General features: G+C 38.4%; 1 protein-coding gene across 1 annotated transcript; it reads left to right on the forward strand.

The window, feature by feature from the left end:
- Positions 1-12,093: 12,093 nt before the first annotated feature.
- On the forward strand, positions 12,094-102,584 carry SV2C (synaptic vesicle glycoprotein 2C). Its single transcript, XM_058828100.1, has 12 exons — positions 12,094-12,673; positions 36,739-36,919; positions 63,017-63,168; positions 80,597-80,730; positions 80,908-80,997; positions 85,218-85,328; positions 87,167-87,255; positions 87,606-87,770; positions 90,443-90,576; positions 91,806-92,009; positions 92,891-93,050; positions 102,401-102,584. The coding sequence occupies exons 1-12, from the start codon at positions 12,094-12,096 to the stop codon at positions 102,582-102,584; spliced, it is 2,184 nt and encodes a 727-aa protein (XP_058684083.1).
- The last annotated feature ends 629 nt before the right edge of the window (positions 102,585-103,213 follow it).

Raw genomic sequence — 103,213 nt, forward strand, 5'->3', positions numbered from 1 at the left:
AACATGCTACCTACGGTCTAATTTTACTTTTCAAAACAGAGCAAAAATAGCAAGAATAATAGTACTTTTTTTTGCATTTCAGAATCACTAGAGGTAAAAGATTTTGAACTAGAACAAAATCATAAAAACACTGTCATTTTTATAGCATGTGACAGGAATGTGACAAAAATCTGATACATATTTCAAATCTGTTCAACTCTCTCATCTTTGCCCAGTGCTTATCCAAAATAAAATTTGTTTAAAAGCAGAAGACTGTTTTCTCTTCTCATATGGGCAGTGGTTGCTTAGCCAATTTTAGCTAACAGTTTAGGGACCTAAACGGTCATTCATCTTCTAGACTCTGATGAGGTGTCCTTTTGTCTCTCTCTAGTTTACCAGACTTGATTCTAAACCTTTTTCATTATTATACTGAAATATATATAAATTAATATATATATTAAATATATAAATATTTCATTATTTTCATTATTCTGTGAAATATATATTTGTATATTGACATGGTCAGCACTAGATGCTTAATTTTAATTTATAAAAATACAAAAATTATTAATTTATAAAAAATTACATTTGTTTAATATAAGAAAATACACTTTTTTTTTTTTATGTCCCAGAATGATAGAGTAATTTGGATGAAGTAATTTGGAGGTTATCTAATATCTGGATTTAAATAGTTCAGAGTCTTGTCTGGTAAAGTTTTGAATACCTCCAATTCTGGGAACCCCAGTGCTCCTCTTTGTAGTTATGTACATGGCTGGAGACTTAACATGAAGAATTTCTTCCTTAGAACTGTCTGGAATTTCCCTTGCTGAAACTTGCAACTGTTTCCTCTTTTCTGTCCTTTGCCTCTGAAAAGAGCCCATCCTCATTGCATTTTTAATCCCTCATTGGATGATGGGAGATGGTGAATAGATTTCTCCTTAAGAATTCTCCCCTGAAGACTGGGCAAAAAAAACATACTCTGCTTGTGCATGATGCATCCTGGCCTCTAACCACTCCAGTGATCATCTTCAGACTGTGGTGATGGTGAGGTGCATGAAGTTGGATGTGGCCACACAGGGGAAATATTCCCTTCAGCCAGTGGAGAGCATTCCTCCTAAAGTGACCCAGCTATCATGGTGGAATGTGCTCTGCTTGTTATTCACCTAAATCCTTAGGGCCATGTGTGCAGAGTTAATGAAGTAACTGAAATTTAAACTATGTAAATATTAATTTAATTCAAAGAATATATTCCCGATCTTGAATTTCCATTTTGGTGTAGCCACATTTATGAGATATGGCAATAATGAATGTCTTTATTGAAATAGTTATCAGAGAATGCTTTGTTTGTTCACTTCCTTCATTGCTTCCTGGCACTGGTGGGAAAACAAAGTCCAAACAGACCAAGCTATGCCACTCTGGTGTTTTGGCCCTGTATGAATGCCAGATGCTCACTAAACTGCTGTCCCTCCTCAGCTGGATGGGGGAGAGAATACGTAGTGAAAATCTCATGTGTGAGATCAGGATAAGGAGACACCACTGACCAACTACTATCACAGACAAAACAGAATTGACTTGAGAATCTTACTTTACTGTAAATAAAATCGGATTACAAAAACTAGAAATTAAGTAGTAAACCACCTCCATTCACCGCCTTCTTCACAGACTTAACTTCATTCCCAGTTTTATCTAAATCATTCCCCCTTGCACAGGGATGGAGACTGGGAGTTTCAGTCAGTGTTGTCTCTTCCGCTCTTTCCTTCTCAGGGGGAGAGCTCCTCACACTCTTCCCCTGCTCCAGTGTTGGGTTCCTCCCACAGGAGACAGTTCCCCATTAACTTCTTTAACATGAGTCCTTCCCATAGGCTGCAGTCCTTCACAAAATACTCCAGCACCATTGCCCTGCAGGGTCACAAATCGTGCTGTAAATCTTCTACAGTATGGCCTTCTTTTATAATTTTATCTCCTGGCCACAGGTCCTGCCAGGAAACTCCTCCAGCTTAGGTTCTCTCCATGTGATCACAGTTTCCTTCAGTGACATCCACCTGCTCCAGCATGGGCTCCTCAGTGGGCTGCAGATGGATCTCTGCTCCTCCATGGGCTGCAGGGGCACAGCTGCTTCCCCACACTCTGTACCATGGGCTGCAGGGGGATCTCAGCTCCAGTGCCTAGAGTACCTCCTGTCCTTCCTTCTCCTCTGACTTTGGTGTTTGAAGAGCTGGTCCACTCACAGCTTCTCACTCCACTGTTCTCTATCTGCAGTTTTCTTTTTTCTCCCTTCTTAAATGCATTATCCCAGCCACGCTAACCTCACTGCTGATGGGCTCCATTTGGCCAGCAGTGGATCCATCTCCCAACTGGCTGGCACTGCCTCTGCTGGACACAAGCTGCTGGAAGCTTCTCACAGAAGTCAACCCTGTAGCCATCCTGCTACGAAAACCTTGCCACACAAGACCAATACACCCACCAAGCACAGATATTCATAGTTTGAATGAACTTGTGATTTTCTTCTCCAGAGTTATCTGTTTCTTATGATTTGTTACTAAACTGGGAGGAGACACAGGACAGCTGACCCCAACAGACCACATGCTCAGCATAAAAAGTAGGGAGAAGAAGGAGTGGACGGAACATTTGGAATTGATGGCATTCGTCTTCCCCAGTAATTTACGTGGGAAGGCCCCTGCTCTCTTTGAGATGTCTGAACACCTGCCTGCCCGTGGAAGAAATGAATTAATTCCTTCTTTTGTTTTGCTTGTGTTGTGGCCTTCTCTTTCCTCATTAAACTGTCCTTATCTCAACACAGAAGTTACCCAGCTTTTACTCTTCTGATTCTCTTCCCAACCCTGCCAGAGGGGGAGTGAGCAGCTGTGTGAGGCTCGGCTGCTGACTGGGGTTAATCGACAGCAGTGTAGTATGGAAAACAAGCAGGAGCAATTAGAGGTCTGTATGCAGTGGCAGAGCTTCGATCTTCCTGCTTTAAAGGAGACATGGTGGGACTGCTCACATGACTGGAATGTTGTCATGAAGGGCTACATGCTGCTCAGGAAGGACAGACTAAGGAGACCGTGGTGGAGCTGTCCTTGAAATAAATGGAATGTATTGAACTCTGGGAGTGCTGTGCAGCCCTTCAGAAGGACCTCAGCAGTTTGGAGAGATGGGCAGAGAAGAACCATCTGATATTCAGCAAAGGCAAATGCAGGGTCCTGCACCTGGAGAGGAAAAACCCCAGGTACCTTGGGCTGACCTGCTGGGGTGCAGCTCTGCAGAGAAGGACCTGGGGGTCCCGGTGGACAACAAACTGTCCATGAGCCAGCAGTGTGTCCTGGTGGCCAAGAAGGACAATGGATCCTGGGGGGCATTAGGAGGAGCATTGCCAGCAGATTGAGGGAGGGGATTCTGCCCCTGTACTCAGTCCTGGTGAGGCCTCACCTGGGAGTGCTGTGTCCAGTTCTGGGCTCCTCAGAACACAAGAGACATAGAGCTCCTGGAGCAAGTTCACTGGAGTGCTGGAAAGGCGATGAGGTGACTGGATCTTATGAGATGCTCCAAGTGATCTTCCACTTATTGATGGGACTGGGCTTCTTCAGCCTGGAGAGGACTGAGAAGGGATCTCATCAATGTATATCAGTATATGAAGGAGTGGTATTAAGAGGATGGACCAGGCTCTTCTCAGCACTGCCACACAACAGGACAGGAAACAGTGGGCAGATGCTGATGCACAGGAAATTCCACCTGAATGTGAGGAAGAGCTTTGTTACTGTGTGGGTGACTGAGCACTGGAACAGATTGACCAGAGAGGATGTGGAGTCCCCCTCACAGGACATATTCCAGAACCATCTGGATGCAATCCTGTGGCATGTGTTCTGGGATGGCCCAGCTTAAGCATGGAGATTGAACAAGATGACTGACAGTCTGACCCATTTCTCTGATTCTGTGATTTCTTTCTGTGTAAGCATATATATGCCTCATATATTAACTACATGTGTATGTTAAGAGTTAAACATAGCTTTACTTGTATGATTTGTATGATTTTTTAAGCTAGACTTTTTTTATGTTTTCATGTAGTTTTAATTCTCACATGAAACTACTGGTTTTCCCCTTGCTTTTTTGCTCAAATTGATGTTTCTTCTCAGATTCCATAGTTGAAGCAGTCCCTCACCAGAAAAGCTTATTATGTTACTGTTGGTTTTAGTGTTTATCTATTTTCACAACATATTTTGATAAAGATTTTGTCTGAGGGTCAATGAGGAAATAGACTTTCAGTCATAAAAAAGCATTATATATAGTTTGTCTGTTTGCTCAAGAAAGGCAATCTTACACTAAGAGAGGAGCAGGTCAATGAATGCTTGGGATTCTCAGACCTAATATCAGTCTAGTGTCAAGTTTGAAAAATAAAATTGAAGTATAAAGTTCAGCAACCATCATCCTAAAAATGTAGCAAAGGGAATGAGACCTAAGAATTCTAAAAAAATTAATGGTTTTTCCCCAATTTTTCATATCCTGCTACAATAATAAAAAAGCAACAAATGTTAAAGATAAAGCAAAAACAGTATGTGCTTTGAGTGAATTGCAAAGTGACTGGGAGTAAGGATGAGAAAACAGGATGTTCAAGTACTTTTTAACATTATGCTGAGCAACCACTACTCTCTTACCAGGTTTATTGAGCACAGCATCCAATTCCCCATGTGGAGGCCAGCGTAAACCACCATCAGATAAAGATAGAATTGGCAGAACTGAGAAGAGTCTTTAGACTCTCATTCTGCAGGCACAGGAATGATGTGCCCCAGCAGAAAGCAGAATGAAAAGCTAAATGTTTTCAGAAAGTTTTTCCCAGTGGGATCTGAGACTGTGACCCTGTATTTACTCCTAAAATATAAAGAATGCTTGTCTCTTTTATTTCAGGAAGAAAGGAAAGATACGTAATTCCAGCTTGTCTGTAAATACAACTTGCCCTACAAGCTGTCCTTTAACCTTCCCAAGTTTTCCCTAAGGTCCAGAGCTATTCTGTGGCATCTCTCAGTCTAGTATTTGTACAGTTGCTGTTTCAAAGTACCTGCACACCACACATTTGGGCAAAACAATTGCAGATTTGGCTGCTTCAGTGGCTGAGGCTTGTCCCGTTGCATTTGCAGATTTTATTCCCTGGAGAATTTCCACAGAGCATCACTTTCTTATTTTACTTCCAGAATAGGAGTCCTTTGTCTTATTATCTTTCCAATAGAAGGCTATTGTCCTTAGAGCTTCAATCTTGGTGCTTTTAGAATATGTTTTTTTAAAAAAATATATATCTATCCCCACATTTCCCTCTTCTTCCTTGTGAGTGGAGTTTTTTTCTGCCTTCTTTTGATCTCAGATGATTCATAACTGCTCGTGGGCCTTTACTTTCAGAGAAGACTTGTCTGCTTTCTGTACAGCAGCAAACATGACAATGACATACAAGACAGAAATTGCTAGTTGGTGTGCTTTTGGTAGAGGGTTGTTGTTTGGTTTTTTATTGCTAACACTGAGCAATGAAAACTTGCTTGTCCAACTGCTTTGTGCTGTTCCCTCATTATTGAAATGCAGGATGATGCTTTCCACTGTGATTCCGACAACTGAAAAGTACAAAATATATTGGAAGCACTGATGATGAAAGTGAATTTTCAGTAGTAGGTATGAGAACAGAAATAGTCCTTGGCTTCAGGGGGAATAATTTCCTTTTACAATTCTTTTTCTACTTTTAAAGCAGCCTTAAAAGTGCAGAGGTATGTTTGAATATGTTTAGTTAAAAAGAAATTCTTAAAAATAATGAAATTTCAACTTTCCTAAGATTTGGGTTGTCATTCAGGTAATACGAGTACAGTATGAAATCTCATTAACTTTTACTGATGAGACTTAGTTTATGTCACTCAGGCTGGATGATGTTTGATTCTTGTCAATTCTTGTTGAGCAAATTGATGCATTCTACTTGTATTAACCACCACTCAACACAGATCCTGGAAATAATATATGCTTTGAGTAAATATCAGAATGACTGGAAGGGAGCACTTCTTCAGTGAAGAAGTCCACAGAAAGCATAGTAGAGTGTTTAAATAACAAATTCTAACCACAATGTTGGAAGAACATTTTAATGATCCTGCTTTGTCTTCAATGAGAATGATTTTTATTTAGTGTTTTCCAGGCAAAAACATGTAGAAAGTATTTGAAAATACTTGAAGTAGCCAAAGAGTGATCAGGTTGATTGCAAAACTGACAAAAAAATCAAAACTCTGGTATTTATGTACAGTAAGGCAAAACAACTATCAAGCATTAGATTTAAAAAAACAAAACAAAAAAACCCAAAAAACCCCACAAAAAACCTTAAAACCAGAGGACTAGCAAAGTTTTCTGTGTATATTCTCTGTTAACTGTGGGAAAGACAAAAAGACATCTCGAACCATATCCACTTGTTCAGTCACCTTTTCCCTGGAAAACAAGCTCTTGATTAAATAAAAAATCAAGGAAAGGACCACTCCAGGGTCTTTACAGTTATGTTGCTATAATTTAATTAGTAATATGGCTATTTCAGTTTTGTAGCACTGTCTAGCCTGTTAGGGGTGCATTGAACTGAGTCTAATTCTAAGGAATTAGATGTTGTTATTACAACCAGAGAGTAGGTAATATCTATATTACCTTCAATAATTCTCTTGCTGCCAGTATTGAACCTTTCTTGTAGGTCAAAAGAAAGCATGAAAAAGGCTTAATAAGAGAGGGGGGAGCATAGATGAATCTTCATTCGAGACTGACCTTAGGTGGAACTGTGGATCAAAGGGGTTTAGAAGACTGAGTGTATCTAATAAGAGTGAGCTGAAACAGACATGGCTACGTCAACGTTAGGATGGTGGTGCTCAAAAAACTTACCATCATCATACCTTCCTCAGGATATCCTTTGAAAGATATTTGGAGCATAGAAGTAATTCATGGAGGACTAATACAGTGGAAGTATAAAGTAAAGAATGTCCTGTCTCCTAACTTTGTAGCTATAATTTTCCACTCAGCCTTTTTTGGAGAATTTGTTTTTACAATATTATTGAAATTTTATCACAGATTATTCCTGATTTTCACTGGACGGAGTTTATAGCTTTTGTCTTAGGTTTGTGATTTCATTGTTTAAGGTGGTCCAATTTCATCATACTGATGATTTCATCATACTGATTTCATCATACAGATATCTAGTTTGTGCTGCTTAAAGGAGAGTTTTGCAGACCCTGGTTTCATTGATTATATATCCAGCTACGAGTGGGAAAGAGCTAGGCCTGTGATCAAAAGCATTGTAAGGAAAGAATTATTAGTTATTTGTTTTTGGTGATACTTTAAGGCTCTTCAGGGCAGTTAAAGGTAGTATTTTTAGTTGAAAATGGATGGCCACATACATTCTGCTTTCAGGCAAATATATTTTTTTCTGATAAAGGTTATCAAATTTCAAGTCAAAACAAGCTAAAAACAATTCTACTTGTTCTGTTCTAATTAGGTAAATTAGTTAAATAGTTTAAGAGGAACTGGGCAGGTAGAGCATATGGCACAGAAACAGTTATCTCTTCTGGTTTAATGAGGAAGGAAAGTAATGAAATGGGAAAAAAGAGATTGCAGTGTACCATGAAGACCCTATTCCTGCTGAGCTCAGGATCATTGATGTGTACTAGATAAATGAATTCCCATGCTCATCTTGTGTACGTGTGTTGTGTGTGCAGAGAGGATGATTTTCACAAGTGGTGAAAATACCCTCCAAACAGGGAGAGTGTTGGGAACTGCCACTAGTGGTGGCACTGCAGCCTTGCAGTGTTATACACAGTTCTGTCTACTGCAGCTTGAGCTAGAAGAGCGCAGCCTGCATGTGTGACTCTCAACATGAGAGAAAGAGAATTTGCTTAAAATATAGAAAATTGGCTTTTAATCCGCTAACATTACCTAAAAGAAATCTGCTTCACACCAGCTTTGATTCCAGCTCTTATTTATTTTAAATAAATGAATAATACCTCTATAAATAAATGCCCTTTATTGAGGAATCTATTCTTTATTAGGAATACAGAAGTAAATACTACCCTGTAAAAATAAACAAAAGGCTTTGCACATGGAGAGATGAGGAAGAAGTTTGTAGGTATCCCAGTGAATTCAAGAGAGGGTTGTTTTATTTTCTTAATTGCTGAGAATATAGTCCAAGTGTCTATATTTAATCTGGGATATAAAATCCTTTGACAAGGTAGCAAAATTGGAAGTAGTTATGATCTAACCAAGGATTATATTTTCGCATGATGACTAATTTCTAACAACAGATAAACTTGGAAAACACAAACCTCCTGTATCCATATTATCTTTGATAATAATAATAAAAAAAACAGTAAGAAAGGTAGAATCACAATGTAAAGAAAAATATTTAAAAAGACAACATCTTTGATTAGAAATGAGTTTTACTATTTTTTTCCCTTTGGAAAGGCATTATAGATTCAGGAGAAAGGCAGAAAAGATGTATATGAAATTCCCAAGAGTACATGAAATGCACATTTGAGTGTGACTTCCAGATGTGTTCTGAAGACTTTATTATCTTATATGCATATAGTTAATTTGGAGTACCCAGTGAGTCTTCTCACAGCTTATGTTAAACAAAGATCTAAGTCTTTGTGTGAATGATTTTTCTGACTTGTCATAGATTTATATCTTTATGGGATTTCACTGATACAGTTTGCAATCTGCAAACTTTATTTTAGGATAGATGTAGCACAACCTATTCAGAATGCTAAATATACTGAAATCTGTGAATGTAACAGAATGGAAAAGAATAAATATTAGAGCAAGAAAACAATTTGATTTTTGTGTAAGCATCTTTGAGTGTTTTTACAAAATGTTTTTGTAGGTGTTTCCTAAAGGAGTATTTCCATTTCTGGCAGAAACACTAGTCTCCTGAGAATTTTTTTTTTTGTTTTAGTTGAAGGAATTGAATAGGAATGTGGTGTTTGGTTTAGTGAAAATCAGCAAACATGTTGGATTAATTGGTTGGTACAAAGAAGAGTATATAGCTAGACTATCATTACTTTTTCTGCTTTATGCTTCTCATGTAGCCATTAATCCTTACTCTTTCAGACTTTCCAGTTACTTACTTGTAGTAATCAGTCCAACATAATTGAAAGGGTGGGAAGCTATCATGCATGGGCTGTAAATTATTCCTCTTTGTACTTATCAACTTAAGGCACAGATTTCAGTTCATTGAGAAGGAAAAGCTGTTTAGAAAAAACAGTGTTCGTATTAAGCATTTTGCTTGGAATCTTAAGCAAGATAGAGAGACATTTCTGATTTCTGCCCAAACAGAAATTTTGCTCTATCTGCATGTTTTTTGATGGCAGAGCTATGCTCTTAGTAAGTTTGAACACATGAAATCCCTTGTTGATGTACCTGTTTTATTACAAACTGCAGCATAAGTTCACTTACTTTTGCAAATTTGTCTTTTTTGAGTCTGTTGAACTCACAGGGTAGGTGTATTATGGAATAGTAAAGCATGGTTTTATGAGTGCTGGCTCTTAGACTCTTTGTTCATTTGGTATTGCTAAACTCTTGCTTTCTTTGGGACATATATATGTGTGTGTGTGTGTGTGTGTGTGTGTGCATGTATCTATTGTATGTGTGTGTATATATATGTGTATATACATGCATATATACGTGTAATAGTAATACATGTAGTAGTACACATGTAGTAGTACACATGTGGTAATAATAGAGAATTTGACAACGGAAAACCCTTACTCAAAAAACAAAAATAAACAGATATCAGTCTAAGAGTTAGAGGAATTCAGAGTTCAGGTTATATGGGTTGCATGGGCACTGTAAAATTATCTGAAATCTAGGAACACACTGTTTTCATTAACACTCAGAAAAGTACCTTTTAGGAGTTCAATAAGTTCTTGAAAGTATTTGTAGGAGGCTTCAGCAGATCCAGTGAATGTTTTGATGCATTGCATGTTCACTAACACCTAGAAAATACTGTAGATACACACAGGTAAGGATCGGATATCTAATCCAGCGCACAAAGGATAACTTCTATGGACCACCTTGAAAACTGAAAAGCTGTAGTTAGAGAAACTGCCTTGGCATAAAAGATTCACCAGGATGACCTACTTAAGAGGATCATCATGTACCTAAAGTCAGTCTACAGTTTGCAGTCATAAATATTACATCAGGGCTTTTTTAAGGCTGCATTTCTCTTCCAGTAAATGCTTCGGTTCCCATTAATAGTTGAATAGTGCCATCACATCTGATTTCTTTGAGAAACATTCAAAGTGTATGAAATTAATCTAGAGGAAGATATTAAAAATAAAGACATTTTTTACTGTAGGTGAAATTCTATTATTAAAAAGCTAGGAAAATATCTTTTGGCTTCTAAAGTCATGTCTATGTGATTATAGGCTTCATTTTCTTGTATCAGAAGTACATTACATCTTTAGTTTATCTAATACAGTCTGTAGCTTTTCCTATCCCTCAAAATACTATCAGTCTTAAAACTCATGTCTGGAGTACAGTTCTGGAGACAATACATGCAACAGAATGAATTAAGGACAACTTCTTAAAGCCATTCATTGGTCTTCTCCCATAAAGCTCTGAGGGCAGTTCACACTGCTTTAGAAAGGGTAAAAAGATTAACTTCAGAAATTTCCTTCTGTTTTTACTCCTGCATCATATCTCACTACCTCCTTAGCTGTATCACTGCAGTTTTTCTGAGGTAATGATGTAAAATAGATCATTAAAATGACCACGGTTAAAAATAATCTTTTCCCCAAGCTGGAAAGTGTTTTCTTAGAAGCACTGCTATAAAATGGTAGCCTGCTTTCTCCCAGAAGGGAGGCTTCTACAATCTGTTGCAGCGTCCAGGTTCACACACACACACAGACACACTCCCTTAACTTCAGACACATGAGTAATGGTGCAATTTTCTAATTGGTTTTAGCTGTTCTAGCTACAAACTGTTGCCAAAGAATGATCCTGCATTTCCTCCTTCTGTATGCTTGCATGCTGCTGCCATTTCTTTCTGCTGCCCATGGTGATAGTGCAGATGTGTGGTGAGCAAATTGTCTTGCAGACATGCTGCACGGAAAACTGCACGGAGAGGAAAGGAATGGTTAGTCTGGAGTCCAATAAGCAAACTGCTCTTGGCTCATTGTGTCTGCATTTTGACCTTGGGGTTGCACAAGATGGAAAGATACAGCAGGGGAGCAGGGAGATGAACTGAGGCAAAATATCTGGGTGCTTTCATGCAGCTTGGTTAGTGGGAGCACTTGGAGATGCATTAGTTGATAATATACAGCTGCTCCACTCTGTTCCTGATGTGAATATGGATAGGGAAAGGAATATACATAGGGAAAGGAATGTGTCTGCCCATGACTTAGGTATTGGGAATCTCCAAAGTGTGAAAGTGCCAGAACTTCTGCCCACACAGCTCCCCACACTGAATTTTTTAGGGTGGGATTTCATATTGCTAAGACTTGGTGTGAATGCACTGTGAATGCACTGGCCAAATTCTGCCAGCTTTGAGACACTGATAGATCGGAGGAATACTAACTTCCTGTAAGATTTGTGTTAAATAGAAGGCTAGAGAGATATTTCATGGTAACTCACTGGTTTAGTGGTCATAAAGGTTAGTATTTGTAATCCTTTCTTACAAAACAGGGAGTTCAAACAGGAAAGGACACTGCAGAGTGAATATGATGGATGATGCATGGAATTGCTTGGTTTCTTTCATAGTAAAACCTGGTATCTAACACTAGAGAGTAAAAAATTGAATTCTGAAGATTGATAGAGATATTAAATTTATCTTCAACATGTTTTCCTTATAACCTGTGGTATTTGTATCTCTGAAGAAAATACAGGCTTTTATATTCAAAGCCCTGCATTCTAATGTCCATTGCTTGAATAAAGATTGGGATGAGTCTTTATCAGTGTGAAAGGGCATCTAAAAATAGTGAAGTATAAGTTTTTTCTCTTGTATTTTACAGGTTGAATATTACAGCTTCACTTATCCCCGGGCTTTCTCCACTGATGTCCGACACACAATAGACATTCCAAACAATATTTGGCAGGTGCCTTTGCAGCTTAACAGCAGTCCTTTGATACAGAATGGAGGACACATACAAAGACAGGACTTCACTAGTGAAAGGGGCCAAAGATATTGCCAAAGAGGTGAAGAGGCAAGCAGTGAAAAAAGTGAATAAAGCTGTTGACAAAGCCCAGGATGGCTACACACAGAGGTCCTACAATAGATTCCAGGATGAGGAAGATGATGATGATTACTATGGCCAAGGAGGAAATTATGCTGTAGAAGCTAATGATGATGAAGGATCAAGTGAAGCAACTGAAGGACATGATGAAGATGATGAAATTTATGAAGGGGAGTATCAGGGAATCCCCAGCATGGGGCAGGGTAAGGATGACATGGTGGCCTTAGGTCAGTCCATGCGTGATGAATACAAGGATCGTCATGAACTGGAAACTGAGAGGAAAGCTGATGAAGAAGAGCTAGCACAGCAATATGAATTGATAATACAAGAATGTGGCCATGGTCGTTTCCAGTGGGCCCTCTTCTTTGTGTTAGGAATGGCCCTAATGGCTGATGGGGTTGAAGTGTTTGTGGTTGGATTTGTGTTGCCCAGTGCTGAAACAGATATGTGTATACCAAATTCTGGATCAGGATGGCTTGGTAAGTAAAGTCTTCATTCTGTCTTTTTGCTATTAAAAGTTTTGCTTACATTAAATAAAATAACACTAAATAAGTATTCGTCAACACAGAAGCTTATCTAAAAATAGGTTCATCTTGAATATAAATACAATTATTTAAATTAAAATTAACTGTATTCATAATTTAATTTTGCAATTTTGTTTTTTAGATTACTTTTTTCTTAGCCAATAAATAAATCACTAAAAAGAAAAAATGCACTGTAAAACTTAATAAAGAGAGAGACAAATTTTGTTCTTATATACAAGAGTAGATGTCCAAATTAACTAATCTCAGGAAAAGCAAAACCACAAAACCAGGAAACAGATGGAGAATTGGAGTCCTGCTGAAATGATATAGGTGTAATAAAGAGCAGATGATACAGTTATATGGCAACACTTTCACATATGAACCTTTGCAATGGTGAGGTGAAATTCAGTCTGGAAAATTAAAAAAAAAATACAGTGAAAATGCTATCTATTATAGCCTTTTCCTCTTTTTGTCTCTGTAGTCTTATAGCAATGACTGTTCTCTAGCCACTCAAAAAGAATACTGTTTACTTAGGGTCAGGGTGACAGAAGAATGAACAAGAGTCTGGGATGTGCTTTTTGTGTCCATTCTGTTGATGGGGATGAGCTGTGTCTCATCACCTTGCCTGTTTCCTCCTGTGGTGTGGGAACAGGCAGTCTGAGGAAGACTTCTGTGGTTTGGTGAGAGCAGCAGCACTGCAATCAGGCCCATGCTTTCTTCCCTGGACATGCCTGGGCACAGCAGGTAAAACAAGGTTCTCATGGGGCAGGTCTGTGGAGAAAAGTTCTAGAAATGGTTCCCCAAGGAAGAGGGGAGGCAGGAGCCTGGAAAATTGGGACAGAGCAGGAAATGGAATGTATATGTATAGATGAGTGGCTTGGGTCTGAAGACTATCACGGAAAAGGAGGACTTCTTATATGAAATTTAGAATCTTTTGTTTTCTAGTAGATGTTCTGCTTGTACCCTCCTTCTTTGCAGCACATGGTTATATAGCAACAGATCTCATTTTAGCTTTGCTCAGTCTCCTGACATATTGATACCAGCAGTTTGGCTCTGGGGGTTTCAATACTGTGGACTGCAGTCTCCCCCAGTTACAGCTCTAAGCCTCCCTCCTGGTGACAGGAGCATAAGGGGAAACAGGTGAGGAGTTCTCAGGTGACTGTGTTCCTTGTGTTATTCTTTGCCATTTAATCATTTGTTATTAGAACTACTTTGCTTATATATACAGCACAGGGATTAAACTTAAAATGGATGGAAATGAATTACAAAAATTTTAATGGTTAAAGAGGATGAATGCATATAATCCGTTTTGTACTGCTTGTTTACATGAAATGCCAAAATTGTATGTGTCATGCTTGGACCCGTGATCTTTCAAGTCTACTTCTTAAAGAAAGATGAGAAGCAAAAACAATGCAAACCTGTATCACTAGATGAATGTCAATAAGTCAGTGCAGATCATGTCATTCAATGCATCTTAGAAAAGTAACGAATGCCCAACTTGCTTTTTTGACATGACTTTTCTCATCTAGTCCTTGGCAGTTGGTGATATCTTTAAAATCTACACCTCACTTTTTATAATTTTTGCAATTTTTATAATTGTTATACTGTTAGAAAAGAAAATATCTCACTCCCATTTTTAAATTAGTGATAAATCTGCTTGTTTTACCCCATGCGCCCTTCTCAACAAATGAAACAATCAAAGTTGTCTTTGTTCTTCATGATGATGAATTATAAGGGTAATCCCCAAATCTCTGCGATTCATATTAAATTGTATTTTCTACAAATAATATTATTTCTAAACAACTGCATTAAGCAGTATGGAGGTGTTTGGAATTGGGAATGGGGAGTATTTTCCACACAGTATTAGGGGCCATGAGTATTCATATCCTGTTGGGGTCTGACCCATGTCAAGAAGGCTGAGGATCTCCCTGTCATTAGAGTTCTTATGATGCTGTCTTCAGATGTACTGGAATAACTCTGTAAGTTTAACTAAATTCAGTATGGAAGCTGTTACCTCACAGTTACAAGTGTGTGCGTGTGTGTGTATAAATGATGCTTGTTGGCAAAATTAAGGTAACAGCTCTGGAAAACTCAGCTGTGCAAGTAATATATCCTCATTCCCAAAATATAGAAATTGTAATGTATCTTCCTTTTGCGATAATATAAAACTAGCCTCTCTGTTGTGGCATTAACAAACAAATAATTATGTACTATAAGATGAGCATACAAAAGCAGGAAAGAATGGAGATCAGCAATTTCTTTCCCAGCATGTATTGAAGGCATTGTAACACGTGACTATTTAATCAAGAGTTTCACTAAAAAATATATTTCTTGCCCATAGTTACTAGAAATATATCATAAGCTGCAAGTCACCAGTACACCAATGTAAATATGGCTTATAAACGGAGCAGATATACTGCTTGTAGACAGCATAACCTTAATTCCACTGATACAAAATATTCATTGTAGCAGTGAATGCTTAGTGAAAGCATTTTTATATTGTCATAGCTGGGCCCTCACAGCCGTGCATTTCAATTACTTTGCACTTGTGATTTCAGCTTATAATTACAACCTAAATGGGGTCTTCCAGACAGGCATAATTCTTTTTTTATGATTGGAATTCCATAATCCAGAGGATTCTAATGTTAGAAGGACTAATGCTAAGAGTTATAAGTTAAAATCAGTACACATACACAATACTTATTTGTCAGACAATTTTCTAGACTGTCAAGATACACAATAATAACATTTTAATTTGTCTTTGGAAAAGCATTCATTGATTTTTGTTGTAAATACTGATTTCTCATATATCATGCCATGACAGTTTACTAGGGAACTTGAGCTAATTAAAAACATGTGATGATATTTATTGAGCCTTCTTGTTGCATTTTTTATTTTTTTAAAAAATTCACTTTCACAAGGAAAATTTCCCAAAATCCTTCCATATTGGCCCTTGCATGATTACTGAGATTACTGTTTATTGATCACCAGCAATGTCTCAGAGCATATAAAATCACATAATGAGTGTGCTGATGTCATGAACCAGCTTCAAGGCATTTTTTGAATTAAATAAAAAGCCAATACTTTTTTCATCTCAAGTAAGTGGTCTACTTAAGGAAAGGGCATAAATTATCCAAGATTATAGTGGCATGTCACTAAGCATGAGAGAGAAGTATATATATATATATATATACTGCTGTATATAACTTGGCTATACTTGTTAGCTCCTGCATATAAGTGGGCTCACACTGGCCTCTCGGTTCTGGCACACATTACAGAGGCAAGACTGTACCTTCATGAGACAGGTTCTAGGCTGAGGCCTAAAGATGTTATTTTAACTCTTTTCCTGATTGCATCTTATCTCTTTGGTTTTAACAGTCAGAAACAGACTGATTTTAGGTTAATTCTCTGGGCTCTAATTTGGGTATACTTTTCTACCCAGTTTTTCTGTGTCTTTGCATTCAGATTGGTCAATGCATTCAGATTGTTCTTAAGTTTTATTGTGGTGGTTTTTTTTTTGTTGTTTTGTGTTTGCTTTTTTGTATTTGTTTTGTAGAGTTCTTTGGTTTTTTGTTCATTTTTGGGAGGGTTTTTGTTGGATTTTTTGTTTGTTCGTTTTTGTTGGGTTTTTTGTTGTTATTTTTTGTGGGTTTTTTGGGGTTGTTTCTTAATGTAATGTAATGTTTTTCATGATGGCCTTTTCTTTCCTCAGCATCTTTGTCTCCAAAATACAGGAACATTGTTTTTCCTAAGCTAGGCAAAGCTAGTCTTTCCCAGATGTATCTGTTCAGGATGCCACGCTTCTGACCATCCTGTCACTGTTTCTCCCACAGGACCTGTAAGGGCTCTCCCTTGTGTGTGCAGGACCAGCTGCACTGCTGTCACCACTGTCAGCAGTGCATACATGACTCCTGCTCAGCTGGTCATGAGGCATCAGCTGTCTTTTTCAGACAGACACTGTTGCCGCTGAAGATGAATAGATTACACAGATACAGGTCAAAGTGTGGTGAAAAGAAGAGAGTTTATTTTTCCTCCCAGGACTTATAGGCTTCTGACCACGGCCAGGGATTGGATGGTCAGGATAACACTTTCTCACTGCACTGGCCATGAGAGATGCCCATCACAAGACGTGTAACAGAAAGAATGTACACATATCTATGTTTATAGTTACTGTCCTGGGAAAGTCATTAGAAAACCATGTCAGCAAGCTCAGAAGCTGAGTTTTCAGGGCGACATCTCACCCTTTTTGGTTTAACAAAAAGAAAAGAAAAAAGAAAAATGAACAAAGAAACTAGCAACATTATAAACAATCAAAAGGATAAATAATAGGAAAATACAATACTCCATACAATCAGAAGGCTGTAATTTCAGGGTGATATCTCACCCTTTCGTTATTACAAAAAAACCCAAAAAACCCCAAAACAACAAAACCCCAAAAAATAAATGTAACAAATGTCCAACATCAACACCTGCTTGTGGATGGCTCTCAATTTGGTCACAAAGGCAGACTCCATGGCCCAATTGTAAGGTGCCTGGGAAAACTTATGGAATGCTATGACAGCAGCCTGTAATTCTATCAATTGGGCTGATCCAACCTCATGACTCTCTAAAACCTGCCACTGAGATCCATCCTTCCAGGTAGCAATGAAATTTCCAGTGTTTTCATTGGCCAATGATACCTGTGGAACGCAAATCTGGCGTGGCAATGAAAAAAGCCAGTGACATCAATGGAAAGGATAATGTAATAAACTTGATGAGCAGAAACTGCTCGCAGAACCTCCTCCAGCATCTACTGTGCCTGTGGGGTCAGTGTCAGAGGTGACTTTAAATCAGAGTCCCCCTTTAATAGACCAAAAAAGGGAGACAGTTGTGCTGTGGTCAGTCCCATATAGGGACACAACCATGTAAAAGTACATTAATATCTGGACATCATTCATGCAGTGTTTGCATTGAATGCAAAAAAAATAATGTCACCTCCAGATGTGGGACTGTTTGTCCCAAAAATTATTTTGACCCTCAAATAATTTCAAGGAGGTTGTTTCTGGAGTCACTTGCAGCCCCATATCATTGGCAAATGCCAGAAAATTTTCACATGCCTTATGGCAAAATCTCCATTGATATCTCTGTGTGGGCTCAGCATTAATGATAGCTGGCACCAGAAAGGCAAATTTCGGTCTGTCATCGGGATGCAAAGGAATTGTAAAGAACAATCCTTCAGATCCACGATGAGGACTAGCCAATCAGCAGGAAGCATGGCAGGTGAAAGCATGCCAGCCTGCAACATCCCCATGCTTTCCATCACAGCAGTAACTTTCTGGAGGTCTTGCAATAACCTCCATTTCCCAGACTTCTTCTTCATACTGAAAACAGGAATGTCCCAGGGACTGGTCGAAGCTCCAGATCACTGTGATCCAACTGTTCCTGCATCAAGTCACACAGGGTGACTAGTCTATCATGAGAAAGGACAACAGAAAATGCTGAACAAAGAGTCAGTCTCAAGTTCTTCTTTGCATAGAATGTGTCAGCATTGGGTCCAAGGGTCACTCTGGGGCCCGTCAGCAAGCCAGACAATTATGATGTCCATGCCAGTGTCAAAAACCCCCAGAAGCTAATCCCTGACAGCATCTCACCACGGATGGACAGGGTGCAGACCCGTTCAGGATGATCCCTGGCTGTCAGAACAGCAGTCCAGTGACCCAGCGAGGTCCAGGGAACCCGAAGCCACCATCTCCCCGCAGCTGGTTCTCAGTTCTGCGAACATAAAACTCAAAAGGCACAAGGTGAGCAAATCCAGGTCCCGCAGGGATAGGAACAGGAGGCAGGAGTGTGGAACCCATGGCAGAAATGCACCCCAGGAAATCCGAATCAACGTCCCCTAGGTGAACAATGATGCCCTGAGCAGTGGCATTCAACCACGCCACAAGAAGAGCACTCACGGCCTCACCCACCGGATCAAAGCATTCAGAAGGACATGGAATGCCTGATATGCTCAGCTGCACAGACACCTGACAGGAGGACAAAGTCCACAGGCCAGCCGAAGAGGCTCCAGCAGCCTGGGACCCTTGGCCCGTCAAGGCCACCGGCTTCGCCCCCGCGGCAGCACCACCGGAGCCAATGGTAACCAGTGCAGGACCTTGGTCTGCCACGGCCGCAGGAGGCGATGGGGGAGGGCCGGCTCCAGCCGCAGGCTCGGGCGATGCCCGGGAGCACGAGGCGGGGGGGGGCTGGAGCCAGCTCGGCACGACCCGCCTCCAGCGCCGGTAGAGGCACAGCCCACGGAGCAGCAGTACCGTCCCTCTCCGCTGCCAGGGAACAACGCGGGCTCACAGGAGGGGAAACCCGCAGCATGGGGCCGGCAGAACCCGGCCCGGTGTCCACACCACTCGCAGCACCCATCCCCACAAATCCGGTGCGGGGGGGTGCAGTGCTCGGAATCACCCCTAACAGCGTTTCTTCAGGGGCGAAAGGTCCAAGAAGCGGCGCCGGCCACTCCTCCACTGGAACAGTGTGCGTGGCAGCTGGAGCGGGGCCCAGGCCCATCCCGTCCCCCACCGCGGGGTACGGTACGGCCCAGCTGCAGCAGGGACATGGGACCAACCCTGAAGCATCCCCCAGAGGCAGCGGCGCCCCCCGTTCAAGCACCCCCCATCGGTCTGTGCCAGGAGGGCACACGAAGGAGGAGACTCCGCCCCGGGCTTCCACCGCTGGGGTGCCGGCCAAGGCAGGGTTATGCCCCCACGTTCCAAGGCGCCCTCGACAGCCCGTTGGCAAGGATCCAACCCCGCCTCAGGCTTACACCGCCGGGGCACGGGCCGAGGCGGGGTCACGCCCACCGGCCCCGTGGCGAACCCGTTCAACCCGCCAGGGGCCCCGGCGATCCAGGGGGAGCCGACCTCGGGACCCAACCTCAGAACAGCGCCGCACCTTTGCCAGATCCCCAGCAGCCAGACCAGCCGGGGCTCATAACTGACCAGCAGAGCCTCGAGCAGGCAATCACCTAAAGCATCCCAAGCCAACTTCGAAAAAATCTCCTCAACCACAGGGAAAAACCCCCTCAATTCTCCCATACTCACACAATCGCTGAAAGTCAGCATGCGAAACATCACTCCCCCTCTGATCAAACACCGCACGCCATATTTCCATAACCAGGCCCTCCGTAGGAGAGAGCCCAAAACCATCCATAGCCACAGGCTGGACAGTACCCTGTAACCATCACGTGCAAGACATGGAGGAGGTCACCAGATGTTACCGCTGAAGATGAACAGACCACACGGACACAGGTCGAGGTGTGGTGAGAGAAAGAGAAAGTTTATTTTTCCTCCCAGGATTTATAGGCTTCTGACCACAGCCAGGGATTGGGTGGTCAGGATAACACTTTCTCACTGCACTGGCCATGAGAGATGCCCATCACAAGACTTGTAACAGAAAGAACGCACACATATCTATGTTTACAGTTACTGTCCTGGGAAAGTCTTTAGAAAACCATGTCAGCAAGCTCAGAAGCTGAGTTTTCAGGTTGACAAGACACCTCCATCCTTTATTTGTACTTTATCATGGAATCATAGAATAGTTTGAATTGGAAGGGACCTTTAAAAGGTCATGCAATCCAAGCCCTCTGCAATATGCAGGGACAGCTTTAACTAAATCAGGTTGTTCAGAGGCCCGTCCACCTCAATAGCAGAAAAAATCTGCACATCTCGGGATTTAGTGATTATTTTTAAATATTTTATTTTTACTTTTTTGCATGTGAACCATTAGTCACTCTTATTCACTGATTGATATTCTTTACAGAGGTCAATTGCTCCTCAATGATTTCTAATAATCTCCATGGTCTGTTTTGAAATCCTATATAATCCTTTGTATTAAGTTTAGACTGAATGATCTCTTGAGGGAGAACAATCTTCTCCTCTGTTCTGTTTTACCATTGTGTTAATCTATGTGTTAGTCAAGACTTTGATACAGGTTCATGGACAGTACAGTTACAAACCTAGAAATAATTTGTATATGTAGAAGACATTCTTAGCTGGTAAGTCAGCCTACAAGCATTTTCTTCCATCTAAAAAATTCAAGTATTGTAAATCACTGGACTGATAATGCATATACTGCGAATATGAATAGCAACAGCTTACCTTGGAAATAAAACAATTTTCTGAAACCTCACATTTTGATCTAGGGGGTTTTTTTCTATTATTTTCTCAATTAATTAATAAAATGTTGTGTAGTATTTGAAGAAAGAAGAATATCATTGACATAACTGTCTTTTGGGCAGAGGTAGCTCTCAGTCTGAGACATCAGCCTACCAATTCTGCATTGATCACTAATTTGCACATTAGCTGCTTTAATAACTGTGCTTCCCTTGTCTACTCTGTCTAAAAACCTACCAAACATAACCAGTGTAATTCTAATCCATACAGTTCTTTCTCTTTACAGGAGAAGAAGTGCCCTCCAGAGGTTTGGTTGCTGATGCAATATGCTTATAAGCTCTGCTAAGATCTGCTAATGATCTCTGAATTTTTCCACTTCTTAGTTTAAAGAAGTACTGGCCTGTCAGATCCTTGCTATTTAATTTGATTCTGGTTTTACAATGATAATTTTCAAAAACTTTATATTTAACAAATACCTTCCTTGAAACTCATCAATGATGAATACAAGTCCTTCCATTGGAACAGAATAACCCAACCCACTGGTAGAGGCTAGTCACTAAAATGCTGGGCAGCAAATAGCTCTGCAGGAGGATCTGTGGTTTTTAGTAGGAAGCGAGTTCACCTAGGACAGAAGTGTCTTGCAGTTTTGTTGGCAAAAATGACCAGTAAGCAGACAGGAGTGATTATTTTCTGTTCTCAACACAGTGAGCCCACATGTTGGATTCTCTGTCCTTTTGTGGAGCCACCTGAAGAGGAGAAATTAACAAATTCAGGGAATTTTAGCAGAGGCCCAATAAAGTGACAAGAGGAGCCGAATATACAGCATATAGGAAGCAAAAGGGCCCTTCACAGTCTAGTTTAGTATGAAGAGGTGAATCTCTCTGTACTATTTGGCAACAAAACTGAGAGGAACTATAGTGAATGTGGATTAAATTTTTTCTCAGAGGAGAACAAAGATCAGAAATTTGGAATCATCTGGTACGATGAAGAAAGTTCAGATTGAGGTGGTCAGCAGCTGGGAATGCTGCATAGAGAAGCTGTCAGATATTTGGGAGATTTTCAGAAGCTGACTGAAGGCTTGAAGCAAAGTAATCTTGCTCTGAAGGCAACCATATTTTAGCAGATGTCAAAATAAAGCTCTTCAAAAGTCCCTCCCAACCAAAATTTTTCTGATTGTTTGCAAATATATGATACTTCCACCTACCTATGACAAAAACACATATGCAGCTTTTACACTTCAGTAAACTTTTAAAAGAAAGGAGGATTAGAACTCATGGATTGTACATAGGCTTGCTGTTTCAAACACAGACTAGTGTCTAAATTAATTTAGGCAAAATCATATAGCTTTAATTATTTTTTCTCCTCCTAAGATCTGGCAGAAACCTGGAAGCATATGACAAAATGTTGGTGAATAAAGGGCTGCACATCCTGAGTTTGACGGGAGTATTTTTTAAATATTCATGCATATACATGCCTAGTGGGATTATTTACTGGTTAAGAGGCTTGAATTTTAATAGATTGTCACAGAACTGTTCTTACACCGCAGTAAGTAAAATGCCTTCTACTGCTTTAAGTAGTTATCTGTGTATAACATTGTTGTCTTTTTTTGTTAAATATTAGTCAGGTCATTAGAGATGGAAGAGATTTATTTCACATTAATGCATAAAATACAGCGGGAGAAGGTGAGTGTCTTCTGGTTATGCTCCAGTTATGAGTATGGTACTGTATTTGTTATAACTCAATACACCACAAGTGACATAAAATAAAGGAAACCCAGGCTCTGTTACTCTCTTTTTTACTGTATGTTCACCTAGCAGATGTACTCTTAGGCTCTTGAAAATTTCAGGTGAAAATTCTTTTTTTAATTATGGAAACCATGTTGAAGTTTTTTTAAAATGATTTTATACTTTGGGGATAGGGAAAGAGATTAATACCTAATTTTTTTAATGTGGACACTTGGCCAAGGTTCCCATTTTATTCAAGAGAGCACAGATACCAAAAACAGTTAGGCACTTATATATTATCTGGTATATATTCACAATAAAAGCATCTAGATAGAGAGTACTTACTGGAGCCATATCAGACATTTGCTTGTGAGGAATCTCATTGAAATAACTGAGAGTCTGTTGCACTTTTAGTTAATAGTAGTAGTAAATCTTTAGCAGCAATAGAAATACTTAGAAATAGAGCTGTAGTCATTGAAATGCATTCTAAATACTCCAGAACAAGGTGAAAATTGGTCTGTAGGATTAATGTCTTACTCCTTCAGAAGGAGATGCCAGAAATACAAATGCCATTATGCATGCCGTTCACCTTTGGTACAGTTCAGCTGCCTTGCAAATGACATTATTAAAGTCCTCCTACTGCAGTGCTTCTTCCACTTGCCTTCGAAACACAGTTTTTTGAGGGAGCAAAACTAGTAGACAGATCCTTGTGATTTCTAAGCTGTTACAATATAGGGTCCAGTGAAAATGGTGGTTATGTCTGGTTTTGTTTTCTGAGGCGAAAAAGGAGACAGTGGAGGGAATATGCAATGTGATTTTGTCTGTTATGACCTGGAGTAAACCTGTATCACATGAAACATCATGGACTGTCACAAGACGGGAGCTGGGAGCACAGATTTGAACCCTGAAGGAAATACAATGTACTCAGTCCTCTGAGCTGTTGCAGACTCCCACTGTAAGCCACTATCTAAGGTGGGTCATAGCTGCCCTCTGTTTCTGAGTACAATGCTGTTCCCAAACCACCTTATTGAAGCCAGTATTTAGAGGGTGGACAGACCCATTTTAAAAGTTTTTCGTCTTTCCAGTTGTTTCTGCATGCAGCTTTACTGCAACGACCCATAAGGATCATTGAGTCCAATCCATCGTCCTGCTCAGAATATCTCCCAAAATCACACCATTAGCCTGAGCACATTGTCCAAATGCCTCTTTAACTCTGTCAGGCTTGATGCTGTGAACACTATTCTGGGGAGCCTCTCCCCATGCCCAACCACCCTGTGCGGGAGGAACATTTTCCTGATATCCAACCTAAATCTCTGGAAAATCTTCATGCCACCTCCTCAAGTCATGTCACTTGTCACCAGACAGATCAGTGCCTGCTCCTCTGCTTCCCCTTGTGAGAAAGATGTAGACTGCAATGAGGTCTCCCCTCAGAGTCATTCAGGCTGAACAAACCAAATTACTTCAGCCACTTCTCATAGAACTTCCCCTCAAGACCCTTTATCATCTTCATTGCTTGCTTTGGACACTTTCTACTAGAGTAGTGTTTTGGGTTTTTTTGGTTTTTTTGTTTTTAGGTTTTTTTTTTTATTGTGGCACCCAGAACTGCCCCCAGCACTCGAGGTGAGGTTGCCCCAGCGCTGAGCAGAGCAGGACAATCCCCTCCCTTGCCCAGCTGATGCTGTGCCTGATGTCCCCAGGATACAGGTGACCCTCCTGGCTGCCAGTGCACTGCTGACCTATGTTCAGCTTCCTTATCCCTTTCCAAGGCTCTACTCTCCAGCCTTTTATACCATTTATTTGCATAGAAAATTAAAGGTAAATAATTATTGCTTTAGTTTTCCTCAAATCTGTCTCAGAGATTGAGTTTGTCTAAAATAATCTAAAATCTTTGGGCTGCTTTTTTGCTCATGACAGGTTATTTTCTGGCTCTACCTATCCCATCACAGATCAGTAATTTTACCATTTATGTCACTAAAATTTATAGTTCTGCAAAAGTGGCCAAAAGAAGGAAATGCTTCCCAAAGGAAAAGCCTGAGGGCCATGTTGATTTCACACATTTAATTTAGCTGTCACTTTCACTTTTTCCTCCCTCTCTCAACTACCATGGGATCCCTGGTTGACAGTACATCACTGTTTAAATCAATGTGTCAGACAGAGGTTTTAGCCAAACTGAACATTTAAAATATGATGGTGCACTGTCTTCCAAGTTCCTCTGTTTGGTTAATTCTGCAGCAGAGTTTAGTATAAATTGCAAGCTTTCACGGTTTTTGTGTAGCTTTGAATTTTGCATCTTGTATCAAATTCTGTGCTATTAAATGGAGAATGTATGAGTTCCTTGTCAAGAAGAAGAAATATTTTCACAGAGACAGTGTTAATGAACTTCCTTAAGACATGGACCAAGCATTAATTAATGGCTTGGTTGACACAGCTGAGTAAACATCTTCCTATGCATTTAATCCTTGAATTTAATCAATCAAGGATTTTTAAGCCTGTCAAAGTTTGACTTGTCTTTTTATCTTACCCTATCAGTATGTTGAAGAATTGAAAAAAAAAAAATGTATGTTATGATAGCAACCATTTGAGATAGCTTCTTATTTCAGACCTTTGGCTTGTTTAAGGGAGTGTCAGTTCTGAAAAATACGGAACAAAAATAACTTTTTAATCTGCTCATCTGCAGATGTAATTTTTTCCTAGTGATAGGTGCATCAATTCTCACTGTACACACTTGTTTCACTTGTTTGAGCTATCAGTTTAGGATTGTTTCAAATGTATGGAATATGACTGCTTTCATAGTTGATGCAGAATCAAAGTGGTGGTTAAAAAATATTATACAATAAATATTTACATTAAGGAATAATACAGAGGCACTGCCAGAACAGTCATTCATTTTTTTAATGCTTTCTCAGCCCTATAAAAAGTCTTGATAAAAGGGAACAATATAAATGTAAGATTCTGTAGTTCCACATCCTACTAATAGGCCACAGAAGTCTGGGAGGAGTTACTCACAGAGTTATTATGTGAGCAGAACTATGGGTAACTTAGGGAAGTTCTCCAGATAATTTTTTTTACTAGGTAATCTCAGATTTTACACTCAGATCAACTTTACTTACTACTCACACTGCTAGACAGGCATTTCCATACTGCTAAATAGATAATGTTGTTCCCTGGTCTACTAAACCAATGACTTGTTACATCTATCAGTCTGCTCCCGCTACAGGGAAAGAAACCAAGAGGTTTTGATAACACATTGCATTTGTCAAGTTATTCTTGCTTAACAAATAAACTTTCTTCAGGATGAACATGTAAGAGACAAAGTGTTTTCAAATACTCACAGAAACCTGTTTAACAGGCAGAAAGGTGTTTTTATATAGCTTTCTGAGGGGATTTTAGAAAGTTGGGGGACCACTATAAAGTAGAAAAATTAAGAAAATGGTGTAAAGTGAAAGTGGCTTTACACTATAGTATGTTAAAGAAGGTCTGCATTTTCAGTGATTGGAAAAGGTGGCTATTTGCAAATTTCTTCATATCAGTCTATCTGGACTGAAATTATTTGCTTTATACTGGTGAGAAGTGGAGCATCTTATATCAGTTCGAGGAAGTATGGAAGAATATAACCCATGTGATATGAGACTCTATTGTGCTCCATATTGCTTTTTTCTGATGTTTGTCAGACCTGCTCATTTCCACAGAGAACAAGCATTTTCCTAATCCATTAGAATTCAGGGCAATTTTCAAGGTTGGTTCTGAAGTTGCCACTAGCAAGTCATGTTAAATGGATATTATAAACTGATAGATGCAGTCATCTAAAACATTTTCCATTTACACATTATAACAGTGCCTCCTGGTACTATGGTAAATACATAATTAAAAAGCCTGTTTTGCTTCACCAGCACCTGCAGGTGTATTGGCAGCAAACAGAAGATTATTCTGATCCATTATTCTTAATTCTGACACTGGATTTTTTAATTTGTTTCATTGACTCTAAATTGGAAAGCAGAAAGAAAATGTGGGATGGAAGATTTTTGTTTCACTCTCATACTGCTCTGTGCTAGGTGAGGTACACCAGGCAACTTGTCAGACACTGGGAAATGTGTGTGTTTCAGAACCTTATTAATTTTGGTAAAGTGTTTCTGAACAAGTTCAGCCTAATTCAATATCTGTTTCTGAAAGCAAAAGGTTTGGTAAGGTTCTAGGGCTTTTTCTTTAATTTTGTTTGTGTTTGGGGGTTTTTTGATTGTTTTTTTTTTAATGTAACTTTTCTTCTCCCACCCTTCTTGTTCATTGGAACAATGGTGGTAACAGGCACTGTATGGATGGAACAAAATAAAAAGAAGGTATTTTCTCCCATTTGTGAGGAAAGAAGTTTTCTTCTGCACTGGGATATAGTTACAGAAAAGAGACTTAATGGCTGATTGAACATTGAAGAGATAACCAATGATTAGCTTAAATATTGAACAGAAACCACTGAGATTGCTGTTTTGTTAATTAATTCTTAGTATCACCTGTTTTTGTTTACTGCATTGGATGCATCTGTTATTAATGTAGGTTTTTATGCTTTGGAGTTCTTGTTTTAATTCAGCACTAATTAAAAGTTAGTAATATTCATGGGCTGTGCTCTGTTTAGGGTCAGAAGCAGGACTAGTTGAATAAGAAATTAATATTCAGGCAATAAAACATGTAGCCAAAATGAACAGTTTTGATATGAAATGTGATGATTAATATAGATGACTGCCTGGGCAACTTAAAGCTTTAGTGAAATACATCTTTTGGCTTTTAAATTTAATTAATCCTAGCTCATTGCAAAGTGCTGTGCACTGTTCAAGCACATGCAGCATTTATAATCATTCTGATTCTCAGGACTGCCATGGAAGTGCATTTCAAATTCAAAGTCACAGCAATTTCTACCATGACAGGGTCAATTCAGAGATGGACAAAGAGTGCATTGAATTTAGCATCTAAATCTGAGAGCAGAAAAATCCAAAGGAACCTCCCACAGCTGTAGTGGGATAAAACAGGAATTAGGGTGGCTAGGACAGCTTAACTAGGTGTGTTTTATCCAAAGCTTGTCGGTTAGGATTTTCTTGCTAGTGCCAGAGGGAATTGTTGGATCAAAGGAAAAGATAATGTGAAAATAGTATGTTCAATGATAGCACCTCGGGAATCTGTCAACAGCTTCATGTCATTACCTGGGATTACCTGAGTTTATGTTAATTTCTGCGCTCTATATATTGCACATTGGTAGCTACCATTTTGTCAAATATTGTTAATATGGGAAGAAAAATATCATGTATTTGTTGATATTTGCAGTTACATATTGTTAAATTTGAATGTTGATTGACTATTTGTGCTGGAAGTCGCAAAGAAATAGTGCATTAGTATTTTTTTTATAATGCACTGTTGATTTATCTAGCCAAGTAATATCTGTATGAAATGGCTGTGTGCTGCTGTTTGATGAAATAGTGACTAGTGGTATCCAGTTTATAAATTATTCCAATGAAGAAATGGAATAAGTCTGATCAAATTTTGTTCTGATAAATCTGTTATGGAATAAATAAAAATTATGCTATCATCTGGTAGGAGATCATTTTTTTAAAGAATAAAGTTACTGGCATGATAGCATTTTAAAAGTAGAGTGATGATGACAATGTAGTGCTGCCTTATCAGAAAATGCAGCTGTGAAAGAAGTTCCTCATCCTAGCAAGTAATCTATTACCTGTCACAATCTCTGCAGCTACTGATCTTCTCCTATTAATTTATTAATTTATCTAAATTGGATATGAGGATAATCAGAAGCAGTTACTCCTTTTGTCATTACAATGTTTCAATTAAAATAATATCTGTGTACAAAAGAATGTGTGTTATTAATGAAATAATGCTCCAAAACTGAGTACTGTTTCATTAACAATAAAAAAAAAGTATCAGCACACCTGCTGGTGTAAATTTTATTGTAAGGTGAATGTCACTATAAGGAAAGTGAGTAGCATACAGAAACATAGAGCAAGAAAATATGATGCTTTTCAAAATGAACTGATAATGTAGAGGTCTAGAGCTATATCACCTTCGTTTGCACTAAATAATTAAAATAAAATGAATCTCATTAGCCCAAGGAGGGGAAATATGGCAGCAAAATGCTTCATGATGGAATTAAATTGAGCTCCATGCCACAAGCGCTGCAGGTTGTAAATCTCACAACTGAGGTACAGGAAACTAATCAAAATTAAGCATATTAGGCATATAAATATAATATGAGGATGCCAGAGGAAACAGAAAAAAAAAACCCTACTAATAACTGAATGAAATTTGTATGAATGATTGTTGTGGACTCATTGATTTTCACATGGACAGTATTTCTGGAAAATTGAAATTTTTTATCAAACATTTCCAGAAATGAGTTTTCATGTCTGTGACTTCTCTCAGGATGGATCCACAGATCCACACATCCTGGAGTAGGTTCCTGAGACGCGCAAGTTGTGTTCCTGAGCAAAAAAAGAAGCTATTTTGTTTTGGCTGTTTTGGGGTTTGTTGTTGGTTTTGTTTGGGTTTGAGTTTTTTGGGTTGTTGTTTTTGGGTTTTGTTTTATTTTGTTTGCTTTATTTAATGGAGAGGATAGAACAGTTGTCACTTCTCCTTTCTTTCCAAGAAAAAGGAGCTCTTGGCACATCTTTGACCTTTTGACCTTTGGAAGAGCAAGCTGATCAGTTTGGGTTGCTGTGCAATAGGTGATTTCAATTAAGTCTCAATGTTAAATCGAGACAAATAAATTGTAGTTATTTGTGAGTCTAAAGTTTTGGTGAATAAAATGATGTATTGTCAAATTTTGTCTTGTTTTACATTCTTTCTGCTTTCTAAGTATGACAGAAGTCCTATTCACTTAGTTTCAGTTGTTTTTCAACAATATTGGAGGCACTATATTGGCTTCTGTATCTGTTTCCTTTTTTGAGTTAAGTTGTCTGGAGAATTTGGACTTGATTCTTTTGAAAAGGAAAAAATATGGGGGCAATCCCCAGTTTTGTGTTATTTTTAACTTCCATTTAATGTTTTTTTTAATTTTTAGGCTGTATTTTTTTTTTATATGTTTGTGAGATATTTTCTCTTTAGGACTATAGTTGTGTATAGGCTACCTCACAACGATTTTTCTTTTACTAAATCACTCATCAAATTATAATGTCTGTCTTAATATTACAATCTTATATTTTTTAATTGTTTGTACCACTGATAATGTTTTTTCTCATTATCTTAAAGAACCTAAAGAGATTTGCATGAAGAATTGTCCAGTTACTTTCTCTTTTCCTGTCTATGCCGGTCAGCTGAGTATGATACTATGATTTTTTGGTTTTGCTTTAAGTTCAATTTTCTTGATTTTTGTTTGAGATCCTTTATTGAAGCTCACCAGTATTGTCTGAGAACAGGATCATTTTGTGTAAACACTGGATAGAGTTAATTTGATTTTTCATTTTGTAGAATTTTTGGGTTGGTATTTGACTGAATATCATCAGAGGTTTTGTAGGCATATTTGAAAGTGGTCCATGGGTTTGGTGGTTGGGTGGTTTTGGGTTTTGCTTTTTTTTTTTTCAGTTTGGTTGGTTGTTAGGTTTTTTGTTTCTTTGTTTAGGTTGTTAGGGATTTTTTCCTACTGATGGAGCAGAGGGGCTATTTCTTATATTCTTCTAAATCAATTGCAGTGAACTATCAATTATATGGGATATATTTTTGTAGCTTCTACATCAGAGGATTTCACTGAGTTGTTTTCTTATGTAAATACTAAAAAACCAGAATTTTAGAAATAAATAAATAATTTTTAATATTTGTCTTTGGTTAAACCAAATTTTTTTAGTTTTTTTTTCATGAAAACACTAATGTTTCTGTATTGCTCAAGAAGTTTAAGAAGAGATGAGGTTGCATTTTCTTTTTCCAGTGGTCTCACTGGAATTTATTCTTTTCCTTTTTTGAATTTATGTCTTTCTTTAGTTATCATGGAGAAAAAGTTGTCCTTTTTCATACTGACTGTGAAGGATATCCAGAATGTGTTGTGAACTAAGCTGCTAAAAAAATATGCAAAAGCAAAATGGTCTGTCATGCAAAGGCTTGTCACTTTAGAATTATTACTATTAGAGAACTAAACACAGAAGTTACTGAGCTGCTAGTTTCCTTCTTGAAGGCCCAAGAATGAAGGCAGCATGATAGGTGCTGTAAAAACTTCTATGTTGAAGATGGGGAGCTTCAGCATTCATTTTAAAATAGCTTTATATCTTTCATGTATTTAAACAGATAAACACTATTACCCTGATTGCTAAAAATAATTCTAACAGTACAAGTGAAACTTGACTGTTTGTAAACGTATCATAAGCCAAAGAGCAAAAAACTTCAAAACAAGTGTGTAATTAAGCATCTACTCTGAAGAGCATGAGATTTCCTCTCGAAGCCTGTCTGCAGTTGTCTTGAAAGGGAAGGCAGGAGGAGTGGATTAGTCTAAACAGTAGTAATAGAGAAAGAGCCTGATATGCTGTGACATTTGGGAGATTTGCATACATTGCATATTATTAGGTAAGAGAAGTCATTTAGCATCTGAAGTTAAGACACAAAATGATTACTGTGAGAAGCAGCTAGTGTTTAGGTGAAGGAAATCCAGGGCTTGAGAAGCCTTGAACTTGCAAAGACTCATGCAAAAGTTTAATTTTTGTTAATATGGTGTCTCTCTCATATGTTTGCTGGAAAACAGTACTTATTAGCTTTTTCAGATGGCTGAACAATTTGTGTTTTACTTTAACCACCTAGACGCACACATTAAAATTTTACCATTACCATGCTGTTAGAGCTTTTTGTTTCACCACCGTACTATTTAGAGAAAAGAGGAAATAATTATTTCAGAGATGTGTTAGTTTGTGGCAGTTATTTATACATGAATATTGCATCCATTGTACATCTGAGGGGATGAATGGCATAATATTAAAAAAAAAAAGTGAAAATCGAATCTATTAATATATAGGTTTTAGACATCCAAAGACAGGGGCTGTATAAAATTTGAGTTCTTTTGTCAATTCTGGATTCATTACTGCTTTCTTATACCTGTTGTCTTAGTGGATAAGGGTTTTTCCTTAATTACCTCCCATTGCAAACACTTGATTAGAGGTTATGTTCGACAGTTGCTGCATGGGTTGCTACTATTTTCCAAGTCTTTTCCAATCAAAAAAAAAATATTAACATATTATAATTAAACACATGTTTATGTCTGAAAGGCATCATCTTTAGACTCCAAACATACTGTATTATCAGGGTTAAAACAAAGATAAATCTGGATATTCTTATTATTATATTCTTATTATTCATTATGCTACTTACAGGCATTGCAGTATTTCACTATAAATTACTGTATTTTAAACAATAGCATATGGGAAGATCCTAGTACAAGTAAATAAAACACTGATTACATTACAATTCTTATGAAAATTGTTTTGCTTCTTATGGAACTGCCTTACCACCACATTTGTAATTGCTTTTTCCAATATATAAACAGTATTTTATTCTTATTTTTAAAGTTTTTTTATAACATGAGCCTTTTCTGGCAGTATGAAATGCATTCTTCATTCAGACAAATTACCTAAACAATATAACAGGAAAAAAACCTTCATACTAGTTTTATAACTGGTTTATAATAAGTGTGTTAATGCAAAAAAGGTAATCAGGGAGTCCCATAGCCTCTGAGTCTCCCTATTGCAATGAAGTCTGACTTTTCTTCCATTGCTGTATTTTTCCTGATTAAACATACTTACAAACTGATTTCTCAGAAGGTTTTGTCTATCATTTAGATACCAGGCTATAAATTACAACAGATATCAGCAAGCAGTGAAGTTATGGAAGTAATTAAGGAGTAAAGTACTGCTTAACTGAAGTGACTGGTTATGCACTTAGTGTTATGTCATTGTTAAAATTGTCCATAACTAGCATTTGTATACTTGGTCAGCTGCTTCATAAGGCTAAACTCTTTCTAGCAGTCTGAAAGATGCTGTGTGCACATCCATTTAAAAATATCTAGCCACCTGGTAGACAAAGTGTGGGCATAGTGTAAAAGAATTCCAGACTCAGGTTCCCTTGTCTGCAGAGAATTTAAGTGTGTATTATGTACATTTGTGCATCAAAAGTATGCTAAAAGATTTCTGCTGTGGAAAGAAAATACAGGTTTGTTAAAACTTGTCAAAAGAGCAATAAAAGAGATTATTTATTTTAGCATGTTTCTTTTCAGCTGACATCTTCCTCTTCTCAGTGTTTTTCCATAAATTGTCAGAGTTTTAGATTATATGTTACCTTGTGAGGAAAATCCAAGACATATGATACAGATACCATTAAAAGACTTTATATTTTAAAATATTTAAAAATATGTTCGAAGATCAGACTGGATGTCAAAACAGTGTGTTCCTTCCACTGTATTCACTGATTTCTTTAGAGGCATGAGTGTGCTGTACTAAAAAGAAAAAGAAAAGCAGCCAGTCTTGTGATCGGTAGTAGATGTTCCAAAAGGGAGTACCACCCTCAGCATCATATGCTGGGTTGGCATTATATACATATATGTACTCCCATACAAGTAATGTTTTGGTGATCAATCTTTAAACGCAATGAGAAAAGGGAACAAGTTCTGACCAACAACATGGTATTTAATTTTTACATACATGAGTCTATGTAAAATGTAATGTGTAAATTATGAAAGATGTGCAAAAATTTTAGTGTTATCCACAAGAGTTTTATGTTCTGACCAGCGGCATAGCATAATAAACAAGAGCTACAAAGGCTGGAAAGGAAATGCTCATGATAATCTGATGACAATAAAATTATCATCTTATCTCATTGGTTACTTGCATTTGCTGGTTGGTTGTTCAGCTGTTTTACAAAGTTAGAGTACTCCTTTACCACTTGTCACTTTTATGACTTATTGTGAATATTGCTGCAGGGCAAAATAATCTTAAGAAAAAATTTGGGAGTTGAGAGGGAGGGGACTTCCTTTACATGATGCAGGAAGGGTTTAAACTAAAGTTTACAGGGATGAGAACTTCAATCTATCCCACCCCTTACATTTTGATGCCAGTGCCAACAAGAAGCGCCCAGAATCTGGAGAATGTTCAGCAGGTTTAGATAATTCTTCATTATGAAGGTAATCAGGCCCTGGAACAGATTGTACAGAGAAGCTGAGAATGCACCATCCCTGAAAGTTTTCAGGGCCAGGGTGGATGGGAGTCTAAAAAATCTGGTCTGGTGAGGAGTGTCTCTGCCCATGGCAGGGGATTTGGAAATGGATGGTCTTTAATGTCCCTTACAACCCAAACCATTCTATGATTCTATGATTCTCTTACAATAAAGAGAGACAGAAAATACAAAATAGAAGTAAGACAGCAAAATGCACAGAAACATTTATTGTTGATAGCTGCAGTAGGTTCAGGATGGAAGGGTTACAGATCTTTGGTCAAGGAGAGAGTTGTGCAAAGACTACAAAGCAATTAGGAAAAAATTGGAAGTTAATATAATGGGAAAGAGTAAGATAAAGCTGCAGCTCAGAGAACAGCTTATTTATAGCGCTTTATTGACAGGATGAGAATATTATTTTTAGCAGCATCTTTTGAATGCTCTTTAGAATTACATCAGTGTAAGAGTCCAAAACACAGTACAATGACCAAAGGATTTGTCATTTAAAAGAAAGGTTAATGTTTTAAACTTAAGACTTAGAAACATTTCATTGTTCAAAGAGTTTTGATATTTTTGTGCATCACTAGGAATGTAAATTGGTAAAATTAGGATTATTTGCATAAAAATATTTCAAAGTTATCTCTATAAAGAAATAAAAGGCTATTTGATTTGTCTTCTCTATTTCTTATATTAGAGTGTTGACTGGGAAAGCCCAATAATATTTATACAGAGAAGAATGTAATTAATTTCACCATAAGAATAAAAATTAATTACTTCTTTTCATTTTTGAAAGCTGTCCGCTGGCAATGCAGCGGACATTCGACTATCTGTGTTACATTTTTTCCACTGCTATTGGCAAGCAAGCAGCAGGTCTGTTGGATGGAGTTTCAAAACTGCTTATGAACAGCAATCCACCTGCAGCATGGTACAATAACCTTGACCACAGGAGAGAGCTTAAAGCAGTTGAATGAATATGCTAAGTTACCCACCAATCTTTGTCTCCTTAGGACCAGAAAATACACCAGCCGTGTGCATTTATAGGAAAATCTCAACTAGTGGAATAAAATTTCTGATCAGAACAAAAAAGCTAGCCAATTAATGTCTGCTCCTAAATACCTCTAAACTGAAAAAGAATATTGTCATGTCTGTCCTTCCTGGGCTAAGGAAACTAAACAAAGATGTCTTAGTAATTCTGCAGTTCTGGATTTACCCACATTATCATCAGTATTCTTTGATGAAAGTCTAAGAACCTAGCAACATCTGGAACACATTCATAGACAAAAAGTTATTTTTAGAAGACACTTAACTCTTGTTCTTATGGAATTTGTTGCTTTAGCAATTCTTCTGTGATAAGCAGCATTGGATCATTTATCTTGTCCTGAGGTTAGATGCTGTTCTGAGAAATCTGATTTAGTGGAAGATGCCCCTACTCATGGCAGGGGATTTAAGGTGGTATTTAAGATCCCTGCCAACCCAAACTTCTTTATGATTCTAATTCTATTAACTTGTTAATATACATTTAACATAATGTATACCCTGTTTCAAAAATATCCTATTTTAAATTATGTCTCATAAGGAAACAGCAGTGGAAACTATTTGTACAAAGTATGAGAGGGAATAGGGACAATTTAGGGTGTATAAGACCCTGCAGATGTCAGCACTTCAGATGTTATAATCTGTGATTCCAAGAACAGAAATACTGATGAGTAAACTCTACAATGATAAGCATTTAACCAAGCCCAGGCATTTAGATGGGTTTTTTTTCAGCTTCTTTTACCATCCAACCTGCATTCTGAAATTCTGCATTCTTTTGGAGGCCAGAATTTCAGAGCAATTAGAGACCAGAGAATTTGTCTATTCTTGAGACTAATCAAAAGGAGATACATAACAAGATTTTCTAGTGTTTTAATTTCTTCCAGCACCTTTGTAATTAATTCCTGCTCTGAGGAAGATGTAGAAGATGGTAGCAATATGCAGCATATATAAAACCTAACCTGAGAAGCTAGTTCAACAAGAAATTAGATGGAAAAAGAATTCCATGTATCAAACAAAATACAATATTAATGGTTCTGTCCAAAACTTGGGAATTGCTTTTTCCTTCTGGCAGATGTGTTGTACATCTTTGTCAAATGTTCCACAGGGTGTTTGGAAAGGAAATTATGTACAATGTGCTAAGATGTGAGCAGTCAAAATGTTAAATATTTCAACTTATCTTTCTGTGAGAAAGTACACGTACAAAACACAAAAAAATATCACCCCAGTATTATTTTTTGCTATGTCATTTTAATAAATGTAGCTAAACTCTAATGTACCTGTTCAAAACTATTGGGAGGGGGGAACATGACAAAAAAACCCCAAAACAGCAAGTCAAGAACATTACAATGCTTTTGCTTTGAAAGGACATTGTCTTTCTAAATAAAAAATACACTGAAGTAGGAGGAAGTAAAACCAATCAAGATGGATGTCTTTGATGCTATACATCTCAGGTGGAAAGTGATTGATTTGTAATCAACTTTTTTTATATTTAGCACATATTACTCCCAGTGATTACAGTGTTTAGTCCCCTTCAGGACTGTTCATATTCTAGGTATATTCAGACAAACTGTATCTGTAGGGGAAGTAATATTTTTTTCAATATTTAACATTAATTAATTTTTATTCTGAGGAAATAGTGGCATTTTCTCCTCCTATTCAGACTTATTTGCCTGTATGTTTATTGTTTTAGGTTGAGGTACCTTGTTTAATGTTTATATTAAGCTTCAGTTTAATATTTATATTAAGTGTGTCTGGTAAGAGATAACAAAGACAGTAGGAAATCTATTCTCTCTAGATACATTTGCAAAACTGTGGATATAATTTCTATTCAGAGAAAAAGGATAAAATCTGTACACTACTGTAAATCTAGAAGGTTAACTGGTTTTGGCGTGGTCTATTATGTAGCTCACAAAGCATCTCTCTTTTGTATTTTTTTGTATTACAGGTAGCATAGTGTACCTTGGGATGATGGTGGGGGCGTTCTTCTGGGGAGGCTTGGCAGACAAGGTGGGAAGGAGACAATCACTCCTGATATGCATGTCTGTCAATGGATTCTTTGCCTTCCTTTCATCCTTTGTCCAGGGCTATGGCTTCTTCCTCTTCTGTCGCTTGTTTTCTGGATTTGGGTAAGCTTCTCTGGTTTTGTTCATTTTCACAATTCTGTGCATTAATAAAGCGTTTCTGTTTGCAAAAGCACATTTTTTAGTGTAGAAATACACTAATAGTGTAGAAATGCACTCTGTCAGAGGTGAGAGAATTAAGCAAGGTAGCTACTACACTCCTAAATAACCTGAAGGGGAAAATAATTTTGGGGGGAAAGAAACAGACTGAAAACTGTGAAACTGAGTTTGTTGTTATATTGCAAAGGATTTGTTTTGTGAACTTGATCAACCTGTTTAACTCTTTTATGCCTTGTCTTCTTTTGTATTTTGTTCGGTCAGCAAAATAACACTCTCCTCACAGGTGTATGCTAAATACACAGAGGTGTATTTTGGTAATATTTATAAAGTTTCTAATGTCTCTGTGGGCACAATATTGTTTATAATACCATTGCATCAAGATAGTCAAATTTAAAACGGGGTCCTAAACTGTGCCAGATTCACAGAATTCACAGAATCACCAGGTTGGAAGAGACCTTCAAGATCATCTAGTCCAACCCAACCCTAACACCTCAACTAAACCATGGCACCAAGTGCCACATCCAGTCTTTTCTTAAACACATCCAGGGATTGTGACTCCACCACCTCCCTGGGCAGATCATTGCAATACTTTATCACTCTTTCTGTAAAAAACCTTTTCCTAATATCCAACCTATATTTCCCTTGGTGCAGCTTGAGACTGTGTCCTCTCATTCTGTCAGTTACTGCCTGGTGAAAGGTACACCCCCACCTGACTACAAACACCTTTCAGGAAGTTGTCGGGAGTGATAATAGATAGACCCCTCCTCTGAGTCTCCTTTTCTCCAGGTTAAACAACCCCAGCTCCCTCAGCCATTCCTCACAGGGTTTGTGGTCCCAGCCCCTCACCAGCCTCGTTGCCTACTCTGGATGTGCTCAAGTGTCTCAATGTCCTTCCTGAACTGAGGGGCCAGAACTGGACACAGAACTCCAGGTGTGGCTTCACCAGTGCCGAGTACAGGGGGAGAATGACCCCCCTGCTCCTGCTGGTCACACTATTCCTGATACAGGCCAGGAGCCATTGGCCTTCTTGGCCACCAGGGCACAGGGCTGGCTCATGTCCAGCCAGCTGTCACCAGCACCCCCAGGTTCCTTTCTGCCTGGGCACTGTCCAGCCACACCATCCCCAGCCTGTAGTGCTGCAGGGGGTTATTGTGGCCAAAATGCAGGACCCAGCACTTGGACTTCTTAAACTTCATCCTATTGGACTCTGCCCATCCTTCCAACCGTTCCAGGTCTCTGTGCAGAGCCCTCCTACCTTCCAACAGACCGACACACACTCCCAGCTTAGTGTCATCTGCAAATTTACTAATGAAAGACTCAATACTCTCATCCATGTCACCAATAAAAATATTGAACAGGACTGGCCCCAGCACAGACCTCTGAGGGACACCACTGGTGCCTGGCCCCCAGCTGGGTACAGCACCGTTCACCACCACTCTCTGGGCCATCCAGCCAGTTCCTAACCCAGCACAGAGTGCTCCTGTCCAAGCCATGGGGTGCCAGCTGTTCCAGGAGTGTGCTGTGGGAGACAGTGTCAAAGGTCTTGCTGAAGTCCAAACAGACACATCCACAGCCTTTCCAGCATCCACCAGGCGGGTCACCTGGTCATAGAAGGGGATCAGGTTGATCTAACATGACCTACCCCTCCTGAACCCATGCTGGCTGGGTCTGATCCCCTGGCCATCCTCTAAGTGCTGTGTGATGACACTCAGTATAAACTGCTCCATTACCTTACCTGGTACTGAGGTCAGGCTCACTGGCCTATAATTACCGGGACCCTCCTTCCCACCCTTTTTGTGAATGGGCATCACATTGGCCAGCTTCCAGTCATCTGGGACCTCTCTGGTGAGCCAGGACTGTTGGTAAATGATGGAGAGCGGCTTCACAAGCTCATCTGCCACTCCTCATCACCCTGGGATGGATCCCATCTGTTCCCATAGATTTATGAACATCCAAGCAGCTCAGCAGGTCTCTGAGTGCCTCGTCTGAGATAACAGGGGGATCATTCTGCTCCCTGGCACCATCTACCAGCCCAGGAGGACAGTTATTCTGAAGACAAGTTGCTTTCCCACTAAAAACTGAGGCAAAGAAGGCATTGAGCACTTCTGCCTTCTCCTCATCTGCAGTTACTAAGCTCCCTCCAGCATAAGACTGAACAAAGGTTGGTCTTACCCTTCCTTTACTTTTAATGTATTCGTAAAAATGTTTTTTATTATCCTTTACAGAAGTCACTATTTTAAGTTCAAACTGAGTTTTGGCCTCTGTCATTTTTTTCCTACATGCCCTAGCACCCCCCTTAAATACTTCCTGAGAAACCTGACCCTCCTTCCAAAGATGATATCCATCCTCTTTTTATTCCTAAATTCCTCCAAAATTCCTGGCCCATCCAGGCTGGACATTTGCCTTGTCGACTTGTCTTTTGGCATGCAGGTATAGTCTGTTCCTGTGCCCTCAAGATCTCTGTTTTGAAGCACATCTACCTTTCCTAGACTTCTTTGCTTTTAAGGGCTGCTTCCCAAGGAACTCTCTGAATTAGTCTCCTGAGTAGACCAAAGTCTGCCCTCCAGAAGTCCAATGTAAAAGTCTTATTGGTGCTCCTCCTGATTTCACCAAATATTGAGAACTCTATAATTTCATGATCACTGTACCCCAAGCAGTCTCCAGTCACCACCACCTCATCTCCTACCAGCCCATCTCTATTTGCAAAAAACAGGTCTAACATAGTCCCTTCCCTGGTGGGCTCGCCCATCAGCTGCGAAAAAACTTGTTCACCATACACTCTAAAAAATTTCCTGGGCTGTCTCTTCTCTGCTGTAAGTTTCCAGCAGATGTCTGGCAGGTTGAAGTCACCTACAAGAACAAGGGCTGGTGATCCTGAGACATTCGCCAGCTGCTTATAGAATGAGTTGTCCACCTCTTCTTCCTGGTTGGGTGGACAAAGACAGACTCCCAGCAGGATGTCAGCCTTGTTGGCCTTCCCCTTAATAAATGTTATTATTCTCTCTGAAATAATGTTTTTTATAGACCTGTGTTTTCTTTGCTTTTCATTTAAATAACTTCTCAGTGATTAAATTTATAAATTTAAACTCTTATGAGCAGAGACAGTAGCACGTAAGTAAATTACTATGACAAAGCCTCTACCTCTACTGCACCCTTGGATACACAAGAGCTCTCTTCTACAGACTGCTTAGTTTAGCACTTCTGGTCATTGCTTGATTCAGATTAAGGCTCCTAATTACAGCTCCAACTCAGACCACCATCAGTCTTTAGTATGCTGAATAGACAGGATCTGGTGCGAGCACAGCAGCTGTGTTATAAAGTCATACACAGGAGCTCCACTGCTTTTATGGTTTGTTTCCTTTATGCTACATAGCCATGGTTCAGCAATGCAGTTGTGTGATATTTGTGTTTTGAGAAATCCTTTGAACTCATCTGAAGTAGGCTAGGGCTCGACATGAATATCAAAAAGAAATTACCATGGCACTCGGTAGTTTTAAACTGATTTATGAAGAGGAATGGAAGTACAATAGAGAGAAAGATGTGAGGAGTCTTCTTGCTAGAAAGATCTCCTTAGTCTGTCACCAGATTATCAGATATGACTTTATAAGATAACAAGGGGAAATGACAACATTCTAATTCCTAAAAAACCCAAATCCCATAGAAAAAAAAAAATTAAAAATCCCACATCATAAATCATCATCAGTTCCAGGAGCTATTTTTTTTTCACCCCATGGAGAAACACTACAGATCATGTTTCATGACACTTTCACTCTTTTGTGATCCTGGAAAAGTTGAGAAGCTTGTTGTATTACTGCTTAGCCTGGCCAATTCCCTGGACCCTTATGCTACAAAGGTTTGTTTGTTAGCAGACTGGTTTGGCTTTAACCTAAATTGTCCATTTAAGGATATATTGCAAAATATGTATTTATTATGCCTCATTATAAGCTTGCCTGCACCATTTCCTCCTCACCTGTCCAGGAGCTTTTCCAGTAAGTGTCAGTAGCTTTCCTTGTGATACATGTACACCCTTGATTGGGAACCATGTTCTCTTGTGTACCCAGCTTATGATTAATGGTCCTTGAAGGAGCAGCCCTTCATATCTGTATCCTATACTTTCCCCACTCTGTTCAAAATTCTCCTACCTCATCTTTGAGAGCTACAGGGATAAATCATAGATAATTTGTCACCATGTACGATATTTCAAATGGAGTCTCCAAAACAAAACAAACCCCAAACCAATCAAAACAACAACAAAAATGACAGTATGAACTGCAGAATCATTCTTCACAGAAATTACTGCAGAGAGAGGTTCATAGCTGGCTCATATTTGCTGTTTTCTTCAAAGATTGGATTTTTCCTGTGAATAATCCCCTTCAGATGGTATTAGGGTAGCAGTGTGAAAGCCATGAATCTTCTAGAAAAGGATCTGCTTCTCAGACCCTCAAGATGAGGAAAAGTTCATCTTGATGGGTGCTTCCCCTTTTCCAGTCAATGAACAAGTCACCAAATTGCCACAATTTCTCAGATATGGAGGATAGTGGCTTATGAACGTTGTCTTCCAATTCCATCAGGACCCACCGATGTATCTTATCAGGTCCCATCAGCCTGTGCACCTTCAGGCTACTTAGATGGTCTCAAACCTGATCACCTCCTACAGTGGAAAGTTGTCATTCTTCCAGCCTCCCTGCCTGGCCTTCTGCAGCTGGTGTGAGTGGAGCTCTTTGCAGTGAAGACTGCGGGGCGGGGGGGGGAAAGTTGAGTGCCTCAGCCTTCTCCATATCCAAGTAACCAGGTCTGTGGTTTCCTTCAGAGAAAGGTACACATTTTCCCTAGTGTTTCTGATGACATTCCACTGTAATTCTGTTTTCAAGGGAGGATGCTTTGTTCCAGTAATTTTGTGTGATTCAAAGAGCCCAACTATGGAATTAGAATGATCTTAAGGAAAGAACTGAATGATATATTTTAAAGGCAAAATAGTATTACTCAAACTGGAGAGGAGCAGGAGTTTTCTGAAGGGACAGAGAGTTATCTGAACAATTTTTCTTTTAATTAAAGATTACAGAAATATTAAGAAATACTCAAATTATTTAAAATAATTCAGGTATATAGAGTTTAAACTGCTCTGTTATTTTCTAGATAATAAAAATAAAGGTTAAGATGCAAGAAAAATAAAACCAGTATCTGATAGAAGATTTCATTTATTTAAGAATACTCTAAAATATATTCTTCTCAAAATTGCTTGCAGTGAAACTGTGGTATAGAAGTAAAATATTCAGGGAAAAAATACCCCTTCAAGTACATTCCCCCCCCCCCCCCCCATTTTTAAATGGAAACAAACCCTAAGATTAGTAAAACTTTTGCAGGCAAAAAAAAGATAATTCAAATACAAACCACTATAAATAATATCAAGATCCTGCTGCATAAAGAGTATTGAAACATATAAAATTCTGAAAGGTAGGCTTTAGCCAGAGAAAAGAATGACAAAATGTTGGAAAGCCTGCAAAATAATTCCCCTTTCCAGAAAAAAAAATTAGAACTGTGATTCTTCCATTGATCAATTGAAAACCAAAACTCAAATGGAAATTGAATCCAAAAGCCTGATAAAGGCCTAGGAGGCTTTAAACATGATTTCCACATGTTTTTTCACAAAAAAGTGAAAAGATCTGGAAAAGGAACTGTGAGTTGTATTCATCATTAGCCAACGGGGGAAAGTGCAAATATTTATCATCAAAAAGCACCTTGTTCTATCTGTCTGAAAATGTCAAAGGAAGGTTTCTCTGATACAGAGAATGACTCACAACATAGCCATTAACTTGAATGAAGCTGGAGTTGTTGTCTGTTCAACACCACCATTGTGAAATATTATTCTCAGCTACGTAATTTTATCTAATTTTTAAAAATCATTAATCTAAGCTACTATTAGTTTATTTTTTTTATATTTATAATTTTAGATGTATTTTTTTCAAAAAGTACAACAACTAAAATTATAATAAAGGGATTAAAACTGCACTACAAATTTGTCTCATCCCAGTAAATTTCATTTATGTTGCTTTGACATATGCAGAGATTATACAATTTGGGGGGAAACATCATGCTTCCCCAGCCCAAATATTACTTTTAAAAGAAATCAAAGTTTCCATACAGTGAAAACTAGCTGAAATAAATAGCCTGAGGTGAACTACAATTTAGAAATTTTTCAGACAACTTCATGTTTGCTCCTGGTAGAAAGATATTCTTTCTTCTGAGCAAAATAAAAATTGCTCAATAAATGTGTCCTATTTTATAAGTATGCAGCATTTCCAGACTGCAAATATTTCTTTCAGTTTTCCAAAATTGCCAATTTGGCCTAATTTCTTCTCCAGGCCTACAGAAATATGAGGAAATACAGGTTAGATGTCATTAACTGATATAAATAAAAGCTATTAAGAAGCTTGTCCTCAGTCAGTTATCCCTTCTGAATAAAAGTCTTTCTCAAAATGTATTAATGTAGCTGTCTTTATCCAGATTACTTTAGACTATACTTCATTAAAACTGAGACTTAACTTCAGACAGTTTTCTTCATCTGACCTTAGACAATCTCAAAACCTCCCTGCAGTACTCCTTCTACATTAGTGGGATCTACCACAGAGTGCTGGAATCACTATGGTAGAACAAAACTCACAATAAGAATATTTTCTCAAATTCTTCATGGGGAATCAAAATTTTCATGGGGAATCAAATTTTCTTGGGGAACCAAAAGTTAGCAAAAATCCAAAACTGTGAATGTAGTTTCTTGTAGCTTTTTTTCCAGTTTTGAGGGGTTGCCTGTGTAAGTCCACACGTGCTGACTTTTACCATTGTTTTTACCTTTTTGAATATTATGTCTAGTGTCAAGAAGCACTAAAAAGTTGTATATCCACCCCTCAGAGACTATGACACGAAGGGTGTGCAATCAGTCTGTATACATAACAACTGCAAAAATGTTCCAACAGAGATGTAGGCCATGTGGAAACAGGACAAGATGGTTGGCCCACACAAGCAGTTCCTTCAGGAACTTCAGGTGTAGACCAACATCCAGCTTTTATAATTTAATGTCATCACTCTTTAGTATCATGTTGTATTTATCTTTTACCACTTCATACCCACTTGTTCCACTTCTTTTTCATGGAGCACCTTCTATTCACTCACTCTCAAAAGGTTGTAATCTTCTGCCTCTGACTCCTCTTCAGCAACCAGCTGTGTCCTACACAGGGCTATCAGTGTTTTTACACAGTGAGCTAATGAATAGCTCTGCAGGTGACTGGCTTCAAAGCTGATAGACTATGCCAAAAGGGATACAGACTTCTCTGTGAAGCCAAGTAAGCAGCCGGCAAGGTCTGAGCTTCACAAATAGCTTTGATTCAGCTTCAGAGGGAGGTAAAGACTAATGAATCTAAACCTCAGGGAGAAGTTGTCTTCCTTAAACTTTCTCTTCCCTTCCCTACGAGAAGAAGACAGTATTCTTATGAGGAAAGGAAGATCATACAAAAGGGAGAAAAAGACTAGACAAGGCTAAATAATGGGAGACTACATGACAGAAAAAAGATCAAAAGAATATTAAAAAACCAAAATTATTTCAGTTGGAAAGGATCTTTAAAATTGTTCAAGTCAACCATCAACCTAGTACTTCCAAGTCCACCACTAAACCTTATTCCTAAGCACCTCATCTACATACATACATACTTTAAAACCCTCCAGGGACAGACATTCCACACTTCCCTGAGCAGCCTGTTACAATGCTTTGCCAACCTTTCCGTGAAGAAATTTCTTCTACCTTGCAATTCCTCTGGCATGGCTTGAGGCTATTTCCTCTCACTCTATTTTTTGTTACTTGGAAAAGGAGAGACCAACCTGTCTACACCTCTTTTCAGATAATTGTAGGGAACGATAATGGTTTTTTTCTTGTTTTCTCCAGCTGAAAGATGTCCAGTTGCTTCAGCCACTCCTCTTAGGACTTTCGCTCCAAAAAGTTTTGCCAACTTTGTTGCCCTCTCTGAACATGTTCCAGCATCAAAATGTTCTTCCCGTAGTGAAGGGCTGAAAACTGAACGAAAGATTTGAGATTGTGGGGGACAATTCCTGCCCTGCTCCTGCTGGCCACACTATTGCTGATCGAGGCCAGGATGCCATTGGCCTTCTTGGCCACCTGGGCACAGCCTGGCTCATGTTCAGCTGCTGTCACCAGCACCCCCAGGTCCTTTCCAGCCACTCTGCCCCAGCCTGTGGAGCTGCCTGGAGTTGTTGTGACCCCAGGGCAGGACCCAGCTCTGGGCCTGGTTCAACCTCACACCACTGGCCTCAGCCCATGATCCAGCCTGTCCAGATCCCTCTGCAGAGCCTTCCTGCCCTCCAGCAGATCAACACTCCCACCCAGCTTGGTGTCACCTGCAAACTGACTGAGGGTGCACCTGATCCCCTTGTCCAGGTCATCAATGAAGGAATTAAACAGGACTGGCACCAGTACTGAGCAGCAGCACTGGTGACTGAACACCAGCTGGATGTAACTCCCATTCACTGCTGCTTTCTGGGCCCAGCCATCCTGACAGGTTTTTACCCAGTGAACAGTGTGTTTGCCCAACCCAGCTGCCAGTTTCTCTAGGATAATGATTTGGGAGATGGTGTCAAAGGCTTTACTAAAGTCCTGCTGGGCAACATCCACAATCTCCCTCATCCACAAAGTGGGTGGCCCTATAATAGAAGGAGATCAAGCAGGACCTGCTTTTCACAAATCAGACCCGTGATGGCTTGGCCTGATCCCCTGGTTCTCCTGTATGTGCCATGTGATGGTGCAGGTTGATCTGCTCTATGACCTTCCTGGACACCAAGGTCAAGCCCATAGTTTCCCAGATCCTCCTTCCAATGCTCCTTGTAGATGGGTATCATATATCCCAACCTCCAGTTAACTGACACCTTCCCAGCTAGCCAGGACTGCTGGTAAATGACAGAAAGTGTCTCAGTGAGCACTTCCAACAGCACCCCTAACCCCTGGATCCTATCCAGGCCCACACACTTGAGCATGTCTAAGTGCTGTAATGGGTCACTGAACATTTCTCTTTGAATGATGTAGGCTGCATTCTGCTTTTTCTCTCTGTCTTACAGATCAGGAGGCTGGGTACCCTGAAAACAACTGGTCTGACTGGTGGTCTATAGCAGATTAAAAATTGAGACAAAGAAGACCCCAATCTTTTCTTCGCCTTTTGTCACCGTGTTTCCCCTTCATGTAAAAAAGGCTGGATATTCTCTTTAGCCTGCCTTTGTTGGAAATACATGTATTGAAACATTTTTTTACCTTTTACAGCAGTAGATAAAGTTCCAGTTGGGCTTTGGGTCTTCTGATTTTCTCCCTGCATGACCTCATGACATCTCTGTACTCCTTCTGAGTAGCCTGCCTAGTCTTTCATAGATCCTAAACTCTTGGTTTTTTCTGGAGTTACTCTCTTCATTCAGTCAGGCTGGTCTTCTTCCCTGCTGGTCCAGCTTTAAGCACATGCTGACAGCCTGATCATGCTTCTAGAATTTTCCTGAAGAATGTCCAGTGCTCCTGGGCTCATTTGCCCACCACAGCTGCCTCCCATGGGATTTTCTCAATCAGGCTTCTAAACAGGCCTAAGTCTACCCTACACAAGTTCAAGGTACATGTTCTTCTTGCCATCCTTCCTTACTTCTCCAACCATGAAAGCTCTGTCATTTTGTGATGACAGTGACTCAGAGACCCTCCAACCATCATAATCGTATCACATCACCCACTCATCCTTCTCTGTTCACAAACAGCAGGTACAGCAGAGTGCCCTCCCTTGTTGACATCCTGACCAGCTGTGTCAAGGCATTATCACCCACACACTCCAGGAACCTCCTGGCCTGGCTCCTCTCCACTCTGTTGCTTAAGTTTCTGGAGCAGGCATCTGGTAGGTTGAAATCCCCCACAAGAATGATGGCCAGTGATTGTGAGAGTTCTCCCAGCTGCTTCTAGACTATTTCACCTCCCTTCCTGGTTTGGTGGTCTATAGCAGACACTGACCATGGTATTTTTCTTTCAAGTAAAATCTTGAAAAGAAGAATAAAAAAAAAAAGAAAATCTACAAAATAAAGAATTCATTATCAGTGATTTTGCGGCTACCAATACTGGCATATATGAAAGCAATTTATTGACATATCTGACAAATTCTTTGCTATTATATGCTTGAATGTAAATTAAACTTGATTTTTTAAAATAGTGTTGGGTAAATAGAGGGAATTAATTATTTTTTTTTGTCAATTCATCTTCCATTGGAACTAACTACTCTAGAGTTCAGTAAATTATCATGTGAATATTTTTTACAAGGACTCTCTTGCTATTAATAGCACACAGGCCACTTGTGTACCTGCAAGAAAACTTCCTTATTATTCATAGTTCAAAGAAACTCTTGTATTTAAAAATGGGTACAATGATTGGCAAGGCTTAGTCTTTAGTGTGATGCAGTTTTCTAGGGCTTTATCCAACAGTTCTAAAGGAAAAGGTCAATCTGTTTGCTCAGCCTTAGCTATTTTGCCAGTCTAATGGCAGTTCTGAAAGGAAAACAACAGAGATATTTTTCAATGAGACTTGTGGTATTGGGGTAGAAAACTGTTAAGAAGAAGAGTTTTGTGTAATTGAATGGAAGGACAAGCAGTGATGGGCAGATTCTAAATCTCTGAATCTGTATTTTGAGCTCTATCGCTTTTTAACAAATAGCAAATTAGATGGTGACAACTTGCAAATGCCATCTCTCACAGACAGTATCTATTTTTAGTCTGGATGTTGTTCAAGTTTGAAAGAGAAGACAAGGCATTTCAGAAGAACACAATCCTACCTTGTATATTTAGTATTCTGTAAGGGCTTTTTGTCCTAATTATTTCATGTATGCTTTTGCATTTCAAGCCCCTTTGGCTAGTGAATCAGCAAATAAACAATAGCTTCTATCTGAAGCCAGAGGTTTCTGAATGCCTCACAGACGTGTTTTCATCCCAGCTGTCACACTGTGCAGTTGCCAAAATCTGTTGTGACAAATCACAGCTCTGAAGGTAGATTAGCAGACATTTATCATCTTTGTTTGTAACAAAGAAAATGCAAATGTATCTTAGCTTTTTGTTTGCTTCTCTGGATCCCACTCTCCTAAGGTGCATCGCTTAAATCTCCTTTTGGTTTTACCTTTCTCATAATTTCGCAGAACAAACATGATCTGAGCATGTACGTAAATACATGAATATGCATTCCCTCTTTCTTTGCCTACTTCTGGTGAGGTTTATTACATAGGATGAAGAATAACTGAAAAGATCAATATTTATCATTCTTTTGATTGACATAAATGCTTTTCTCCCACATATAAACAATATGTTCAGTAGCAAAAGGTTCCTGCTGTTTATTCAGTGCTGTTCTTGCATATATTTATACATATTTACAAAAAAAGCAAGGCTGAAGGCATGCATCCTTTCATTTCACATGAAAAATCTGATCTTTATTGAGTGAGAGTGCTTATTTCATGATCTTGGCCAAGCTCAATGAAGATTTGCCTCCTGTTGGTATCAGATTATGTCTCATTACAGAATGTGTTATTCAGGAGATAGATATCACTCATGTTCATCATCCCAGAGGCTTATGTCAGTGTTTTTAAAATCTTTTTTAAAAAGTTCAGATTCCACACAATTTACCCGTGAGGATATTAAAAAAGTATTTAGTTTTTGTACATACTAACAAGATAAATACTTCTTGTGACCCCTAAGGAAGTAGTGCATGGACTTCTCTCTGTTACCTGTGGGTAACATATTTATATCCACTGCTTTGGTTAGAATAACTGAAGAGATAACAGAAATGAATAACAGATGAAATATAAAAACTTCAGCTTGTTTGAATAATTTATGTTTAGGAAAGTTAAACTCCTTCCCATTTCTAGAATTAATGTTCCTCTCAAGTCAACACAGTTTTCATGTGCTTTTCATCTGCACAGGCAGACATAAGAGAAGAATATAGTTTCATGTATCAAATAATTTTCTACAAGCGATGGTGAGCCATATAATTACAAACACAGTAACAGCAAACAGCCCACTGTATCATGCCAATTAATTACCAGAAGCAGACTTAACACTGCATACTGTGGGAAAATAGCATTTGCATTTATTTCCCTTAAAACAAAAGATGAAGTCTTCCTAGTGAAATATTAGTAGTAGCTCTGCTTTTAATTTTACTTGAAATTCACTCCTGTGCATGCCACCATGCATTTCACAAAATGTTGGTGGGCAACAAAGAGGCAGTTGCTTTCAAACCTACAATACGAAAAGGCTGAGAATCAAATTCTGTTCTTTCCATAGGGAAGGCCTCACCCAGCTTACATTTTATTTTTTTAAAACTGTAAGAATTATATTCTTCCTTGCAGCTGTTGGGTGATTCAGTGGTGGGTTTTTAAAATATGAACTTTTGATAAGCTAATTAATGAGTAGCAGTAGCAGCTGAAGGATCTGGAAAATCCTCACAAGAGAATGATGGAAATTGGAGATGCTCTGATCTTCTCTTGCCCAAGGCTTTGAGAGGTAGTTTATGCTTCTGCTAGCAGAGTTCCATATACCAGGTACCATATTAGTTCTATAATAGAAAATTACTGTAGTACCAAGAGCAAGTTTAAATTTCTGCAAGTCAGAAAGAAATTTCTTTGCTCCTTGGAGGAGTTCTCAAGGTCCATTCAGTTTTTAAGGCTATTTATCATTGTTGTTTGGTGTGATAACAGTTGTAGCTGTTCCTACTCTCCCTTTCTGCTGTCACTTGCTCTGCATCTGGGTGCAAGTTTTAGGGAATGGAGACATGGCTACTGCCACTTTGAGATTTTCCAGCATTAAGAGCAAAAGCACAGTCTTCTGCAGGAGGATGTTTCCTCTCTATCTCTCTCTTTGCTCCTCCAGTTTTGCTGTTGATTAGCCTTTCTAAGACATTCATAATAGCTTTTTTGTCCTTGTAGTAGCTTTGGAAGAGTTTCATAGGTGCCAGTATCCTAAAATACTGTAGCAGTATCAGTCTGCACTTACATGAGGCCAGAAGAAAGAGTTCAACCTGTTGAGAAGCACATTTTCCATTCACACTTTTGAGGTGCAAAAAAGTGCACAACACACTTCATTATACTATCTCTGTGAAACAAAGACCTACAACTACACGTAGCAGCAGTTTTCTGTACGATGGAAGTACATCCTGTATTTCTCCTTTAAACCCTAGAAAGGTTATTTTCACTGTTTAATCAATATGAGCATAATATCTGGACTTTAAATTGTTTCTTAACCTGTTGACATACTCACTGGAAGTGCCAAATAAACCAACTGGTTGAAACAGAAAAATTGTGAGTTTTCAGAGCTGATTATTTTTTTCCTGCTTATTTGGATAACCTAAATAAACATTTTTATTTTCTGGCTCCTGAATTCCTTTAACATGTATAAAAAGTCTATTTGCTAGAAAAATTGCACTATTGATTTGGTCAGTATAGGCAGGGCTTCTTCTGTAGCTTTGGGGAATCTTTAGGATGTAGCATATACATCAACCCACCCGGAGCAGTTTTGACTGCTAAAGCAGCATCTATCTCTCAGCATCCATAATATAGTTGGTTCATGCTGACAGGAAGGAGATGCCTTTTTTTGCTACTTTTGGTCAGGTTCTCTACATTTTATGACATTAAGAAAAGGTAGGTTTTCTCAGTTTGAAACATCCACGCAATTGATGCCATGAGCAGCCTATTAAATTAAGTCTTCTTGAAAGTGGGCACCTATAACTCCCCACCCACATTTTTCAGCTTTGTCAAGAAACAGGAATATCTTGTTTCTGGTTCTACTAGTAAATTTTTAACCTTAGAAAATAAACTATTTGGAAAATTGTGGGAGTGCAATTCAAAGCTGTCTCTGCACCCTGAAGGATTTACATCATAGGTGTAATCCATTTATATTTTGGGAACTGGAGAGCCCTGAATCCATAAAAGCACTGAGATAACAGGCTTTCCCCGTCACAGGAAAATGAGTTGTGGCTCTACCCTTGGCCATGCCCCCTCAATTTTATCTCAGCCCAGGTTTCCAGGGGAAGCTCCAAGAACATTGTCGCTTGTTGCCTTTGACAGGGCAGTTTCCTAGCGGAGGCTTTCAGTATTTCCACCCATGAGAAGAAATGGGATACAGCCCTTATTAGCTGTATATGTAACAAGAATTCCTAGAGGTGTAAATGTTTGCATTACCAGCAGAACCTGTAACAGCTAGCAGGTTCAACTATGCAAAAGACTCATTGTAAAGCTGAATATTGATCAGCAGTATTTCAGAGTAGACAAGGCTTCAGGATGTCCTAATTGGACCCTCCAGTACCTGAAGTGATCTTGTAAGAAAAATGGAGAGAAGCTTTTTACAATAGCATGTAGTGATAGAACAAGGCTTCACACTGAAAGAGAGCAGGTTTAGGTTAGATATTAAGAAGAAATTCTTTCCTGTGAAGGTGGTGAGGCACTGGAACAGGTTTCTGAGGAATGTTATGCCATCCACAGCAGTGTTCAAGGCCAGGTTGGAGGAAGCTGTGAGAAATCTGGTCTAGTGAAGGTATCCCTGCCCACATGAAGGGGTTGGAATCAGCTGGTCTTTCAGGTCCCTTCCAGCCTAAAGCATTCTATGGTTCTGATTCTGTCAAAACCTGTATAAAGGAAAAGAGAAAACAGCAGTCCCCCTGTACAAGCATAACAGCTTGTTATAAATGCAAAGGCAATTTTGGGATAAAATCAAAGAAAAATTTATTAATAAACAATAATAAGTAGAAACAGCGATAAAAACCCACAATAAAAAGAACAGCGCAGCGCTGGGTGGACAGGGGTCTACACCGGAGGTATAGGTTTCCCAAATCCACGTCTGAGCATCCTCAGGATTGGGGTTTTATAGGATTTTTAAGTCCTCAGGCCAAAATTCCAGGCAAGTTCCATTCACCAAGTGTCCTTGATTGTCCAGTGAATGGATTTCCTGCCCTAGAATGATGATATTATTTTTGTGTCCGGCCAGAGTCTCCTCTCATGCAAAGGAGACTCTGTGTGTTGCAAAGTTAAGTTTTTCATGACAGGGTGGTGGAATCCGGGTTGGTGCCGATGAATATCTTGGCCGGGTTTCCTCCTTTGTTTTCCCTGATTGCTTCTTCGACACAGAGATGTTTGAGTCTGGCGAAGCTTTTCTTTTGGAACTTGTCTTTTTCGATTGATCAGTTTCTCTACTCACTGGAATCCGCAGGGCGTTGCTTGGATCCGGAGGTAGATAATTTCCCGAGCCAGTGTCATTGTTTTCCTGATGGTCCGTGTCCTGTGTGTTTGTTTGGGTTGATGGGCCGGTTTTGGTTAGTTATCTTGGGCGTTGCTGGTAATCAGCAACCCCTCGGCAGAAAGCCTCATCCCACTTGGGGGGAGAGGCTTTTCCATGCTTTATATTTTGTTTTGTTTCTACAAAACATATCTTTCTTATATACTCCGAATTTTTAATACAACCATAATTTATTACAGTCCCCCACCTAATAATTTATCACATTTAAAAATTCGTTATTTTACACTCTTTTTAAAGAAAAGTATCCTTTTCTTATTCTTTTTCCATCATCATTTTCTTTGTCTAATTATCAATTTTGGTGGTCAGCATATGTTCGTTTTCAAATTTTTCTAAGGCCCTTAATGCCTTATTACTCTCTTTCTCTTCTTCTAAAACCAGTAATTTAGAAAGAAGGGCACTTTTATCTTGTGATTTTTCTGGATCTATTGGGAGGGCGGCAATTTGCATTCCTTGCACTACAGATTGTATTAGCCTAATCAGGCAAGGAATTAAACAAGGTAAAAAGATGATTCCGGCTATTGAACATCCTATAAAGAACACTAGCTTTTTCCACCAAGCCCCTTGACCGAAAATTTGGTCCCACCAAGAGGCTTGTAGAATAGAATTCCATTTTTGAACGGGCACATGTGCCACTTTCTTGATTTCTGCAGCTAGTCCCTTTATAGTTTCGCCATAATCATCTATTTCCATGCAACACTCCGATTCATTGAATCTCCCGCACACCCCTCCCTCCTCAGCTAGCAAGTAATCGAGGGCTAGTCTGTTCTGGTAAACAAAGGCCCTCATTTGAGAATGTTGCCTTGCTAGGAGTTCCAGGGCTTCTGAGGTGTGATTGGAAACTACCTCCATTACCGCTTGCAGTCGAATGAGCCGATTCAGAAGATAAATGGGGGTTCTATAACCCCAACTGCCATCATTCGCCCAGGTGGCCGGACCATAGTATTGTATGATTCTCTCGGCCGGCCATTCTTCCTCGTTCCATTTCTGGCTCCCTCCTGCTATCGGTAATATCTTTTTTAGATCCCTCTTTTGTCGAGCTAAAGTTTCAAAGAGGGGAGCCCCTAGGGATTTACTCTCATCTTTTGGTAGGGTGAAGAAAAACGGCCGAATTAGTCCCAGTGTGCATGACCCTTTCCACTTCCGAGGTAATTCACTGTATGCCTTTTTCCCGCATATCCAGTAAATTCCATCGGGAGCTTCCCAGTTTTTATTAGTTTTTGCCGGATCCTCCCAATAATCCCTCAGGCCTATGAAAACATGGAAGGGATTGGCCCCCGGTTTCTTGTTCCAACACAATCCAATAGTTTCTACCCATTCACAATTGTTTTCCCGATAGGAGATCCAATATCCTTCGGGCGATTCCGGGTGCCAGATTTTTGTTTTCTTTTCTGAGTTTACCGTGAGTGTATTCACACACGGAGTGTATCCTACCAAATCGGTAAACTCTTTTCCCTCCCGGCTAATGCAAAACGTTCCAATTATTCGGTCATCTATGACCCATCCCTCTGGCCTCCGTGTAGTTTTAGAGAATTTTAATTCTGTCCCTTTTAATATTTGTTCCGGGGTCAATCCCTCTCCTTTCCATGGCCACCTCTCTGCTGATTTTAAACCACCGCATATCCAGCAGTTGGATATACCTAATTCAGTGGCTATTTCCTGCATTAAGTCAACAAACAAGTTTTGGTTAGGGCTGGGTAATTTCCAATTATCGTATTGTTTCTCCAATAATTCATATTGTTCGCTGAGAGAGTTTAACCTCTCTTGCTCCAGCCTTTTCTTTTTATTTTCCATTTCTTTCCGTTTTAAATCTATAGCTATTTGTTTTATTTTACTTTCTGGATCCAATCCCTTTTCATCCTTTGAAAAGCAAAACACTGGGTCGAATTGAAGACACGAGTTCTCATCGTCTGACTTCAATAATTCCAAAATTATAGGTTCATTATTGAATGTCAGCCTTGTCTCGTGTTTTACATTTTTCCCTTCCCAGTACAGCTTTCCCCCCATCATGCACGGTTTTAAGCTTGCTTCATTGTAGCAGGTAGGGTTAACTCGGTGGTATGCCAAAAACGTCGAATGCTTCTTTCCCCCAATCCAGACAGTCTTATTACACTGTCCACAGACCTCGATTGGGGGAATTCCCTTTATTTCTCTTTTGTTTCGGAAGTGGGTCTCAGCAGCCCCTATTCCTTCCAAGTTCCGAATAGGTTTTTCCTCGATACTTACTCTCGAGTTTGAGCACCAGATTTTCCTTTCTGATTTACATAATTCAAACTGAGTGCCGTTTAACCAACAAATACCTGCCCGTAGTTCCGAAGGGCACTTGGTCATGAGCTCGCTTTCTGGGGCAGTCTGACACTGCTCACACTTCCCCTGGGGAGCCTCCCCTAGGGGGGCCTCGGCCTCTATTTTCTTGATCGAGTACATGACTAGGCTCAGGGACATCAGGATTCCCCACAATTGCATCCCTCTGCCATTCCCTCCGCCCGTACAAAAGTATACGGCGGGGATAACCATCTTCCCGGCAGCAAGGACTGTCTTCAGGGGCCCTTGATGTCCTGATGGCAAACCTCCGCTTGAAGGTTGCCCACCGAGAGGCTTTAACTGGTTCAAATCTACAAGGTACTTTTACGGTCCTTCGGCACCCAATTTCCAAGGGGTCTGCTTTGCAATCAAGCTGACCCCTTAATCCTTTTTGGTAAAACAGGAACCACTCCGGAGAGTCAAGTTCCAAAAGGCCCGCTCGAGTCGCAAGTATCAGGAATCGATTGGTCTGGTCTAGCTCTTTTTCGTAGCACCTAGTGCACAATCCCCTTGGTTTATAACCCCTTATGCAATGAGTTACCCAAATCTGCTTACAATAAGCGCACTTAAAATGTATAAACGGGAAACAATAACAATCGCGGATATTACAACTTATCTTCTCGCTATTGTTCATTTGTTGTGCTTTCGGAGCTTGATTTTCAAATCTCCTGGCGGGGTGGTGATCTTCCACTCGGGGGCTTGGCAATCCGGAACCTTCTTGGCCCGAGAAAAGTGTGTCCACCCTTTCTCGGCCGTTCGTACAGCAGTGTCCGTGGTCAGGAGAACGAGGAAGGGACCTTCCCAATGCGGACTGAGGGGAAGTTCCCTCCACACTTTAATCAATACTTTGTCGCCCGGCTGGATTTTGTGAACTGGAAATCCCAATGTTGTGCTCTGAGGAATCAATCCCTTTTTCCGGAGTTCCTGTAGATTTTTATTTATAGAAATGAGATAAGGTTGTAATTGCACATCCTCTATTTGAGGGTGTGCCACCGGCATCCCATGCCTATATGGCATTCCATATAGCATTTCAAAAGGGGATAAACCGGTTTCAGAATGAGGCATGGTCCGGATGTTTAATAAAGCTAAAGGAAGACATCGGATCCAAGTCATTTTTGTTTCGATTATTAATTTGGATAATTGTGACTTTAGGGTTTGATTCATCCTCTCCACTTGTCCCGAGCTTTGAGGGTGCCAGGGGGTGTGATATTGCCATCTGATTCCCAATGCCTCTGACAGTTGTTTGATGATTTTGGAAGTGAAGTGAGTCCCTTGATCAGAATCGATATGGTCTACTATCCCATATCTAGGAATTATTTCCTCTAGTAGAATTTTAGATACGGTTTGGGCCGTAGCCTTTGCTCTGGGAAATGCCTCGACCCAATGTGTCAGTTTATCCACTATCACTAATAAATATCTATTTCTCCCAATCTTTGGTAGTTCCGTGAAATCTACCTGGATTCTCTCGAATGGCCTATACGAAAGTGGCCGGCCACCCCAATTTGTTTGTTTTGAATTGGCACGATTTACTTTCTGGCATATCACGCACCCCTGTACCTCTTGCTTGGCAAGTTCAAAAATTCCTTTACATCCGAAAAATTTTGAAAATTGTTCAGCCAGTGCCCGGGTTCCCCAGTGGGTTTGTTCATGCAATCTCCTGAGTATTCCTCTCGCTATACTTTTTGGAACCAGCTCCCTCCCGTCTGGCAACCACCATTTATTTTCTTTAAAATATCCACCTACCTTCTGGAAATCTTCTTGCTCCTTCTCTGAAGGAAGCACGGACACTTCTGGGGTTTCTTTGGGACTGATCTCGGGAATACTTACCGCCAGTAACGCAGCTCGTTTCGCCTCTTTGTCCGCTAGATTGTTTCCCCTGGTGTGAAACCGCCACCCAGTTTGGTGTCCTTTTACATGGACTACTGATATCTCCTGGGGCTCCCTGATAGCTTCTAAGATTTGTTTAATTATTTCTCCATGTATTAATCTTTTTCCCTTGGTGTTTATTAAACCTCTTTCTTCCCATATTTTTCCAAAAGTATGCACTACCCCAAATGCATACTTCGAATCGGTGAAAATAGTTCCCCTTTTTCCCTTCAGGCCTTTGAGGGCTCTTAAGAGTGCAAACAGTTCACAGGCTTGAGCCGACCAACATGCTTGCAAAGGACCTGATTCTATGATTTGTTCGGTCTTACCATTTATGATGGCATAACCTGACTTTCTTTTTCCTTCTACCATTTTTGATGAACCATCAATAAACCATTTTTCTCCCCCCTCTAACTCTTGATCTTCCAGATCTGGTCTTACCTTAGTTTGCAATTCCACTGCTTCAATGCAATTATGCAACAGCTCACCTGTTGGTTCCCCAAACAAAAACTGCGCCGGGTTTTGGACAGTAGTTGTCCTCAACTCGAGGCCCGGCGAACTAATTAGCATGGCTTCATATTTCAGAAGCCTCGAATCAGTTAGCCATTTCTCGGCTTTTTGTTGTAAGATAGTTCTTACATCGTGTGGGGTGTAGACTGTCAAAGAGGCTCCAAAAGTTATCTTTTTTGCTTCCCCGACTAACAGAGCTACTGCAACAATTGCTTGCAAGCAAGTGGGCCACCCTCGACTGACTGGATCTAGGATTTTTGATAAAAATCCTATGGGCTTCTTCTTTTCTGCCCACTCCTGGGTCAGAACTCCTTGGGCTGTTTGTCCACTTACATCAACAAATAGCTGGAATTCTTTATTTGTGTCTGGCAAGGTTAGAACAGGAGCAGTTATAAGTGCAGTTTTCAATTCCTGAAACTTGCTTTCATCCTGTGTGGTCCATTTTACTCTATCTGTGTTTAATCTCTCATACAAAAATTTTACTTTTTCACTGTATCCTTCAATCCACTGTCTGCAATATCCCAGGAGCCCTAAAAATTGCCTGATTTGTCTTTTCGTTTTTGGGGCTGGGAGCACCAGAATCCCGGCCACTCTGTCAGGATCTAGCATCTTTTTCCCCTGAGAAATCCAATGTCCCAGATATTTTACCTCGGGCTCCGTGAACTGCAGTTTGGATTTTGATACTTTCAACCCCTTTTTCCCCAGAAAATTCAATAATGAAATTGTACTTTTTCTGACTTTTTCCTCCATGGTTCCAGCAATTAATAAATCATCTACATATTGTAAGAGCTTTGTCCCTTCTTCTGGAATGAATTCAGTAAGTAATTGTTCCAATGCCTGTCCAAATAAATTGGGTGATTCCACAAACCCCTGTGGGAGGACCGTCCACCTTAACTGTTGATTTCTGTTTGTGTCCGGATCCTCTCATTGAAAGGCAAAGAAGTTTCTACTCCCTTCATCCAAAGGACAAGTCCAAAATGCGTCTTTTAAATCAATTACACTGTACCATACATCCTCGGGTGAGAGTCTGTTAAGTAAAGTATAAGGATTTGCCACTACCGGAAACCTGGTTCGGGTTCTAGCATTTACTGCCCTGAGATCCTGCACCAGTCGGAAGCTCCCATCCGCTTTCTTCACTGCCAGGATGGGGGTGTTATGTTGAGACATGCAGGGTTCGAGGGTACCTCCTCTAAGGAGGTCATCAATTACTAGTTTCAGACCCCTTTTCCCTTCTATCGGGATGGGATATTGTTTTACCCTTATCGGGTCCTCTGGGTTTTCTATTTCAATTTTGATGGGGGTAATATCTAATTTCCCCACCTCCCCTTTTGAATGCCACACTTTGGGATCGATTTCCCTTTCATCTTTTGGAGTCAAATGGAATATCTTTATTACTAATTCAGAATTCTTTACGACAATGTTTATACCCAATGAGACAATCATATCTCTTCCTAACAAATTGTAATCGGCTTCTTCTACTAATAACAAATTTCCTAGGCATATTTTATTTTCAGACTCTATTTCCACATTTTTAATTACAGAAACTTTGAAGGGATCTCCCTTCGCACCGATTACCACTACCTTTTCCTTACTTACCACGCATCCCCGTGGTAATTTTTGCAGGGTGCTTCTCTCAGCTCCCGTGTCAACCAAAAATTCTATTTCCTCGCGATGGGGACCTACTTTTAATTTTATCAAGGGCTCTTTAGCTGTTATCATCCCCATCTGAAAGAGCCCAAGACTTCCCTAATCTTCTTGAAATACCTTTTCATCTTTTATTTTCTGGTGGCAATTCCTTTGTATGTGTCCTACTTTCTTACAGTAAAAACATTCTGGGGGATCTCTCCGCGGGGCGGAGCCATTCTTCTGTGGCTCCTGCGGCTTTTTCGGCGCTGTTTTAAACTTGCCGTGTGTCTGTTCTTGTTTCTGAGCTTCTTTTACTGCGGCCACCAGTATTTTGGCCTGAAGTTTCTGTTTCTCGTCTTCTCTCCTCATGTAAATCTTTTGAGCTTCCCTCAGAAGCTCTTGGAGACCTTTCTCCTGCCACCCTTCAATCTTTTCCAATTTCTTTCTAATATCCTCCCATGATTTCGCCACGAACTGTGTTTTAAGTAACACTTCTCCTACCGGAGAACTAGGGTCCGTCCCAGAATAGATCTGCAGACTTCGCCGTAATCTTTCCAACCACTCGGTGGGGGATTCCTCTTTCCCCTGACATTCCCCAAACACCTTACTAATATTTTGGCCCCGGGGAACCGCTTCCCTTATTCCTTGCACAATTATATTCCTTAAATCATTCATGCTCCTTCTACCATCCTCTGTTTGGGCGTTCCAACTCGGGCTTACGCTCGGCCACTTTTGAGTGCCTGGCGTCCCCTGAGGGTTTCGCCGCTCCCACTCCCTGATACCAGCTTGTTTAATCATTTCTCTTTCCTCTTGACTAAACAGAGATCTCAAGATAGCCATGAGATCTTCATAGGTATAAATGCTACTGCCTAAAAATTCATCCAACCTTTCTGCCACTCCAAACGGATCATCCAACAATCTTCCCATCTCTTTCTTAAATGCCCGCACATCCCCTGAATTTAGGGGTACATTCACAAATCCAATCACTCCTGGAGCAGTAGGCACTTCCCTGAGAGGGAACATTCTGTGCCTACTCTCATTCTCTTCCCATTCCTCACTCATCTGTCTAGACTTAAACCGAGTCCTGCTTGCGGGGGGGGAATAGGGGTTTTTGAGAGTTTGTTCCTTTATTGCTGATGAAAAATCAGTTGCCGCTAGGTTATTATGAAGGATCCCCCTTTCCAAAGTTGGGGGATCTGGCTGGGGCAACGGGACGGGCAATGGGGGATACGGAGATCCCCTATTTTGCGCTACCATGGTTTCTTGGGAAACCGCGGCGGTCGCGGTTCCCACAGGAGGAGCCAGGGGAGGGGCCACCGGAACCACTGCTGGCGCCGGTTCCCCTGTTCGCGATGTGTGTGCTTCACTTGGTTGTGCCAGCTGGCTCGTGGGAGCTGATGGCACCACTTGGTCCACCACGGGAGACCCTGCCGGCCCGTGGTATGGAGGAGGTAAATGATCCAGGGGCTCCCAGGTTTCTGTTTTTGTTTCATCTTTTAGTTTGATCGGAAATAGTCCTACTCTGGCCTTTAGCCAGAGTCGGGCATATTCCGGTTCCTCGGAGTCCGAGGGAACCTTGCTCTCTACATACGAGAGTAACTCATTGCACGTCCACTTTTCAAATGTTCCTAATATTGGCCAAGTGAGATGGGGCCTCAGTTTCTGTCCACCCCAAACCTCGGCACAATAGTAGATCATTTTTGCCTTGGACTTCTTTTTCCTTTCAGGGCAATTTTCCCACTCTTTTAACAACCAACCCAAAGGACTTTCTGGTGGGATGTCTAACAATTCCTTCGTTTCTATGGAAGGGTTTCTCGTGTCTACTGGCTTTTGCGTTTTACTCTTTTTCTGTCCCATGGTGAAGGAAAAAAACAAAAGTCTTACCTAGTATTCTGCGTTGTGTTTGTAGTTTGAGAGTCAAAAAGTCTGCTAATACTCACCTTCTCGGATTGCTGTTCCGGGGTTTTTCTTAGCGCTTTGATCTCTCCTCCGGACCTCTCCTGGGTCCTGATTGCTAGAAGAGTTTACTCTTTCCCGAGCTCTACTGGACGTCCTCTTCCTCTTCCAGCCCTTCGTGATCAGTCCCCCAGAGCACCCCTTTGGCCCCAGGCTTTACAAACGTGTAGAGAGAGTCCTCTCACCCCGACTCGCTTCCTCCGTGGCCGGCCAATTCCCTCGCGGGAGGATGGAACCGCGGCTTTGGAGTCCGCTCTCGCTCCGTGATCAGATCACGTCTCACACACGCTTGCCCAATCACTCCGCTCAACCTTGCAGTACTTACAGCAATTTTCCTGCGAGGATGTCTTCGTGCACAACTGACTTTTTATGAGCTACCAAGCCGCGGCTTCTTTTCCCGAGCTCTTCCTGGATCCGTATTTCTCTTTTATTGTGGTTTTTACCTCAGCCTAAATTTGGTTCGGGTGTCGGAGTGAACTGCGGAGGTTCTCGGCTTCCCAGGCCGCTGAAATCAGCGGGGGTACCCCCCTGGATAGCGAGGTTCTCCTACAGTTTTTCCGATCCGAGTCACGGCACCAATCTGTTATAAATGCAAAGGCAATTTTGGGATAAAATCAAAGAAAAATTTATTAATAAACAATAATAAGTAGAAACAGCGATAAAAACCCACAATAAAAAGAACAGCGCAGCGCTGGGTGGACAGGGGTCTACACCGGAGGTATAGGTTTCCCAAATCCACGTCTGAGCATCCTCAGGATTGGGGTTTTATAGGATTTTTAAGTCCTCAGGCCAAAATTCCAGGCAAGTTCCATTCACCAAGTGTCCTTGATTGTCCAGTGAATGGATTTCCTGCCCTAGAATGATGATATTATTTTTGTGTCCGGCCAGAGTCTCCTCTCATGCAAAGGAGACTCTGTGTGTTGCAAAGTTAAGTTTTTCATGACAGGGTGGTGGAATCCGGGTTGGTGCCGATGAATATCTTGGCCGGGTTTCCTCCTTTGTTTTCCCTGATTGCTTCTTCGACACAGAGATGTTTGAGTCTGGCGAAGCTTTTCTTTTGGAACTTGTCTTTTTCGATTGATCAGTTTCTGTACTCACTGGAATCCGCAGGGCGTTGCTTGGATCCGGAGGTAGATAATTTCCCGAGCCAGTGTCATTGTTTTCCTGATGGTCCGTGTCCTGTGTGTTTGTTTGGGTTGATGGGCCGGTTTTGGTTAGTTATCTTGGGCGTTGCTGGTAATCAGCAACCCCTCGGCAGAAAGCCTCATCCCACTTGGGGGGAGAGGCTTTTCCATGCTTTATATTTTGTTTTGTTTCTACAAAACATATCTTTCTTATATACTCCGAATTTTTAATACAACCATAATTTATTACAAGCTCAATCCAGTACTTCATCCCAGTACATGAAGTTACATTAAAATACACTGTATGTCACTGAATTTTTTTAGTGGTGAAATACCATTTCTGTAGCCATGTTTCCCTTATTAATATTTGTTTAAAACTGTTTTGAAGTTTGCTGTTTTCTTTCAGTTTGGCAGCTCCCAGATAACATTATAAGTATGCATTTATCTTTACAATTCACTTAAAAATTCAAACCATGCCACATATTGCTTTCAAGTATGTAATCTGAAGGTATTTTCTTAACTGGAAAAAACAAAATCTAGAAGCACTTATCCTGATGTAGAATATTAAACAGCTTGTGTACATAATGAGCAGGTAAAGATAATAAAAGATAACTTGAAAATTGGTACTAAAAGTGATACATATTTTGAGTTACTTTAATTTTTGTAAAACCATGTTGAATCTTCTCTTTCTTTTTTTTTTTTTTTTGTTAAACTGACCTTCAGACCATGTTTATTTTACCAAGAAAAAATGAATATTATATGAATGCATACACTTTTCATAAAAAAATTAAGTAAAGAGCCATCATGGACTTAGCTATTCATGTAGTGCAGCTGAGTAGAATATGTTTTGAATTGTAAAAAAAGCCATCAAGAGTTAGTTACCTCTTGGTTACCTAAATCGTGGGAGGTAAGACTTAGAGAAACACCTATTACTCTTTGGGAAAATGATTAATATTTTTCCATTAGAACCAATGTATTTTGACACTTGTCAGTGACAGCCATGATTTTGTAATGGTGAAAGTCAGGACTTTGAGCTGGTGTCTGTTGCAGTGACTGACACGTTAACAATCCCCTTGAAACATAAAATGCAATAAATAGTACACAGAACTTCCAAGGAAATATTTAACAAAAATTTCATCCAAACCGATGAAAGTTTTCTCTAGAATTCTCCAATACATGGTGCGATTTGAGAAAAAAATACTTGCCAGAGAAGCTGCTTGTATTTGAGGTTTCTGATGACTGCTGCTACGGACTTGTTCAAACTTTCTCTAGCTGTTACTCCCTTGCTTAATCCATGATCTGTATCTCCTTTTAGAATCGGTGGAGCTATGCCAACAGTCTTCTCCTATTTTTCGGAAGTGCTTGCTCGGGAGAAACGAGGTGAACACCTGAGCTGGCTCTGTATGTTTTGGATGATTGGTGGCATCTACGCTTCTGCAATGGCTTGGGCAATAATTCCTCATTATGGTAAGAAAAGCCATAGAAGAAAGAAAAATCTCATTGTGATTTGGAGGTCTTCTATGAAATGAAAGTATGAAAGTAAAGATCTTGAAATACAGCTTAATGAAGAGTCATCATGTCTGTTCTTCAACTACTGACCTAACTGATAAAAATAAATTAATTCATTTTGGAGTATATAGTGGGAATAGATTGTACATCAAATAAGAAATAATTTATTACAAGATGCAAAATTTCACCAATATCCATATTTAGTCTGATTCTTTAAAACACTGAAAACCTGTACACATGACAATTTAATTGGTGTTATTGTTAAATCAGGAGAAAATAGATGATGTGGAGATTTGCATCAGAGAAATTTTAAATTGCTGGAATGTCAGATTAGCAGTCCTTTTAACACAGTGATAGATTAAATGAATTAAACATTCTTGAGAAGCAGAGTAAGAGCTTTTCTTGATGTTTGCAGTGATGAAATTTGAAATTAGTCTGAGAATAAATCTGTGCTGAATGTTTCTTAGTAGATACTTCTAGTGGTGTAAAAACAGATAGTTGTAACCCAGTACATTTAAATCTTGTAAGGATGTATGAAGGCAATGGCTGAAGTTATAATCATATGAAATATAAGCTACTTTGTCAAAGAACTCTTTAATTGCCCTGACATAGTTAAATGTAATATGGAGGTACAGATTCAATCCTTTGTCTCCCGGGCTTGCCTTTTAGAAGAGTTAAGTGCTCACAGGTCTCCAGGGTTGCTGAGACTGCTCAGGGGTTCTTAAAAATCAGCTTCTCAAGCAGTTCTCTCTGGCAGGTCTCAAGTGAAGTAAAGCAGCACTGTGAGTAAGCTGGCATCCAAAACAGCTTTCTTTAGCCAAGCAATGAGGTTTATCAAAGCTATATTGTGAAGGTTTGCCCAAAGTGATGGGAACATTTAGCAAGTGATAATGTCCATAAATAAATTATAATAATGCAGACTAATCAAATACCTAGACTGTTACATTAAAATTAATTTTAGGGTTCAGTACACTTAACCTGAATCTATATCTTCAACCTTGCCTTTCGACTTTGAATTGCTGGAAACAAACAGAGGAATTTGTGCTGACAAGGCACAATATGGATTTTTTTTTCCCCCCAAGTAATAAATTGCTCTGGATGCCAAGTACTTTTCTGCTTTCCCATGGACTTTTATTTTTTTATCTTCCAGTGAAAAATGCAAACTTTACGACAGACTGATTTACATAGGTTGTCTAATTTCTTGTAGATTTTATAAATAACTTTATACCCTTTACTGAGGTGCTTTTAGAACATCACATGGCAGTACATTTTAATACCATACACTTATACTAAAGCAGTGTCACTACAGGGAAAATATTTCTTCTTTCTTTAGCAGAAAAAAAAAAAGGAGTGCTGCACTGATTTTTTGCTGTTGTTCTTATTTGTCTTGTTGCTTTTTCCACCTGCAAAAATATTTGTTAAATAACATAAGACAAAATAAAGTAAAAAACAATTTCAAAACATAGTATGCTCCAGTGCTAGACATAAAAATCACTACCTGCAGTTTATTAAGGTAAGCAATAAGAAGTCTAAGGAAAGGACATTCCATTTCAGAATTGAAGATTTCTTGCCTGGTGTAATGTGTCTCTCTGGTTGTAAGTGGGAATGTATTAATATGTTCTCTATTCCAGCAGAGTTTTCTATTGCATCAGCAAACAACTGGTGTTTTTTTCTGTGACTAAATGTCAGAATTACAAATTATAAGGTAGTCACTAGTCACAAATTATAAAGTTCTTTACAGTAACACAGAACTTAAAAATACAGACATAGAGGTGTCCAAATAATGCACTCACTCTTGACTTGCAAAGCACTGCCTTTAAAATATTAACAATAACTTTTAATTTAAAAATATTTAATTATGTCTCCTACTTGAAATTTTTGTATTCATTTCCTGGTCTAAAAAACATATTCATTTTTATTCTCTCTTAAGGTTTTTGGTTATAACTTTTCTCCTGTCAATACAATTACATGACAAACTGGGACTTAATTTAAAAAGGATAGAAGTTAAGTTTTAAATACAGTTGTTGTATAGTACTAACATGAACTGCCAAATATATTTACAGAATCTTCATTCACTGGATGTTGCCAAGAGCACAAGAAACTAAAGCTTAGAACCATGCTAAATTCACTAGACCTACCAATGGAGACCTGTTAACTGTTCTTAATTCTTCTTTCCATAATTAGATAAGACTTTTTGTTGGCGCAGGAGTCTGAGTCCATAATGGCTTCCATCTGAGTGCAAATGTGTGGAGAATGGACCAATCTATTTTTCTTTAGATTAAGAAGTGGCTTGCAAAGTGGTCTGAAAAGTATTCCTCAGTTTGTAGCAGAAGATTGTTGCAGTAAAGCAGTTAAATTCATCTGAAGAAATTTGCTCTACTGACAGTGAAAATGATCCTTTTATCACCCTTTTGCATGATGGCTTGAGAACAGTTTTTGTTGTATTTTCCCTGTCACGTTTTCTCCATTTTTGTGTCGCCCAACTGAAGATAAAAAAGATAAACTTATCTTCAAAACTGTAATGAAATCCCCTTCTGCATGAAAGCATGATGAACTGTGTTGTAATAAAACAGGCAAGGCAGCAGAGCAGCATGCAGCACCTGTGCAGATGAGGAGATAGTTACTGGCTCACTGTGCAGCCCACAGCATGTAAAGCATCAGGCAGTGCTAATGGAGGAATTAACCTCTCAGCCTGCTGCAGATTTAACTGAGAACATGATGGACTAAAACTGTGGAGCAGCAATAAAAAAAGAAGACCTTTTAACTCCCTTATTCCCTCTGGGTTTTTGTTGGGCTAAAGGGTTTCTCAGTGTCACATGGTAGCAGTGGTACTGGGTTAAAAATTCCCATGCTAGTGTTACATACTATCTGTGGGTTAGAGGCTTAGGGCACAGCAAGTACTAGTGCTTGATGGGCAATAAAAGCAGAAGGATCTTAGGAGGCATCCATCTTTCAGCACTTCTTGTGAGCAGATCTGGACCCTTTTGCATGGTAGGGCTGTTAAGTGTGGATTTACAGAGACTGAGCTGATATTTCTGTCAAGGGAAGGTAGTACAGGTAATGAGAAAGATTTTATAATGGTCTGTTAGTTAAGCATCTGAATGAAACTGCCATGAAAGTAGTGAAACCTCAGGCACTGAAATTCCTGTTGCAGGGGCTGTGTTTGATTCTGGTTTGAAGCAAGTTGATGCACCAGATGCCCCTCAAGGTGCCCTCACCCCTGTTCTGTTAAACAGATACTGTTCCTTCACACTGTGTTGGGGCAGACCAGAAAACTACAAATGAAGAAAAAAACATTAACATTTTTTTAAAAAATAGAAAAAGAAGGAACACTGAATATTCCCAACACATACAAGAAAATGCCTGTCTATCAAATTATTCTGGCTGGTAGCTCCGAATGGAATCAGAAGGCTTCTTGAACAAATAACCCTGCACTGCTAGAAAACGAAATTTATAGGTTGATCCTTCTTTAATTTTTAAAATTCTGGACTCTCAATTTAAAAATCTCCAACCACTTAATATTGTTTTCCCTTCCTATTGTTTTCCTCAAACATGTCTCTAAAAATCCTCCTTTTCCTGGTAGTTCAGAACAAATTCATGCCATAGCAACAGCTTTTTGGAAAAAAGTTGGACCCAAGGCACTATTTTCTAGTATAGAAATAGATTTTAGTTTTTGCAGAAGATATATGAATTTTATCAGTTGTCCAGTACAAAGAGAAATGCCAAAGAAGATAACCTGGGGAAGAGAACCATAGGGGTTTTTCCAGTTGTAAAAAAAAGAAATCTGCAGACTTTGAAATTAATATATTTTTCTTTTTTTCAAACCTGGAGGAAATGTGAACCAAAATTTAAAACCATGAATAAATTTTCAAATTTGCCTCATACAATTTCCTTTCTGATATATCTTCTGTCTTCAGAATCAGCCTTAACAAGTGAAAAATGTAATTTAAAATTTAAAATACTTAGGGATTTGCTAAGGTTGAACCTGCATTTGCTATGAGACTGTCATACTGTATAAATTGAAGAGATCAGACATAAAGGCATCTAATACATAACACAATACCTGTTGATCTGTTTCACATTCCTCTAAGAGATAAAGTGATTGATTCTCAATGTTCTCTGCTTCCCCCCTGCAAATACTTAATGCGTTAAGATTAATGCAATGCATTAATCAGGTATTTTGCAGACGAAGCTCTATCTATACCTTTTTTCAATCTGAGTTAATTGAAGTGTGTAAAGGCAGTTTCAATGTTAACTTATCAACTTCTACTTGTGAGTTGTTCCTCATTTGAAATAATCCTATTAAATTAAATTACACTGAATGTGTACTTTAAAAAAAAATCTTCATCTTGAGGAACAATAATGACAGAATACAGCAGAATTTAGAAGAGCTGCTTATGCAAATCCAGCTAGGAGAGCAAAACAAGCCACTTTATTAGGTTTTTTATTTTCTGTGCTGTAATGCAGAGTTTGATATGGTCATTTCAATGTTTATATTTGTAAGCCCTAGAAGTTTAAGTAGCTTTTAGCACATCTACTTAATGAGTACTAAAGATGCTCATTAGTGAGCTTCAAATACAACCTTTTCTTTGGTACTTTAGGTTGAGAGTGAAAGAGAAAATATGTTTGCGGAAAGTTTGAATAAAAATCTAGCAAATTTTTCTGTGAGCAAGGAAGATATGGGGCTCTGTTTGCTAGGGGTTTCTGTCAATCACCTTCTGATCCTGGAAAATTCTATTCTGCCCTCTCTTTACCTATGTTGCTTACACGGTACCACGGCAGTCCTTTCAGTTTGTCATTGCTTTTTCTCTGTCCCTTTCTGCTACAGACTCTATAGTTCCCCTTTCTTTCCCCCAGAAGGCTGCTAAAAGAAACACCCAGATATCCACACTCTCACCATGCACCCTGGTGCAACACAGCCCTGCTCTGGCCTATCTGCTCTCAGGTAGAAGGCAAATCGTTTAGGCCTGGGTAAGACCAGTGCCAAAGCCAATGGATTGGATGAGACCACTGATCTCCAGCCTTTTCCCTCATCTTCCAATGGACTCTCTCGTCTCTGCTTGGGCAGCATATTTCACAAGGCTTTGGAGAATTTGACTATCTTTGGGAGTATTACTTCCTGTGACATTTGATTGAAGTAGATTAATGGCTTCAAAGAATGCTTGTGGAGGAACTGACACATAGGTGAACAGACTGTTGCCATAAACGTCATTGTTCAATACCGTAAACATAATTTTCCACAGAAACCATAGTAATAGTCAATCATTCTTATGACAATAAAATTGTCAACTTCCCGGCCTCACTCTTAATGAAAATTCAGTTTCACCCTATGAATTTGCCTTGAATATAATTGAAGGAAAATTACAACCAGGCTAAAAAAGGTGCCTTAGAAACCTGTCCAGACTGACCAGCAGTATCAGGCATTAACCTTGCTTTTCACTTTTAGAAACAAGGGAGATGTTAATCTGATTAGATTTCTTTGTTAATATTTTTAATGTTAAATCACAAAAAAACCTACATTTGGTAATTGTTCTACTACATATGAAAAATTAAAGTAATTATGCATATACAAAAATACATTAATTTCCTCTGGAACATAATACGACAGTGTAAATTTATTAACCATACTTCCATATTATTTCTATGGCTTGTAAAGCTATCTGCTTTGAAGGACTTAGTGGTTGTCCTTTTAGTAACAGTTTCTTTTCACTTTAATAATATATTCTGTCTAGGGATTGCATACACAATTGGAATATAATTTTTCAATTTGCAGTCCAGTTGCCTTTAAAATAAAATTAACAAAATCAATTGCAAATGGCATTGGATTTTTTTTCAGGAAGTTTGGTTGTACTTTTTCTCAAAGGAAAATGTTTTATGTTACTTTTGAAAATTATGCCTACTTTAGTGAAAGTAATTCCATTGTGATCTATTAAAAAATCCATGCTTACCAGAGTATCTGAATACAGCATCTGACTATATTCTTTCTGCTCATACTTGTATGAGAGGAACCTGCACAAAAATACGGCAAGACCTGATATACCTCCCTTACAGTGTTTGTGCACTTAGTATTCCCAAGACAGCTCTGTTTTTACACCTTACAAAGATATCAGCAGAAAACAGTACAAATTGAGCAGTGGTAAGCATTAAGATTTCATAGTGAGGGCTCTAGGCTGAGGTTTCCATTCCCAATTTCCTCAGCTTCAGTGCTGGGCAAGGTGAAGAAATTCTGCTTTCCACCACTCACTCTTCCTCCCTTGCTGTTAGAGTCGGTATTGTTTTCTTTTTTGTACTGGGGCAATTTGACTTCAGGTATTGAAAGTTTTGGTCTCCCTCTTAGCTCTTTCATGAAAGTTGCACTGCCATATAATGAAAAAGTAAGAAATTGCAGATAAAGGAATCAAGGTAAGGCTTTTGTACTGTTTTATTTTCCCACAGAAACATTATTTAATTCCGTCTGATAAAAATATTTGATTTCTTTGTGATTCTAGACTCTCAAGGAAGTAATGAGGCTGTATAAAAGAAAGAACGTAAAATAATTATCTGTTTTCTTAATGTATTGTATTTTCATTGTTTCCTTTGATAATTGCATTTCAAACACTGTGACTGTTCATAGATAAAATCCACCACCCCACTGCCACTATGACAGACTGAGAATGGTTAGTACTTGATTTAAGTGTACAAAAAATATTTTGTTGAAAGTTTGACCAAGGCTTGAATTCAAGACTTGTGATCAATGGTTCACAGTATGTACAGAAAGGCCAGAAATGTGACCAGGCTTGCTCAACTGACTGCTGTTAGATTAGAAGATAATTTCTAGAATGCATATGGGCTCTAATAAGTTAATCACATAAACTACTTGCATAGTCTACCTTCTCTCTCAAAGTGATAGGATATTGCTCCTTCTCATTTAAAATTATTTTTAAGAAGAGAAAACAAGAGGCAAGTGAAATAGCAAAAAAAGGAAATAAGACTTAAATCACAGCACTGAACTACTCATTGAAAATCAGATTTTTCTTGCAACACCTTTCAAACTAATGAATATAATAGAGTTAATTTTTGGAAGAATTTCTTGAATTGCACAGATATTCTGTTGTTACGGTGCAGCAGCACACAAAAGGTAAAATGTGTATCTCTGGTAAAAGACATGTCTTCTTGGTATTCTTCAAATATTGTTCCAGCATTTCAATTAATGTTTTGTTTCTACATTAAGCTAGATAAGGAGGCCCCATTTTCTTTTCATAAGCTACAGTGTTCCATTGTGCCTTTTACTGATTGTCCTTTTTGATTAATTGCCTCTCTTTCCTTCTTTTCCATGAACCCATTATTTAAATATCCTTAGTCCAGATGCACATAAATCACTGTGAGTCCTGGAGCAGGACAAGAACACTTACTTTTTCAATTAGTTTCCACATCTAACTGCTGCTTTTCGTAGTGTCTGCAACAACTCATCACATCGAATAGCACCTTTTGTGATCTCAGGGCCGTGGATAGACAGTGGAGGGCACCACAAAAAAACACATAGATATCATTGTATCTATTTTGTGTATGGGTGGGACAACAGTATGAGGGGATTTTACTGCAGACAAGTGTTTCCTTATAGACTTTGTTCATAATGGCTACTGCACAGGACAATTTTACATTTTCTTCTTATACAGGTGGATTCTGTCTGCTCTCAATGATTTACTGTACTCTTTAGCACTGTCCAAACAGATGCCTCAAAATTAATACAAAGCTATTTTTCAGTTCTTAAACAAAGTAGTGGAAAACTACTAAGCACACATAGGAGAATGGAGGTAAAAAACCTTCCAAAAATTTAAAGTTACATACAAATGAAGTTCATACAAAGTTTGAAGCACATTTCAGTGACATTTGGTTGGACAGTCTTTGTGCCAACATTGGCCATGTTATTTTGAAGCCCTGACAGCAGCATCTCTTAACATGCTGTCTCCCCCACTTCTGACATTAATTGCATCTGTTTGAACCATCATCTCTGGAAAAACTTGACATAACCTTTTCTTAGACTGACAAGCCTCTAAGTTGTGATGTTGTCAATGTTGTGGCTAGCGGATTTTACTCTTTGTTTTGCAGATTGTGAAGTGCCCTCATTGAACAGCTGCACAGAGCCAGACCCAAGCCAGGACTCTGTAGAAATGCATGAGTACATAAATCTCTGGGGCCACTGACTCAGTCAGCCAGTCAGATCAATTATGTGCCACAGGCCTTGTAATGAGATTTTTCAGCTACATATTAACCCTTGGTGGCCTATTCTTATGTATTTATTTATTTATATCAGAGTACTTAAAACATCATCTTTACAGTTTTAAGTCTCATTGTAAACTTAATGTAGTTATTGAATAGATCTTGTTCATATCGGAAAAATATATTTCAAATTTTATGTTCACTTTTATCTGATTGTCAAACTAAAAAAGTTCAGCTACTGCTGGTTTTTGATAGCAGAGTTTTCACAAAATGCTTCTAGACCATATATATATACATACACACACACAAAATTAAGATAAATGGATCTTTCTTCCATAGGTAGCCTTAGTTAGTTATGCAGTATTCTACAAATACATTTGAAAAATGTCTGGTAGTCATTAAATTCGGGAAGGATATAAACCTGTAACCGTCTCAGCACTAATTTTTTTTTTCCTTAAGTCAATGGCATTACAAAGGCATTAGGAAGATTCAAAATATATATACAAAAGAGCATCAGAGCAGTAACAAAAATATTTGCTTCCTCTGTAAATAGTGCCATATAATGTTATATTAAGTTTTTAACTAAAAGGAGAAAAATTTCTAGATCTAATTTACATGCAGAAATGTGACAAAAGTAGACACTTAAAGGAAAATAAAACATTTGAACTTTTGATTACATATCACAGCTCCTTTCATGTTTTGCACCTGAACCCTGGACAAAAGTAGACCTGTGTTTTTCTATACTCATTTCTAGCAGACTTGGACAGTTTACTCTGAACAAGGCCATGAGTGCACATAAGGGAAGTTCAGAACATTCTAGCCTGTAATACGCATATTTACTTAATTTAAATAGCTACGTGGTATTTCTCATTTTAAATTTCAGGAGTATGCAATCCATTTAAGTTTCAGGAGAGATTTTGCACTGATTTGTAAACTACCTGTAAACTATTTATAAACTATGGGGTAAAGAGGAAGAAAATTATTTTGAGAATGCACAAAGTAGAATATTTTAGAAACACAGATTTAACATCTAGGCAGAAAATTAGAGATATACACTAGCAAGCTTTTGAAATCTGTGCTCATTAACGAAGGAGCATATGCCCGCTTCTCAAGGAATATAATGATATTTGCACTCAAGAATAAAGTCATGTTGAAGTTACTCAGGCTCAATTCCTGATAATGGGTGTCTGAAGTCTGACAAAATGACAGGGCAGTGGAAAAACTCTTAATGGTGATCAAAGTCAAGATGTTGCAATATTGTGTTGAAGTGCTTTTTTGGCAGGTTTCCAATCCTATAGGACAGCTGCATTGCAATTGTATTCAGAATTCCTAAGCTGCAAAATGGTATCCTGCATGGTGGCGGAGATATTACACCAGCAAGATGGTCTTAGCAAAGAACATTTCTACTATTTCTCCCTTGCTTGAGGATGGAAACTTCTCAGTGGCCAAGGTTAAACAAGCAGAAGAAGAGTATCACAGACCTGTTTCCACTCCTCAACAATGGCATCCGTTGTTCCTTTCCTCTAAGTGGAAAGTTTACTCTTAGCCCTTATTTTCATGAAGAGTCATATTGTTGGGTGGAATGAATAGTTGAAGTCGGGATCAGTCTAGGAAAGGCTTACAAAGTTCTGTGTGGTAATCACACATCAGCCAAGCACATCTCCTGGGTCAAAAATGTATTGGATAGCAGCCCTAAATTTCTTAGGAATTAGGTGCAGGTATATGAAGAAACCACATAGAAGTTTTGAACAAATTTGATGTGTCTCAATTTGGAGACAAATTTAGGAGAAAACACTCTAAAATAAGTGCTTCCTCTGAAGAGAAGGGCTCCAGTAAACCCTTTTGCCAATGAGAAATGAATGCCCGTGGGTGAAATTGGAAAAAAAAAAAAAAAAAACTGTCTATTAACAAAAAAAAACCCAAACAAACAAAACGACAACACCAAAACAAAACCAAAAAAACAATACCAAAAGGGTGCCCACAAGGCACAGTAAAGGATTGAGTAAATGCTAGATACTGAAATTTCAAAACCTTAACCCCACCCCCCAGCAGACCGAGTGGCCGGGAGGCAGAGTTGGTGGCTGTCCTCTTCGTCTCAGGAAAGGGGAGGACCGGGAGTTTGCGCAGCTACTTTTAGTGTGGTTTTAGTGTCCTTTCCTTTCTCAACCTTTTTCTTGGTTCAGCTTCTCTGAGGTCTCGGGTTTGGGGCAGCCCCCCGCCTGCTCCCCGAAGAGACAGAAAAAAAACAAACCAAAGCTGAAACAGTTCAAGGAAAGAAAAAAAAAAAAAAAAAAAACAAAAAAAACCAAAAACCAAACAACAACAACAACAACAAAAAACCTCCTGAGACCATTCTGGACTAGAAGGGAAAAAAACCATAACCTTCTTGCTGCAATCTAGCAAAAACATAATCCAACAAAATTAACAATGTGGCCTCAGTCCACTCTGCCTGTAGCACACTGAAAGTGAGGGTTTGAACCAAGATGTGCAGGAGGCCAAGGCTCCCAGCCCCACTCCTGGGCCTTCCCAAAGCTACAGCAGCCATTTCCGGGTATAAAGCAGGTGATTAGGGAATAAATTATCACCATAAAATCACCCCAAAACATGATGTCTATCTTTTCCTGCTTCCCTTATGGAATAATGGCTTTGCATTTCATGTCAGTGTCCTTCTTCAGGGATTTTAACAGTACAGTCTCTTACAAAACTGTCTGTACCTTGGCACCGATTAGTATCTTATTTTTACACCTCTTCAATATTACTGAGGTGTTACAGCATTGATTTAAGATCTAACCTGGGTGAGAATTACTGTTCCTGTTTTATAGATAGAGATGCATCATATAAATATACAGAAAACCACAATAAAACACTACAGATTGCCAAAAGCTTGCCATATATATGGATGATGTTATGGAGGGTGGTGGCTTGGAGACAAACTAAATTGAATAAACAACATTGTATGCCTCTGTTCAAGATAACTTAAGAGGCAGAGAAATCTTTATCTCCTATCAACTGTTTTGATGTCAGCTAATTCCTACAGCTACCATTCAAGATGAAATGTTTTCTGCAAACTGTACTAAGCTTTTTGTTGGTTTTTAACATGCTGTTTTCTATAGAGGTGATAATTTGGTTTTGTGCTACTTTACATTAGTTAAAATGGAATTTGTCCAGCTCTGTGAACTGTGAGTGCTCTTGCTATCATACTTTTTCAGTCATATAGTAAGGGCTGAAGAGTCAAAAACAATTCTGAAAATACCACAAGCTGCTTCTTGTGAATGCTCTTTAGTCTTTTGCCTTTGTTTGTTATACCTATTGAAACAGCTATAACTTCTGAATGGTTGGAATAATCCCCTGAAGGAGAGTATATAGGGTGAATATGTAGAAAATTTGTAATGGTCAATTTAGTTTGCAAGTCATTGAACTCTGGTTCTGTATAGCTTCTCTTCTGCCCTGTCAGACTTCATAACATATGAATGGATAATGAGTGATTTTGTCATATTCATGTCTCTGTTTAATTTGGCTGGCCCAATATCCTTCCCAGTAAAGAAAAATGAAGTGAAAGAATAGCTTCCTTTGTTCAACTCAAGATGCAGGCGAGCCATTCCCATTAGACCCAGTACTGGAAACAGCCTTCTTCAAGACCCTACATGTTTTAGTACTTACCTACTAGGGAGGCAAGAGTGATTCATATTTCATAATCCAAAACAGACTGGTAATTAGACACCCTTTGCCACTTCTAGCATCTGCCAAGATTAGATAAATAACATGACCAGACTATTTGGTACCTGCAGTTACCTCTCTTACAAGGGATGCTGCTTTAATTCTCTTATATGATTAAGTCTGTTCATCTCTCCTTCATTTTACATATTATCTTCTTGACTGCATTGACTACTGTGAGTCACAGCATCTTAATGCAGCCATAATTCAGGGCCAAATGGAAGTCAGATTTCAGACAGACCATTTCAAACCATGCACATAATGACTTATAAATTTCCCTTACTTTTCCCCTACATCTACCTCCACCCCAGCAGTTCTAAATATTCTGATTTGAAACTAATTTTTATGGGTTCTTTTTTCCTATCAGGCCTCCTACATTAGCATTTCCATGTCAAGGAAACAAACCTAACAGCTCTGTCAGTATTCTGCAGAGCATATATAAGATTAAGTGAAAGCCTTACTTTTCATTACTAAACCTCAAATTTTGGGCACATATATCATATAATTGTCTGAAGTATGAGGATACACAAACTTCCTCCTTAATAAAAAGTAAAACTTTTCAGGGCAGTTCTACGGCAGGTGTTAGAGAAATTTAAAAAGTGGGCTGTTGATGTCACAGATCAGAATTACTACACCAGGATTACAGTGCTATGCAGGAATGTGTTTGATAGCATTTGAGAGCAAATTGTTTTCTATGCAAGATTGGCTCTTCTTGCAGCTGTCCCAGGGATTGTCTGAATAGAAAATACTGCCACTGGAGTGACTGCAGATCTGATTTTCAAAGGTTTTCAGATAGATATCAATGCCAGCACAGAGTGACTTCAGTCAGTGTTTACAAACCCCTTTCTCTGAGACAGAGGAAATGTGTCTTTAGAAAATGTCTTGTTCCTTCTCATCACAGTTTTAAGTGTCAGCAGATGAGCTCTGAGTCTAATGTGTTTGCAAAATACATCTGTTGAACACTTTTACATTCTTCTTCAGTTGAACTGGTGATCCTCAAGGGCTAGTTGCATTTAGCTAGAGAACTGTGCGCCTTTGTTAATTTCCTTCCATCACAGTCTGCAAATTCTTTCTTCAGAAATTACCAGCAGCTGACCTGCTGAGACCAGGTTTGTAGAGTATCTAACTATCTATACAGGCTAAAAATAACACTACTTTTCCCATGTGACGTTAATAATTTAATCACAAAAAAGACAAGTGTTCTACTTTGCGCTGCTGGAATTTCACAGTAATACAACAAATTCTGAAAACATCGTTTCTGTGATTGTATAGAATCATGGTTTTCATCCAGTTTGGTAAAAATGTGTATCAGATCCTCCTCAGCTGCACAGCTTACCTGAACGTTTTTTTTCAGTTTCACTGATGTTTCACCTTTTTTGTAATGAGTAGCACTACAATATATGGCTGCAAATCCGGGATGACGCTGACAGTTAAACTTGGTACTGCCAGGACAGAAAAAACTTAAGTACAATTATAAGGTATTTAAATGATGCAAGCTTCAAAATATCTTCAGTCCTTATAATTTTGTTTCAGCTTTTCTGCAAAACAGCAGCATTCAATAGCAAAAGTCTTCCTGCAATAGTTTTAAACTTAATTTCTATTGAGTACGGTAACAGTGCCACCAAGTGACAATTCAGAGCAATCGTGCTTCTTGGTTACCGTAAATATTTCAAACAAAAACATTGAGAATGAAGGCTAGAAAGATGGCATCTGACCAAGGGTTGTGTGATAAAAGAGAAATAAGAAAAGCTATAAAATCATATAAATAATTCTTTGGAAGAAACTGTGCAGTCTATGAGTTCCAAGTTCCTCAGTTCTCTTTCTCCCCTATCTCATTTTTAAGTATGTTTTTATATCTACTCCCTCATTTGATCTAGTAAAAGACAGAAATCTATGAAAAGTTGGGTTTTGGCAATTTATGACGCTGCCATGAAACTAGTTCCTCTTATTCATACTGAATGACTAAAAAAATTTGTCAAAATTCTCAGTCTTTAGCTAACCATGCCATAAAATAACAATATTTGATAGGATTTTCTTTGCCAACTTTAGCGTCTTAGAAAGGTGTTCACAACTTTATTCCTCTGGTGTATGTAAACTGTCTCCTTGCCAGCCAGTATTTATACAGTGCCTGCAGGCACCCATGTTTTCACTGCCCACATTGCAATTTAGTGTAACATGTATGAATTTTTAGAGATCTACCATGTTCCTTGAAACCCTTATTGTGGAAAATTAAGCAAATCAACCCCATAAATCTGCTCTCTCTTAACATGTCTCCTCTAAGAGAGGATCCTTATGCTTGAAGAGACTTGCTGTTTATCAAATATTATGTATGAATATAATTCATCTTAAGTTTCCCTCTATATATTCAGAAAGTCTATGACAAATTTTCTTTTCTCTCTCCTTTGGAGCAAGCATTTTATAATATCTTTTTGATACATTAATATTATGAAGCTGATGGTATGCCGTTTTGTAAGTTTTGTTGACGTTTTGTTCGACTCATAAATTGGTGATTGGATACAGATTAGCATCTTGTACGTTTTGATTTGTGCTCCTGTGTTTCTGTAATCAGTAATTGCCATGTCTGTGATTCACAGCAGCCAGGAAAGCAGGAGGGTGGTATTTAGCACCTGCAGCAGGTTTAGATTCAGCCATCACAAAGTTTTGGGCTGCTCTACAATACACTACCCCTAAGATGCATTTGGGACAAATGTTTTGCGATTTATAAAACACTGGGACTTGCCCCCATTCTCAAGATTAATGAGTCTCAAATGCAGCATAGCCAGGGAGCAAGGGTGTAGGCTGGCTCCAGTTGCTGAGCAGGGCACTGGATGCAGCCATGTAGTGCTGCTGTGCCCTTGCTATTTTCCCATAAATCAGGGGAGAAGGAGGTTGACTTACAGCCAAGAACACAATTTCATTTAGTTTCAAGACTTGCGTACAAAAGGAATGAAAGCCACTTTGTGAGCTAAATTCAGAGCTGCACTAATGGCTCCATTATCCAGATTAGCTCATGACCTGGGGAAAAAGGATGTGTTAAATATAAAAATAAATCCAAACTTGCTGTGCATTTGGAATACATGTTTGTTTTGCTGATCTAGTGCTGGTGCTGGAATAGATGGGAGGAACAACCTCCAGAAAGCTCTGTTGCAGCTCCAGGTTTTTTTGTACAAATTGCTTTTTATAATCCTGACATTTCTCTTTATCATTAATTCAGCAGATACATTAAATCACAAGATAAATTGCAGCAGCTAATACAGTACATATTGGGAAAGATGGAAAAAAGCAATAAAAACTATAACGAACATTTCACTTGAAAAATCCCTCAGGTATTTTGAGGAGTAAAAATGATGTTTTGTAGGTTGTCACAATGACAGCAGAATGAACAGTGCATTTATTGCTTTTAATTAAGTGTACTACGGTTCACTTATATTAATAAATGACAACTAAAAATAACTTACCAAGAGCATTTTCCAGGACTGAATACAGAGCACAAGATGTTGCTGTTGCTTTATAACAGGTATAAAACCTGGTTGATTTCATTTACTGCAGAACTACCCTTTGTACAGCTTAATCTCACAAAATATGAACTGGAGCTGTGAAAGGCAGATTGCCTAACTACACCAGTGGCTTCAAGTATTGCTGGAACAGTTTCTAGTAACAACAAAAGCCAGTGACTGATACTGAATGTTCTGAAAGATAAAAACACCCATCCTGTGTTGCCTTCCCTGCAGCTTGCACAGCTGCCCAGAGATTCAGATCAACTCACTGATCAGACCAAAAATTACCTTCACCAAAAATTTATTTTTCGAATTCTGCATCTGGTGATTTTGTGCCTTACTTTAAATTATGTAATGAAGAATTTGATTCTAATTCTTAGAATAAAATATGTACACAATATCCAAGACACAGAGGTGGTCTCTAATTGCTTCATTAACACACTGTAAACCTTTCTTTACTTTGTTCCCTTCACAATTTAGATGCAAAAGTCACCCATATTACTTACGACTTGAAATTCCATGAGATGAAATGTTAATGCTTTCCAAAAATCAAAAAGAGTGAATTCTAATACACTTCTATGTCTTGGTTTTTGTTTTATTTACATGCTTATTTGTAAATTTTAACTCCAAACTCAAAGTTTTATTTTGGAATAAAATGTAACATTAATTTCTAGACATCCTTGTTTAGTTGGAAGGACATTTTGAGCAGTAAAGTATGTCCATATGGAGCCTTACTTGAAAACAAGTAACATGGGATCCCAAGATTATTGTCAACACTATTATTGATTTTATCCCCTTCTCCCTGAGGTAAAGGTGGCCATGCTAAAAAGCTGTAGAGCAAACTAATATAATTTCAGAAACCCATGAAGTTTGTAGGAGGCCAGAAATAAACACATTCCCACATCTGCTGATTAAGATGTTTCACTAAAACATTGATAAAAAATAAAAATGAATCATAGGTTGACAGTATTTTTCAGTATATGGTAGTATGTTAGTACATTAGTATGACAAAGAAATCTTTTCCCCAATAATGTGTTTATGATCCACAGCATAGAATCTTCACATTCCAAAACACGTTTTACATTTCTTGCATAGATACCTCCTTTGGAGAACAATTTAAGAGGCCATTTGGTACTGCATCCTAGTAGTTGTGAACAACAATACTAGTTGTTTACTGATGTTCAGACAGATTTAATTAGTTATGTCTTTTGCCCAGAAAGTCCAGGTAGCAAAGAACAGATTCATCCAGTATACCAGTTCTTTCATTATACAAGAACTCAAAGGGACTCTTTTTTCCTTCACCATTATTCTTATCTTGCACTCACCTTCTAGGAAGTTATCCTTGAAAATTTTACTCGAAAATTTCTGCTGTAAATTCTTAGTTTTCTTACAATTATAACATTTCAATAGTCCAGCCATAATATACCAATCAACAAGATATTTTATTAAAATGCTGAACTACCAGCCCTCCAGTTTCACATGGCTGATTTTTATTAAGAGTATTGAAATCAACTTTGTAGAAAAAGTTGATCTTAAGGAAAGCTATGTAATTCCATAAAATATATGATTTATGTGTAGATTTTTAAGTCTCTCCATTTCCATTGTTCACAGAAAACTATTTCTTTGTATGTATATTCTTATGCATGGTGATGACCATGCATAAAAAGATCCCTGTTTGGTTCACATAACTACCTTAATACAGATTTTGCTAAGAGAATTGAAAGAAACTTCTTCATCCCCGCATAAGAAAGTCTTTCATCCATAATGCAACCACTTTCCAGCATGACTAGTCACATGCAAAAGGTTAAAAGTCACGTGTAAAATTATTTTTTAGATGACTGATACTTGTGAAAATATATCAGTCAGGCTTCATTTAAATATAGCTGCTGTTTTGCATCTCCAAGAGGCAGCATATATAGGACAATGCATATAATACTCCTTATTTGTCTACATCTTGTGAATTTCTGCTTCCACAGGATGGAGTTTCAGCATGGGCTCTGCCTACCAGTTCCACAGCTGGCGAGTGTTTGTGATTGTCTGTGCACTGCCTTGCGTCTCCTCTGTGGTGGCCCTCACCTTTATGCCGGAGAGCCCACGGTTCCTGCTGGAGGTATAACTTCCTAAAGCATTTCTAGATTCCAAAATTTCAAAATTATTCCAAATTTCAAAATTATTTCTGGTTTATATCATGACCCCTACCAAACAGGCATTTAGATCTTTCAGGGGCTATAGTGAGTAACTTAATTTGTATGTATGTTGTACTGAAATGTTTTGTTCTAATATTTAGGTTGGAAAACATGATGAAGCTTGGATGATACTCAAGCAAATTCATGACACTAACATGCGTGCTCGTGGTCAGCCTGAGAAGGTCTTCACTGTGAGTATTGCTTTTAAAGCTAATCACCTATCACATCAGCAAGCCTCCTGATTGGTGAGGTCTGGACAGCTTAAGTAATCAATATTAATACTCTAAATGGCTAAGCCAATTTTTGGCACTCTAAATACCTAAATAATAAGTATTGTGAATTCCTACTGAAATTATAATATATATAATGTCTGCTAAGAAATCAGCCTTTGGCCAGGATATTCATGGGTGTATGAAGCCACGGCATGATAATTTTATCTGGTGTACTAAGATAGTTTATAGATTCCATCTGTGTTTTATTTATTCCGTTTCGACCCTTAGTAATAATAGAAGGCACATAGAAGTCCAAATTAGTTAACTGTTGTGTCTTTTGGATTTTGATTTTTTTTCCATTCTTATCAGGTAGAATAATGGTTTTAAAAACTGCATTTTCACTTCTATAAAATAGTAATTTCAAACTTTTAATATTCCCAAAATGTCTTGGAAACTCCAATTGATTATGTTGAGGCCTAATTATAAGACCCTATTTAAAGTATTTATGGGTGGTTTCTATTGGAGGAGAAAATGCCAATTCAAAAATGGAATTTTTTATGGCCTCTTTGTTATTTATGAAGACTATACACAACAATCTTGACTTCCTGAATACAGTAGGATCAAACAGCACTTTCTTGCTTTGAAATCCAGTCAGCCTCTCCAGCTTGTGCAGTGCTGTGGCAGTATCTGTGGGATGTTTTTCCTCTTCTAGAAGACTTCTTCTTACTATAACACACATACAACTCAATTGAGAAATCCCCTTAAAGGTTCTGCATTTACAGGCAGTCTTGAGGAATGACCATCTGACCATATAACTTATATTCCATTGAGACTTGCAGTTTGCTGCCTTGGATGTAGTTTCCATTGACTCCACTTAAACATCTCCACAAAAAATCTCAAGAATTCCTATATTTAACTTGAAAGAAAGCTGGCTAGGACATTTACCATGTTAAATCCACTTTTATTGGTACACTGGTGACCTACCCCTAATCCCACCTAATCTAATATTTTATTTTCTGATTTAATTTATGAGTAAAGGGATTTGCCTAACGCCATATAGCTATGGTGTAATTTCACAATTGGTTCTCGCTGACCTGAGCTGCTCTCAGGTCAGAAAATGCCTGCTCCTGGTGACTCCAGGGGGTTATTTTCTGCTACTACTGATATTCATTCACTGATTTCATCGCCAGCCACAGTGCTGACCCTGTCCCCCTTTAGTATTGGTTTAGGCACAAGGCAGAAGACAGGAATGTGTTAGGAGAAAATGTGGGAGGAAGGATAAGCCTCTCACGTCACTTTTACATAATCATAATCACATCCTAAAGCAGCTGCAGAGAAGAAAACAAAGCACATACTCGATGTTTCCAGCTCTTGTGGTCTAGCAAGACTTTGTCCCTATGGCTGTTAAAATGTGACACTCAGCCACTTTATCTACAGTTACTTTTGTAAATTGATCAGCCATTAATTTTGCCAGTTTCTGCCTTGAGCATTAGGACGACTCTACTCCATATATCAAGTTGAGATTAGAAGTACTGTGCTGTGTCAAGGTTAGACATATATAGAAGTCCCTATTTTTAGCTTGCATTAATATGATTAGAAAATGCATCTTTCTCCTCTTATTGTACTACATAGCACTCCATCTCATAAAACCCAGAGAAAAATTTATGCATAAAGAATTTATGCATAATTTGTTTGACATACCCTTTTAGTTTGTTTTTTTTCTAGGTTAGTCCTCAAGATTGTGACATTTTGTCTCAGTAATTTATTCACATACTTCTCCTAAACTTTCCATAGTCCTCCTTTGCTTATCCAATGCAATTCTGTGACTCACACTTTATTATTTTCCTCCACTTCATGTTGTTAGTTACATCAGACACACTTTGATAGTATATTTTCTGACTTTATAGATGATGTAGCTTTTCCTCCATTATGCCATAGTTTTAGTGTGATTTTCTTTTATCCTGTATTCTATTGGTTTAATATTTTTCTGGAAGCTTTTTTCACAAGTTATGTTTATTCTTGTTATTCATATTATTGAGGGGATTATCTTCAAGCCTTCAAGAAGAAATGACATCAACTGACAAGCAGTTGGGTTTAGAGTTAATGCAAAATAGAATGTCCTGATTCCTGAATTAGTTGAAAGGGTAGTTCTTCATACTTTGACAAATTTGTCCTGAAAACAGTGACACTAAGAGACACTAATAAATTGATAGTATCTTCAATCATGGAACTACTAAATTAGATGTTTATGTACATGCTTTATTATCTTCCTGCATTATTAAAATACCTATTCATTGGATCTCTTGGTTTAAATATTTAATTTTTTAAAAAAACTTTCCATCCTAAAAATCAACATTTTCTTTACTCCTCAATTATCATGTAGTAATTATTTTTCCTGCAAATATTTTTCTTTGCAACAAGTATTGATTTTTAAAATTTAAAATACTGCATATTTCTAACCATTGTTTTTAAACAGAAGCCTCATTTTCATCAAAATAGGCTTTCTCTTCTGGGTTTGGGGTTTTTTTCATTCATCATACACTGACATGCTGAATTTGCATGCTCCTGATAGACTATTATCTGACTCAATAGGACTTTTCATATGTTAAAGAGCCACCAAGGCCAGGGAACTTTTGTCCCCTACATACAATATCCTAGGACACATATGTTTCCCCCAGTCTTCACAGTTCCAATCAAGTCAGGTGTCCAGTATGGTGAAAATGTTGTCCCTGAGCCCACAAGAGTGGGATTCAAAAGGCATCCTTTTTCTGCCCAGAGGCATGGTATGCAGGGATTTCTCTATGTAGGAGATATCAGATAATTTTTGAGGACTTGACTCCGTCTTTTGTATAACATATCTCCTGAAGGCATTTTAAGAGAAGCTTGAGATCAGTGGAATGTTGTGGACAGGATTATTGGCAGAGGCATGACAAGAAAGTTACAGGCTTTTGATAAAGTCATGATCTAGCAAAACAGTGAGCTGTAGTACTTCAGAAATGAGGGCAGTTATACCTCAAACTGCTCAGTGAGCTTTACTATATCCTTGTTCATGGGATGAGGCTGCTATTGCATCTCAAATAGAATACATCTGTAAAAGCAGTGGGGTCACAACTTGAGTTTTATTGTCAATATTGCTGTTCCCTGATGTCCTGGCACAGTGAATATTGTGGAGGAGGGGGCAGGGGGTGTCCTCATTCTGCTAAGAAGCAGAAGGTATGTCTAATTTCAGAAACTGTAGCCAAACACCAAACTTGCAGTCTCTTGCTCTCTCCTTCCGTCTGTGTCAGTCCATTTCCCCATTTTATTAATTTTCTTTCTGTTCTTGGCACATCTTTTAAAATAAACTGTGGATGAATACACTGCCTTTTGTGATATAATTATGAAGCTGGGACCAGAGTAGAAACTTAAACAAAAACCATGTAGTAGTATCAGTTTGTCAGGTCCTGTGTCTGGAAAGACCATGTAACACATCCTGGTTCTGCTACACAAGAGAGTAAAAGTAAAAATTAACACTGTAGGATGCATTACATTCTCTGTCACTGGTAATTCTGTATTTTTCCTTGATGTCTGTTTATCTCATTTCACTTCAGGTAAGTAGATGATTAGTCATAAAAGCAATAACATGTGTCCAGATCATTTCAGCTCAGTCCTTCTCTCTTCATTGAGTTCCCTGTTTAACACTAAGAAAATAAAAATAAAAGGGTTGTCCAACTACTATTTCATAACATTTTGAATACTTCTGTTTTCACTGCTGTGTCTTTAATCAAAAGACTTCCAAAAATGTTGTGATAGCAAGTCTGAAACAATTTGAAGGAAAATTCTGGGCACAGTTAACTGGTGGTTTAAATTAATGTTTTACCCTCTGTGGCATCAGAGGTATATACAATAACTCTCTAGAAGAATGTGACAGCGACAGCTTATTGTAGCCAGAGGAAATTTATTTCCTGCATGCGTTGAACAAAGAGTTTTCTGAAACAGTTGCATCCATTAAGAGTTCAGCATTACAATGTGTTACTATTCCTTTATAAATCTAAAACATGTCTAGTTTAGACACAGGATGAATAACTGCTCATTTTTAGTAGATGGGGTGTAATAAACCCCCATACTCCCATACTCACATAACAAACACCCCATACTCCTCCACAGGCAGTTCATGATTCCAGAAACTTCAAATATTTTTGTTCTGTTTTTATTTCTAGGTTACCAGAATCAAAACACCTAAGCAGATAGATGAGCTCATAGAAATAGAGAGCGATACTGGAACTTGGTACAGGAGGTGTTTTGTAAGAATCCGCACAGAGCTATATGGTGTAAGTAACAACATCTCTCTTCATTCTGTAGTTACCTTCTTCCTTTTTAATTAACTTACAGAAATGAGATGGATTTTCTGAGCTCCTGCTGTTGATAGCTGCAATGCTACATTTTCCATGCAACTGAGGGAACCAGGAACCAATGTAAGGTTTAGGTTTCCTGACCCAGAAAAAATGCAGGTGAATCACAGAGCTTTATCCCAGCTTCAGAGGAGGAAAATGCTGTACTGGTCCTCACAGAAGTGATTGCTAATAATTACATAGTGATATTCATAAACAGCACAAAATACCTGTGTATTGAGAAAGTGGATCAATATGTATGTATGGAAGGAGGTGACACATGAGGAGATGAAAAATTATCAGGAGGAACACAAGGCAGCCACATTAGTTAATAATGACCAATTCATTAGTAAATTTTATAAAATAATGCCTTTATAGGCATTGTATCTGCACTTATTTTTTAGGTTTGTCAAGTGTTTTACCAGAAAAATATTTTAGAACTATTTCAGATTTTAATACAAGCTTGCTGGGACTGTGCTTTTTATCCTTTTGTTACTTGTTCTGTAAAACCAAAATTACATAGTATCTTTGAGCCTTGCAACAATATTTGAAAAAGGCCTCATTAATTAATTTTTTTAAAGTTCACAACTGTCTTTTCACAGCTATTAAAAATCTGTCATTTTAAGCTCTCTAGAACTATCATGAAGTCTTGCAAGCCAAGATTTGTCACAAAATTATGTTGTTAGGAAAAGACACATTTTCCCCGGGGAAAAGAAAAAAAAGTCAGAAGCTGTTTACTTTTACAATTACTGACCAAAAATGGAGCACTTGAAGACTGAAATATCATTTGGCATCTTACTAAACCAACTTTTAAGGAGTTGCAGCTTGGTTGGCACACATCCTTTCCATCTCACTAGACTAGACCCTGGGTCAGAGCACTTTCATCATTGCATGATGAGTGTTGAGACCTCCAAGTCTGGTAATTCTGTATCCTTCCCTTCCCTTCCCTTCCCTTCCCTTCCCTTCCCTTCCCTTCCCTTCCCTTCCCTTCCCTTCCCTTCCCTTCCCTTCCCTTCCCTTCCCTTCCCTTCCCTTCCCTTCCCTTCCCTTCCCTTCCCTTCCCTTCCCTTCCCTTCCCTTCCCTTCCCTTCCCTTCCCTTCCCTTCCCTTCCCTTCCCTTCCCTTCCCTTCCCTTCCCTTCCCTTCCCTTCCCTTCCCTTCCCTTCCCTTCCCTTCCCTTCCCTTCCCTTCCCTTCCCTTCCCTTCCCTTCCCTTCCCTTCCCTTCCCTTCCCTTCCCTTCCTCCTGAAAGGAGAGAAGGCCAGAGATGGGAACATCATTCTCAGTCAGCTCTGCTATAGCATATACAAGGTCTCTGATCTTGGGGTAGTACAACATTTTCCTCATTTAGTTCAGACATCAATTTCTAGCCATGGTAGGTTAGAATAAATCAAACTCTGATTGTATCCCTCTTTAATTATGTAATATAGTTTGTCTAATACTGGGAACTGAGAAGAAAATATTTCTGAAAAATCCCTGGTTTATGTGAGAAAGTAAAATGAAGCTGCCTAGAGATTAAGAAAGTTTGAGGTGATCAGAATAAGGATGAATTGTTATACACAGTCCACACTGTTTACAAAAGAATTGATATGAGACTAATATGTTCTTGTAGATGAGAAAACAAATCACATCAAAAGAAGTGTGGCAAGAGAGCTGATTTGCTCTCTTTCATGCCCAAAAGAAACAGTCAAATAAGAATCAAATATCTTCTAGCCTTTAAGAAAAATGCTCAAAATAAGTAAAGATATGTAAATAAATGTGTTTCATAATGATTTACAGATTTGGTTGACATTTATGAGATGCTTCAACTACCCAGTGAAGGATAATACGATCAAGCTTACAGCTGTGTGGTTCACCCTGTCTTTTGGGTAAGAATGGTTGAGATTAAACCACTTTTTATAGTCTTGACAGACATAAAAATCATCTGCATGTACATTTCTGGCACTATGATTATCTGTTTTATTCAGGATCTTTCCACAAAATATTGTATTTGTCAGTCTGTTCTTGGTTGCAAACTTGACTCATTAGGAATACCTCCTTTGAAAAACTGACATCTTCTGGTGTCAGCATCTTTCAAAAATTTTATATTATGGAGGATTTTATTCTGATGGAGCAACAGCTCCGTCACATAGGTGGCCAAAGGAGCTGCTCATTCACACCTGGCACAGATTTCTGAATGAGTAAGATTGGTGCCTGAGATTCTTCTGTTTTTTCACAGCTACTATGGCTTATCTGTCTGGTTTCCTGATGTCATTAAACATCTGCAGTCAGATGAGTATGCATCCCGAGTGAAACATTTCCGCAACGAGGAGGTCTCACATTTCGTCTTCAACTTCACACTGGAAAATCAGATTCACAGCAATGGAGAATACATCAATGACAGGTTTAGAGGTTTTTTAATATCTTGGCTTAGCTGGAATAAACAGATGCATGCTTTAAAGCTCATCCTAACAACCCAGTTTTTTCTATGAGGTAGTGATAGATGGTTTTGTTACCTTTCAGTGAATGTTTATTTCTGTTCTTAACTTCTTATGACTTGTGAGCATGGGGAGAAATGTACATGCCCTCATGGTTCCTGTGTGAGGATCTGCGATGCAAACCCAGCTTACTTGTCATCCTGCAAAACAGACCAAAAAAGTCTACGTCAATTTTACTTCCTTTCACAGTGGGATTCAAAGGTTTTCAGATCCAACAGATGCAGTATATTGTAGGGGGCTGGGCAAAGATGTACTTTCATCTCTGTTGCTGGTTCTTTTTTTATTGATGAAAGGCACTTCTATGAAATGGCTGAACATGGGGAGGTTAGGATCTTATCACAGAAAAATGAAAGCTAAACATTACCGTAAACCAATAAAAAGCATGAACAGCTCTGAAATGGGAAACAACATTCTGACAATGACTTTTGTGATTTTTTTAGCCAAAGGCAAATATATTAAGGCTATATCTGGACTCACAAATAACTAGATAATTTAGGGGAAAATTAAACACAGCTGGTTTAAGTATCTGGTTTCTATTAAGAACTGTACAGAACAACCGTATGAATGGTCTGCTGGAAGTCATGATAATAAGTAATTATTATTTCCATAGGAAAATCTATATGTAAGTGAATAAAATTGATTATTTTGTGATGATTTAGCAGTAGTAGTAGAGCTTGGGTTTTGACACAGTTAAAGGTTTCTGCATTGAAGATAAAAACAGAAGTTATTTAATTTTTAACCTAGCCATAACTTCCAAGTCCCATTCCTTTCCAGAATGCAGATGTTCTCCTAAAATCAATGTCAGTAACTGAGGTTGTATCAATTTAAACAGAATATTATTGTAAGGCACTAAATATAACCTTAATTTATGCTAAATCAGTAAATTACTCTTTCAAATGCGTAAATTTAATATGCCTCTGACAGTTATTTGGGATTCACAAAAAATTTCCCAAGAGGCATGAACCCATTTGCTATCCTTCCTTCATAAATGTTTCAATACCCTACTCACCCTCAATCTCACTGTTTCCTTCAAGTTCTTTCTTAATGAGAAGATCCATCAATACTTGAGTTTTTTGACTGTTGGATTTTAATTCAAATCATTATGACACCAATTTTAATGTAGTCACATACTTCCTGTCCAAAGGTAAAAAGTGCTTCAGAAGAATGTAGAAGGTGTAGTCTGTCAGTTCTGTTTCAATTGACTAATCTGATCACTATATTTTCTTTGTTCTCCTCTGGAACTAGTCTACATTTTAGATTGGAAAGTGCTGTATGAAAAATGATAATGAGTAACTCCAGCCTGATTTTAATCAGACTGTCACAAATGAGAAATTATATAGTAACTAAAACTAATGGACTGAAAACACTATTCTTCTGACCAATACAAAAAGAGAATTCATTAGTTAGTAAGTCACTTACCGTGATAAATACTACTAGCTTTTTCTCTCCCTTCTCATAAAGATGTGGTTCCAACAAATTTATTCATGGGAGAGTTTAATTTCTGCTCCTTTGTAGATAGCATATTTTTTGTGTTCCTATTCCTACTATTACTCTTCTTATAAGAAAAAGACTTAGCTAGTGACACGAGGTTTGACTAGAATAAAGCCAGGTATGCATTTGGAAGAAAAAACTGCCCTTTTTTCCCACACCTTCATGTGAAATAAAAGAAATCATGAAAATAATGATGCATTTCCACATCTTTGCTGTGGTTGCTGTTGTTAACATAACGTTATTTGGTAGAATTTTACTAAAAAATTCTTATTCAATAAAGCATTGTTTTAATCTAGTGACATTGAGATAATAAGTTCCTGTATGTCATATAATTTGTCACTGACTTTTTCTATTAGTATTTTGATAAAACCTTGTGTTAAATGAGTGTCTGTAGGAAGAAGGATGTTCAGAAATTTAAAAAAAAGCTACCAGCAAATTCCTTATGACAGTTTTAATTACACAGCAATTATAATTGAAATAACATCCCTAAGCAAAGGATTAATGAGGACATACTTACAGTTAGATGTCTAGCTCTGTAACTGGCAATGTAACTTTTTATTCATGTTATAATCATCTTGTGAAAACAACTTTCAACACCAGTATGATTTGCATTTGAGCCTAACCAGTGTGTTCCTCTGACAAATCAAGATTGTTTAAAAACTTTTTTCTTTTCAGCTTGTTGGTATTAGCCAGTGCTTGTTTATTCCCAGGGACTGAATATCTAAAGCATTAACTCGCTGTTTAGAGGTGTAATGTCAAATTACTAGCAACTGTGATTTTACAAGGCTGTTTCATGGATGTCATAACATTGGTTCTGATTGATGATTAAGGACAAGTAACAACAGAAATATTATCAAATAAATCACATTACCAGTTTGGGCCAGTAACTATGTGGAACTATATGTGTTACTAACTCTTCTTCTGAACAATAGTATTCTGGAATTAGCTAATCATTAATCATAGCTGCAAAATGCATCAAAGGAACCATTGTTACTGGGTTTGAAATTTTTTTAGATCTAAATAGCTCCATTTGTTTTTATTTCAAAACTATGAAGGTAGATTGACAGCAATTCTTTGTTTTGGGCAGGTTTATTATGATGAAGTTTAAATCAGTAACCTTTGAAGATTCACTCTTTAAGAACTGTGTTTTTGAAGACATTACTTCACTGAACACATACTTCAGGAACTGTACTTTTGTGAACACCACCTTCTACAACACAGGTATGAGAAAGAGCCTCAAATGCCCATTGGTCATCTGCATGTCTTCATCTTACATTGATTATTTCTGGTTTTCTAATAAGACATACAAGAAGTCATCCTGTAAGTCATAATAATATATAAAAAGCAGCCAGCTTGCTATAAGAGACAAGTGAAAGTATTTCACTGCACAAGAGATAGTGCAGGCCTAATATTGACTCAGATAATAAATTATATATTTTATTCACATAATAAAAGACCTTTTTTTAATCTTTGATATCAACTATCTCTAAAGAGAGTCAATCTGGAGAGAAGAAAATACATTTACTGTTTTACTGGTAGCTTTAACTACTGTATTTTTATATAGTATAAAAGGGACCGGTGAAATACTTTGTTCGCTGTCCTTGCTGTTGCAGGGAAATCTGAATTTAGGATTCAAATTACCTAGTCTTTAATCATTCCCAATCTCCTAAGTAATGTGAAATCCATATTTTCATATGTTTCAACAGAAAAATCTCTTTTTCTCCAGCTTAATAAAACATAACTGAAAGTAGAACATGGCCAACTAAGCTTGTTGGAAAGATGGGGCACTTCTTCCCACTTTCCTGTAACTACAGCAGTCATAACAGTAATAGACCTAGGTTTCAGAGAAAGCAAAGACCTTTATGTGGAAGGAAGGTATTCTTGGTTCAGGTTTATAAGGCTGACAAGAGGAACAGGAAAAAAAAGATCGGTACTGGCAGAAGAATTAGCTACATAGAGTAAGTAACTCATCCATGGCCAGGCTGGAGACCATGAGGACTTCTCAGAAATGAAATGAGTTTAAACTGAATTCCACAGGAATATTTCACTTCAAGGAAATCAAACCAAATTGAACACAATAGACAGTCTCATCAGGAAATAGGCCTGATACTTAGAAAGACAGAGTCACAGAAACTTGTGAATACCTAGTATATTTTGTGCAAGACCAGCTGGTGCTGAAAGGCCTTAACCAAATACAATCCAAGCAGGGTAAAATACAGTGGTATATCTTCCTATTTCCAGGCTTTAGTTGGTCCTTTTCAAGAGCTTTGAAATTTTTTCTAGTAAGAGAAAAAACTATCAAAATTAACAGCAGTAACTAGTCCCCTTTTTGCAAAGCTGTGAAAGCTCCAAATTGTCATTGCAGTTGCTTGAAGTTAAAATGTTTTTAATCAAAAGTTGCATATGGAGTTGGCTGTTAGCTGAAACAATTCTTTTTCTTCTTTCCACAGATCTCGAGCAGTATAAATTTGTTGACAGTGAATTGATAAATTGCACATTTTTTCACATCAGGACAGGATGCCAGATTTCTTTTGATGATGACTACAGTGCCTACTGGATCTACTTTGTTAATTTCCTTGGAACTTTGGCAGTGTTACCAGGAAATATTGTGTCCGCCCTCCTGATGGATAGAATAGGACGGTTAACGATGCTAGGTAGGGGATTCACTTTGGTACAGGGAACATCAAAAGTAACACATCCTCTTTTCAAGGAATTTGGCTCAGAGAATTGGAAAACATTCGTTCTGCAGATATGTCATTTATGTGGCATCATAAGTACTGTTTTTAAAAGCCCCCAGTTTAGAAAATCTAGGAAAAAAAGGCATCTGCAGCCACCTCTACTTGCTCATCCACACAGATATTACAAGACCATAATCTAGGCATTTAGAATGTGATTTTGGAGACTGGTGACTATTGGTCTATCTCTGCTCCAGCTGAAAGGAAAGCAAAGTATGCACAGGTGACCCTGAGCTAGTGGAGCAGCTCCTGGAAAGTATAAGCTGTTCTTTGTATGTTATCAGTTTTGCATAGGAACACAGTTGAAAGGTATCTCCTGTGGATTGTCAGAAATGAGAAATTTGTTTTCAATTTACTTGAATAACTATGTGGTAGTTCGTCATCTTAATTTTCTAGGGCAGTATCTCTATATAAATACAATAAAATAAATATGGTGTTTTTATTATGATATATTAACAGGTTTCATCTACTTGCAAAAGATGATGAGCAAAGAATAATGGGAGGGAAGTTTTCCTCAGGCATCTTGCTTTGGGAATTCAAAGTGGCTTCCAGCTGAATACTTTGTGATGTATTCTTATACACGAGGAATTGTATTTTTTTCCTGTGACCTCCATCCTTCAACATTTGTCTTTCTGTCTGGCCTTACCAGTAGAGGAGGTCTCTTTGGTGTTTAACTCAAATATTTGGGTCATTTATTTAGCTGCACTATGTGCACAGAAATATTAGACAAAACAAAGGTTATTCATTAAATACAACTCCATGTTTGCTTTATATATTTGCTTCACCTGCCTTGTCCCTAGGTGGTTCCATGGTTCTTTCTGGCATCAGCTGTTTCTTCCTGTGGTTTGGGACCAGTGAATCCATGATGATAGGTATGCTGTGCCTGTACAACGGTCTCACCATCTCTGCATGGAACTCTCTAGATGTTATTACTGTGGAGCTGTATCCTACAGACAGAAGGTATGTGCAGATATACCTCCCCTAACCTCAATGTACCAGCAGAAACGGCAAATAGAAATTATTTTGTATGAGCCTTGCAGAGGTAGTGATGTTTAGAGAGGGCCAAATGAATAATTTTTCTTACGAAAAGCAAAGGGAAACAATGAGGGGTTTTGAGCAATTTAGTATGTATTTTGCATCAAGTATCACCTAATCAGGAAAATACCATAAATGTAGTTTTATTTGAAAACAGAAAGACTAACAGCTACTCTCATTTAAAACACAGATAATGAGTAATATTTCTGAAAACAATGATGGAATATTTTTGAATTTCCCATAGTTTAACTGTATATGAAGGCAGCAGTTGGTCCAAACGAGCAATACAGCTGCATTTGTCTGTGAAATTGTGGGAATCAAGATAAAAATCATTGTCTGAACCACCCTCAGCTGCTAATCAGTCTGCCATGAATTTGTATGCAGGGCCACTTGGAGTGTACATTAAGTGGGTAAAAATTATCTTGGGCACAGCTCTTGACTCTTCAGGGCTCTTGTAAGAAATGTCAGGACAATTTTCAAATCCTGCATTTCTCCTAGATGACATGGGTTGGGTTTTTTTCAGATACAGGGCACTTTTTAATCCTGACCTTATGTCATTTAATGGACTTAAGGCAGAACTGTTGAGTCATATTCTGTTTCATGGGGAGCACAAGGATGTAAAAGGTGCATTATCTTGAAAAGCCTTGAATATTTTTCCCCCTCACAAATCCCTAAAACAAATATGTAAAAATACCCAGATTCCTAACAGAGGACATTGTGTCCTTTCTCCTGTTGCAGTGCTAATTATTATGTCATTCACTGGAGGTTTGAAATGAAGTGAAAAATATTTCCAGTTTATAAATGCATGATGCCTTGGTGGCAAGTGTAATATTTTGGAAGGAAGTTCCACCGTCTTTAGTGTTGTCCATGAAGAGATATAGAAAAGTGTAGACTAGCTTCTCTGTATTCCTTTCATTGTCATTTTAAAATTATGTGCTTCTTCAGACAAGAAATTGATGTCCACAGCTGTAATTCTATCAAATAACAATACCAGGCTATTTAGGAATCCCAAGCACTAAGCCTTAATACTAAGTGCTAGTATTTTTATTACACCTCAGGAAATTGCTCTTCTGGCAAGAATTCTTCCACCATCCAAATGCTATGATATAATTCTAATAAATGTCTTGTAGAAATTACCATCTTTTGGGTATTCCTGAATGTAGCAGCCACATGTGTTTTCCTGAAGTAAAGAAGTAAAGAAAAAGAATTGGAAAAGTCATTGGTGTTAACAGCAAAAAAAAAAAATCATTATTAGGGATGCTATAAAGAATGTAACTGATATTTATCTATCTATATCTATACAGATGTTAAGGCATCTTTAGTTGTAGCTAATAGTAGTTTTTAATAGTTTCTGCTGTCTTTGGGATTATAGCAATTTCTGACTCATCTTTTCTCTAAAAATCTTTAGTATGCAGGAATAACTGGAAACAGAAACTGAATTGAAACTGAGTTGTTTTTAACAACAAATCACAGAAATAACTTGTCTCTTTGTATTACCACTACAAAAAGGCTGGTGGGTGAATCCACCTGTGCCTGGAAAGACATTGGTGACATATGTTATATGAGAATTTTTTCCCAGAAGCTCTGATAGTGATGGAACCATGACTGCTAGTTTTTGCCAGCTTGGTTATAAGCAAACAGCCAATTTGAGTTTGTTTTTTTTTTAGACTGGAGAAAAGATACTTCTTGTTTTGTATAACTTTTTGAAAATTTATACCTTCAGGGACTCAAATGAGTTGCTTGTGAGAATTTTTCTCTGATTTTTTTTTTTGTCCAGACTAGCTGCAATTTAACAACCAGCACTGCTCACCTCTGATAATCCTGGGTTTCCTTCTCAGACTTCTGTGATCTCCATAACCAGGCACAGCTTGCCACAGTTTGCTAGGAAGTTCCAGCTTTTCCAAGTCACTGTAGGGCTGAACAGCCTTTCTCAGCATATGTGGAACACGAAGTTTCCTGATCTGTTTTTGCATATGAAATCCTTCCTACTTAAGATGATGCTGTCTTTTGCTACAAAGCTGCATCCAGAGTGAATCTGGTCCTGAAACTGCCTTCCAGATTCTCCTGTAAAGGGAATATAAGCACAAAATCCTTGCTCACTCTGTCAGTGTTTAATACTGTTTCCTTACAGCCTAACAGTGACATGACCAGAAATGCACAGCAAAAGGGTAGCTGGAGGTTGGGCTCGAAGAAAGGTGGGTGGAGGGAGGCCAGTTCATGCTACCATGCACAACAGGACTGGGTAGCCCCTCCTTTTCCTCCTCCTGGAGACCAGCCAGTTGCTGAACTGCAGGGGCTTTGCTGGTGTTGTGCAGTACAATACAAAAGGTGTTTCATAAATCGTACTCTAGGAATTTAGGGATCATACTGGCTTTTTTCCAGGTAGGAGTGTGGAGAAGTGTTTGGCAGTCTATGTGATACAGAGCACACATTTTGGTTTCTTCTTCATCAGTTATAGTTGCCTCAAAATCTTGACAGATTTGGATTCTGTATGAATTCACACTCTTCTACATATTTACATTTTAGTTTAGTGATCCCTGGAATTGAGGTAACTACATAGTGTGTCCTACTTTCTTGTTCCAAATTTTATGCTATTTTAGGTCAAGTTTTGCTTTCACGTTCTTCATAAAGCCTCAGCTGGTTTGTACAACTGCTGTATTAGATATTAGAGGACATATAGATTTCAAATGGTTCTCAGGTAGATGATGAAGTAGCATTAAAATGGAAAATAACATAACTAATGTTATAATGTCATAAGTGGGTTTCTGTCTTCTAGATGATACTTATGAAGTAATGAATAATATTTTGATAATATAGTGCCACTTTTTGAACTCTTCAATACACTATTTTTAAAAGACAGACATGATATCTGGATATAAACTAGTTATTTCCAATGAGCAAGTAAAATATTACAACTCAAGAATGTAAATAACTTGTATTTTCTCTTTGTCTTCTCTTGTCTTTTACCTAATCTTCTTAATGGACTCTGCTGTCCATCAGGAGAGGAAATCTGTAGGCTGGAATGTGTGACACCAAAAATTCCAGTCACTGAGCATTTTGGAAGGAATGGGCTGGAAGTGTAACTTCAATACTGCTCTAGGTGCCCAGCACTCCAGCAACATAAACCTGAAGGTGCTCAGCTAAAAATATGAAAGGCATGCTTAAAGACCATTTTGTTAATTTTGTGACTTGCGTGCCTCATATGCAAATTCTGCAACAGAAGTTAGGATTTCATCCTTTCTTCTGACAGCACTCCACTCTCTTAATCATGAAACTGTTTTCTCATGTTGCAGTCCCCAGTCTTATTCACAGTGCAGTTTCCAACTTCTACAGCAGATGAGGGAAGCTAAGTTTTCTTCACTACATCTATATTTTACCCTCAAGCCCTCTTTGTTCTCTGCACTGGCAGAGTGATGTGGAAAAAAAATATTGTGTGATGAGGTAATTATGGCTTGCGTTGTAATGTGGGTGCCCAAGGGACCTGCAATAACACTGCACACTTTCTCAGCTCTGCCTGCAATATAAGTAAGAATAGAAGAAAGCTTAAGTTCTCTGAAGAAGGAGCATTGAGACATTTTTATTACTTTAAAATGCAGTTTTCATATAAATGGTACCTATCTTCTGGTGAACTTGGGAAGCATCAGCATTATAAGCCAAGATTCCCATCAGGGAGATGATACTACAAATAACCATAACTTAAATAGAAAGTGGAATAGAAATAGATCATCTCCCACGTAGAGAATAAATCAGATTGCATCAGATAACCAAGAATTCATCATTTTACTATGTCTATCATAGATCTGGGTTTGAATCTTGGCCAGGAATACTTAGAATTCAAGGTGAGCTATAAAATAAAGTCATTCCTGTTTTGCCTTTTTTCAATGCCTCTGAAAAAAATTCATAAGGGTTTGGCCATAATTAAGAAATATAAGACTCCTATATTCAGTTCATGATACTTAATTTTTTCACTTCTTCTTTAACCCTTAGGATCTATGCCCAGAGCAATAAATAAAATTCTCACAGTATCTTATGTCCAGGTTTGTATTGGTGTGGATGACAGAAGAGAAACTTTCTATTCTTTTGAGTCATAATAGCAGTAATTGACTTACTGTAGATCTTCTGACAGCTATTTTCTACTCTCATTCTGTGGATATAGCTCAGCTGCATTTTTCTGAAATGTTAAGGTTTTTAAGACATGACCTGCCACATTTATGCCTTTTGCAGTAATCCAAGGAAGAAAGGCAAATTCCATGGTTTTAATTGCACCCTAAGCACTATAATTGATCAGGCCATGATATGTATTTCTGTACTAACTTTTTAAAAGAATATAAAATATTAGGACATCAGAAAATTGTCCATAGGATATTTGGAAACTCTACTTTAAAGCTTTCCGAATTATCAATTCCAACAAAATTTTGTTGTAACTTGTTTTTATAAACAGCTTTGGCAAGAAAGAGAACAAATATTTGTGCTACATATTTAGTAGCACTCTGCCACAGGACAATGAAGTTTTAGGTATTTTATCAGCAGTGAAAAAGTGCATCTGAAGAATTTTATGTAGGAATACAAGCACCTGGTCTAAGAAAGAACATATGTGGCAATCAGGAAACAAGCTCCTTTAATCTAAAGGCTTGGATAATCCCTCTATTTTTAACTGTTTGGACTCTTGCCATTTTTATGTGGACCTTGAATGAAAGGAAGCTAAGCATTTTTCTTTGCCCTAGCTTTCTCAGCAGCAGAAGTAAAATACATCAGGGAAAATTTCTTTTCAGTAACATCCAGCTTTCTCCTTATCCTGACATTTTTATAAAAGACGTATATATTTTTCTCCTGTCAATACTAAAATCTGTATATGGGTTGTTTTTTTTTAAGACAATCCCAAACTGATTAGCCAGAATTCTCTTACTGATGTGCCTGAAAGACTTAGGTGAACTCTCTAGCTGGACAAGGAATTCTTGCTACTTACAGCCTGGTCTCCCTTGAGCAGTAATGAGGATTACTCATGAAGTCAACATGACATTTTTGTGCAAATGTTTGTCCAATAATTGATCAATGCAAAGAAAATTGGTGTATACATGAATGGCCCTATTGCCTTGGAATTTTTCACTTAATTTGTTCATGATGGTAAGATGATACATCACATAACTTTGATCATTTGCTGACATTCTTGCACTTCCCTCGAACATTGTAGCAGAGACTATACTAACACTACCTAACACAGCCTAACAGACAATAGTCATATACATGTGTTATTTGCAGCATATTTATTTCCTGGCTATTTTTATTTCCCTGGATTCATGACAGTTAATTATAAAAGCATGAATTAATACAGATTTTAAAGGGTTTGAATCCCAAACACTGTTCTAAGAAGGATATTTTAAAAAACAAGCAGTCTGAATTTTCTACCCCTTGAGCTCCATAATGGTTTGAACGCCTTGTTCTAACTATAAGTACAAACACATTCAAACACAGTATTAAAATTGAAGGGTATGAAGGTATAAGATTAAACAGTAACAATGCTTTTCAGGTGCAGGTCGTAACAACAATTTACTTAAGCCTGTTAAAATCTTATTGTTCATACCAATTATGTGCTTATTTTAGGTAAAAGGACATGCCTGAAATCTGCTTAAAGATTAAAAGATTGAGCTTCTTCTGAGTTGTTCATTTTTCAATTATCAGACAGCTAAGTGTAGTAAAATGAGCTTATTTTTTCTTACTTTTATTTGTTTATAATTTGATACACTAATGGGATTAGACTAATAAAACCTCCTTACAATCAGAAAAATTCTATAAATCCATTTTACAAATAGAACTGGCTTTTCAGTGCAGAAAAATTCCCTTAATTTTGTTCAGACAGAATTATGTATTTGTATGTATTACCAAATTACTTTAAAACTCAATAAAGTAATGCTGGGTATATAATCAATAGTAGATCCAAAGAACAGTGGCATCTGTAGAGACCAGAACATGAAAAGAAATGGTTCAAATTGCTCAGAAAATTGTATTCAGACCACTGTCATTATAGTTGATATAAGCAGCTAACATCTGTGAAACAGCTTACCTTTATACCAAGTGTATAAAACAACACTAAACATAAGTAAAATATCCCCATATGTTCTGTACTATTGCTTTTCTAAATATTTCCTGCCTGTATCTATCCAGATTTGTTTTAGCTGGATCTATGTATTCTTTGGGGAATTCTGGTATCTCTGAATTTACTGAGGCTGTTGACTGACTAGGTGTCTAGTTTCTCTACGTTTTGGGTTTTTTTCCTGCTACTGTTATTTGGAGTTAAGTCTGATTTTACATCAGCATTGGCAACCAAGAAAATCATATTTATGTGCAGTCTCTGATCACAACCAGTCACCACCATAACTTTAGAAGTACTTTCTGTGCATAAATGAGGCTGATATTAGAACCATTCTGACTCTTTTCCTTTCCTTCTTCCCTTGAGTTCTTCATAGAAGCTGCAATCTCTTGTTATCCTGTCACATCAGCTTGGGTTTCAAGTTCAGATGTGATGTCTTTAACCTCTTTCTACCTGCTTGCAATACAGTCTATTTTAACAAAGTCTTTTCCTCTTCAGGAACATCAAAGACATGCATGCTTTTTGCAGCTCTCCAGAAGGACCTTGACAGGCTGGAGAGATGGGCAGAGAAGAGCTGTCTGTAATTCAGCAAAGGCAAATGCAGGGTCCTGCACCTCAGAAGAATAACCAGTAAAGTCTGGGGACTGAACTGCTGGACTAAGATGAGCTTTTGACTGTTTGAGCTTTGGTGACTGACTGTGGCCCCTTTCAACCTTACCCACTCTGTGATTTTATGAACCTTACAACATCCATCAGTCAGGTGCTCTTTCCCTCTCAATAGTTACACCCCATCCTGGGTCATATTCCTCCAGATATTCTGGGCTTTATATGTTCCTGGAGCCCAAATGTTTCCCTAGCAGACATTTGCTTGGTTTCTCATTGGCTTTGGAAGTTCACTCCAGTAGAATGGCTCTTCTCTGCTTCTTTCAGTGTTATCTCATGGTCTTCCTTCAGACGATTCCTGCAAAAGTCATGCTTAGAATGGGCATGTTTTAACTTGCTTGTTTCTTCTCTGAGGAAGGTATTTTCAAGGAGCTGATGTGACTTTTTCTCTGTCAGAAATTTTCAAAGGCAGCACTTACCCAAAGTGTCCTCATCTGCTGCTCTCAGCAATGTGCTCTCTGGCCCTTAGGGATCTAGATTGCTGCAAGGCAGAACATGTAATTTTCAAAATTGTTATGTCCAGGATGTGCATGATTAGGTTTCCTTAGCACTATGTATTTTGTAAAAGTACTGCAGGTTCAATCAAGTATATATACAAAACAAGTAAATAAGGACTTTGAACATATAAGAGACATATCTAGGTCTCTTCCACTTGTTTTTTCCCACAGATTTTTGAGTAGTTTCTACTCTGCCATAAAAATGACCTGTTTCCTTTTCTTTAGATACTGCCAATACTTAGTGTCATGCATTATCTGGATGAATGCCGTGCTTTACACAAAGAGGAATTGTGCTTACTTCAGACAAAACAGTAATTTTTTGGCTAAATATCAGACATTTCAAAGAAATTAAAATACTGCTGGGGAGTGCAAGAGACATACTGACAAACTAATAATAAATAAATATATAATCACCCAGTTAAAAAAAATAACTTGTGTTTTGTCCCAGATTCAGAAAAGACACATAATACAAAAAGCTGACACTAGGACGTTATCAACCCCTCTGAATTTACTTTTATAACATTTTAGGTGAGAAACTGACTTTGGTCTGCAACAATGGAAAATAAACATTTAAAGTAACAGAAAAGCAACTATTTGAAGGTATATTAGTTAGTATGTTACATGTCTTAATTCATATTAAGATATTCTGCATATTAAGATACTTCTTTTAACTGATTTAAGAATTTGACAGGAAAGACACTATTATTTCAAAATGGCACATTCTGAATCTTGTTCAGATCTTGTTCAGAGGACCTCTCATGCCTTGATATCATCATTTACCATTTTCAAAATCAAAAATCTGTTCTGTGAAGAGCACTGAGACAGTATATCCTTGCTCTTAGCTGGGGTCAATTGTTCTTACTTCAGTTCTCTGGGCTCTTCTTTAGTAGCTCCAGCAGAAGCTTTTCAAATTTCCTGGGAATGCAGTCTATATCTGAGAATAAGAATTCTTCCTTTCCCTCACAGGTGCTTCAGTAGAATAAGTAGAGCTTGTTTTAAGTCACTTAGTTCACTAGCATTTCTCTTAATTCCTGTTGTTTGGACTGGGGCTTTTAATTGCAGTGCAAGCAAGAAATATTTTCTGAAAGTTAGAACAACTACCTTCTTGATTTTTTTTTTTTTTTTTTTTTTTTTAATCCCAGAAGAAACAGCACGAGCTCCTCATAGACCTTGTCTCTTTGATTTCTAAGACAGCTGAGAAGCATTACAGATTCTACCGTTATACAGATACCTTTCTTAGGAAACTTTTGGTAGGGCAAGTTTATTCTTGCATCAATGAATCATACGGTCATGTCAAAACACAATTTAAATTATGGCAGTTTGCATAATACATCTATGCAAGAGTTACAAAATAATTAAAATACTTCAGACTACTAAGATCACATCACTGCAATGCAAGACTCCACCTGAATTAGCTATGTCACACTTTCTGTTGGCAATCTATTTCCTTTTCCTTTTGTCCAAAGTTTCTCGGATATCTCATTCACCCAACAGGTGTTTATATACCCTATCTTCTTTAGCTCTAAGAGATGAACAGTCATTAATATTGGAGGTCTCATTAGCCTTTGAAGAAAATCTGTTTCAACATGTATCACCTGTAAGAAGTTCCATTTTAATTCAGTACCCTAAGATGATCAGCCTTTATTTCTGTTCAATAATCATCACACAGATGGTGAAGCAGTTCTCTTTCGGGAACTCCTACTGTAGCCATTTAAGTCTTACTGAATTTCCATTAGCAAGTTCCATGTTCAACTCTAGAGGTGCAAACTCACCTGTTCAGTCATTCATTTCAGATTTTAATCCCTGAGGCAGAAGAATGAATTGCACAATGAAATACTGTAGTAGCTGAGCTTTAATTTCTCATTTTAAATAAGAGCACATAATATGAGCACAGAATCCTTATTGGCATAAATTTTATTTAAGATATTTGGGCTGTACTGATTTATTCACACTGAAGATGTGTGAAGATGTCTCAAAGACATTACTCTTTCACCTATATTTTAACTTTCTTCTTTTTTCTCTTCTAGGGCAACAGGCTTTGGCTTTTTGAATGCACTATGCAAAGCTGCAGCTGTACTTGGAAACCTAATATTCGGTTCCCTTGTCGGTATCACCAAAGCAATCCCTATTCTCCTTGCTTCTACTGTTCTTGTATGTGGAGGTCTGGTAGGACTTCGACTTCCTGATACAAGAACCCAGGTGTTGATGTAACTGGAAGAAACATTCGCTATTTATTTCCCTCTTTGTACAAATGACAATTCTCCTGACTGATAGTGCAAAGGCTTCAGATTTTCAACACACAGTAGAGTGCTCAAATGTCAGAAATCAAACTCAAAGGATACTTTAGAGTAGCAGAGATTTAACAACCTCTGTATGAAAGTTTTAAATTTCACTTTTGTTTGCTTGCATACCTTGCTATTCAAACCCATTTCACTTCAAAGTGCAAAGCTACCTCTTAAAACAGTTTTGGTGACATACCCAGGAAGGTAAAAACCATACTGATAATTAGATATTTAAAATGCAAGCAGTCAGATTATTTCAAAAACACACACTAATTCGGCCATGGCATTGTGAGCTTTATAACAGTACAGACATGCAAGTCAATTACGTAGCAGTATTGGTGCAGGGAATGTTAATGTATCAATGCATGCAGCATTTATCAGGAAACTCAACTGATCACATCAGTACTGGGAACAGTGACCTTCTGCAGCTGTGCTTAGGTGGCAAAAACTCGTGGCAAAGACTCTCTCTTGGGAAACCTTTTTAGGCAGATTCAGTCCAAGTAAAGATTACCAACTACACCCCATACTGGCTGAGGAGAAGGCAACAGCTACTGCAGG

Source organism: Poecile atricapillus, chromosome Z (genome assembly GCF_030490865.1).
Source record: "Poecile atricapillus isolate bPoeAtr1 chromosome Z, bPoeAtr1.hap1, whole genome shotgun sequence".
In the NCBI taxonomy this organism is placed as follows: Eukaryota; Metazoa; Chordata; class Aves; order Passeriformes; family Paridae; genus Poecile; species Poecile atricapillus.

Bases quoted from the DNA above. Each gene is read 5' to 3' on its own strand.
- SV2C (XM_058828100.1), top strand. From the start codon at position 12,094: ATGGAGGACACATACAAAGACAGGACTTCACTAGTGAAAGGGGCCAAA. The intron at 80,731-80,907 runs GTATAACTTCCT...TCTAATATTTAG, and splicing joins GCCCACGGTTCCTGCTGGAG to GTTGGAAAACATGATGAAGC. The intron at 92,010-92,890 runs GTAGGGGATTCA...CCTTGTCCCTAG, and splicing joins AGGACGGTTAACGATGCTAG to GTGGTTCCATGGTTCTTTCT.